The sequence below is a fragment of the Urocitellus parryii genome, chromosome 7 (genome assembly GCF_045843805.1).
Source record: "Urocitellus parryii isolate mUroPar1 chromosome 7, mUroPar1.hap1, whole genome shotgun sequence".
NCBI classification, from domain to species: Eukaryota; Metazoa; Chordata; class Mammalia; order Rodentia; family Sciuridae; genus Urocitellus; species Urocitellus parryii.
In genome coordinates, this window is record NC_135537.1 from 179,415,613 (window position 1) to 179,555,490 (window position 139,878).

At 58.3% G+C, this 139,878-nt stretch overlaps 1 protein-coding gene across 1 annotated transcript; it reads left to right on the forward strand.

Annotated features, from left to right (window-relative positions):
* The first annotated feature begins 34,134 nt into the window (after nt 1–34,134).
* Nucleotides 34,135–92,468, forward strand: Mgat5b (alpha-1,6-mannosylglycoprotein 6-beta-N-acetylglucosaminyltransferase B). Its single transcript, XM_026404866.2, is given in 18 exon segments — nt 34,135–34,271; nt 37,902–38,014; nt 45,896–46,043; nt 58,775–58,890; nt 59,431–59,504; nt 60,198–60,368; nt 61,026–61,190; nt 61,739–61,908; nt 76,085–76,202; nt 76,204–76,217; nt 77,564–77,697; nt 81,688–81,818; nt 85,498–85,653; nt 86,364–86,510; nt 86,595–86,711; nt 91,346–91,420; nt 91,692–91,948; nt 92,270–92,468. Coding segments are annotated over 18 exon segments (2,373 nt in total). The 5' UTR covers nt 34,135–34,203.
* The last annotated feature ends 47,410 nt before the right edge of the window (nt 92,469–139,878 follow it).

The following is a 139,878-nucleotide window of genomic DNA, read 5'->3' on the forward strand; positions in this document are numbered from 1 at the left end:
TGTAGGGCCGCCTTTTGTGGCTCTGCCCTCCTGCCCAGCAAGCTTTGCAAGAAAAGATCACAGCTTGTGTCATTAGCCTGGAAAAGAACAAAGCTCAAAATTTCAAAATATTTCTATTGAGTGTACCTGGCTTTTTTTTTTTTTTTTTTTTTTTTACCATTGTGAATGTAGAAAATCCTAATTTGGGAACATTGAACTCACCTGTGGTCACTATGAATAACAAAAGATACTCCTGACATCAGGAAATTCCTTAGGTTTTAGGAACTTTGTGCCAGGAACTTGGGACAAAGACCAAAACACACACACACACACACACTCTCTCTCTCTCTCTCTCTCTCTCTCTCTCTCTCTCTCTCTCTCTCTCTCTCCCTCTCTTCATATATATATATATATATTTGACCATATATATATATATATGTGTGTTCGTTATGCTACAGTGGTATACCATATCAATCAAATGAAAAACAAACTCCATGATTGTCTCACTAGATACAGAAAAAGCACTTGACAAAATCCAACACACATTCATGAAGAGGAACTCAGAAAAAATGAGGAGCTGCCCACAGTGGGAATAGAGAATGCCTTCAACTTAATTGGTGGATCATGGAAAACCCACAGCCACCTTCACACCTAGAGAAGAAAGACAAAGCACTCTTTCCTGAAGATTAGGATAAAGGCAAGGTACACTGTCACCTCTAGCAGCATCTATATTGTAGAAGAACTACTGCTGTTCATCACAGATGACATAATCTCATGCAAATGTTCCCAGGAATCCACCAAATAAATACCAGAGCTAAAAAGTTTAGCAAGGTGGAAAGGATACAAGAGCAATAGACAGAAATCAACCACAGAACAATTTGAAAATTAAATTAATATTACATCCACAGTAAATCAAAACAATAATAAATGTAAGTACAATTTCTGTATGCTGAAAACTTATATAAAACATTGGCAACAGAAATAAGGATGACCTACATAAGTGGAGGAAAGTTCCATGTTGATGGATTCCAAGACTCAGTATTGTCAAAATGGTGATTTTTGCAGGCATGGTAGTGACACCTATAATCCCAGGAGGCTGAGGCAGGAGGAACATGTTCGAGGCCAACCTTTAGCAAGACTCTCTCTCAAAACGAAAAGGGGCTGGGGATGTAACTTGGTAGAAGAATGCCTCAGGTTTAATTCTTAGTACTGAAGAGGGGGGAAAAATAAAGAAGATAATTTTTACCACAAGAATTCATAGACTCAGGCAAATTCTTATCAAGATCCCATAGGATTTCTTTGGGGGAAAATTGACAAGTTGACTCCAAGGTTTACAAGAAAATACAAATGACTTGGAATAAGCAAAACAATTTTTGAAAAAGAGCAAGATTGGTAGAGTATCATTTTTAAATTCTAAAACTTACTATGAAGATGCAATAATTAATATAAGACAGTATTGACACAAGGACAGATCAATTAAAAAAAAAGAATTGAGGATCCAGAAATTCTTATATTTCTGGCCAGCTGATTTCTTATTTATTTTTTCCCGGTACTGATTGAACCTGGGGGCACTCTACCACTGAGCTACATTCCCATAGTTTTTTTTTTTCATTTTTAATTTGAGATAGGATCTTGCTAAATTGTTGATGCTGGCCTCTGATTTGCAATCCTTTCTCAGACTTGATAGTTGATGGGATTGCAGGCATGCACCACTACACCCAGCTTTTTTTTTTTTTTTTTAAGGTCTGTAATATTCTTTGTTTTGTTTTGTTTTGTTTTGTTTTTGCATTGCCAGGTTTAATCCCAGGGCCTTGCACATGCTAGGCAAGCAAACGTCCTCAGCCCCTTGTCAATTGATTTCTGACAAACATAGCAAGATAATTCAATGGGGAAAGGATAATCTTTTCAAGAAATTGAATAGTCAATGGGCGTTGTGGCGCATGCCTATAATCCCAGTGGCTCTAGAGGCTGAGACAGGAGGATCTTGAGTTCAAAGCCAATTTCAGCAATAGTGAGGCGCTAAGCAACTCAGTGAGACCCTGTCTCTAAATAAAATACAAAATAGGGCTGAGGATGTGGCTCAGTGGTTGAGTGCCTCTGTGTTCAATCCCTGGTACCCGCTCTGCCACAAAAAAAAAAGAAATTGAATATTTACATGCAAAAGAATAAACCTAGACCCTTACCTTACACCGTACATAAATACCAAAGCAAAGTAGGTCATAGACATCATGGTAAAAGCTGAAACCATAAAGCCACTATGTGAGAAAATGGAAGAAAATCTTTCACCCTGGTTGGGTAGAGTTTTAGGTATGACACCAAAGGCATGATACTTTAAAAAAAAAATGGATGAATTGGATCTCATCAAAATTAAAAACTTTTATTTCAAGAGCCAGAATTCAGATAAATGTAAACACAAGCCACAGATTAGATTAGATTAGAAAATATTGCAGTTTGTCTGACAAAAGGCAAAATTTGTATCCAAAATATATAGAGAACTCTTATAACTGATTAATAGTAAGAAAACCCAGGTGGGTGCAGTGGCTCATACCTGTAATCCCAGTGGCTCTGGAGGCTGAGGCAGGAGAATTGCAAGTTCAAAGCCAGCCTCAGCAAAAGTGAGGCGCTAAGTGACTCAGTGAGACCTTGTCTCTAAGTAAAATTTAAAAAATAGGGCTGGGGATGTGCTCAGTGCCCCCTGAGTTATTATAAGTGCCCCTAAATTATTAGAAAAAACTTATAAGAAGAAAATCCAATTTTAAAATAGGCAAAAATTTTGATTTCCCCAAAGAATATATATGAATGGCTAAGAGTGTTACGGGCCACGCTGTATGGGCAATGACATATAGCCAAACAGTTGCCAAACAGACTCATGTAAGAAATGCTTCTCCCATGGGAACACTCCCCCTCTGTGCCTATCAATAGTTGCTTAGCATAGCATGTTTGGCAACACAAAATGGTAATTCTTATGCAATGTAAAATTATTCTCTTTGGTTCCCATTTTTCTTGGGCAGTGTACTCTGTCAGCGATTGATCGTTTAGATGTTAGTAACCATTCTCTAACTTGTACTCAACTAGGGTCATTTTGACCCACTTCCCTTCTGCTTGCTTGCTGCTATGCCAACCTGGAAAGTCCCCCGGGGAAATCCCAATGTACCCACTGCACTGGTTCGCTAACTGCTCAATTCAGCTCTGTGCCCCTGCTTGCTTGCCACCAACTCCACCCGGATGTGGGCCGCCTGGCTAAATAAAGACTCCAATTCAAACAAAATGGACTTGGTATGTTCTCTGAATGGTCTGCCCCATAACAAGAGGACATGAAAAGATGCTCAGCGTCACTAGTCATTAGGTTAAGTGTAAATTGAAATCACAAGGAGACACTGACGCACACTCAGGAGAATATCTGAACATTTAAAAAAGACAAGGGGGAGGGGGCTGGGGTTGTGGCTCAGTGGTAGAGAGCTCGCCTAGCACACGTGAGGCACTGGGTTCGACTCTCAGCACCAAATAAAAATGAGATAAAGATATTGTGTCCACCTACAACTGTGAAGCTCTGTGGTAGAACACGTGCCAAGTGAAATAAGCCAGTCTCAAAACACCCAAGGCCAAATGTTCTCTCTGATATGCAGATGCTAGCTCACAATAGGGGATGGGGAGGGGGATAGAAGTTCAGTGGATTAGACCCAGGGAATGAAGGGAAGGGAGGGGGATGGGAGTGGGAAAGTCAGGAGAAGGAATCATGTATGAATATACCCGCGTCATGTACAACCACAAGAATGGGAAGCTCTACTCCATGTATGTGAGATATGTCCAATACCCCTACTGTCATGCATATCTAAAAAGAACAAATTTTAGGACTGGGGTTATAGTCCAGCTGTAGAGAGCTTGCCTTGCATGCACAAGGCCTTGGGTTTGATCCCCAGCACTTTAAAAAAAAAAAAAGAAAGAAAGAATTTGCTGGCTGTTAACCTCAGTGATACAAGAAGAAGAGTTTGTTTTTTTTTTTTGTTTTTTTTTTTAAGAGAGAGAGAGAGAGAGAATTTTAATATTTATTTTTCAGTTCTCGGTGGACACAACATCTTTGTATGTGGTGCTGAGGATCGAACCCGGGACGCACGCATGCCAGGCGAGCGCGCTACCGCTTGAGCCACGTCCCCAGCCCGAGATTTTTTAATTAAAAAAAAAAAATTGAGCCAATCAACAAAACCTCAGTGAGAACACAGACCCCTAGGACTGCCCAAGCCCTAGGGCCATTTCTATTGCCTGTGCTTTTTTTTTTTTTTTTTTAATTTATTTATTTATTTATTTTTTGGCAGACACAACATCTTTGTTTGTATGTGGTGCTGAGGATCGAACCCGGGCCGCACGCATGCCAGACGAGCGCGCTACCGCTTGAGCCACATCCCCAGCCCTTGCCTGTGCTTTTGAGAGAAAATACTTCTGCCATTTCACCTGTAGAGGAAGGCCTGACTTCACCTAACCTGACTTTTCAGAGCCCTTTCTGGTCCTTCTTCTTGGGGCCTCCCAGAGAGGCAGCACAGATGCTGGGAACAGATTAGCGCCTTCACGTTTTGGCTCTGGATGGGAGCTCAGGGAGGTGGGGACCAGCTCCAGACGGGAGCTTTTGACTAGGGCTCACCAAATTGTTGGGTTGACTAGGATTCTAGTCTAGTCTACTTTTGTTTTTTATTCAAACCTCCAGCCTTTTTTTCCTTCTTAAGGATTTTAGAGGTTGAATTCAACATACAGTATTTTTTCTTGGATCCAGTCCAAGAAAATCTAGTTACTGACACCCAGGGAGGAGCTTGCCTTAGCGGGCTGATGGGTATGTGTCCCATGTTGGGGCACGGTGTCCTCAAAGGTCTGGGCGAGCTTAGGATTAATATTATCCAGGGAGGAGAGTAGGTTAGGATGATTTTGAAGTCCTGAGGAGGGACCTGCTGTTTAAACTCCTCGGTGCACCTGAAATTCACGCAGCGGGCTGAGATGCTGAGTAGCTGCAGAGCCTGCCGCTCCGGGCCCTGGCCAACGTGACCTCACCTGCCAGGCTCCCAGCTCAGGCTTTTCTGTGCAGATTGCTTCCCACATCTGTCTGTGATATTGGACACTGCAGGGCTTCCACGGCAAAGCCAACCCAAACCCAGTCAGCTTGCCAGTGTTAACACCTCTGCCCAGAGATGGGGAGAATGACAGCGTCTGCCTCAGAAAGGTCTCTGTGCACTCCACCCAGTCACCCAGACTGGAGAGAGGAAAAATGGCCTTGGGGGAGCCGCAGAGTGGGTTTCACTTCATGCAAAGGAAAAGGAGATTTAAAATACTGCAAGGCGCCAGGCGTAGTGGCTCTTGCCTGTAATCCCAGTGGCTCTGGAGGCTGAGGCAGGAGGATCACAAGTTCAAAGCCAGCCTTAGCATGGGGAGGTGCTAAGCAACTCAGTGAGACCCTGTCTCTAAATAAAATACCAAATAGGGATGGGGATGTGGCTCAGTGGTCAAGTACCCCTGAGTTCAATCAATAGTACAAGGGGAAAAAAAAATATATATATATATCAAGTCACACGTGCTGGAGAAGGGGTCCACGTGCTGATCCCCAGCACCTGTGAAAAGTCCCTGTGTAAGCAGAAGGGATTCTGTAGCAGTGATTAAGTTTAGCATCCTGAGGTGGGAGATTATCCTGGGTTCCGGTGGAGGGGGCAACGGGATCTCAGGGTCTTTATAAGAGGGAGGAAGGAGGGCCAGAGTCAGAGAAGGAGATGTGAAGTCAGAAGGGATGGGGACAGAGACAGAGACAGGGGTTGACTTTGAAGATGCAGGAAGGCACCACAAGCCAAGAAATGCAGGCAGCCTCCGGGAACTGGAGAAGGCATGGGAAACAGGCCCTCCCAGAGCCTGCCGAGGAGCACAGGCTGCAGCTCCCCTGATTTTGGCCCAGTGGGACCCACGTTGGACTTTGGAACCCAGGGCCTCATGCATGCCAGGCAAGCTCTCTACCACGGAGCTACGGAGCTACGCCCAGCTCTTTCTGGACTTTTGATCCCCAGAGCTGTCAGAGAGTAAGTTGTTTTAAGCCATGAGATGAGTTTGTGGTGATTGGTTACAGCAGAACTCACACAGCTGTTACCCATGGTTTTTCCTTAGCTGGCTCCACAGCTTCTCAGTGTTTGGAAGACACTGCCTCTGTCAGGCAGAGTGACCCTGTCTGAGGAGTGGCCTTCTTTTGCACCCTGAAGCACAGTGGCCCCCTAAAGCTGAGGGGCCTGAATTCCTGAGGGCGCCTCTAATGGGTCAGCAGCTCTGATCAGGTGACAACAAGCTGCAGAGTGGTGGCCCCAGCTGCGCCTGGTCTTCCTCCGGGGCTGCTGGCCACGTGCACCCGAGCCGGCGTCTCTCTCAAAGCCTAACCTGAACTTTTCTGCTTGGGAGCTGACTCTGGGGGCCAGGCAGACTGGACCATGAGAGTTGGGTTGTCCAAGGTCTCACTGTTGATGAGTCATTAAATTAGACATCAGTTTTAGATGTTTTAGGGTCACTGCAAGTTTGAGCAGAAAGGAGAAAGTTGCCTCCCCATGACCAACATCCCCCCCGAGGGGAAGGGGGAATACATATTCGTTATCATTGAACCTACCTTGGCACATGGTCGCCCAAAGCCCACAGTTTACTTTAGAGTCCACGCTCAGTGTGTACGTTCTATGCATTTTGACAAATGACATGCACTCAATATTACAGCCTCACACTGAGGTTTTAACTTTTCTGGGGGGAGCGGTGGTGCTGGGGATTGAGCCCAGGGCCTTGAGCATGCTAAGGGGGCGCGGGGGTGGGGGTGGGGGGGTGTGCCACTGAGCCACATCCCCTCTATTAATGGAAATCTGATGACCTCTCCAGAGAGTGCTCTTGTGAAGGAATTTTGCCTAAAGGCCTCACACCTGTAAGCCCCTCTCAAGTTTTACTTTGTTTTTGTTTTGTTGTTTTTTTTTAAATATTTATTTACTTATTTAGTTAGTTAGTTTTTTTTTTTTTTTTAGCGGACACAACATCTTTATTTATATGTGGTGCTGAGGATCGAACCCAGGCTGCACACATGCCAGGCGAGCGCGCCACATCCCCAGCCCCTCAAGTTTTACTTTGGATGCAGACTGTGGACCACAAGCAGTTCCCTGCACTGGCGGACAGGCTCCCTCGTAGGAGAGCAGACCTGAGCCAAATCTCGCGTCAGACAGGGCCAGGCCCAGCTCCAGAGGCCAGGCCTTGGCAGCCTTCTCTCCCCAGGTTTCTTCCTGACGTGGCCTGCCCTGGAGCGCAGATGGGGAAAGCCCTGCAACTGAGAAACCCGGATTCCGGTCCCAGCCCAGCATGTGTAGGCCTGTCACACTCTTTAAAATCCGATCTCATGGAAGTGATGGCTTCTATTATTTCTAGCCAGTAAAATCTCTCCTATGCAGGTGAGGAACGTTCCAGTCCCCACTCCACCACAGTTTGTTTCCATGTTCCTGGCCACCCAGACACCACCCACCCTTAGCTGGTGGCTCAGATTAATTCCAAATGCCTGGGCAAAGATTTCAGCCATGGCCTTGAGTCCTTGAATCCTGCATTGCTCATGAACTGAACAAGTTCCAGGTGGAGGGGTCTCTTACAGCCATGGAGTGTGAAGAAATTGCTTTGCTGATTTCGGAGCCTTGCATAAAACCAAAACAAAAACGTAAAATAACCTAGAGGCGGCAGAGACCCGGGCGCATGTCCCTCCATGCCCTGCAGAGGGCAACCTGCCCTTGTGATCAGCTTTGGCGGGTTTGGAGTGGTCTCCTTTTCTCCTGGCTTACCCCCAGGGCCTGGTATGGAAGAGGAATTGAACCAGCACAGTAAATAAAAATGTGAGTTAAATGTCATCTCAGCCACTCACAGGAGGCTTCTGCTTGGCCCTTCCTGGTGGTCCCCATTCTCAATTCTCCCAGGTGGCCTGAATTCTGATGTCCCGATGAAAATCCCTGAACTCATAGGCCGTCCTCCTTAGGGTCCATTTTCTTTTTGGGAGACACTGAGAACTCGATTAATGGGAAACTGATAACCTTTCCAGATAGTGCTCTGGTGAAATAGTTTTGCCTAAAGGCCTAACACATGTAAGCTCAAGCGTGATCCATTTATCTCTTCTTGTCCTTGACCCAAGAAGAAAATGCAAAACAGGAAGGCTGGAAAATAGCAGCTGAAACAAATATATGAATGCATTTGGAAGCAAGGCCTTTCCCTCCTAGGACTGACAGGGTCAGGCAGATGTGAGTGGTGGGCACAGGAGGTTAAGGGAGAAATTCTATAAAATGAGCCCACATGCTTTCTTTTCCAAGAAGCCATTTACCTGTAGCCCCCTGTCTGGCCTAAGACAGGATATGCCCAATTCCTTTCACAGTACCTGTTATCTGCAGGAGGATTGCAAGCCCGAAATAATGTGGATATGAGGAACCAAGTTACTCTGAAAGCTCACATAGACCAGATTCTGAAAGCCTGGGAGATAAGCATAATTCCTCCTGACCATAAAATCTGTAAGAATTTATGGTTAAAAATCCAATTAGAGGGCTGGGGATGTGATATATATAGTTTTCTTAAAAAAAAAAAACAAATTAGAATGGGTCAGCATGGGCCAAGGTGACCTGGAATAGTGGGGACTTGAAAGTCTGATGTCATTCTGTTGTCAGTCAAATGTCTAGAGGTGGAGTTGGGTGGGACTCTCTGAAAACTTCTCTGGGATCCTCAACAAAACCAGAGTGCAGGAGAGGCATGGTGTCCCCCTCTTCCTTGAGAGTGTCCCCTTTCCCTTCCTAGTGAAGCCAGATTTAAGGTTAGGTCGTCAGTGTCGTTAGGTAAATCCGGTCTAATGTCGAGTAAGATCCAAAACGGAGGCCGTGTTGAGAATGAAGTCCGGGAAAAGCCCATCCCAGAGCCCATGCCAAAGAAGTGTTAAGGAAGATTACTGCTGTGGCCCACCTGTGCCCCACCCCTCGGGCCTTCCCACCTACATCCCATCACTGAAAGAACTATAAAAAGGGGAGACAACCGCACTTCCACGGATTCCACCTCTTGTGTCCCCTTCTTGCTCCGGGAGAAGTCTCTTCTGCTGTCCTTTAATAAACTTCTACTTTCCACTCTGACCTGGCCTCGCGGCGTGCTTCTCTGGTGTTATACTTCAATATTGGGGAAGCGAGGACTCATCACCGGTCGACAGCGGTCACACTATCTCTTCGGTAAACTCAAGCCTGTTACTCTGAGTGACAAAGTGTCTCAATTTTTTTTTTTTTTTTTACTTAAAGCAAGAATCAGGGCTTGAAGAATCAGTTTCCCAGAAGGCCCCTGCTTTAACAGGACTAGAATTCCTAGGCGGTACAGTAGGACAGGTGTATGTAGACACAGACTTTACCTGAAACCACTTACTACGGCTGCGGCTGGTTAGGAAGCTGGAGAATGGGGGGCTGGGTGTGGGGAGGCCTGTGCTACTGAGGAGCTGGGCTTCTAGCAGAGACTCGGGGTGTTTTTCCCTCCATGATCCCTGCACGTCCCTTTGCTTTCCTACTTAAATGCGGATGGGGATGCCCAGACTGCTCCAGGAGTCCCCGCACCCTCACCTGCCCCCAGCTGGTAGATTTGCCCCCTGGATTCACACGGAGCAGCTCCAACACTTGCCATGGAAAGACGCAGCTGCCGTCCAACTTAGCTGCCCCGATGGATGGGGACTTGCGTGTTTCCGGGTTCTCTTTGCAGGGTGAGCTCGTTGTCTTCTGTAGTGAGCTGACCTGTGCCCCGAGAAAGGAATGCCCAAGTCCGAACCCTTGGTCCCTGCCAGGTGCCCTCCCTGGGAAAGAGTCCTTGCAGATGTCTTTGAGTTAAGAGGTTCAGGTAAGGGCTGAATCCCAACCACTGATGTCTTTATGGAGTTGACTGGAGCCACGGAGGAGAGGTGAGGGGGAGATGGAGTCCCAGGTCCAGAGACGCAGGTGACAGAGGTGTCCACATGCGGAGAGAGGGATGCCCAGGAGGCTGATGCCCCCAGAATCCGGGAGGAGGCATGGCCGGGTGGAGCCTCCCTCCGAGCCTCAGAAGGAACGGCCCCTTCCAGCTCCTTGACTTGCACTTGTGGCCTCCAGCACCCAGAAGACTCTGTTGTGGTCATTCATTCTGGTACCCCTACCGCTGGTGACACTCTCCACCGCCTTAGAGTTCTGTCCAGGGCAGTCGGTAGCAGTCTCCCAGTTTCCCCTTTGTTCAACAGTTGTAGGGGACTTGTGCTTTCCCTGTGTCTCCGAGCCCCTTTCCCTTGGCCGTGGTGGACTTCCTGCCCAGGACTCTCCTCCTCCCTGACTCCCTTTCCGGCCTTCTCTCACCTCCCTGGGGTCGGCAGCTCATGCCCGAGGGCCGACGGGCACAGTCAGCCCTGGAAGGGGTCCAGGGGCAGGGCCCGCGGTGGGAAGGAAAAAGAGTGGGCGTATCCCCAAGGGCCCTGGTGTCTCCTGGCCCCTGAGACCTGAACTGAGCTCTGAGTGGACCAGGTCCCTTGTGTGCCCAGCTGCCCTCTGAGCAGAAAACCGCAGGCCTACAAGAAAGAACTACTGCCACGCCCTGGCCAGCCATCTGCCATCTGGCTTCCCACAGTGGGAAGACACGGGTGCCAGGCAGGAGAGGTGGTCACCTGAGCCACTCACCCCCCTAACTATACCAGATATCTGTCCTTTGGTTGGCCAGAGGTGGGGTCCTCTGGGGAATCAGCTCCAGTGCTTCTAATGATCATCTAAGGTGAGCTCCCCAGGGTCGGTCCTCTTTCTGTTTTCTAGCCGTGGACTTGGGCTTTGGCTTTATGCCGGCAGAAAGGGCAGGTTCTTGGCGTGGAGGGTCACTGGAGCTCAGCAGGAGGCGGCGAGCCCGGGCCCTCACACTCGGGATCTCTCACCCACACCCCATGGCGGCCTCGTGAGCAGAAACCCTTTCACTCTGAACGCTGGGGAGCCCTGCCCAAATATTGGCCAGTTCCCAGGGCAACAGGGAGCCATTGGGAACAGGTGTCCTGCTGAGGGCCAGCAGGGAAGGGCCCCTTGTCCAGGAGCATGGGGAGGGCTCTGCCTGGCAGACATGATGATCCCTCTCTGGGCCACTGTGGTGCAGGAGGGGGACAGACAAATCTGGGTTCAAGTTACAACCCACCACTTCTTAGATGTCATTGGGGGATGGAGAGTTTATTCTGGGCCTCGGTTTCATCTGTGACACAGGAGAAGTGGCTGGGTGACAGGGTTCTTGTGTCCCTCATTTAGGAGGCGCTCAGAGTCCTTCAGTGGGGTGCAAATGAGAGGGGAGACCACTTTGCATAGAAGAGACCCTCCAGGAACTCACTGAGTAGAAACCTCCACTCTCCTGGGAGGGACGCAGGCTGACCGGCGACCACCCAGGGGAAAGTGCTCCTGGTCTTTCTCTTTTCAGTGGTGGGTTTTGCCCTTGGGTCCCCTGGTGGGGGCTGGACTGGAGCATCGAGGGGGGCCAACCTGGGGTGCAGCCTCTGCCCCACAGCTCTGCACCCAGCAGGCAGACTGCAGGATAGCTCTTCCTCTGCTAGTATGGGGTCATTTTCTTGTCTGGGGGGGCCAATGGCCGCACTCAGTGTGATGTCACAGCAGCCCTCAGCACCCTCGATCCTCCAGGCACCTCCTCAGTGACACCCAAGCAGCGAGGAGATGCTGGACGTTTTGACATTGGCTGGTCCACCTCCTCCCTTCTGCAGCTGCAAATGGATGGGCGGGCAGGGGTAGGCTGCCCAGCGGGCTGTTCTCTGAGGGAGGCAAGCTCAGGAGGAGAGGCTGGTTCCCAGCATCCTGTCCCCCTGGGTGTGGGCCCGGGTATCAGGCTGAGGCAAAAGGAGAAGGGGGGGGTCTTTAGGAAGGGAGTTGCGGCCCTCAGGGGCACAGCGTGGGCGTCCTGGGACACTCTGACACTCTGGCCACTGTCTTCCCTGGTGGCAACCAGGGCAAGGAGAGGGGAGGGAACAGCACAGATCTCGAGGGGATGCCTTTTCGCCTGGGTAGGGTACGGAGATCCCCGGTGGAGGGTCTGGGGACACTGGTCTGAGTCAGTTCCAGGGTGAAATAATTGAGTGTGTCATATGGTCACTGTTACACGTCACCATCCGTGAGCAAGCCACCTTGATTTTCAGAAGTTCCTCTAGAAAGTCAACCAGCCTACAAGCCCGGCCCCAAGCCCAGCTGAGGCAAGTCTTGAAACAGTGGATTTGCTCACCCGGCTGTGCCCCTGCTGCGTGCCCACCCGCCAGCCCCTCACATTCGCACACCCCTGCCCCCACCCGAGTGTCCTGTGCAGAGCGGCCCCTGCCCTGCCTGGGCCAGCCTCTCGGCTTCCCTGGCTCCTGCTCCCAGTGACCTGCTTGCTCCTCCTCAGCTCCTCTCTCTGGCCCCCGGAGGCCGGGCCAGGCAGGGTCCCTTTTTCCTGGCTATTTGATGCTCCATCTGTGGAATAGTCCTGGCCTCTCAGGAGCCTGAATTTAGGAGGCAGGTTAGTTTCCTGGGCAGCTGTCACTGACAGAGAACTGGTGGCCTAAACCAGCAGACTCTGATTCTCTTCCTGTTCTGAAAGGCAGACATTCAAAATCAAGATGCTGGAGAGCAGGCTGGGGTGCAGCTCAGTGGAGGAGCTCTGGGACTCGTGAGGCCCTGGCTTCCACCCCAGCACCACGTGAAAAATAAATAAATAGGTCTGGGGATGTGGCTCAAGTGGTAGCGCGCTCACCTGGCATGTGTGCAGCCCGGGTTCGATCCTCAGCACCACATACCAACAAAGATGTTGTGTCCGCCGAAAACTGAAAAATAAATATTAAATAAAATATAAAATAGGGCTGGGGGTGTGGCTCAAGTGGTAGCTCGCTCACCTGGCATGTGTGCAGCCCAGGTTCGACCCTCAGCACCACATACAAAGATGTTGTGTCCACTGAAAACTAAAAAAATAAATATTAAAATTCTCTCTCTCTCTTTTTTTTTTTTAATATTTATTTTTTAGTTCTCGGCGGACACAACATCTTTGTTGGTATGTGGTGCTGAGGATCGAACCCGGGCCGCACGCATGCCAGGCGAGCGCGCTACCGCTTGAGCCACATCCCCAGCCCTCTCTCTCTCTCTTAAAAAAAAAAAAAAAAAAAAAAAAAGAAGTGAAAAAGTGAAAGTTCTCAACTTAATAGAAGAAGAAAAATAATTTAAAAATAAATAAATAAATAAATAAATAAATAAATAAAGGCACTGTGTCCATCTACAACTAAAAAATATTTTTCATTGTAGATGGACACAATGCCTTTATTTTGTTTAGTTTGTTTATGTGGTGCTGAGGATGGAACCCAGCGCCGCACACATGCCAGGCAGGCGCTCTACCACTGAGCCACAACCCCGGCCCCGTGGCTCCAGCGGTAGCGCGCTCGCCTGGCATGCGTGCGGCCCGGGTTCCATCCTCAGCACCACATACCAACAAAGATGTTGTGTCCGCCAAATACTAAAAAATAAATATTAAATTAAAAAAAAAAAAAAAAGGAGATGCCGGAGAGCCACTTTCCTTCTGGACACTCTAGAGGAGGGGCTCCCTCCTCTCTCCCTGCGGCCGGTGGCTCCTTGGCCGTGGCCACATCACGCCAATCTCTCCCTCTGTCTTCACGTGACCCTCCCCTCCCTCCGAGATCTGGCCCTGTTTTCATTGGATTTTAGCCAAACTGAATGATCCTCACTGATTTTATCTCCAGGCCCTTGATTTAATTACATGTGCAAAGAACTGTTTCCAAATAAGGTCTCCTTCACGGGTCTCGAGTGTGGCCAGGGCTGTCTGGGCTGCTGCCCGCCCGCTGCGGAGGAGAGCGAGTGTGCGGCCAGGTGTGGCCCAGCTGTTTCCCAGCTGCCCTCGCTCCCTGGGCTCTCTAGAAGGTGGGCTGACGGACCACCTTGGCCTCACTCCCTCACGTCTGCAACCTCCTCCTCTAGCACCTTCCCTCACCTCATAGAGAGCCCCCAAAACAAACCAAAGACTTTTCTTCTAGGCCTCCACCCCTTGAGCTCCATCTGTCCACTCTCCTGGGCTCACACACGGGGCTCCCCCTCCATTCTGTGCCACCTGAGACGGCACGTGCCTTGCCGAGGGCGTCCCTGGCCACCCGTGTGCTCGCTGGTCTCAGCATCCTGTTTCCCCCCATATTTTGTGCAGAGGGGCCATCTCTCCTCGTCTTCTGCCTCAGGACAGCCCCCTGTTGAGAGCACGTGGGGAGAGTCCTGGGTGGGGCCTCATTCGGCCTGGGCTGTGGGATGGCTTTGAGGCAGGCCCCCTTCTTTGGGTCTTGGTGTGCCCCCAGCATCCCAGAGGGCATCATGGGGCTGTAGGACGGTCGAACAAGGCTGAGCGTCAGCAGCGAGGAGCCCTGAGTGCAGATGGCCGTTTCTGTTCCTCCCTGTCCAGGGTCGGGTGCCCATGAGCACGGACATCTCACAGGCATGGCTGCGCTGGCTTCCCGACCTTATCTCCACGCCCCGCTGGAAGGATGAGCTGGGGCCGGAATGGGTTGGAGCATCTTCTGAGCCCCAGGACTCCTCGCTAGGTGGGGGCCTCCTCGTTTCAGTGGGGTGCGAGTTTCTTCCTGTGAAATCTCCATTAGCGATGGAGTTGGGGCTAATGAGGCGCCCGTACCTGCTGGGCCCGGCTGCAGCCAGTCTATGTTGCTGCTGCTGAAATTCTATGTGGATTAATTAAAACGGGGGAAAGCATTTCTCCTGAATTATTTACCAGCTTCCAGGAGACCAAACAATCATCGAGGCGTCTGGTTGCAGATGTGCGGGGGCCTCTCTTTGGAGGGGCCTGCGGGGCACCCACCGTGGGTGGGAGTGGGGGAGGGAAACCAGTTGTCCTCAGAGCTGTGAATCTCTGCCTTTCAGGAAGCCATGGGGCTTGGAAATGCCCTTCACGGGGGTCAGCAGGGGCAGGCTTTAGAAGGCTCTTCCCACAGAGGAGCTGGGGCCTCATTTTCTTCTCTTTTCTTTTCCAGAGGGGAGGCTCGGGTTCTCTGGGAGGCCCGCCTGGGAGCCTGGCTCTGCTCGAGGCCGGGGCATGTCTGGGCCAGGTCATGGCAGGTCTGGGGCTATCACGGGGCCCCTGGGTGTCCTGGGGTATTTGTGGGTGCCTCTCTGTGCTGTGCATGGGGAGCCCCCGACTGCCATGATAGGCCTGAGGAAGGCCCTAGCCCACCACCCCCTCAGGCCTGGTGCCAGGTCCCGGTGGGAAGGGCCACGGCTCTGGTACCATCTTCAGGGTGCACCTCGGTCTCCATGCTGCTCCTCCAGGTGGCTCTGCTGCCCCTCCCACACGGTGGCTCTGGCCCTGAGGACACTTTGGCTTGTACCTCCTCAGTGTGGCCAAAGCTCTGAGCCCACAGGCCCTTCCCTGAGCTGCCTGGCCCTGCCCCTCCTCCCGGGCCCTGCCCAGGCCCACCGTCTTCTTCCTCACCTTCCCACCTGCCGCCTCTGAGCCTCCCACCAGGCCACGCTGGACCGGTTCCTGTGCCCGAGTGGACCTCCCAGGCTCTCCTGGGGGTGCCGGCGTTCTTTTTAGGGAAGGCAGCTCTTACTGCTGTTTCTGCTTTTCCCTTTAAAAAAATAAAATAAAAATGACTCTCAGGCAATCAGTCCTCATCGGCATCCCACTGATGAGAGGGTAATCAGTAGGTCACACCAGAGGTTTGGGATGGTCCTTGAGCCCGTGAGGCTGGTGCAGGGTCATGGCTTTGGGCCTGGGGAGGAGCAAGGAAGCCCAGCTCCCCGATTTCCATGTCAACACCTGCAGCCCCTGGCCCAGGGGAGGCAGGCAGCATGCTGGGTAATGTGGCTTGGATCTGCGTTCCGTTGGTCACTGTATTCAGGAGACTGTGGACAGTTTCTTCTCCTGCGTGTCAGATGTCCAAATTAAAATGATTCTTAAAAGCTGGAATTAGGAATAGAAATTATATTCCGTAACAGGCAGGGTGGATTCCTCTTTGGCTGACACTTGAAGTTCTCCCAGGCCTGGAAGGGGAGAGTTTCTTACTGGAGGTAAGTCAGACAAGCCGAGCTTCTGGGTTTCAGAAATCCCCTCTCTCTCTTCCTCCTGCCTTAGGCCCAGTGGATTCCTCTGGCTTTGGAAGAATTTGGGTTTGAATATTAAAATGACAATAATACAACAACCCTGAATAAATCTGCTCATTTTTTAGACACGTATCTTTTTTTTTTTAAAGAAAGAGGAGAGAGAGAGAGAGAGAGAGAGAGAGAGAGAGAGAATTTTTAATATTTATTTTTTAGTTCTCGGCGGACACAACATCTTTGTTGGTATGTGGTGCTGAGGATCGAACCCGGGCCACACGTATGCTAGACGAGCGCGCTACCGCTTGAGCCACATCCCCAGTCCCTAGACACGTATCTTATTTATGACTGTATGAATAAAGGCACTTGGGACACTCAGTACTTGTCCATGTATCAAGTCCCCATGTCTGCACATTAGTCAGCTACTGCTGCGTAACATATTACTCCAAAATCCAGATGCCTAAAACAACAAGTGCTGTCTCAGAGTTTCTATGGAGTGTGGGCACAGCTTGGTAGGGCACCTCTGCCTCAAAATCCCTCATGAGTCTAGAGTGCCCCAGGGTGTTGGCTGAGCTTTATTCTCATAGATGGCTCCACTCAGGGGCAATCTGCTCCTAAGCTCACTCACAGATGGCTGGTAGAATTTAGTTCCTTGCTGGCTGTTGGCCAGAGTTCCTGCCATGTGAGCCTCCTCATAGAGCGACTCGGTCCCTGGAAGCCAGCGTCCCTCCCAGTGAGTAACAGATCAAGAGGGAGCCGGTAAGACAGAAGCTGGAGGTTTAGTGACCTCATCTTGGAAATGGCATCTTTTCACCTGTGTGCATCCTATTTGTTAGGAGCAAGTTTGGGGGTCCAGCCCATGCTGAGGGGGGAGATTCCTCAAGAGCATGGTCCCAGGAGGCAAGAGTCATTGGGGGCCACCTAGAGGCTGCCCACCATGCTCTCCTTTGTCTGTGCAAGCCTGTGTGTGTCGGGGGATATGCAATTTTGGTTTTGCAGGAGGTGTGAATACCTGCAGATTTATAGATCGGGAACATTTTCTTTCTGACTATCTGGAAAGAAGAGCCTCATTTAATAGACCATTAATTTATTTGACTTGCACATTTTGCCAACAACTTGCTCCTGTCTCCGATAGAGCATCCTGTTGAAATCCACAAATTACAGATATGTGTAACAGCAGGCAGCAGCCTATATATGAAAACACCAGCTATCAAGTGCCAGCATGCTGAGAGGCTTGCCAGCCGGTGTAGGTTCCAGATGGGGATCTGCCTGAAAGGTGGGCGCGGCTTCTTCCTCCAGGGCAGGGGCAGGGGCCGGATCTGCAGTAATGAACCCTCACGCTGTGCTTGCCCTGGAGACCTCGATGTTCTCTTTGGGTCCACTGTGGGGGAAATGACTTGGCCAGCCTCAGCTGTGGCTACAGCAACAAGCCCACTGAGCAGGCCAGGCCAGGGCCTTCACACAGGGGCAGAGCCCTGGGCAGGGCGAGCAGGGTCAGGGCACTACTTTCCTGAGCCGGCTGGTATTGTCCCTCAACCTGGTGGCCCATGCTTTGGGCATGCCATCCCCCTTTCACTTAAGTGAAGGGAACATCTCCAGTGTGGTCACTTTGGGTCAGGTCCATTGGTCAATCATTACTTCTGCTTCTTCAGCCCTTCCTTCCCCTGGGAATCTGCCCTCAGGAGGGGCACCACTCCACCTGGGGGTCTCCGGTTTGGGAGTGCGATGTGGTAGAAGGCCCGTGGCCCTGGGACTGGACACCCTTTGGGATCCTGGCCTGTGGCTTCCCAGCTGTGAGACCTCAGTTTTCCTCTCTGTAAAATAGGGATTGTGTGTCCTACTTCCTGAGATTGTGTGAGGTTGAAGTAACTCCTAGGAAGAGCCACATGACGGGTCAGGCCTCCCCTCCCCACCTGCAGAGCCAAGCCAAAGCCAAGTGTTCTTCTAATTGAATGCAGGCTTTGCACGTGGGTCCTGTTGCCCAGAGACAGGCCTTTTTGAGTGGGAAGTGAGGAAGGGGAACCGGTGTGTGTTTGCAGGGGCTGGGAGGGGCTCTGGGAGAGGCAGGGGCCAGAGCATAGCTCTGCTAAACGTCTCTCTCTGGCAATGTTTCCCTGCAAATGACAATGCCATGGAAGCCAGCTAGGGCAGACGGCCTCAGGGATCCAGCTCCTGCCTGACAGCCCCAATCCATTCCCCGGCAGGAAGCGGGCAGCCAGCAGTTTCCCTGGCCGGGAGTGTATGTGTGTGTGTGTGTGTGTGTGTGTGTGTGTGTGTTTTGAAGGAGCCTTGGAGAGTGCCAGAGATGGGATGTCCCTGTGTCCCCAAGGTTTACATGGGGGAATTCCAGGATGTGCCACTGGGAGGTAGTTAGGGTGAGAAAGGTCATAGGGGTGGGGCCCTCCAGGTGAGAGTGATGTCCTTACAGGAAGAGACTGCTGCCACCCAGCGTCACTAGAGGATGACAGACCCCTTCTGTGGGGGCCTGGGGCCCACAGGACGCTGAAGGACGCAGGCTTCTTGGGGAAAGTTTGCTTGTTCGGTAGGGGAGAGGTCACAGGGGGACAGCGGCAGGGAGAGGAGGTCTCCTGAGGTTGATCTTGGAGGGCACGGCCTGAGGGCGACTTCCGGGCCAGGACAGCCTGGCTGATTGGAATGGCTGCTCAGTTCTGATCCTGCACACTGACCACCTCTCTGGGAGTCCCTCGGGAGGACAGGGAGGAGGGGTCTTCCCCAGCCTGGGAGGACTGTGCTTGTCCTTCACCTCTGCAAGCTCTGGTTCCAGTTGCTGCCTCTAGGTCCCCTCTGTACCCCAGCTCAGGGCTGATGCCACCCGCTGCTGCAGCTCCTGTCTTGGGGCCCGTGCACCCCGGGCCCAGGCAGACCCAGCAGGTCCTTCCGGGCGCCATGCTCTCCACGCTGCAGGGCTGCCTGGCCCTACAGCCTCCTGCAGGATTTTCCCTGGTTGTTAAACTTATTTTTGTCCTGTCTGCCTTGAATCGAGCTCACTTGCGTCTACCACCTGCTGTTAGGCAGGTGGAGAAGGGGGACAGAGACAGGAGCACCAGGGGCTCTCATTGTACCACACAGTGCACCTGTTCTCCGTGGGGTGGGGACGCTATGTCTGAGAGCTTGGAAGCACTTCTTTGTCTTTACTGTTCCCTGGGCCTCCGTCCTGGCTGGGAGCCTCGCATCTGGCTTTCCATGGGTTTGAGTGGGGAGGGGCTGCTGGGACTGCCTCCCTGGCTCCTGGAGATTTTTGGCAAGACGTTTGCTTTCTGGGTTGAGTCTATCTTCCCCTGCCACCTCCCACCTGCCACCTCTGGGCATGGGTGCAAGGCCAGCCCCGTGCTGCTGGGTTTGTGCCCAGCCGAGCTCGGACTGTGGCACTCGGACCCAGGCCAGGGGTACCTGCCCACCCCTCCCACAGGGAAGGTGCTGAGGGTCATGAAGTCAGCAGTTCTCAAAGTGGGTCCCCTGAGGCTCAACAAGTTCATTTATACAGAGAGAGAGAGAGAGAGAGAGAGAGAGAGAGAGAGCCAGCTGGCTTCTATTCAGCCAGATGTTCAAGAGACACACGGTGCCGAGAGCAGAGCCTTTCTTTTCACTGATGTTTGGATGACTTTGAAAGTTTTTTTTTTTTCTTTCATAAAAACTGATTTACGTCAACCTATAGCGAGTGGGTCATGGTTGCTATTATTATTTTTTTTTTTGTAACAGGGATTGAGCACTTAATCACTGACCTCATCCCCAGCCCTTTTTATACTTTATTTCGAGACAGGGTGGTTTTGCTAAGTTACTTAGGGCCTCATAATGTTGCTGAGGCTGCCTTTGAACTCGAGATCCTCCCGCCTCAGCCTCCTGAGCACTGGGATGGCAAGTGCATGCCACTGCACCTGCTCAGGGCTGCTGTTTTTGAGTTAATAAGTAGATGTCAACTTTCTCAATTTTAATTTCTAATTCAGTAAATATATATTTATATTTATATATGTTTATATTTATATAAACAAAAACCTTTGGACTTATCAATAATTTTTAAAATAAAAGGACTGTGGGATGAGAAATCAGAGAACCATTGGTGTGATTTTTAGTGCTCCACCTGTTTTTGTGAGGCTGTGTTGGAGCCTCACAGATGGAGAGGCTGAGTCTCCAAGAAGTGACTTGTCCATGGTTTCACATTAAATGGGATTTCAAAAATAAAAATAAAGAACTTCTTTATTGAGAACAATAACTAATGCACTAACTGTGAAAGAAATTGGAAAGTGAAAGGAAATCTATCCCTGAGTCTGTGACTTCGATATTTTAGAATAGTTGCTCTACCCCATGCAAATTTCCATATCTCGATCATACCTTCTGTGCGGTTTTATATTCTAGAGCAGGATTTAAATCTAGACCTGAGACAGAGGCAGGGCAAGCTCCTATATCCCCAGAGAGGTGGAGGGCAGCTCCCCTGGCTTTATCTGCTCTCGCGCCTGAGAGTGTCTGGGGCTGGGACCTGTAGACTGTGTGTCACAGGCTGATTTGTGACGTCCACCCAGTAAAAACTAATGCGGAAACTCTAGCCCTGGTATTCCGCAGCGACTGTCCTTGCAGACAGGCCTTTGAAGAGGTGGTCAGGACACAATCCCAGTAGTATCCTTGTCAGAAGAGGAAATTTGGACACCTGAAGAAAGACCGGAGCAGAGGATTGGCCATTTGGGGACACAGCGAGAAGAGGGCCACCTGCTAGCCCAGGAGGGGGGCCTCAGAGGAAGCCCACCCTGCCCCACCTGGACCTGTACTTCCAGCTTCCAGAACAGTGAGATAATAAACTGCTGCTACTGAAGCCACCGGTGCGTGGCATTTTGTCCTGGCAGCCCCAGCCCAGCGGGGCCCAGTGGGGACAGGAGTATGCACGAGGTGGCTCCATCTTGTCTTTCTACTTGGCTGGTCCAGCCCCACAGCCACATGCAGCTCCCTGGTGCTCACAGGGAGGGCCGGGAAGGAGGAGCAAGGTTCCCTTTCCATTCCATTCTAATTAATTGAAATGCAGAGCATTCAGGCTGCCAGCCACCGTGCTGCACACAGCATCCTGGGACCTGGCACACCAGCCTTGGGGCGCTGTGTGACACCTGTTGCTGTGTGTGCGTTGCTACTCCCTGCCCTGAACCCCAAGACTCAGCTCCAGAACCCTTCTTGGATCTCCGCTGGATGCCTAACGGGCACCCTGGAGCCAACACCCCGAGGCTCTTCGGTCCACTTCTCCCCAGATCCTCTGTCTCAGAGGACGGCACCCCAACTGTCCCACGGCTCGGCCTCCCCCAGTCCTGGACCGCAGGCCCTACCCGGGCTCCTGCCCCCTCCTCACCTGCACCCCTCCTGCATCCAGCAGCAGAGAAGTCTTGTCCTAGGCCTCACTTTCTGCCACCAACGGTGACAGAGTAAGTTGCAGCTGCGAGCCACGGCCACCCTAGGATCTGGCGTGCAGGCCTCCCACCCCCTCGCTCTGGTCCTGCACCACTCTGGCCTTGCCCCCTCCTGTCCAGGGCTCCTTTGTTTCTTACCCCAGCTCCTCCCTTCCCATCTCCTTCTCACTCTGGTGGAATTCAGCGTCACCTCTCCAGTGGGCCTCGTCCCCCAATCCTAGCACAGCCTGGTGCTTCAGGCCTGGCCTGCATCCCCTGGGGAGCAAGACCCTGCAGGCCAGGCCCCCTCCTGCACATTGACTTGTCCCAGCCCAAGGGCCTCCTCTGCTCCCGCACACCTTCTCCTCCCTCCTCTCTGCGCACGCAGGAGTGGCACCCGCAGGAGCGGCACCCACTCGTGGGAGGGCTGTGCCTTCGCCTCACCTCCTGCTCACGGCTCCATGTGGCTCCCTCTTCCTCCCCCCGCTTCTTTGGGGCAAAGGGTAGAGGAAGGTAGGAGCTGGTCATCCTGGGTCCCCAAGCCCACTGGCTGCCCCTGCAGTGGGGGCCTCCTTACCTAGCTGGCCCCACCCACCAGAAGCCCCCTCCCCAGTCTGTTGGGAGCCAGCCTGGAGCTGTGGGCTCCGGGCTCCGGGCTCCGCTGCCTCTGAGTAAGATCCCAGCATCCCAGCGACACCCAGCTCTGCACCTCACAGTCCCACCCTAATTACCAGGCAGGGGAGCCTGCTCTTTCCAGCCCTGCCTGTAATTTCCCTAATTATAGCTGAGGCTCTGAGCGGCAGCTTCCCCATAATCCACTTAATGCAGAAACACCCCCATCCCACCCACCAGGCTCTGACTTTAACCCCCTGGTGGCTGGATGGCGGTTTCCCTGAGTGGGTACCTATTATGTCCCCTCCCAATTCACACCCTGAAGCCCTACCCCCAGTCACTCAGCATGAGACCACATTTGGAGACAGGTGTTTAAAGAGGTGAGTACATTGACCCCAAGTCCCCAGGGCGGGGCCCTCCTCCAGTGGGACTGCTGGCCCCCTAAGAAGAGGCCAGCAGGATGCAGACACCAAGACTCTGAGGTCGCCGGCCAGTGGGAGGCCTCTGGAGCCCCTGCCAACACCTCCAGCCTTCAGCATGATGAAAAGGTGCATGTCATTGAAACAGCCCTTGGGTGGCACTCTGCTATGTCGCCCTAGCAGATGAAGCCCTCCAGGAGGCCCGCCCACAGGCCAGCCCAAGGGGTGAAGCTGAGCCTCTCCGCAGCCTTGTCCTGGAGTGTGGGGGGCTCTGGAGGCTGGACCCAGGTGGGCACACTGGCCGCCCACATGTGCAGGTGCGAGGTGTGCGGGGCCGGGGGTGTCCAGTCAGCAGTGTGTCTGTGAGTCTCTGCAGGTTCAGACAGGACAGTGCCTAGGCTGGGCAGGGGGTGCTCAGAGCCCCGCCCCGCCCCACGGAGCTGCAAGCCAGCTGCTGATCAGGGCAGGAGGTGGCCGCCCCAGACAGAGTGCCCCGTGGTGGGAACAGCAGAAGCAGAGCTGGTGTGGAGCTGACGGGTGGCCCAGCCCCCAGCTGTCAGGTTCTCTGGGACTCTGAGTCCCTTGGCCACCCCACGGTCATGGTCACACCCACGGCACTCTCCCTCTGGGAGTCCTTCTGCAGGTCACTCCCAAATTGTGAGGTCCTGAAGGCACGTGGGTAGAGAGGAGGGCGGGGGGGGGCCCGGGAAGTCACCCTCGGAGGAGTCAAGGGGACTGAATGCCACTTGGTGAATGTGGGCACAGTCCCCAGGAAGCCCTCTGAAGACAGGCTGGGACCTGCGGCCTTGGAAACAGGTCATGGTGTGCGTAGGGGAGGCCTGGAGAAGCTGGGAGTGGCCAGGACCCCAGCTGGGGTGGCTCCTGGTCCAATGGTGGAGAGTGGCTGGGTGGACCGAGGCCCGTCACCTGCGGTGTGGAGCACAGTGGTGACCCTGCGCTGCCTGTCCTGCGCCCTCCTGTGACCCTCCTCCGGCCAGCACCTTCCTGTCCCTCCTGGCTGTCCTGTGAGTCCCCGAGGGGTCTGGAGTTTGGGGACCACTCGTAGCCGAGGCAACTCAGACAGCACACAGCGGTTCTCAGACCCCGAGGCAGCGTTTGCTGGAGAGCCCTGAGATGGCCCACGAGTTGGGTGACTAACAGGAGTCACAGGAGAAGGGGGACTCTGGCGTGGGAGAAGTAGGTGCCCAGGTATGGCGCTCCCTCCTCCCGTGGGAGGGAACACAGAGCACGCGCCTTCCCCACAGTGAAGTGTGGTGATGTGAGACTTGGCACCCCGGGATTTAGTGGGGGCTGGTCACGTAGGCCTTCCCGCGGAGCAGCTGTCAGAACTCCCACGGGAGGTGGGATCTCACAGTGTCCACCAGCCCCGGCACAGGGAGGCCCTAGCCAGCTAGGGGACGGGGCGCTGGCTGTCCAGGAAGCCAGCTGTGGGCAGGTCCAGGCCTGGGCCGGGCCCCTGGCTCCGAGACCCCGAGTTCCCTGTTCTGATCTTTCCCTGAATCAGGGAATCAGAGCCCAGGTGGCTTCTCCTCGCCCACTCTCCGCTGGACAGCTGACCCTGGTCTCCTGGCTCCTGGCGGTGGGGACCTTCCGTTGTCCCAGGGCATGGCAGCTGAGCGGGGTCTCTGTGCCTGCTTTGGGGAACCCCTCCCTCCGCAGGTGGCTGTCCCCACGTCACTGCAGCCTCTCAGCCTGCGTCTTCACGCCCGCGCTGGCCGCCAGCCGTTTCTCCGCACACCTCCACTGTGGGGTCCCAGCCTCAGAGGCTCACAGCCCCGCTTGAGGGCAGTTCTGGCCTGGGAGAGTGTGGCCACCTCCAACTGTGGTCCTCTTCCTGGTGACACCCCCCAACCTTCAGGGGCCAGGCAGCGGTGCCCCTGGGACTCATCTGTCACGGCACCAGGAACTGCTCCCACAGGTCATCTCCACGGAGGGGACCCGGGGGGCTGGGCGGCAGGACTGGAAGGGAGACGAGTCACCAGAGACCCTTGGAGATCTTCTAAGTTTTGTGCCATGTGCATGTGTTACTCTTTAAAATAAAATTTCAACTAAAATAAGATTGAAGAAGAGAAGGGGAAGGAAAGGGAGGGAGAGGAAGAGAAGGAAGGGGAGGAGGAGACTATCCACTGTTGCCGAAAGGTAGAAACAACCCAAAGGTTTATCACCCGTTGAGCAGATGGAACAAGTGCGCTATGTCTATATGATAGAATATTATTCACCCATAAAAAGGAGTGAAGTTCTGGCACGGGTTGTGATATGATGAACCCAGAAAACGTCATACTAAGTGAAAGCAACCAGACACAGAAGGTCACATAGAGTATGATTGCATTTATATGAAATGTCCAGAAGAGACAGAATGCACATTAGCAGTTCCCCGGGGCTGAGGGAGGGCAAGTGGGGAGTGACTGCTATGGGCATCGGGTTTTCTTCTGGGGAGATGCAAAAGTTTTGAAAATAGGTAGAGGGGCTGGGGATGTGGCTCAAGCGGTAGCACGCTCGCCTGGCATGCGTGCGGCCCAGGTTCGATCCTCAGCACCACATACAACAAAGATGTTGTGTCTGCCGAGAACTAAAAAATAAATATTAAAAAAAAAAATTCTCTCTCTCTCTCTCTCTCTCTCTCTCTCTCTCTCTCTCTCTCCTCTCTCACTCTCTCTAAAAAAAAAAAAAAAAGAAAAAAGAAAATAGGTAGAGGTGGTAGTTGCATGAGGAAGTGAAGGCATGGAATCCCGTGATGTGTATATTTTTAAATGATCAGTTTTATGTTATGTGAATCTGACCCAAACTCTGATTTTTAAAGAACTAAAGTGAGTCATCTACTCCTGGCAGGGCGGCTCAGCAGCAAGCGCCTGTCGCAGGCTTTGTGGGTTCTGGGGGGCGGGTGCCCTGGGTGTCCCAGCCGAGTGCACACGGCTACCTCACGTCTCCACTCTGCCTAGTGGACCCCTGGCTAACCCTGGATTCCAGAGTCCATGGGATCCCTCCACAGGACACACTGCCTTGCAAATGAAGTGTAGTGACGTGTCCCATGTCCAGTTAACCGGCCCTCAACCAAAACAGCACCGGGCACACTCTGAGCCAGGCCTGGCCATGACAACTTCAGAACGCAGCAGGAGCAGGGCCTGCCGTGAACCTTGGGCCGCAGTCTCTCCAGGCCACGTGGCCTGCAGGTGGATCACGCTGAGGACCGTCGGTGTCCTCTGGAGACCCAGCAGCAAGCCCATCTACTCAGGTCCCTTGGCCACCCACCTGCCTTCTCTAAGGGACAAGAAAAAAGAATGCTGTGGCCCGAGGACCACCCTGGACCTAGATCAGCACGTTAGGAGCGGGGGGCTCAGCACCCAAGGCAGGAGGTGCTGAGGCTGGGGCCTCTGTTCTGGCTGCTCCTGGGGAGGGGACACCAGAGCTGGGGCTCCCTGAACGATGACAGCTTTGAGGCCCTCCTGGGAGACAAGGCACAGCTCGTGCAGGCCTCGATGAATGGTGGAGGAGACCAACTTCGCAGGGCCGGAGATGTGCGGTGGGCCACATAACCTGGGTGTGGCAGCGCTGGGACTTGAACCCAGAGCCGTTTGACCCAAACTCTGCGCTTTTATACAAGATTCTGTGCTGGGGAGTTTAGGGTCCCCTCGATGCTAGGGATGGAATGTCACAGGTGACAGTCCTAACCCCGCCCCCCCCATGTCAGAAGACCCGGGAGACCCTGCTTCCTGCTCTCTGCCACCTGCAACCCAGGAAGAGGCCCGCGCAAGACTGCAGACCTGCCGACACCTTGCCCTTGGACTTCAGCCTCCAGGGCTGAGAAGCAGCTCCGAAGGCTGGGGCCGCCCACTCTGTGGCCATCTGGGGTGGGGCCGTGGCCCTGCTCCCAACCACATGCTAGTGGTAGTGATCTTCAGACACACGGAAGGAAGCCCAGGAAGGGGCTGTGGGGAGAGCATGCATCTCGCCATTGCAGTCTCTGGACAGCAGCAGCCTTGGGGCTGGGAGAAGTCTGGACCTCAGGAGGGGACCCCGGGGACAGTCCCCTCATGCCTCGGTGGCTCCTACCCATGCCAAGGCAATCTTCCAGCAGGTCAAGACCCACCAAGGACAGAGGCAGAAAATTTTATGGCCCAAGGCCATTGAGCGCCACCAGGCAGGGCTGAGGCTGGAGCAGCCACCTCTGAGCACAGCCCAGGAGCAGGGCAGGATCCCTGAGCCTTCTCAACGCCTTTATACCAAGGTTACACCAAACACCTCCTCCTACCCCACCAGGAGAGGATGCAGTTCTGGGCGGGGCCAGGAAGTGGGAGAGGCTAGTAGGTCAGGGCCTGGGCCCAGCAGTAAGCCCACTAGCAGAGGGGAGGGGAGGGGACGGGTGTGGAGGTGGGGGATGGGCTAGGGTGGGGTGGTGGGGAGGCGGCTGGGGGCAGGCACTCTGCAGTTCTGTGAGAGTTTAGGTTGTCCTCAGAAAACTTGGATAGAACCACCACTTGACCCAGCTATCCTACTCCTCAGTTTACACCCCAAGGAATTAAAATCAGCATACTACAGTGACACAGCCACATCAATGTTTAAAACACCTCAATCCACGATAGTCAAACTATGGAACCAACCTAGATGCCCTTCAACAGATGAGTGGATAAAGAAAATGTGGTACCTAGACACAATGGAATATTACTTAGCCTCAAAGAAGACTGAAATTATGGCATTTGCTGGTAAATGAATGGAGCTAGAGACTTATCATGCTAAGTGAAACAAGCCGATCACAAAAAAACCAAAGGCTGAATGTTTTCTCTGGTATGTGGGTGCAAATTCACAATAGGCAGGGGGCGGGTAGGGAAAATTAGAGGTAAAATAACCCCATAACATTAAAAAAAAAAGGAGAGTTTAGGGTGTGTTCCTGGAGGCTTCTCTCTTCCCTGGGGTCATCTCAGGGAGGAACCATTTCCTCTGGTATTCCTGAGCAACATTGAATTCATCACCATCCTAAACATTGACTTAGGGGGGAAAGAGCCTTCCGGTCCGAGAACTGCTGAGATATGGAATGATGGATGGTTTTATTAGAAAGCTCCAGTTTTACATCTATCAAATTAAACCAGCAGCCAAGGGGCACTTAATTAAGATTCTTCTTATCAGCGGAGAAGAGAAGATGGGGGGAAACAGGGCTTGGACCCACCTTCCAGGAGGAGAGTGGTCAGGGCCCCAAACCACAGGCCCAGGGCTGGGGAGGGAGGGCGGCAGACGGGAAGAAGGGCTGTCCTCACCGTGGGACCCCGGGGCAGGGTCACACCTGCTCCTCAGCCTCTCAGTCCGGTCCTCAGGCTCCCTCTGTGCTGCGTCTGTGAATCGCAGAGCAGGTCTGGCTTCAGGTCCAGCTCTCCCTCCTCACCCTGTGGCCATGAGTGAGTCACTTCAGGTTTTTAGAAAACGAGATAAAGTTCACATAAACCTCACCCCTTTGGAGTGTCCAACCTCTTCCAGGGCTGCTGGTAGCTTCATGGTTTCAGCGTATTTGTGAAGGTGCATGCACCGTATCTACCTCATTTTAGAACATTTCCATCACCCCCAAAAGATACCTCTTCCCCTTAGAAAGAAACCCTCAGAGGGAAGCGCCCTCCTGGGGCTGCACCCCCTAGAGCATGCTCATGTCTGCCGCTCGGGACCCTGGACCAGGGTTTTGAGCCTCAGGAGTGACAGTGGGTGGAAGGTGAGCCCTGAGTTCTCCAGGCTGCAGCGTGGAGTCTAGCTCTGCAGGAGCCGTTATGCCCAGTACGTGGCCTCTGTGAACCTCGGTTTCCTTATCCGTGAAGTGAGGATGTGAACCCACACCTGGGGAGCACAGTGCCTGGCAACGGCAGCTTCCAAAAGGTGGCGTGTCAGTTTCCTGAGATTGTTGCCACCGAGAACTGCCCACCGAAGGCCTCAGAAGAGCACAGATGCTTCACCTTGCCCTTCTGGAGGTCACAAGCCCCCACCAGGTCTCCTGGGGCTAAGATCAAGGTGTCGGGAGGGCCAGTTCCTTCTGGGGGTCTTAGGGAGAAACTGTCCCCTCACTTCTTCCAGACTCTGGAGGCTGCCTCTGGCCCCTGGCTTGTGGCCCCTTCCTCCATCTTCACAGCCGGCCACGGTGGGCTGAGCCTCCCTCTGGGGCATGGCAGGACGCACCTTCTTCTCTAGGGCCCTGGTGATTAGGTTAGACCAACCCAGAGATCTGGGATGACCTCTGTATTTTGAATGTGGTTGATTAGCAACAGAATTTCATCCACAACCTGGATCTGCTCTCTTTTTGTATGGTAACAAGTTCCCAGGTTCTGGGGATTAGGACATGGACCTCTTTGGGGACTGTGCATCTGCCAATCCCAGATAGCTGACCCCATGTTCCTACAGTGACCTGAGATGCAATTGGGAAAATGACCAGAAACAAAGGGTCCCCCCTCCCCCACCAAAGTTCCTCTGGAAATTTAAAGTTCCCCTGCAAATTAACCTAAAATAGTGATATAAATATCATAATAAATTCAGAGTCCCTGGTAATTTCCTGGCATGTAGTGGATGCTCCATAAACGAGACCTCATGATCATGATAAGTAAAGCATTCACTTGTGTTCCTAGTGCTGGGGTGGGGCTCACCTGGGAGGGCTGCCTGCCTTGTTGGTCCACTGCCACCCTGATGACAGACAGACAGGCAGACAGGCAGACACACACACACAGTAGTTACCTTCCCTGCAGAACAGCCAAAGTACAATAGTTCTGCTCCCGGCCCCCACAAGCTGTGCAGCAGAATAGCCTTCTGGCATAAATAAAAATAAACCCCAGACACTGCTTTTCAATCAGGATTAGCCTAAATGTTGTGAAACAGAAAGCATGAAATATGTGCGGAGGGCCAGCCCCCACCCCCTGCCAGTCTCCCTGCACGCGCCTGGCGCCCGGTGGCTGTGCGGGGCTGGTTGTTCTCCCCCGGCGTGGCTGTTGAAGATTTGTGCACAGTGTCAGTAAATGCTGTTATGACATTATTAATGCTCTGCACTCCAGCAAGGGACAATGGCCTATTGCCTCATAATGTGCTGTCTGTGGCTGCAGCCGGAGCACATTAAATGGGAATTTCAAATACGGTAAACTGCTTGCTTCGTCCCAGCCACCCCAGGCCCCGTCTGGGAGCGCCAGAAGCAGTCTTGGCGCTCTGAGAAGGTGGGGGCAGCAGTCAAGGTTCTGATGCCCAGAGAGGCCCCAGGGGGACGCTGAGTTGCCCAGGAGGTCCCCAGATCTTGACCCAGTGTCCGCCTCCCTCCCCTGGGGCAGGGAGGTGTCTGCAGCTGGGCTCAGGGTTGACAGTGGTGAGGGGTAGGTCTCAGGAGAGCTGGCCTTGCTGGTGGATGGGGCAGGCGGGCTCCCTGCTCTGCCCTCCAGAGACATCCTCAGGGGGCCCAGATGGCAGGCCATCAGATGGATTGTATTGGTCTTGCACAATGTTCTAAAAATATTGAGCCTACATTTTAAAATTATACAACTTCATCCAAGAAGCCCAGATTTCTGGCTTCTCTTGAAGTCTGGGCCCTCAGTGGGGGCATGTGCAGAGCCTGGGGGCTGCCAGTCCTTCACAGGCTCTAACCACTCCAGCTCCTTCCACTGGGTCCTGTGGTGGGTTGAACGACAGGAAGGAGTCAAATGTCATCCCAGAACTTCAAAATGCAGCCTTATTTGGAAACAGGGTCTCTGCAGAGGAAATGAGTTAAGATGAAGCCATCCTGGATCAGTGTGGGCCCACACCCCGCCGCAGTGTCCTTGTACGGAGTGGGAAACATGGCCACAGTGAGACACGCACAGAAGCCATGTGTGGGCAGAGCAGAGAGGAGCGAGGCAGCAGCGTGCCAAGGAAATCAAGGGCCGCTGGCCGTGGGGCTGGGGACGCAGCTCGGTGGCAGGGCACTGGCCTAGTGTGAGCCAGGCCTGGGTTTGACCCTTAGCAACCCCTGCCTCAAAAAAAAAAAAAAAAAAAGAAGAATTTCTGGCCACCGCCTGGGGCAGGAGGTGTCTGCAGCTCCAAGTGTCCCTTGGAGCCTCCAGGAAAAGCCAACTCTGCCAACACTTGGATTTCAGATTTCTGGCCTCTAGAATCACGAGAGAATAAATTTCTGTGGCTTTGTGGTAACTCGTTAGGACCACCTAGGAAAGGACCCTTAGGGGTTTCCCACTGCCTGGCCCACCTCCTCTGGGCATCTTGGGTCCCTTGAGAGGGGAGCACCCCCTGCTGCCTGCATCCCTCGGGAGTTCTGCTCTACCTTCTTGGACACAGGGCCATCCCCGCCGGCTCTGGGTTTCTCCTGACCCCTCCAGCCGCACTGGCAGGAGGAGGGTCCAAAGGGGCCTGGAAGTATTGTATGGGGAGTAGGGGGGCGGATGCTGGCCTTGCACCCCCTGGGCACAGGCCCACTGACACCTCAAAAGAGCCCTGTCCTTGGAAGCACCCTCCAGCCGGGGTGCCTCAGCTCCTGTGCCCGATTCTCCTTCTTCATCAGAAAACAACAGGTGTTTGTCTAGAACCATGGTCTTCCACCCCGGCTGGTTGTGGCATGAAAGAGCAAACGTGCCCAGGCCCCACCTCAGGGATCGGGTCAGAGTAAAGCTTCTGCTAAGCTCTGCAGGTGACTCTGAGAGCCCCCTGTCTGTAGGCAGGGTCTCTTGGTTTGGGTTCCCTGGAAGCAGATTCAAGGGCAGGTGATCTGTGTGGGAGGCGACCCCGGGAACCTGGCAGGGGAGCGAGGGACGAGGCAGGGGCAAGAGGCAGCCAGTGTGGGGCATCACAGAGCAGGCGACCATGGGGGGCAGATGGGACTCAATCTTGCTGGGAACTCCGGGCTTCCCACCTGAAGGGGAGGCTGGGGGGGGGGGTGAATCTGTTGCTCCAGGGCTGCTTCTGGTGCACTGAGTCTCTGGAACTTCTGTCCTGTTCCGGTCAGTTCTAGCATTTTCCATAGCCGTGCCAGGCAGAGAGTTGAAGGTGTGCTCAGTTACCTGTCTTTGAGCACGTAGAGGTGAATGCAGAAGAATATGGGTGGGGCACCAACAGGATCTGGTGTAGACAGAGGCCAAGGACTCTCACGACCCTGTCCCTTCTCATGCTCTGCGCAGGAGCCAGGCAATGGGCTATGCATGGGAATCAACAGGCTCCATTCTCATAACAATCCTCAGGGGAAGGGGCTAGAAGTAGCCAGATTTACAATTGGAGAAACTGAGGCACAGAGAGGTCATATCCAAGATCTCATGATGTGGAGATCCATGATTTTCCTCCTAACATGCACAGCCCAGCTGAGAGCAAGGAGGACCATTTATATTGGAATTTACTGCAGAGAAGAGGCTGAGAAAAGGCAAAGAGACTTGGAAGAGAACAGAGACTGGACAAGCTGGCTCACAAAGTGGCGTTCACTATTCTGCCTCTGCCTCTCCTCCTGGCCCTGAGCCGGTTGGGAAATGGCAGAGGGGGCTTTCCCCCTCCTACCTCGGAGCCCAGATCCAGAGAGCAAGGCCCAGAAGATGTATGCAGTGCCCTCTCCCATCTTCTAAACTCTGCCTCCCTGGATGGTCCACCCTGAGTGTGACCATGCCCTGCGGAGAGACCCTCCTCTTTGTTCTGAAAATGTCAACCAGGTGTAAATACAACCCGCAAGGCTTTCCTGACAGAGGTGCACAATCAGAAGGGCCATTTCATTCCTTAGCAAGATGTGACTTTGGCCTTGACAGCCAGTGATTAAATTATTACCCCGGTTTGCAGCAGATGGAGGCACCCAGGCGCGAGTTGTGATTTAGAGGCCCAGCAGAGACCCCTGCCCTCAGATATCTCCTTAGCCAGTCTGCCGTGATGGCCAAGTTTCCCACCACCATCCGTCACTCTTCCGCACCAAGGCACGGTCAGCATGTCCTTGTTCGATGCAAATTTGTTACCTAGCTGGAGTAACACATTAATCCGCCAGCACCGATTTATCACCCGTGTTCACATTGGCAGGGAGAGAGGCGATGAGATAATGGAACATGGGACAGGTGAATTCTGATGAAGAAGGAGCATGAGTCACTGCTGGCGAGAAATGACGGAGGGGGGGTGGCCGGGAGAAGGGCAGGGCTGGGGGCCCCACTGGTTGGATGGAACCTGGGTGGGATAAGGATCACAAGGGCTTTCTCTGCCATAAGCCAGGCTGCAGAATCACTGAGCTGGGAGACCGTCGGAGACTCCCATGTCACCTTTATACACAGCATAGGAATCGGTGTGTGTGTGTGTGTGTGTGTGTGGTCATCTGTGCCCCTAGCAGAGGTCTGGTCTTGGGCAGTACTGTTCCAGACCAAGAAATTTCAGATCTGTGCTGGCTCCGTGGGCCCCCAGGAACCTCCCGCCTGCAACAGGAAACACATCTCCAAAGTCAAGGCGGAGGAGACGGGGAGGGCAGGATGAGGCTGAGAGATTCAGGCCTAGTGGATCTGGAGTTGCCAAGAGCCCTAGCTTCTGCTCATTCTCGTTGTTTTAGTGGTGACTCCTCAGACTTGCAGGCTTCATCACCTATTGGTTACTGAAGGCTCTGAGGCCAGAGCTGGGGCCCACTCCTGGTGACCCACTAGGGTGCAGGCCTGAGGGCTCTCAGCTGAGCGTCTTATCAGGCTCGTAAGCCAAGGGGAGCCGCGGGAGTATTGACAGGGAGCAGATGGGTGAGTGTGGTCACAGCAAATCAGTGGGTGTAGCAGCAGGTGCAGAAGCTCCTGGGGGCGGCAAAGACAGTGACCCAGGGGGGCCCTGCTGCCTGGAGGAAGGGAAGGGTTCATCTCTCCTTCCCCACCTCCTCCGCGCTTTGCAGGAGTTGAAGTAGCCCTGGGCTCCTGGGACTGGTGGCGCCCTGAGAAGTGGCCTGGCCGGGAGAGAGGCGCAGGGCCCCTCCCGTGGGTACCGCGGAGTGCTCGCCTCCCGCCCCGCCGCGTCCCCTCCCCTACAGGCCAGGGAGAGCGCGCAGCTGGGCCGCGACCGCGAGGTGGCGCCTGCGCGCCGAGGAAGCGTGGAGGCCGCTCCTGGGCCGCCGCGGCCACCTCCTCCGAGGGAACAATGCGGCGCCTCCCGGCGTAGCGCTGCGCCGGGCCGGACGCCGGACACCCGAGCGCGGGCAGTCGACCGAACGAGCCGGCAAGCGGGCGGGCGCGGGGCGCCCTCCCCGAGAGCCATGGGCGCGGCGCCGCGAGGAGCCGGAGCTCGGCGCGACCCAGAGGCGCGGGGGAGCGGGACGCGGGCCCGGGGCTACTGCTAGCCGGCACCGAGGGCGCGGAGCCGGGGATGAGGGCGCTCGCCGCGGGGATCCCGTCTGCGCGCCGCGGCGCCGTCCCGCCCAGCGAGCGAGCCCGAGCAGGCAGACGCGCGGCCGGCGGTCTGGGGGCGCGCCGCCTCCCGGCCCCCAAAATGTGAAGCGGGGAGGAGGAGACGCAGAGACCGCCGGGCCGGGCGCCCTTGCCGCCCTCCGGCTGCCGCGCCGCTCCTTCTCTGCGCGCTGAGGCCGCGCCACCCCACGGGCGGTGGCCGGAGCAGTGAGGCCACCGAGCCCCGCGCCCCCTCCACGCTCGGAAAGGGCTTCGGCCCTCAGCGAGTTGGTGGCCCCGACGCGGGAAGAGCCGCGCCTAGGACTGTGCGTCTGGCCTCTCCCGCGGCTTCTCGCCCTGACAAGTTTGAACAATGATCACTGTCAACCCAGATGGGAAGATAATGGTCAGAAGATGCCTGGTCACTCTGAGACCCTTCCGGTAAAGTTCTCCCCTGGTTGGCGTGGCGGGGGTCTTTTCCCCGAGGGGGCGCATGGTGGCGGTAGGCGAGGTCGGTCCCTGCGAGGATGCAAGTTCCCGTGGCAAAGGAGGTTCGCGCTTGGACCCTCGGTGATGGCCACTGGGGCTGCGGGAAGGGATGGAGTTGGGGCTCGGGGTGCGAGTAGGGAGGGTAATGTAATTCTGCACCTGTCCCAAGTTGGACGAGGTTGGGAAGGATTTGAGGTGGGGAGGTGAGAATGGGGTCAAAAAGCATCGAGGTTGTGGCCCAGGGCCCGGGCAGTGGCCCCAGCCAGAACGCCCCTTCTCTGCCCCTTGGGGCCTTTCCCCACCTGCGGCGAGTCCCATCTTGTAGCGAAGTTAGTGCGCGGTGGCGGGGCGACTCCCTCTCCTGTCCAGCCGTGGTCCCTAGGTCGGCCCGCCCACCCCTTCTGTCTAATCCATCCCCTCCTCCCGCCTTCACGGCCCTCCCCCTCTGACAGGGCGCGGGCCAGTCTCTGACCCGAGGGTTCCAGAGATTGGACCACGGACACTCCTCCGCTGGGCATTCACCCTCAACTACAGGTCAACAGGACGGGCAGGTGCAGCCCGACTGTGGAGGGCGGACAGAGGCGAAGACGACACTCTGGCCACACACACCTTGGGTGGCCTGGTCCAGGGGGCTGAGGCTGTGCGGGACTCACCCGGCTCTGCTACTCCCACTCCTGGGCCCCCTGGAGCCCGCCAGGGCCAGGGTGGCTCTCTCCCTCCCAGGGCCGTCGGAGTGGAGCCGCTGCGGGCTGGGGAAGAGGCGCTGGGCGCCCAGCAGGGCTGGAGTGTCTCTCTGTTCCGTAGCTGGGCTGCAGAAGACGCGGAGGGAGTTCGGGTGCCAGCGCGGGGCGGGACAGGCCACAGGTGGGGTGCGGGCGCAGGACAGAGACCTTGAGGGCAGGCGCTGGCGGTCCGAGGCGCCCAGGGTTTGGGCTGCGGGAGGGCAGAGGCTTGATCCCCTCCACTCCAGGCCTCCGACAGAGCCCTGGCTCCTCCCCCACCCCAGTCGTCGCCAATCTCCCTCCCTGGCCCGGAAGGGGCTGGGGGTGGGGAGAAGATGGCCCTCCTGGGCTCCCGCCTCCCGGGTGTCAGGCTGGTTGTGAGGGCTGAGAAGGAAGCCTGGGGGCACCACCATCAGGCTGCTCAGGGAGGAGGCGGGGGACTTTCGAGTCTGGTCTGAGAGTGGGGTTTTAAGCGGTTATTTGGGGGAGTCAGGGACCCCTAGCCTAAGGTGCTCATGGTCAGCAGGGCAGGAAAGGCCTTGGTCCTCCGGAAAACCCTCAAGTCCTTGGCTTGCCCGGGACTCTGAGAGGATTCTCAGGTTCTCTCCTGCTCTCTCACCCCCTGTGGTCCCCTCCCTGCAGGCATGGGAAACCCAGTTTCTGCTGGACATTTCCTGGGGCGCGTGGAGGCTGCCCGGGTTCCAGCACCACGGACAGTGCTTGCCCCTGGCCCACTTCAGGGTGCATCCTGCATCACAGCCTTTGGGGCTCTTATCTGAAGGCGAGGGTGGGGTGCGGTTGCATGGGTCTCTAGGCTGCCAGAGACCCACAGCCACCAACGGAGTCTTCAAGTCCCCTCGGGATCAGGGCAGGGCTCTGATTACATCACTCCAATTTATTCTTCCCCAGGACTGCCTGGGAATGCTGTTCCCATGGGCTCTTCCCCAGGTGCTCCTGCAGGGTTGTCTGAGTGCATATGCGAATGGATGAAGCCACTTTAACTTGAATTTACTATAAATAGACCCCAGTGCTTTGGGGGACCTGAACCCAAGGCTTGGGGACTGGCAGAGCGTGGTGCAGGTGAAGTCTGTAGGGCTTCAGGGTCTGGTCAGAGGTGTAGACATGTTCCTCATGGATGTTTGTGGACCCTGGCAGGCACCCCCAGGTCTCCAGCCCTAAATACAACTCCGTGGCTAGGGAGAGGATGGAGGAAGAGGGAAAGGGGACCAGGGCTGAGGGAAGCTCTTCCTTGTCCTCAGGCTGGGAAGGCAAAGAGCTGATTTCCCCAGGGATCTCCCTGGGTCTCTGACAACCTCTTCCTGTGCTCTTGCCCTGAGACCCCTCTGGTTTCATCTGGGGCACAGCAGAGTCTGAGCCCCACCCTCAGGCCTAGGGGAATTCACTGACTTCTCTGTGAGATGAAGGGAAGTGTCCCTTGTGCTGTCTTGCCCACTGAGCTGCTTCCTCCCTCCTCCCCATCAGAGATGCTCTGCCAGAGAGTTCTCCTGGGGAAAGAGCCCGGGTCCTCTCTGTGCGGTTCCTGCCCCCTCTGACTTAATCTCTAACAGCTTTCTTTAAATGTGGGCTGGGAATGTTGTTATGCATTTTATTTTCTTGTGCAATTATGTGTTTTCTTTAATGGACCAAATTTTAATTAAATACTGCTCTGCCAGTTTCAAATAATGAAGATTAAAATGCATAAAGCAAGTCTTGCATAAAGATACAAACAAGCACCAGGTCTGGGGATAGGAAGTGGAGGCTGGGCAGCTGGAGGTTCTCCCTGGTCAGCCTGGCTCCACACTGGATGGGTTTCCTCCCTCTGGCCAGGTAAACGGACGTCTCCTCTCAGATCTGACAGTTCCTCAAGCCCTCGGATAGACTCAAGGTCCCTGGACATTGTCCACACCTGCCCGCCCCCAAGGTTGTGCGGGGGTGGGTTCTGTGCCTGGTTCCCCACTCTCCTCCTGGATCACCCCAGTGCCTGACACCTGGTGGATAATCAATAACGATGGGTTGAAGGGATGAATGGTGTCTCCTTGAGCCAGCCCTCCCACCGGGGTGACAGTACACACATCTGTGTGACGTCCATGTCTAGGTGTGAGCATGCCCTGGCCAGTCAATGGTGCAGGCTGAGAGCCAGTGTGTGGGGGAGGCCTGGGCACAGCAGGGGGCCATGTGGCCCTGCCTTGGGATCTCTCCAGAAACAGTGATGGGTGCAGGCACCACCTCTGAGAAGACAGGTGAGGAAGGGTTACAGTGAGCTCGTGACTGATGGTGGTGGCCAGGCCTGTGTACACCAGGGCTGAGGGTGGCCCAGGTGATTGATGGGATCCAGGTGGGTCTCAGCTGGACCAATTACTTGCCCTCGGGCTGATGTCATGCCTTGCTGCTCTATCTGTTCCAGTAGATCTCAAACTTTGGATCACTGGGAGAGCGTGTGAGACGAGATCACCTGTCCCCCCCCCCAGGGTGGGGGGCTTGGGGCCCCACGACGTGCGTTTCTGAAAGTTCTCAGGTGACGCTGCTGCGGCAGCCGGTCTGGGAGTCGCACTTTGACAGCCTAATGCTGTTAATGAACAGGGTCTGTCTTAGGCCAGGCCCTGCCCAGGTTCCTATCTCAATGCGTCTCCTTCCCCGTCTGATTTGCCAGGGGGCTGTGGCCAGCTTCTTGTAGCCCACTCTCTTTGTCCTTGGGGGCAGGAGCCCTCTGGGCTCGGGCTCAGCCCCACTGCCCCCCCACTTCCCTCTGTCCCTGGCTTCCCTCCTTGTTCATTACCTTGGCGTTTCTGTGCCTTCCTCGGTGGAGGCTGGGGGCACTGTCGCTGGCCTGCCCTGCTGACCTGCTCTGTCCTCCCCACAGGCTTTTTGTCCTGGGCATCGGCTTCTTCACCGTCTGCTTCCTGATGACGTCTCTGGGAGGCCAGTTCTCGTCGCGGCGCCTGGGGGACTCGCCCTTCACCATCCGCACGGAAGGTATCTCCGGGTCAGGGGGGTCAAGGATACGTGCAGGTGTTTGTGAGTTGAAGGGCAGGTCCCTTTGGCCCAGCACCAGGGGCCTTTCTGGAGCCCTGACTCAGGCTTGCTGGCTGCTTGCAGGGGGTAGGGGAGAGGGCCTGCTTGGGCCGTGCCACCTGGCACCAGGCTTTGACTTTGGTCCTGCCTGTCCCCATGGATTCGAAGGCCAGGGTCTCCTGTGTGGCTTCTTTGGTTGGAGTGTTGGGGGTCTGAATATGACACCTGCCTCTGAGACACATGTCCTCTGTGCCTTGGGCCCAGGCTGTGGACACAGGGGGGACAGGCCCGACCATGAGCTCACGTGTCTCCTCTGGACTCTGGGGACATAGACCTTTCCCAGTCCCTCACTGCTCCTTGCCCACACGATGCTTGCCAGGCACGAGTAGAGGTTCACAGCACGGACCTTAGGGACCAGCCAGGCCCAGGTTTGCCTCTCTGTTCATTGCCTCCTAGCCGTGTGCCACCTGCAAGTCACTTAAGTCACCGACACAGAAGAAAAGTCACAATGAACTTTTTGGAGGTTGGGCCGAATGGGCTTACCATGGAAATTACCTGGTGTGGTTGGTTGTCACGTGGCCTGAGTGTGACAGATGGGGAGTCCTCGTCCTGAAGCTGGGTCCTTCCCCTTCCCCCTACTCACTGGGAGGTGGTGGTGGAGAGCAGCAGAGTCCTACCCCGTCTGCCCCAGGGGTTCTTTAGCTCAAGGGCAGAGAGGAGGGACGTGGGCAGGGGGAGCCCGAGGTCAGCGGGTTGCAGGGACCAGCTGGCTGTGTGAGATGCCCCTGCCCCTCTGGGGAGGGCTCTCTGTGGAGTCCCCTTCTCAGACCCTCGGTGCTTAGCCGGCTGGCTTCCCTGTCCCAGTGACGGCTGTCAGTCGGCGCGCTGGCTGTCACGTGGAGTGGGCGCTCTGAGTGGCACTTGTGGTGCCATCTGTGACTCGTCACTGGATTCATCCCTTCGGTTTAACTCGTGCTTCTTTAAACTTGCAAAAGCTCCCGGAAGGAATGTCACACCTATTAGTCATTCAGGCTCCAGTGTGAGCTCATTGATCCGCTCTGACTCTGGGGAGCCTCCATGTTCTCCCGCGGTCAGTAAGTACCGGGTCAGTAAGTACCTCGTGTGAGGGTCCCGGGCAGCACCTGGCGGGGGCGGGGGGGGGGGGCTCCACACATGGGGGATGTGTTAAGTCTGAGACTCGGGAGCTGCAGAAAAGGACGTTTTGGGGAGGGGGATGGGGTGCTGGGTCTGCACGCGGGGAAGCCTGGTTGGGGTTGGAGAGCGGGTGGGCCGCTGGGAGGATAGAAGGTGGGCTTGGGGAGGGGGGGACGTGGGTGTGGGGAGAGCAGCGCAGGCTCCCTGGATGCTGCCCCTGGGCGGGTGCTCCTGTCTGGGTGGCCTGCTACACAGGGCATCAGGAACCTGAGTTCCAGAAAGGTCTGGAGTCCGACAGGAGGAGACTAGGGCTGGGGGGAGGGGTTTGGGGCTGGTTCTGCTGCCCCTCTCCCCCAGGGGCTTGGGAGCCAAAGCGATTCCACCCCCATGGTCCCTGCCCCCATGGCAGGGTGGACCAGGGGCCCAGAGCACAGGGGCTGGTGGGGAGCAGGGGGGGTCTGGCTCAAGCCCCAGGTTTGATTCTGTAGAGGGGAGAAAGCCTGGTGTCACCTCTGTCACCACTTTGCCAAGGCTGGCCATGACCTTGACTTCTAGAGGTACAGAGGGGGTGCGCCTGGGTGGCCTGTCACGGGCAGGGCAGTGCCGTGGGCCGCCTCTCGGTCAGCACTGCCCGGGACCCTCGCCCTCCCTGTGTGGTCACCCTCCCTGGTTCTCAGAACTCCACGGCCTCCATGGGTGACGGCCCCAGTGACCAAAGACCTGGCAAGAAAAACGCGGGAGGAAAAGTTTATGGGGGGCTTGTGGTTTCGGGGTCTCAGTCCAGAGACAGCAGGCTCCGTTCCCCGGGGCTGGAGGTGAGGCCGGACATCGTGGCAAGGAGTGTGGTGCGTCTCCCATGGTGACCAGGCAGCAGAGAGAGACTCCACCCCCCAGACAGGAGTCTGTACCCCAAACCACGCCCCTCATGGCCACCTCCCCAGCCGCACCTCGCCCGCCCGCCCGCCTTCATGACCCCTCAGGTCATCCTGTCAGGGGATTAGTCCACTGACTGGGTCACCGGTCACCACCCAGTCATGTCACCTCTACCTTCTTGCATTGTCTCACAGTGAGCTCTGGGGGACCCCTCACGTCCACACCATAACATCCTCTGACCATGGCCAGGCCTGGGCGCTGGTCCCTGTTGGGCCTTGGGGATGGTGCTGCTCAGAGCCTGTCCACAGTTCCCACCTCCCTCAGGCCGGGGCTCGAGCGCCCGGAATACGGAACTGGGAGGGGGAGGAGGGTGGCCTCCCAGAGCCAAGGAGAAAGGACCCTCAACCAGTTTATGTCCCCATTCCCACTGTCCCCCATTTTCTTTGATGTCCTTGCATCCATCCAATTTGATTGGAGGGACACATGGACGCAGGCCTAGAAAGCCGTGTCCCCTGTGAGGTGAAGAGAAGCCCCAGTGACACCCGCCCTGTGCCCGGCAGCCCCTGGAAACCCCAGCAGATGCCAGCGCCCCACACTGAGCCGCCGACTGGGAGCGAGGGAGCGGGGCTGGGAGGGAGCCCAGCGCTGGGCCAGGGTCACGGTGTTGGGCAATGCCCATCCTGTGGGGTTCAGGAGCCCCAGAATCAGAAGGAAGCCCACCAGGGCCCTGCTGTTCATCACTGGTCAGCGCAGCTGTCTGGGCACAGTGGGGAGAACAGCCCGTCCTTGTCCTGCGGGCCAGGGACGGAGGCAGGGTCCCCGCAGCGGGAGCACAGGGCAGGGGCAGGAGGAGGGCCCAACACTTGGCCGTGGCCAGCAAGGTGGTCCCTGCTGAGGCTGCGCCTCCCCTCCAGGCCAGTTCACTTCATGGTGGGGATTAAAACGTGATGGAATCTCACTCTGCATTCTGCACACCCAAAATCTTCAGAGATTCAGGCAAGAAGGGCTGAAGGGGATCCTCACTGGAGAGGTCTAACTTCATTCCCTCTTGCGGCGGGGTGGGGGGATCTGGCTTGGGCCTTAGTATGGCGGAGAGCTGATTTGGGCAACTCTGCCTCCTGTGCCCCTCTCCCTCCTCCCCGGGCCCCTCTCCCTCATCCCCATGCCCCTCTCCCTCCTCCCCATGTCCCTCCCCGCGCCCCTCTCCCTCCCCCCCCTGCGCCCCTCTCCCTCCCCCCCCCTGCGCCCCTCTCCCTCCCCCCCCTGCGCCCCTCTCCCTCCTCCTGGCCCCCCTCTCCCTCCTCCCGGCGCCCCTCTCCCTCCTCCCATGCCCCTCTCCCTCCTCCCTGCGTCCTAGGGAAGCCTTAGTTGCATCTGAGGGGACCTGTGGGCTCCCTCCTGCCCTGTTTGGTCTTGAAGAAGTAGTGCTCAGCTGGGTCTGCCCGAGGCTCTTCGTGCCTTGCCCTGCCACACCACCCAGGCCCCGGGCAGGGGCTGAACCTTGCGGGCTTCCAGCTCCGTGGGCAGCTCTGGGGCCCTTCTCTCAGAAGCTGCATGGGTGGGAACCAGGGCCCAGTGGGCTGAGGAAGAGCCTTATCCTGCCTGGCCGGGAGCTCTGTGGCCCCAGCTGGTTCTGGCGGTGGCCCTGTGCGCCAGCCAATGTGCTCCTTTCTCCAGCTGCACAGTCACAGCCCCCCACCCCCAGGGCCAGGAAGGCCGTGCTCTCTGGCCAGCTGGGGGCTTGTTCAGGTCCAGGGAACCCTCAGTGAAGGGTAGGGGTGGGGACAAGACGGGAGGAGGGGGAGACTGAGCGTCTGGGGAGGAGGCCAGGCCTCGGCGGGTAATAAAAATACCGCTGTCTATAAACGTGAGGATCCATTTGTATCTCTCAGTGTCCAGCTTTCCTTATTTATATGGAAATATGGAGGGGCCGGGTGAGTGCCGAGATGGATCTCTGGGGCCTCGCAGTAAACGTTTCAATTCAGCCCATGCCAGGAGTGGGGAAGTGACCCGGGGACGTCAGCCTGCTCTGCTCACAGTCGGGGGCCAGAGGTGGCATGCCAGGGAGGTGTCACTCAGGCAGGGCCCGCCTGCTTCCCTCCTGGGTACCCCTCTCCTGGGTGTGACCTGAGTGTGTCCTGGGCAGAAAGCAGGCTTGCAGATGTGTCTCAGAGCTCCTCAGGAGGTAGGGGGCTGTCTCCCGGGTCTCAGGGACTTCGCCAGCCCCGCAGCTTGTGAGAACATGGGAGGCTGCCCCCAGCCCTCTGCTGGGGAGGGACTTGCTGTCTTGGTCCAGAAGGAAGAGGGCCTTAAAGAGCTGTCCAAGACGGTTGATCTCCTTAATCAGGACCCGGGTGAAGCCCCGCAGGGGTTATTTGCCAGCCTCTGGGGCTCACGCCTTCGTTGGCATTTTTAAAGAACTGGCTGCATCCTCACAGAAGGGCCGTCCACAACCCCAGATATCGCCAAGGATTCTTGGGGGGAGGGGTGGCCTATATTTCCCTGGTCATCTCGCTCTCTCAGTTCTGGCTTCTGATAAATTATCCGTCTCAACATCTCTCCTCCTGCCTCTTCTGTCTCCCCTGCACTAACCCAGTAGGAGGAGCACCCCGTTTCCTTTGAGACCCTTGCCCAAGGGTCTGAGTATAGCCACCTGCATGGGGGGTGCGGGCGTCACCAGTGGGGGCTTCAGAGCTCTGTGCAGCACAGCAAGTAGATTCCAACTCCCTCCGCCTCTCCGCCAGGAAGAGCCCCCCACCCCTGCTGTGGCCCCCGTAGGGGGATCCCCATCCTTCTTGGCTCTGCCGGCCCCTGCGCCGCCGCCTCTGTCCCCCCTTCCCCAGCCGGGCCAGGAAGCCTCAGTCTCTGCTGGAATATGCAGAGTCATTTAGCTCTCCGTCTGCTCTGGGCACATGACTTGCTTTGGCCCACCCCAGGGTTTAGCAAAACAAAACAGAACTCTCCTTGGGAGGACTCTGCTGCCAGCTTCCATGGGACACTTCTTTCCTTTCCCGTTACCCTGGTGGAGTCAGTTAGGGGAAGTTGGGGTGCTAGAGCCTCAGAGCTCAGTGACTCCAACCCCTTCATTTTACATGAGGGGAAACTGAGGCCAGGAGGAGGACAGTGACCTGTCCCCACCTAGTCGGTGCGGAGCAGGTCTGGGGTCGGGCTTTCTGACTCCCACTCAGGCCTGTCCCAGGCCACCACGCTGCCACCCCAACCTCTGCTCTGCTGCCAGTTCTTGGGTCCCCACAGCTCTAGGACGGATCATGCAGTTACTGGCCCCGCAGCCCTGAGAAATGGGGCTGGGAGCTTGGGTGGGGCTTGGGGTGCTGAGGTCCCAGCAGGGGTGCAGGCAGTGAGGAGGACCCGAGTGGGCTTGGGCCTGGCAGGGAGAGGGGCCAGCATAGAGGCAGGCCTGGGCCAGGCCGGAGGCACTGCAGGGAGCACAGCAGCACCCTAGAAACCAAGACGTGGGCTCCACACCTCTGGGGTGCCCCGAGCGCTCTGGCCTGGGCAGGCGGGGCAGGCCCTGTCCGGCGTGTCGCAGCTGTGATCTTGCCTCTCTTCATCCTGCTCATTTCGGGGAGAGCAACCTCAGCCCAGGCTGTGAGCCATGGCCCCTCAGGGGACAGGGGAGGCCAGGCAGGCCCCCTGCACAGCTTCTCGATGCCCCTCAGCTGGCCTCAGTGCAGCTGGCCCTGAGCACTGCTGGCAGTGTCCAGTCTTCGTGTGTGTTGAGCTCAGATGATGGTCACCTGCCCGTTCCCTCCCTCTGTGCTGAAGGTACTGGGTGCTGATGTTGGCGGAGGCCCGGGCAGGGGGTCCCCGAGAGCGAACCTCTGTGAGGCTGAGCAGGGGAAGCTGTGACTGTCTCGTGTGATCGATTAACTGATGGATCCGCTGAGTGAGTGGATGGCTCGGGAGGGCCAGAGTGGTGGGGAGACCCCAGGTTTGCTTTATTCAAGGCTGTTGTGAAAATTTCCAGTCGATTCTTTAAAAACCTGCTCAGTTTTCCGAGAGGGGAGGGCAGGAGGCCATGGGCTGCTTCCTCTCTGGGGCTGGGCGGGGCCGTGTTTTCCCTTCCTTCCTCCATGTGCCCATTTCCTGCAACGTCCGGCTCCACCCTGGGTCCTGGGGGACTTTGGGGGACTTCATTTCTCCTCCTCTTCCTCTGGCCCCTCGCTCCCTCCCTTGGAGCCAGGGGCCCTGTCTCTTTAAGGAGCGGCTGCTGCTCCTCCTGCTCTGGGCTGGTGCCCGGCTGGCATTTCCCGGCCAGCTCTGCCCTGGCTCTGCGGCCTCCCTTCAGACCCAGGCGGCTCAGCTGCCAGGGGAGGTGTCTTCTGTCCCTGTGGGAGGCTGGCAGTGGCTGGATGTGGCGGCCAGGGGAAGGGGGCAGTGTGCTGAGCACTGTCCTCTGCCAGGAGGGGTGGGCTGCAGGCAGGGCCTGGTGTTCTTGCTTTGCGTCGGGGACATGGAGGCCAAGGGTGGTACGGTGACTTCGCCTTGCAGCTTTGGTGGCAGTGGCAGGCCAGAGCCAGCTGGGAGCCTCTGGGGTGTCCGGCTCTGTCATTCCTGAGAAGGGGACGCTGCCGCGCGGCCTCCCTCCCTGGCCCTGGTGACTCAGTGTGCATGGGCTGCGCTGCCAGCGGCCAGCACCCGTGTTACTGCCTGGGCACTTCCCTTGGCCACACGGCGGCAGGCGGAGAGTGCAGAACGTGACTGTCCCTGGAGCAGCCCTCACCCAGTGACTGGGGTCGAATGCCGCTCGTCCGCAGGCGGGTGACAGGCGTTGCTCCGCACCCAGGAAGGCAGGCCAGCACCCTCCCCTGCCGCGGCCTCCATTTGCCTGCAGGGCTGGGCTGTGGTCTCGGGCCTTGGGCTGGGGACTCACTGTCTCTCCTCCTTGCTCCCCACCCCTCGCCCCAGCCAGGACCTGCTTTAGGGAGCCCAAGTCAGGACGCGCCCTGCCCCTGGCCGGGCAGCCTGGTGGGGAGGGCTCCTGTTCTCGGGACCTGGCTCAGGACCCCAGGGGTGGGGCGGGAGCCGGCACCGTGTGGGCTGTGGGCAGGGGCTGCCACTTCATTCTCTGCAGCTGCCCTTGCCAATCTGTCTCTAGGAATCCAAAGGCCAGCGTGACACCCAGGACAAGTTCATATGATTTTCTGCAGAGGGTCCTGGGGAGGTGGATGGGGACGGCATGGGTCAGGGCTCAGAGGCTGGGCAGAAGTGGGGGCAGGTGAAGAGCAGTCCCGGGACCCCAGAACACGGGCTCCCACTCCCGTGCATCAGAATCCCCTGGGGGACTCCCGGGCCCTAGAGCGTCAATCAGCAAGCCTAGGCTTGGGCCCGGGCCTGGCTGGTCAGGTGCCAGTGGACCGTGGCCCACTCTTCTAGAAACCGGGAGGTCCTGTCTGGACCAGGTGTTAGGAGACATGGGCTCCTGTCCCACCTGGAACCTTCCCTGGCCTCTCACAGCCCTGGGGATTGCAAGGCACCTTGGAGATTACAGCCAAAGCTCCATTTTGTAGTCGACAAAACTGAGGCCCAGAGAGGGCATAGACAGTTCCCAGGGTCACACAGCTGGTGGGAGCAGGGTCCTGGGGTTTCCTTCCCAGGCAATGCAGTGAGGGGCCTTACGGGAGGCCGGGGAGGGGGACAGATGGGGTGGGCTTGCTCTCTGACCCTCCCCTGCAGTGGCCAAGGAAGGTGGGAGGGGGCCGGGGTCTGAGCTGCCCCATCTCAGACACCAGGTGGCACCAGTGGCCTCCGTGCTGCCCGGCTGCCCCTGACGGCGCCCTCCTCTGCCCACAGTGCTGGGTGGCCCTGAGTCCCGTGGCGTCCTCCGCAAGATGAGCGACCTGCTGGAGCTGATGGTGAAGCGCATGGACACGCTGGCCAGGCTGGAGAACAGCAGCGGGCTGCACCCGGAGGCCGGCGACCCCCACGCGGCTGCCCACAGGTGAGGGCCTCGGGGGCACTGTGCCCGGCTGTGCTGGGTGGAGGCCCAGCCTCAGGCCACTCTCAGAGCTGGCCGGGCCTGCTGGTCACCCGCTTTTTGTTGATCTGGGGAAAACAAAGAATGAAAAAAAAACCAAACGCTTCCATGACCTGAGGAGGTCACGGCTCCCAGGACCCCAGGGGAGCACCATCAGTGTCCTGTCTGCTGCCCGTTAAATAAGACACCACGGGTGAGACAGGAGGGGCTAACTCCTCCTGGAGACGGGCACTGAGCCCTTCCGTCCACTCGGCCCGGCCACACGCACACCCGGCCACATGCAGATGCAACCACACGCACACCCGGCCACACACGCACACACCCGGCCACACGCACACCCGGCCACACACGCACACACCCGGCCACACGCACACCCGGCCACACACGCACACACCCGGCCACACGCACACCCGGCCACACACGCACACACCCGGCCACACGCACACCCGGCCACACACGCACACACCCGGCCACACGCACACCCGGCCACACACACACACACCCGGCGTGTGAACGCACAGAACTCTTTGGGCCAGTTGTACCCACACGGCGTGTCACAGGGAGTGTGGGGCTGGGCCTGAGGGCCTCAGGCTCCCCGGGTCCCCTCAGGCTCCCCGGGTCCCCTCAGGCTTTCTGGGTCCCCTCAGGCTCCCCGGGTCCCCTCAGGCCGCCGGGTCCTCGCGGGATCTGCCCCATTTCTCCCGTTGTCCGAGGGGCGGTTTTGACTCTGTCCGAGCTGGTCCTGTGTGAGGGCCGGTGGCTTTGGGCCGTTGCTGAGTAGGACTCCCGGCCTCACTCACCCTGGTCTTCCCTTGGCCAGGAGCCAGAGCCCAGGGACGTGTGCCGCTCTGCCACCTGGGAGCCCCGGGACGTGGAGTGCACGGGGCGAGCGTGTCTGGGTGGACGCCAGGCCATCAGGGCCAGGGCCCAGCGTCCTCAGGTGTGGCTTCGGGCAGAGAGAAGGTGCTGTGTGGCCCTGGCCGGCCTGCGGGGAGGGTGTGCTGGAGGGACCGCCTGGCAGGCTGGATACAGGGCACCTCGGAGGGACTGTGGCCACTTGGTCTGCCTGTGCTGGGCTGCTGGCCCAGGGCCGACCCTAGGCTAGCCTGGCCGACCGAGCAGTACCCTGGACACCCTGCCCGACACCAGGCCTTGTCACAGGTGACAGATACTGTGACAGCGCCTACCTCCCTCGTGCCTGTCACCCCACCACCGCATCCATCCCGCACCCACCTGATGGAAGGCACAGAGAGGGTCAGGAACCCAGCCTAAGTGCACAGCCTCGAGGGGCCGCCCGGCTCTGCCCCACCCTCTGCCCAGGGTGCCTGGTGGCCTCTCGTGCTGTGCGGTCAGCGTGGTCGGATTTCCGCCTTCTCAGCCTTTCCACGCTGGCTAGTTCACAGACAGAAGCCAGCCCCGTTGGAGTTTTGGGGTTCAGGGATGCAGCGCTGACCCTGCCTTCCTGGGAGCGGGGGAGAGTGAAGGGCCCGCGTGGTGTCCACTCCGACTTCACCCACAGCAGGCTGGGCCTCTTGGGCCGCGCAGCTGGGCGCCGGGTCCCGGGGAGGCTGTTTCACCTCCCAGAACTGGCATCTACAGAGCAGAGGAGCGAGGAGTGGGGCGACAGCCGGGCGGCCCCTCACGCGTGACGGGCCCTGCAGAGCCCTGTCCCCACTCCTCGGGGGCAGTGGGCACTCACCAAGGAAAGAAAGAAATGAGATCGTTTCAGCTGCTGATCTGTGCTCCAAAGCGCTGGAGAATGATGGGTAGGAAAGCGGCTCAGACAGGTCAGTTGGTGACAGTGGAGCTGGTCTCTAGTGGGAGGGAGGAGAGAGCATGGGAGCAGAGAGCCTGCAAGTGCAAAGGCCCTGGGGGAGCCCGCTTGGCCTGCTGGGGGAAGAAGCACTGGGAAGGCCAAGGTGGCAGAGCTTGTGAGGACGGACGGGACGCAGAGCCAGGGTGTGCTGCAAGACACGGTCCCAAGAGCTGTGGGGAGCTGCTGGGTATTTTAAAAAGATGTCACATTACTGCTGCGTGAAACATGGATTGGCCAGGTGGCCAGAGGGGCCCATGGGAGCGATGGGAGATGGGCGGAGTGTCAGGGTCGTCCTGGCTGCCCACCCTGCCCTGCGGCTCCACCCTTCTCCCTGCCCAGCCCTAGGCCCCTCATCTCTCCACTCTCCTGCCCCCTGTGCCACGGCCTCTGGCCACAGGTGTGTGCCCCGCTTGGCCCCTGCTGGGCATCCTGTGGGCATCCGAGCTGAGGGTCCTGCCCTGGGGACATTCGCTGTCTCTCTGGTTCCCCGTCCCCTGCACTGCCCCTCCAGGGGGGGAGGGTGCCTCTCGGCTGCGGGAACGCGCCACCTCCCACTCCGTCCTGGGGAAGAGTGGCCATCCGTCATGCCCAGGGGGGCCCATCAACCCGCAGGCAGAGCCGAGAATCCAGGGACACTGCGGCTTCAGGACTGGGGACGGGTGTGTCAGGGCCTGCGGGAGGCCGCTGTCCCTCTCCCTGTGCACAGACACGCCCGCCCCCAGCCCTCCCCAGGTCAGTCCCAGGTGGAATTCTGCGGAAGCAACCCCTGCTCCCGGCTCTCACCCGCACCCGGACCCTCCGCCTGGGAATTGCTGTGGCTCACGAAGAACTTCACTGTCCTCCTCTGCCCTCCGGGAGCCTCTGGGCTGCCCCTGCCCCGTGGCTGGCCTGTCCTGGGGAGGGAAGACATGATCAGGTTAGGGTCTGCTGCATCAGCATCATATGGTGTTTCTAAAGCCCAAAGTAACGGTCTCTGAATTTCCCAAAGGCTTCCGCACAGGGCAAAGCCCGCTCAGCTCGGAGGCTGGCTGCGCCCAAGGTCATCTGTAATTGTTGAATGTCCACCGTGTGCAGGGTCCAGGCAGGGACTCGGGAGGGTGAGGGGACCCAGGGGAGATGGAATTAGAGCTGGGCTTCAACCGGCTAGAGGACAGTTACAAAGGGGTCTGTTTCAGGAGGTGCCCGGCTGGCCTAGGGCCCTGGGGTGGGGGCATGCTGGGTCCGTCGGCTGCTCACCTCGGCCTCAGGCTCCGCAGGTGTGGCAGAGATAACGGGAGGGTCCATCTGGCCAGGTGCCTGGCACGCAGAGGGACGGCGCCTCTCATGTGTGGTGGGAGGTTTAGTCGCAGGGGGGAGGGGGAGTTGGGGTGAGCCTGGGAGGAGGGGACAGGTGACCAGGTGGACGGAGCACTCCACCTGGGTGACAGGAGGAGGCTGCCTGGTCCCGTGCTGTGGCTGGAGGGCTGCTGAGTGGGAGGCAAGGGTGGCCGTGACCCCCCCAGGCTGTGGACTCCTCAGGTTATGCCTCCAGCCTGGCCAAGCCCTGGACTCCTGCCACTCACCTGGAGGTCCTGGGGGCTCGAATGCTGCACCTTCTGTATGCACCCAAGGCGGCTTCCCCGCACTCCTGTCCCAGCCGCTGCCAGCTGCCTCTTCCCCACGGCTCAGACCCCCAGCCTTGCACTCATCCCTGACCCTCTCGTGAGCACCTGCATCCAGTCCATCAGACCAGCCCAGAGCGCCCCCTCCCTGCCCTCCCAGCCGCTCCCACCTCAGCAGCCAGGGAGATTGTTTTAGAAGGTCATGGCCAGGCAAGTTAGGGCCACCAGAAGGACCCCAGCTCTTACCTGAGTGCGAGGGGAAGCTGCAGGAGCAGTGGCCAGAGGAGGGACTGGCTCTTCCTGGGGCATGACGGTCTCCTGCTGGCCACAGGACCTTTGTGCTGGCCCCTCGGTGTGGAATGCTCTTTCCCGGGTCCCCTTCTTCCCGTTCTTAAGCGTCCCGTAAGGCCTTCCCCGACCAGGTCCTATTTAAAATGTGCCCCTCCTCTCCCCCTCACCGTCTGGCACGCTGTCTTCATGTTTACTTGTGCGTTGTCTGTCCCCCCTGGAACGCTGCTGTGTGAGGACAGGCCTGTCCCTTCTGTTTTCCCAGCTCAGGAGGGAGGGCGGGCCAAGGGGAGATGGAAGGGAGGGGTGCTCCGGGCCAGGGTGGCCAGCCGGGCCTCGGTTTCCCGTCCTGTTGCCAAGCTCAGTTGAGCAGCTCCGCCCCAGGGGGGCCCAGGGGCCGCTGGGCAGCAGAGAAGCGCAGAGGCCCGGCTTCACCCTGGGGAGGATCTGAGCTCTGGAGACGGCGTCGTGGACATCGTGGTCACTGTGCCTGGGCAGGCAGCATGTCAAAGAGCCTGAGCGGCGGTGACATGCCTGTGGTCAGGGGAAAGCTGGGACTTAACTGTGACGACAGGGACGAGCGGGTTGTCACGAGGTGGGCTGGCGCCGCGCCGCTCGTGGAGTCCAGTACAAACGACCTGCAGAGGAGGTGGCCGACAGGGGCTGTCCAGTTCTCTTTCCAAATTGAAAAAAAAAAAAAACATAGTTAATTAAAAACACCAGTTCTTGACGCTGTGTGTGTGTGGAGGCCATCTGGGTAGACGGGGTGGACAGGGCTTCCTGGCCAGAGCGACCAGCCTCCCTAGAGGTCTGTGTGTCCCCGCCTGGGGACAGGGACCTTCCCCTGTCTGGACAGCATGGGACTCAGTTTCAAGAGGTCTCGATTCTCTCGGCCCCGGTGCTGGTCCGCCTCCTGGATGTGCCCTGGCTGTCGAAGGGCATTGGGAGCCCATGGTGCTGCAGGCCTGGGGTGCGGCCAGCCCTCGGGGAGGCCATGGGGAGAGGGGTTCACAGGGCAGCTGTGGCCCTCGGGGGGGAGGACAGGGGCAAGGCTCCGCAGGCCCCAGTGGGGGAGACAGGTCCCAGTGCTACAGGGAGCTTTGTCCAGCCGTCAGGAGAGGAGCCTGGGGAGCCTTGACCATGGCCATGGCCAGGGTGGACACTGGGGGCGGGGTAGCCAGGCCCCCCAGGCCCCCGCTCTTGGCCTCCTGGGTCACCTCCAGCTGTGCAGGAGTGGCAGGGGGAGGTGACTGGACGGTGGCCCAGAGTCCTGAGCAATGATGGCCCCGCTGCCCGTGGTGACCACAGAGCTCCTGGTGCTAAGTGGCGCCCTGGTAGAGGGGCACCCAGGTGTCCTGCAGAAGATAGGGGCCTGGGGTGGGTCAGGATGGAGTGGACGGTGGGTTCAGGGGGCCCGACACCCTGGCTTTGCTGCACCAGCAGGTCACCCATCCTGTTCCCAAGTAATGACACCACACAGAGCCAGGCTCCTCCTCTGTCCCTGTTTTTCTTTGGTTGGTTGAGGATTGAACCCAGGGGTGCTTCACCACTGAGCCACATCCCTCGCCCCCATTTTTTTATTATTATTTTTTTTCAATTTGGTGCCAAGGTCTCTCTAAGTTAGAGCCTTGCTAAGTCGCTGAGGCTGGCCTCTAACTTGGGATCCTCCCACCTCAGCCTCTCAGCCTCCCAAGTTGCTGGGGTTACAGGTGTTCACCACCACATCCAGCTATCCCTGTTCATTGTGTGAGTGTGTGTGTGAGTGTGAGTGTGAGTGTGTGTCAGTGAGTGTGTGTGAGTGTGAGTGTGTGTCAGTGAGTGTATGAGTGTGTGTGAGTGTGAGTGTGTGTGTGTGTGAGAGTGTGTGAGTGTGAGTGGTGCACGCTGATGTATTTATTTTGGAGCAGAAGCCAGGAGCCTGCTCTCACTGGGGGGGGCTGCAGGCCCGCCTTCTGCTCAGAGCCCTGGTCACTCCCTGTGCCTCCACAGGCTCTGGGTGGGGCTGGGGGCTGAGGCAGGGATGGAGCAGGGAGGGTGCCTGGGAGGCTGACTTGGGCTGAGGTGTGTCCGGCGTCCAGTGTAGGGCGGGAGAGAGGCAGAGAACACGTCTCCCGCGTGGGCTGTTCCCCGGTGCGCGTCTGTGTCTCGCGGTGTGTCTGTGGGCATCTCGTGCCTGTGGGTCTTGGTGTCCTAGGAGGAAAGTGATCCATTTGGTAATAAAATAACTCCCAGCAGTCGCCAGCCAGCGGCAGGGAAATCAATACCCCCGTTAATTGAAAGCAGCCCCCATAAATCACGGGAGGGATGCGAAATTAACCCTCCCTTGGAAGCACGGATTGCTCCTGGAGCCAAGGCCTGGAATTGGCCACCGTGTGTGGGGCTGGGCAGAGGGACCGGTGAAGGGGACTTGTGGGGAGGGACAGAGAGACCGGTGAAGGGGACTCGTGGGGAGGGACAGAGAGACCGGTGAAGGGGACTCGTGGGGCTGGGCAGAGGGAGTTGAGGACCAGAGCCCGTGGCCTGAGGAGGCGGAGTGGAGCTCTGGGGCCCACAGGTGCCTGGGCAGTTCCTAGCAGCCAGCTGCACCAGGGTCACCTCGGGAGTGGGGGGCAGTGACCCGAGGCCTGGCTTGGCCCCCTTTTACTTCCTGATGCGGGTGCTTCGTGGGTGTGCGGAAAACGCACGCTCCCTGTCCCACGCTCAGGTGCCCCGGAAGAGACAGGGCTCACCCAGGGCACCAGCGTCCCTGCTGTCCCCTGCTCGCCGTGTGGCCTTGGGAAAGCCCCAGTATCAGCTCTGGGCCGCTGTCAGTGCCAAGCTGTGAAGTTGGGGTCGGCTGGCCCGGCTCCGAGGTCCATCCTGGGCCCCAGGGCCCTGGGCAGGTTCCTGGGGACAGGTGCCATGAGAGGGCACGGTGAGGACTTGGAGGGCTCGGAGGGGAGGCCCCACCTGGCAGGGCAGGTGGACCTCCCGGGAGGGCCCCTGTTAGCCTCGGGAGTAGTCGCTGTCCCCACTTCTGCGTCCCCACCCGGCTCTGGCCAGGTCAGGCTCCTTCACTGGGAGAGAGGCAGCCTCGGGGCTCCCCGGCCCGTGCCACACGGGGCAGCTGTGGGCCCCCCCAGGGGCGCGTTCTGGATCCCAGTGGACTTTGCTACGGAGCCGGCTGAAGTCACAAAAATACCAGCCAACGATGACGATCGCTGGCCATGGCTCAGCCACCTCCCTGGGCTCTGCCCGGTCCTCACCAGCAGCCCGGTGAGGAGGAGCCAGTCCAGGGCTGCGGTTCAGAGAGGAGACCTGGGCACGGAGCCTGAGCCGGGCCTGCGACTCCCGGGCTGCCCACCGGTGCTGAGAGCTGGGCCCGTGGTTCTGAGCGGGGCCCTAACTAGCAAGCAGGGCCCTGGGCGGTGGCCCCTCCCCACCCGCCTGGCCTGGCCTCTGCTCACGCGGCTGTGCCAGGAGCCTGCCGTCCAGGCTCAGCGGGGTGGAGGACCTCCACCCAACACTCACAGCAGAAGACAAAGGAGAGAAAGGAAAACACTCCTCACACAGTAGGACTGCAGGCTCAACCAGGGGACCAGGTGGAGGGAGACTGGGGTGCGTTCCACAGTGGGGGTGAGGCCCGGGGCGCTGTCCCCATGTCCTTCAGCCTGAGCAGACAGATTTTAGCTTGGTGCCCTGGAAACGGGACAGGGCGGTTGTTGCCAAGGAGACACCTTCTGCCAGAACAGTGTCAGCCTTCGTCGTCACCTGTCATGAGGGTCCCACCCGAGGGTGGGGGTCGCTAGCCCAGCTGGGTGCTCCGTCCAGGTCCTGGTGCTGACGTCTGGTCCCCACGCCCACTTGCCCACGTCCTGCCCCTCCTGCCGCCGTTGGGGGATAGGAAAGGACTCCCTCATGTTCCTCTCGGCTCCGGCGGCCTCCCTTCCTGAGGACCAGGACCGGAGGCCCCTCGATCCTGCTTGTAGATGAGTGCAGAGTCCAGGCCTTAAGGGAGGCCTGGCCCCAGGCCTCCCCAGGAGGATCCCCTCCACCCGCTGCAGCCACAGTGTCCATCTCAGCACTGGGCTGGCTGGGCAGCTGGGGACCCGGCCACCTGGTGAGAACCCGATTCTCCCCGAGCCACTGATGCCACCCTGCCCCACCTCGGGGTCCTCGGGGACATTAGGGGGTTCTGAGGCTGTCACTAGCACTGAAGGTGACGACCCACGGGAGGGTTTGGTGTGTATGGGCATCGTCTTGGCCTGACGCTTTCTCTTGTCCTCGCAGGGAGAGCCCTATCCCCCCGCTGCAGGGTGGCCTCAGGGTCTTCCTCCGTCAATAAGGCGGGGAGCCCTGTGAGTCTCCTGGGGCTGCTATCAGTCGGCGCTGCAGAGCCGGGGACTTAGGTGGCGGAAACTCGTGGCCTTGGGGTCTGGAGTCAGGGACAGGTCCAGGGCGACAGGCCGAGCTCCCTCTGCGTGGTGAGGCCTCAGGACCCAGGCACACTGACCAGGGCCAACCGACTCCAGGAGGACCTCAGATCACACCTCCACCATCCTGTTTCCAAGTCAGGTCTCATTCTGAGGTTCTGGGGTCAGGACCGCAGCCTGTGAATTCTGAAGGGGGTTGAAATTCAACCCGCTGCAAAAACTGTGTTTTGGACCGTGTGGGTTTCGAGCCGAAGATATTCACGTTACACATGAAAACGTTTCCTTTGATCTATCAGGCTCTCCCCTCCCTGATTTTAGAAGAATTTCAAACATTGTCATGGGCATCCGAAGCTCGGTGATCCCTGGCACGGGGCCATGCTGGAGTGATCAGCCTGGGCACGCTTGCTGGGGCCACCAGCGTCACGCTGCACTGTCTCCCAGGCAGCCCCTGTCCTCCCTCCCATCGAGGCTCCCCAGCTCCGAGATCCGCTGTGCTTTGGGGCCCTGAGACCTCTCCTTTGATTGTGTGTAGAAAGGTCTCTCAGGGCAAGGAGCCTAATTATTTATTATTTGAAAATAGAACACAGGCAGTGGACGCGCCTATCATTCCCACAGCTCTGGAGGCTGAGGCAGGAGGACTGCAAGTTCAAGGCCAGCTTCAGCACCTTAGAGAGGCCCTAAGCAGCTTAATAAAAAAGGAGAAAGCTGGGGATGTGGCTCAGTGATCAAGCACCCCTGGGGTTCAATCCCTGGTACCAAAAAAAAAAAGTGCTTTTCAGATGCGAAGTCCATTACATGGATAGGGACACAAGTCATTCCGTTCCCAGCCAGCTGGACTCGCTAAACCAGACAGATGCCACCTGTATTATTTAAAGCCTGTGTTAGCGATATGTTTTATGCAAAAAACGCCGATTGTAGGACATCTGCTGAATCTCCCCAAGAGGTCAGTGCTGTGCTCTGTGCTTGGGTCTTTGGTATTTCCTCTTGGGAATGGGGTGAGGGCTGCAAATGGGGAGCAGAAGCGTATCAAGCACTTATTGAGCACCTCCTGTATGCTGCACTCCTGATATCAGCCCCATGCCCGTTCTCCTGGCCCCTGCTCTTTCCAGTCAATCTCTCCATGATGCAGAGCGTTGCTGACCGGGGCCTGAAAATCAAGGGCATCCTTTGATTTCTCTGTCCCCCACAAGAGCAGCAGACGGAGCCTGGACGTTAGCAGAGGGCACAGGTCGGGAGAAGACCCTGCGCTCAGCTGGGGCAACCAGGAGGCCTGGGCTCCCTTTGTGACGCCTTGAAAACTGCTTTGGCTCCGTTCTGCAGATGGCGATGGTGTTAGTGGCCTAAGGTTGCCATCAAAAGTGACCCCAGAGGCGGCCGTTGGAAACACGGCAGCGTCTCCTCTCCTGGCTCGGGGTCTGGCCGTCTGAATTCAAGGTGTTCCTCCCGCGGCTCGAGGGAGGGTCCTGCCTCGCCCTGTGTGGCCGCAGGTGGTCCCGGGCAGCCTGCAGTCTCTGGCTGTGTGGCGGCCTGGCCTCCTGGGTCCTCACGGAGGCTTCTTTTAAGGACTGTGGGCACTGAGCCGAGGACCTCGCCTGACCTGATGGCATCTGCAGGAACCCTATTTCCAAACAGGGTCCCATTCCGAAGTTCCAGGTGAGCGTGGACTGGGGGGACGCTCGCCAGCCGACAGTGGTGGACCCTGGGCACCTGGTCCACACTGGGCGGAGCCAAGCTGCTCACTGTCACGAAGCCAAGTCCTGCCTGGGGGTCTCAGGCCCCCTCTAGGGTCAGCAGCCACCCGGCCACGTCCTGTAGCTCCCGAAGGCCTTGAGTCCTGCAGCGGGTGAGGAGCCCCAGGGAGAGGGGCTTCAGCAAGCCTGACCTGAAGCTGTACAGCTGCCCAGTCTCCTGCACCGAGGCCACCTCCCTTCATGTTGGTTCTGCTTGGAGGAACACCTTCCTGTCCCCTGGGTCAGTGTGGACAGAGTCCCACAGACGATTTGGAGTTCATTTGAGAACCCCATGACACACACCAGTCAGTGTGTTCCTGCTCTAGTGACTGCGTCCTCGGCAGGAGGGTAGCATCCCCAAAGGGTGAACATTGGCTCTACAGGGGCACAGCAGTCCCGGGCAGCCCAGTGGACTGTGGGCTCTGTGGGGCTGCAGTACAAACACACGTGGCCAGTGTTACTGGTGAGGAGAAGAAAAGAATGTCGGAGAAAACTCCTTGGGAAGGTGATAATGAAAAAGTGTGAGCTACCCCTCTCTAACCCGAATCCCCTTGCCACACTTCAGTCACCGTAGTGACGGTCACATCACTGACATGCCTGTGGACTTCACACTGATGCTGCTGTTCTGTGTGCCTTACACCAGTTTCCTCATTCAGTTCTCACAGTGGCCTTGTGAGGTAGCCACCAGTATCATCTCCATCTTAAACAAAAGTGCTGAGCACAGAGAGGCTAAGTGACGGGCTTAGGGTCACACAGCTCCCAAGAGTCTGAATTCATCCCATCTCCCTGTGTATTATAAACTGAGGACCAGCTGGCTGTTCTCTTCCCAACTGTATCCCTTGAGGATTTGGAGATCAGTGAGAAATAGTTCCTCTTGCTCCTGCCTCTGGACATTTTGACATGGGAAACACCTGTCTCTCGTCTTTCATTTTCATTGGTGATCTTCTAGATGGTTCTCAGATCCCCAACAGGATCTGCTGATGTCCTGATACTACAAATTGACTTTATTTGCAAATAGGGTCTGTGCCGATGTCCTAAATGAAGATGAGGTCCTACTGGATCAGGGCGGGTCCTAGTTCAATTGCTGGATTGGAAGAAGAGGAGATGTGGACAGAGACGGGGTGACGGAGCCCAAACCCAGGGCCCCAGGGAGTGCTGGGCCCCAGGGAGCTGAGAGAGGCAGGAAGCTGCTCCCACGGCCTCGGAAGCAGCCAGCGCTTTGCCTTCCGGCGTCCGGCCTCAGAGCCGTCTTGTGCCGGGTGGTTCCAAGCCCCTGTGTCTGAGGGACTTGGCCACAGCAGCCTCAGGAAACCAACAAAGCGGTGCCGTTTTTTCATGGCCACGATCACTTCATTTAATTGTTTATTTTTATGCTAAGGATGGAACCCACCAGTGTAGACCACAGCGGGGACAGAGGAGGTCCCTGGAGTCCAGCCCCTGGGCTCGACAGCTCCCCACCGGTGCTAAGCTGAGCTCTGAGCTACACCCCCAGCCCCAAAGTGGTGCCACTTGCCATTTAGGACTTTTGTTGGTTGCTGAAGCTGGCATTGGGGTGCCAAACTGAACTGTGAGGGGCGGGCTGGAGTGTGTGTGCGTGTGTGCATGTGCGTGCGCGCGTGTGTGTGCGTGTGTGTGTGCGTGTGTGCGCATGTGTGTGTGCATGTGTGTGTGCGTGTGTGTGTGTGCGCGTGTGTGTGTGCGTGTGTGTGTGTGCGCGTGTGTGTGCGCGCGTGTGTGTGTGTGCGCGTGTGTGTGTGCGCGTGTGTGTGTGCGTGTGTGTGTGTGCGTGTGTGTGTGTCCGCGCATGCACACGTGTGTGTCTGGGGGGCTCCTTCCCTTTCCTGTCATCTGCCCATTGTCCCTTCCTCTGCCTCTGTCCCCGCCAGCCCCCTCACTAGTTGTCCTTGGAAGATGGGCCACAGATGGTAGAAGTGAGGGGGAAGATGACCCAGGAGGGCAGTTGGCCACCGAGGGTCACTGCTGTGACTTCTCTGACAGACAGGTCCCCCTGCTCAGAAGAGGGGGAGACAGGCTGTGTAGACCCAGAGACCAGGTCGGAAAAACCCTCCCTGCGGTTCCCACTAGATATGGCCAGGAAGGCCCTGGACCTTGGCTAGGGACAGGAGGGGGTGACATCTCAGAGCCAGAGGGTGACAGAGACCTGCTGTGTGGAAAGGGAACAGCCCAGGGCTGTCCTCGCATGAGAAGACAAGGCCCGTGGGCTCCTCTCAGGAAGGGTCCAGCACAGGACGTCCAGGAGCTCCGAGGTGAGCGGCCATCACGATAAGGAGGTGGACTCTGGAAATAAAAGCTATGGACATCGAGGTGCGGCAGAGGGCGTGGCGATGGGGGCTCTCAGCCCTTTAGGATGCCGCGGTCCACTCTGGGATGGTCACTGGAGTCGAGCAGCCGGGAGGCCCTGGGCTGCCGCGGGTGGAATTTATCTTGGTGCCGTGCCGGAGGGAGAGGACAGAGCCGGGACAGCTGGCTGGGCCTGTGTCACTGGGGTGCGATGGGCGTTCCTGCTCAGGCTCTTGGCAGGGGCTCCTCTCTGCTCAGGCCCAGGCAGGCCCTGGAACACCTGCAGCGCCCTCGGCCACCTGCGGGCGTGGCTTTCCTGTGATGGCGCTGTTCGCATTGCCTCGGTGGCCACTGGGTGGCCGCGGCCCCATCCACCTGGCCTCCCCATCCACCTGGCCTCTCCATCCACCTGGCCTCGGCTCTCACCGCCCTGGGTCCCCAACGAGGCAGGGCTTGGGCGCCCTGAGGGCCGACGCTCCTGCTTTTGTTGAGTGGCCCAGGCCCCAGGAGGCTGGCCACTGCGGCTCACCCCGCCTCTCCTGCCCAGGCTGCCCTCTGGAGCCGGCCTCATGGAGCGGATCCAGGCCATCGCCCAGAACGTGTCGGACATCGCGGTGAAGGTGGACCAGATCCTACGCCACAGCCTGCTCCTGCACAGCAAGGGTGGGTGTCGGGGGGGTGCTCACCATGTGCCGGGGCTGCACGGGGGGGGGGGGGTGCTTGGGAGGCCTGACCCCTCCACTGGGCACCTGGCTCCTGGGTCCTCCTGGGCTCTCAGCAAGGTGACCCAGGCCCACCCCACCGTGCCGCAGGGCGCCAGGACAGAGGAGGTCCCTGGAGTCCAGCCCCTGGGCTCGACAGCTCCCAGAGAGGGGCCATCTGGGGAGGGTCCCGGGCCCCTCCACTCCCGCCCACAGGGCTGCAGGCCTATCCCTGCCCTCCTCAGAAAGGGCAGGGCCGCGCTGTGGGCGCTTGAAGCCTTGCTGCTCCGGGTCCTCGTGGGCTCCGGCCACCTTTCCAGCAGGCTGTGGGGTGGAGGAGGGCAGCTCAGACCTGGGACCCCTGGTCAGGCCACTAGCTCCTGGCGGGTGGTGGAGGTGGGCCACCGCCGCCCTGTCCCATCAGAGACCATCCTGTCCTCCTGGTTTCCCCCTTGGCTCCTCCCTGGACCCCTGTCCTCAGCATGCTGACCTCTCCCTACAGTGTCTGAAGGTCGGCGGGACCAGTGCGAGGCGCCCAGTGACCCCAAGTTCCCTGACTGCTCTGGAAAGGTGGAGGTGAGCCCTGGCGCTGAGGGGGCGGGGGTGTGGGGGGGTGGGAGCGCGGCTGGAGGGTGGCCCCGGGGCCGTCCCAGCCTAGCCCTGGCCGTCAGACCTGGTGGGGCTGTTCAAGGGCCTCTCTGCCCAGCCTGCGGCTCCGGCCCAGGCACAGGGGCTGAAACTGACCTCAGGGAAACGGTGTCTCTGCTGGACTCTGCATGGCCACCCACCCAGGCTCCCCAGGATGTCCCCCAGGGGCTCCAGACTTTGTCCTGGTAAAGGAGCTACTGAATGTGGGCCATCGGCAGCCTAATGCCTAACAGCTGGGAGGAGGAGTGGGACTGGCCGCTCTGTCCCCACCCTCCTGGCCAGCCCACGGCTGGGCTAGCGTCCCTCCCGCCCCCTCAGGGCCACCTCTGGCTGTGTGCCTGTCCCTGCGGGGAGCCAGTCACGGCTGTAAAGCCTCCTGGCTGCTTCGGAGGGTGGGGTGTGGTGTTGCAAACCCCTTCCTGGAGGACCACTGGGGGCGTCCTTCCCTGGACCAGGACACATGGCCAGGTCTCTGCCCTTCCTTGCTGTGTCTCTAGGGCAGGACACACTTCATGGGCCCCGTCCTGGGAGACCTGGGGTCCCTGGGGGTGTGCACGCATGGGGAGCCTGCAGGGGCGGGGGCTGGCGATGCCCCCTGCTCAGACTCGGCCCCCTCCGCAGTGGATGCGTGCCCGCTGGACCTCTGACCCCTGCTACGCCTTCTTCGGGGTGGACGGCACCGAGTGCTCCTTCCTCATCTACCTCAGTGAGGTCGAGTGGTTCTGTCCCCCTCTGCCCTGGAGGAACCAGACGGCGGCTCAGACGGCCCCCAAGCCCCTTCCCAGAGTCCAGGTAGGCCTGGAGGTGGGGGACGTCCCCCAGGCTGGACAGTCTCGGGGCAGTGGGAGAGACCTCAGCCCTGCCCAGGTGGAATCGGGCTGTGTCAGGAGGTGGGCAGGTGGGAGGTCAGTCGGACAGTGTCCCTCCTCGCCCCGGGGTGCTGCTCAGCGAAGCCGCTCTCAGGGGCAGGCAGGGTCCCTGCAGGTGCCCCCTTAAGGGGCGGGGATAAGAGTGATAAGGCTGTCATCTGCTGAGGGCCTCTGGGTGCAGACACTTTCCTTGTCCCTAAATCTCCTGGCCATCCTTCTGCACTTGCATCTAACAGGTGACGAGTCTTCGGCCTAAAGTTAAGGGCTTTAATGCACCTGGTGAAGGGCAGCCCTGCCCCGACTCTGGCCACTGCCCTCACGGCCTCCTAGCAGCAGCCTCCTGGGCAGGGTCCCAGCGGGGAGCTGGGCTGGGACACGCCAGCCTGGCTGGGGGTCCGTGTGGGGGGTGAGAGCCAGCTCCTTGGCTTTGGGGGCTGGTGGGCCCCTTGGAAAGGACAAGAGAAGCTGGAGCAGTCCCTGGCCTCACGAGAGGTGACAGTCCCTGTCCCCAGTGTGGCGGGGCCCGGGGGCCTGGCTGCAGGTCGGGGCTGGGAGAGCTGAGGTCGGGACCCACCTCCAGGCAGTGTTCCGGAGCAACCTGTCGCACCTCCTGGAGCTGATGGGCAGTGGGAAGGAGTCCCTCATCTTCATGAAGAAGCGGACCAAGCGGCTCACGGCCCAGTGGGCAACCGCTGCCCAGCGCCTGGCACAGAAGCTGGGGGACGTCTGGAGGGACCAGAAGCAGGTCTGTCATCCCCTCAGGGAACACCCCGAGAAGTGCAGGGGGCTTCGTGGCACAGGATCCGTGGCGAGGGAGGCGGGGATGGCCGGGCCAGGATGGGTGCAGGAGAGGCCCTTGGCCCTCTGCGGAGCTGGGCAGCACAGGGCCCGAGGAGCACCCTGAGTTCTGCAGACAACTTGTTCCGATCAGGCAGAAAAGTCATGGCTTCTGCCTGGAAGTTTTGGAATAAAAGTCTGGGGGAGATGGTGGTCCCGTCCGTTCATCTGTCCATCCACCCGTCTGTCCATCCACCCGTCTGTCCATCCACGCATATACTGGAGAATTCTGTCTCCCCTGTTTATTTGTCTGCGTCCTCTCATGGCCTGAACTGTCTCTTGTCTGTCTTTACCGTTGTCTGTCTGGAACATAACTCCTGGCATCCCCAGTACCTGGTGGTGACCTTGGCCTCCCAAAGTGCCCAGTGTCTCTGCCACTGGTCCCCCAGTTGGTGGGAGGGGGGAGGGCAGAGGTCTGCTGCCCTTCCACTGACCTCTTGTGTCCCGCTGACCCAGATTCTCGTCCACATTGGCTTCCTGACCGAGGAGTCCGGGGACGTCTTCAGCCCGCGGGTGCTGAAGGGCGGGCCTCTGGGGGAGATGGTGCAGTGGGCGGACATCCTGGCTGCTCTCTACATCCTGGGCCACAGCCTGCGGGTCACCGTCTCCCTGAAGGAGCTGCAGAGGTGAGTGCTGGGGACAGCCACTGCCCTGGGCTGGGGCCAGGAAGTGCTTAGCTGTGACATAGTCACGTCACCACGGTTTCTCTTCTCGTGGACCTTTGGAGGGGATCTCTAGTTCTGCCCCAGGGCCTAAGGAAGGCAGGCCCTGGAGTCCTTCGAGTGTGAATCCAGTTTTCTCTGTGAACCCGTTAACTTATTCTCAGGGGTTTCCTAGCAGGAATGAGATTCCTCTCCGAGTCGGCCTTCCATCTTGGTGACGTGTGTTTCTAGATGTCACTTTCTTCTGAAAAGTCCCTAGTGCTGATGCTCCGGGGCACAGAGGAGACTTTGAATGGGGACAAAGCCATCAGCGATCTCAGGTCACTAGGGCCCTGGGAGCTCCTGTTGGGGGCAGCTGTTCAACCTTGGCAGTTCGTACCCACCCTGGGCTCTGCCAGGAACCCAGGTGGACTTCCTGTGGAGCAGTGGCATTGAATTCAGAGAGGCTGGACCCAGGGGGTGTTTTGAGGAGGCCACTCAATGAACTCGTGGTTGGGAGGTTCTTATCCCTGAGGCCTGAGGCCACATGCCAGAGTGATTTTTAGGTTAGTGTGTCTCCAAGAGGCTCAGGAGAGAGGAACAAGTGAGTGGGGGTGGGGCAGGCCCACGGGAATCACGGTGCAGCGGGCAGCGGGCTCTGGAGGAGGAGGCGCCCACTGCAGCCTCTGCTGGTGAAGGTCACCAAGCCCCTAGGCGAGGAGCCAGCTGGGGAGCTGTCCCGAGTGCTGGTGCTGAAACAGGCGAGCTTCTGCTCTGGGCAAGGTGAACAGCGCGCCCCTCACTGGGGATCTCGCCCCCGTGGCATCTTATCGACGGGTCCTGCGGTTCACGTGGCACAGGCCACTTCAGAGCAGAGGTGTGCCTGACTGCCTCCCGTCAGCGCCCGCTGCCGCAGGGGCACTCTGCCCACCCCTGCTCCCTCCAAGCAGAGAGCTCAGGGGGTGCACAGGCGGTCCGTGGAGCAGAGGCCACCAAGGTAGTCCCCGTTTGCAAAGAATGAAAAGGAGACCTTTCCCCAGCCTGGAGGCTCCTGCAGGAGAGTCGGAGGGTGGGGAGGAGGAGGGAGAGGAAAGGGCCCCGGTCAGGGAGCCGTGGCCTTGGCTAAGGGAGCCAGACCTGCCTCAGGCAGAGCAGCAGGCAAAGCTCTCTTGGGTCCTCAGAGACCTGAGATGCAGCGGGACTCCTGAGGGCATCTGGAGCGCCTTGTCCCAGGCTCAGCCACACCAAAGCCCTGGTGAGTGGGGAGCACTGTCCGCAGGCTGGAGGACGTGCTGCCCAGCCAAGTCTGACTGGGCAGGGCCTGGCCCAGAAGCTGGAATGTGCTTTGGTTACTGATCCCTGGAGGAGACGGGAGCTTCTCCTGCCTGCTCCTGGCAGCCCACACAACGTCCAGGGGACCGTCCAGCTGGAGAGAAGCAGCGAGCTCAGGAGTCCTCAGGAGTCCTCGAGGGCAGACATTTACCCCAGTGGTTCCTCTCAGCCTGTGGGGGCTTCTCCCTCAAGCCCTCACCTGCCCAGAGCTCTGCCAGCCCTCTGGCTGCTCCCTGGGGCCTGGAGTGGCCACATTGCCCATCCCAGTCCAGTGCCTGAGCAGTGACCATGGGGTGGCTTCACTTGGAGGCCCTGGTGAACAGGCCAGGATTGGGAGATGCCCCCTGCTGCCATCCCTGTCACGACTCATGTTGCACAGGCGGGTACACATGTATGCACGCACGCACGCCCACACACACGTCCCTCCACACAGGGCACATGCTCAGGCCGCCTCGCCGTCACACACATGCGTGCCTGAGCAAATGCTTGCTCTTCATACGCACACAGTGGGCCTCTCCACACCCCCTGCACACACATGCACACACATGCACACACATGCACATGCTCCCCCTTCCCCGCAGCCCACAGAGAGCCGGACCCTCTCCCTAAGCCTTCACTTCTTGACAGGCTCCTGCTGACCCCAAGTCCCAGAGGCAGGGTCTCCAGAGAGCGGGCCCCTCTCTGACTCTCCCAAGGCTGTGCGACGCCCTGGCCTGAGGTCCCCCGCCGGTGGGAGGGAGCATCTTGCTCAGACAGGACCGAGTGGTGTAAACGGCTCAGCCCCCACGGGGGATAGCCTGAGGAAGGCGCTTCCTGCATCTATTACCAGATACGGTTGACAACAACTAAAAGCTGTTAAAAATAAAAACAAATCCGCCTTCCCCAGGAGAATTCCCCAGGTAGGTCCAGGAGGTCATCACCTGGGCTCTGAGCCTGGCTGCAGCAGGATGCCTGAGAGCCAGGTCGGGCCCCTCCATTAACAGATTTGGAAGGAGGGTCAGTTTCTTAATGCCCCCCCGACCCAGGGGATTACAGTGAGCACCAAGAGTTGGGGAGGGCCAAAGCTCAGCGGTCTCCCCCAGTACACCACCCGGTGGCTGTGGGCTGGGCACACTGAGGAATACCAATGGGTCTGCACTGACCAGCACAAAAGGACTATCCTTAGTGTCCCTGGTGTGGGACCTGTGGGGTGGCACTAGAGCCCGGGTGGGGCTCAGGTCTAGAAGATTTGGAGGGTATGAGGATTCCTCCTTCAGCCTCTGCACCCCTGAGGCTCCCGGGACACCCTTGGTGGCAGGAGCCGGGAGCACTAGGGTGAGGTGAGTGCAGGGGTGGGCCAGGGAGGCCCCTTGGAGGTGGCCAGATAGGTGGGCCTCTTGTGACCTTCCTGGGGGTGGGGAGGGAACCTGGTGGCCTGCAGTGTGCTTGGTGCCACGCCCTTTTGAAGGTAGGGTGCTTTTCTCCCTTCTTTATTTGTAAAGGGGGGCGTATTGGACCCTGCAGTTGAGGGAGGGAGGCAGAGGTGAGGCCAGCGTAGAGGCTAAGCTGTGAAGGCCTCCGTTCTCTGCCAGGGCCAGCCTGGCCTCCTGATGTGGGCCCCTCCTGGGATGGGAGATGTGAATTCAGCAGGAGCGGTGTGGGACCTCCTGGAGCCGCTGTAACCAAGACAGCAAGTGGGTGGTCCTCTCACCCTCTGGAGGCCAGGAGTGTGAGGTCCAGGGGTCTGCAGGCCTGCCTCCCTCTGAGGCTTGGGGGAGGGTGTGCACCAGGCTCTCTCCTGGCTCCTGGTGGTCATCTGGCTTTCTCTGGTGTGCCTTGCCCCACCCAGACCTCTGTCTCCTCTCTGCCGGGCCTCCCTGTGTGCAGGCCCACATCCAGACTTCCCCTGCTCGGCAGACACTGGCCCCAGGCTCTGATTCAGCTGGGATAGGGCTGTGAAGACTGACCCCCACAGAGGGCCGCACTAGGAACTGAGGGTGGGGACTTCAGCTGGGCCCGGGAGGCGGGGATCCCGGACAAGCTGGTAACACTGAGCCTGGACGGGGCCTGCGCAGAGACCCCGGGTCACCCCTGGGGCCTGCAGGGAGGAGGAGCAGGGCCAGCTCGCAGCCTGGGAGCGTCTGGGAGCCGCGCAGGCTGGCTTGAAAGTAGGTCAGCGGAGGCAAAGGTCCCTGAATTCCCCATCTCAGCTTCTGTGCCCGCGGCGTCGCCCTTGGCTGGCCATGACCCGTGTGGGAGGGCGGCCGGATGAAGACCGGCTTGTACCCTTGTCGTAGTATCATAGACGCACACGGCAGGTGTCGCGGCCACTGACCAAGCGCCAAGGCTGGACCGGGCCGTCCTCTGTCGCCGTGTCCTGGTGTTTTAATTAACGGGCTCACTGCAGTGAGTCCGCGGCTTCTCTGCGGGGGGCCGCGGGGACCCGGTGGCTTGCAGGCAGATGCCCTCTGCCGGGACAGGGACGCCAGACACGCCCCCGAGGGAGGGGCCGGCCAGGGCCCCGCCCACCCGCTGCCTGCCCACCCGCTGCCTGCCCCGGGTGGTCGCGAAGGTCCGCGTCCCTGGGCAGCCTTCCCTTCCCGCTGGCAGAGATCAGCTGTGCTCATCAGTTTTATCTGCATGATTTCAAGCGTCATTAATCGTACATGGCACCAGAAAAACGCCGGCTCTTCCTCCATCCATGAGTGAAATTGGGTTTAGTGGAGAATTAGTCGACTAAACCGGCCCATGAGGGGAGTCTGAGAGGACCAGGAGGGGACCCTGGCCTGCCAAGTGTGGGGCCAGGCTGGGAGCTGGTCCCCAGCCAGGGACGTTGTTCAAGGGGAAGACCCGGCAGGGTCCCCAGGGATGACCGCAGTGGGGACCACATCTTGTTCCCCTGGGCAGTACTGCTGGACTAGCCAGAGGCAGCAGGCTTGGGGTTTGAACCCGGTCAGACCTGGCTGTGACCGACTCCGGCCCATCCGAGCCGGGGCAGAGCGGCCCAGCTGGAGCTGAGCAGGACCAGACTCAAGCGGGCAGCTCCAGCCAGCCGCCGGGGAGGTGCCTGTCTCTGGGGTGCTGTGGTGTCCAGGTGTCCTTGGACCTCATGTGCTGGGGACCTGGTCTCCAGAGTTCTGTGCTGATGGCATTGGGAGCTGGACCGCTGGGCAGCGTATTGGTGGGCTTTCGTCTCCGTGGCCAAATACCCGACGTGAACTCCTGGAAGGAGCAGAGGTTTACTCTGGCTCCCGGTCTCACCATAGTTAGCCCGTGGTTAGCTGGTGCCATCACTCTGGGCCTGAGGTGAGGTGGGACATCAAACTGGAAGGGCATGGTGGAGGGGAGTGTCCCTGAAGGAGGGTCAGGGCGGGGAAGGGACCTGGACTGTCCCCAGTGCCGGCTTCCTGCAGCGAGGGCCCACCTCCCAGCACTGCATTTGGCTGTCAGAGGGGTGGTCCACCACACTGAGGACTCCCCGCGGAGCTCAGGCCTCCTGTCTAATGGTGGCATCAGAGCCCCGCCTCCCGCCTCTGGATTTGCTGCTCTGGGAGCCTTGCTTTAGACACGGGAGCTTTTCAGGGACATTCCAGAGAGGAACTGTAACAGGAGGTGACTAGGAGAGGTGAGAACCTGAGGGTGGGGCCCAGGGGGATGGCTTTATCAGAGGAAGAGAGGCCCATGAGCACATTTGCCTTCTCCTGTCACATGATGCCCTCCTCTGTGATGTCAGGCCCCCGATGGGTGCCAAGGAGATGCTATCCGCAAGCTCTTAAACGTCCAGTTTCCAGAACTGTGAGTTAGATAAACCTCTCTTCTTTCTATGATCACCCAGTCTGTGGTATTTAGTTACAGCAACAGAAAATGGACCAACAGGGATGGGGGCGGAAGAGAAGCACTGAGTTTGGGGGCCCGTAGGAAAGACCTTGAGTAGCTTCAAGCCTATGATTGGCAGTGCCTGTGGCAGCAGCTGGGAGGTGTGGAGTGCAGAGGGAACCTTGGAAGCTGAACCCAAGTGTGGATGAACGGCTGAGTGGCAGGGAGGCTGGAGAGCAGAGACTGGAGAAACCCGCACTCCCAGGCCGAGAGGCAGAGGCCAAGGGGCAAAGCAGAGGAGTTGGACACCGCGGCCAGAGAGGGTGCTTCAGAAAGGACAGGGTGGCCAGAGATGCTCCTCACTCCTTCAAAGTCAAGCCAGGGGCTGGGGCTGGGGCCCAGTGACACAGCACTTGCCTGGCATGTGTGAGGCACTGGGTTCGATTCTCAGCACTGTGTATGAATAAATACATTAAATAAAGGTTCATCGACAACTAAATGTATTAAAAAAATAGAGTCCAGCAAGGTGCTGGGCACGGTGGCCACACCTGTAATGCAGTGGCTTGGGAGGCTGAAGCAGGAGGATCGAAGGTTCAAGGCCAGACTCAGCAAGTTAGTGAAGCACTGAGCAACTCAGTGAGACCCTGTCTCTAGAAAACATAGGTTTAGAAGGGGCTGGGGATGTGGCTCAGTGGGTAGGTGAGCACCCCTGGGTTAAATCTCTGGTACCAAATTAAAAAATGAAAATAAAATAAAGTCAAACAAGGAGACAGAAGTGTCCAAGAAATCTGGCCACAAGGAAATCGTTGTCGACCCTAGAAAGAGCCATTGATTGAGTCGTGGGGGCAAAGGTCATAGACTCAGCCACTGGGAAACAGCTCGTGAGAGCAGGTGCTTCCTGGGGGGCTGGGGGGGAGTCCCAGGAGGGGCAAGAGTCTCCCCGGGGCTGTGGCTCACAGTGCCCCAGGCTGGGTTTATACAGCAGAAGCCCACCAGCTCACAGCTCTGGAGGCTGGGCTCCTGCTGAGGCTGGGAGGCAGAGTCCCCTGCAGGCCCCATCCCCATCTGCGGCCCTCCTAGCTTGGAGATGGCCGTCCCTCTGCGTCCCCACTTCTCTTGCCCCTGCGCGTCCTGGGTCCGAGTTTCCCCTCTGTGTGTGGACATGGTCACACGAGACGAGGGGTCCCCGGGTGACCTCACCTGGACCTCACCTGTCACCGTGTGAGGCCAGGTTCGTGGGTGCTGGATAGGGCGTCAGCAGCGTTGGGGAGACACGTGGCGCCACCGGGGCTGGCCTAGTTTTCAAGGGGGAGAGCTGTCAGCAGGTTTGAATGAGGGCGTGAAGGAGGCAGAAGTGGGGAGAAGTTGGGTGCTGAGGAGGCAGCCTCCGCCCGGGGTGGCCAGGAGAGAGGGGGGAGCCCAGGGGTGTGGGTGCTGGTGGGCACGGAGCGGGGGCCGGGGACAGGGCGGGCGCTCGCTCTGATGGTTTCCCTTCTATTTTCATGGGGAGGGGAGCATTTGCTGGAAATGGGGGGACGAGGAGGGGAGGAGACCAGCTCCGGGCTTGTCCTGGGTCACCCTAAAACCACAGAACACACCCACACCCTAAAACCACAGAACACACCCACACCCTAAAACCTCAGAAGACACCCACACCCTAAAACCACAGAACACACCCACACCCTAAAACCTCAGAAGACACCCACACCCTAAAACCACAGAACACACCCACACAACCCCACCAAGCGGGACGGGATGCCGAGCGGGCGGAGCTGGGGAGTGTGGTGTTTCAGCTCCTTCTAGTCTTTGCTTCATCTTCTGGAGGCTTGGAATAGTTCGGATGTTTAAGTCCATGCGATAGGAAGAGGGAGAGAAGCACCAGCTCCTTCCTGGGCCGAGCACCTGTGACTGGCGTCCCCAGGGGAGGAGCCAGGCAGCCAGGCGAGCGACTGACCCACGGGGAATCCCAGCCCCCTCCTCTCTCCACCTTTGTTCTGCTGTCCAGGGCAGGGGTGGGCATTGGGCCTGGCCCACTGTGTGGAGGCACCTGGGGCCAGGGAGCTGGGGCACTTGACGGCCCCGCCCGCCTCCCTGCCTGGGCACCGGGCGCAGGAGGGGGCTTTGCCAGGGGCTGGATGGATGACTTCAGTGTTTCCGCAGGAATCTGGGATCTGGGGTGGGGCTGCCCTGGTCCCAGCCCCTCATTCTCCCTTGGGGTCCCCGGCCTCCCTGCCCTGCTGCCCTGGAGAGGGTCGGTTGTGTGTCCGTCAGGCCCCTGGAGAAGCCGCACCATCTGCCCTCAAACCTGGGTCCCTCCCCAGCCCTGCCCTGGTCCCCTGGGTGAGCAGGCAGCTACAAAGGAAGACGCGGTTAATGAAGCCCCGGCTGTGGGCAGGGTCTGCGCACTCGGGCGGGTGGGGTGGCCTGGGGGCCAGATGGGGTGCCATGGGGCGCTGCTTCCAGGAGGCTGAGGTTGGGGTTCTTCCCGGGAGCAGGCGTCGGGGTTCTGAGGCAGGAGAACCCTGTGCACCCGGAGAGGGTCTTGTCAAATGGGGACAGAGGAGGCTGGTGAGGGGGACGCTGGGCAGAGTGGGCCTGGAGGGCAGCACCCACAGGAAGGGCCCCACCCTGCTGCTTGGGCCTCAGAACTGACCCTCCAACCACAAAGGGGCTTTGGTCAAAGGGAGGCAGCCTCCCGGAGGCCAGACTGCTCTCTCCTCGGCCCTTTTGGGAAGGACTCAGAGCCCTCGCCGTCCCCTCAGGGACACCAGGCTTCGCATCTCTCCTTTCAGCCCACATTTCAGGCGAGGTTGGTTTTGCTGGGGCTGGGAGTGGAGTCCTGCCCGTCCTCTGCCCTCCAGGGGACGAGATGGACTCATCAGAGCCCCAGGAAATGAGCTCCACCAGGAACTGAAGGAAACTTGATATCAGGCCCGCCCTGGGAGCCTGGAGATGGCCTGGGGCCAGCCTGGCGCCAGGAGCCGTCCAGCCCTGGGTGACTGGGCTAGCCGCTGGGCGGTGGTGCGTGGCAGGCCTGGTGTGGACGGGGAGCCTGGGCCGTGCTGAGCCTCCACAGGCGTTTGTTATATAAATGGGCCAGTCTGCAAGATGTGCGGGAACAGCGGGGGCCACTGTCCCCCCCCCCCCCGGCCACCCCCCCCCCCCCCCCCCCCCCCCCGCAGCAGCAGCCGCTCCCGGAGTCCAGGCGTGAGTCTGCGGATTCGCTGGCTCTCCTGGGAGCTGGGCCTATTCTTAGCCCTGAGCTCGCTCACTAGGAAAAAACACCGGGGAGAACGCGCTGGCCTTGGGCAAGGTCCTGTCGTGGCCGTGGGGGTGGGGAGACACCTGCCCTGGTTTTCCCTCTGTCCTGTGGTCACTGTGGCCAGTGGTGGTTGGATAGGCTCCCATCTTCTCTGAGCCCCTTGCTCCAGGGGTCCTGGCGGCTCTCCTTGGCAGGACCCCCGAGGCACTGGGGCATGTGGAGGTGTCCAAGGACACTGCCTTTACAGGAGCAGAGGAGCCACCACGGGTGGGCCATCTTGATGGCATCAGGAAGCTCCTGTCGGGCGGGGGAGGGTCAGCCCATCCTGAGCAGGAGAAGAAAACCCGCGGGAGAATATCATTCCTTCCTCATGAGCGGTCCCAACCTCTGCGTCCCGAGGCGGCTCATTAGGTGCCCAGTTAAATCTCTGGCTCCTTCTCCTGCCCCTGGTGCTGTCGGGAAGGAGAATGGGGCCACCGAGGCAGGCAGTGCCCACGATGCTCAGGAGGGAGGTGGGCACTGGACGGGCTCAGAGGGCCAGCAGGTGCCTGGGGAGAAACGTCCCGGGCCGTCCCTGCCGTGCCGTGCGTTCCCAGAAAGCAGATGTGTCCAGAGAAGCTGAGGATCCCTGTGTGCGCTTTAGCACTGGAGCCAAAGAACTCTGAGCGCTTTGTAGGAATTCGTTTTAATTAGGTCCTTCCCACACAGAGAGAGGAAGAGAGAGAGACAGAGACAGAGAGAGAGAGAGAGAGAGGGAATGTTTTGTTCCCAACTTTGAGCGCTACCTGGAGAGATTATTTCTAGCCTAGACCAAAGGCACAGAGAGAGAGAAAGCCAGAGAATTTTTAGCTTAGAAGAGACCGGGGAGGTTTGTCTGAGCAACATGTCACAGAAGTGGAGGCGGACACCCGAGGACTCGGTGTCCAGGCAAGGCCACCAGCAGGTCCATGGGGGAGCTCGAGCGGGGGCTTTCCCGCTGCATCAGAACTCAGCCTGTGGATTCCTGGCCCCGCACCCCCAGGCTCTCTGCTCCCCCTCCTCCCATTTCCAACCAACTGTTTGATCCTTTAGCGGAAAGCTCCCGAGTCATCCTGCTCTGGGTATTTGCTGAAGCCCTGTGTCATGCATGGCCAGCTGGGCACCCCGGGCAGGTGGGGGACCTCAGTACCTCTGGACATGGAGTGCTGGGCACAGGAGCCAGGGACGTGGGCGGGGCAGCCCTTCTGTCTTCATTATAGTGAAGCACACGTCCTGTAAAATCCACCATCTTAGCCATTTTTTTGGTGCATGGCTCAGTGGCTGTAAGCACATTCAGTGTCCCGTGGCCATCACACCATCCAGATCTCTCCTGGCAAGACGGAGACTCGGTACCCATTAAATGTCATGGCCCTGTCCCCCACCCCGACCCTGGGCTTTTGTAGGTAGGCCAGTCTGGGTTGGGCACAGGGGCCAGACAAGAGCCAGGTGGCTGTAAGAGGCTCCATTTCCTGGGGCTGCCCCTCCCCCAGGCCCAGCCTGGGGACGCAGAGAGACGCCTAGTGCTAACCCCTGTACCCCCCTCCCCCGCCCCGTTGGCCCCCCGGGAATGCGCCTCCTGGTGGCAGTGGGTGTGTTAAAGCCTCTTCCTAGCGATATGCTGCCCTGCACCGCTGCCCAGGCCTTGGGGGCTCAGAGGCCCTCCCCTGGACATGGCCCTGGAAGTGCAGAGGCGCCCGGCAGGGTCCCGCAGGCAGCACTGGCCGGCTGGGCCTCCCCAGGCCCCGGCTGGAGGTTGTCGGGGACGGTGCTTTTCAATTCCTGCCATTGCTCCAGCCAAGCACTTAGTGTAAAATTGCCATCAAAGCGAACGTGAATTACGGCGATAAGCCCGCAGCCTGCTCTGACCCTCTGGGCTCTCCACCGCGAAGCTCAGATTCCTTGTGACAAGAGCAATGAGGTTCTGCAGGCACTTCTTCAGCGAAGTCACCTTAGATTGAAAGCCCTCGTCCTCCAGGGCCAGGAGACCCGGGCTTCCACGGACACCTGGGAAGGGGACTCTGTTGTCTCTTCTTCCTGCTGCCACCGGCTCTGGGGCCACGGAGGCCCCAAGTCCAATGTGGAGCATGCAGAGTGACAGGATGCCCACAGGTCACACCGCGTCACGCCCAGGTTGACAGCCTCACCTGGGCTCCTCCCCCAGCCTCTGGGACAGTTCCTTCCCCCGTGAACACAGAAGGTATTTACTGGGCCAGATCCCGTCCCCAGCCCTGGATTTGAGGATGACCTGGTCCTGCCCTTAGCAGGAAGGCGGCGGCTCAGGACAGTCCCCAGCTGTGACCAGGCCTAGGGTGCAGAAGTGGGGTGCCTACGGCTCAGGAAGGCTTCCTGGAAGAGGAGGCCATGTGTGAATCAGGAGCAGAAGGGAGAAGAAGCTTCTAGGCTGAGAGAAGTCTGTCAGGGAGGAACTGCAGGAGCAGAGGGCCTGGAGGGTGACAGTGACCGAGGTCCTGTTGCGCCTGTCTCCTGCACCACAGGAGCAGGAAGTGAGAGCTCCCTGAGGGTGTCTTGCCTGGCGTCTCTCCCTGTCGCTGGCTTTGTCAGGACCCTCTCCACGCTGGGCAGCTGCACCTGGGAGGCCCCGGGCTCTGGCTGCAGCGCCCTGCTGAGGAGGGCTCCCTGCCCACCCCAGTGCACCCACAGGGCGTCCTGCGCCACCAACAGAGGCCACCACAGCCCTTGGGGACCGGGCTGGAGCTCCGGCAGGGTGGGGAGAAAGCTGGGGTGTGGCCCAGGGGCAGTGGGAGCCCGGAAGGCCAGAGCCCTGGGAGACGTGCCGGTTCCCACCGCAGAGAGAGCTCTAGAAAGGCCGCGACGGAGGGGGACAGGCAGAGGCCACGTCACAGGTGCCTGGGGAGAGAGGGCCGGGCCTGAATGAGGTGTGGGGGCCGCACTCAGAGAAGACTCGCTGGACTCGGTGTTCTCCAAGGAGACCAAGTGCTCACGGCCGCGGAGCTGTCACTCACTGTCTCACGACCCAGGGGCCCACCTCGGCTCGTTTTGTCGGTCTTTTGCCAGAGAGAAAATGAGGCTCCTGAGGCCTGTGACTCACCCAGGGCAGCGGCAAAACTGGGACTGGAGCCGCATCTCTGCTGGTGGCCCGGGACTCGCTGACCCTCCATTGTGCAGTCTGCCATCTAGGGGCCTGGGGTTGGCGGAGCTCCGCGGGTGGCAGTGTAGACCCTGGAATCTGACTGCCTGGCTCCCACCCCACCTGCACTCCTTCCAGCCTGTGCCATCTGGGCAAATTGCTAAACCTCTCTGTTTCCTGCTCTGCAAAGGGGAATAGAACGTGGAAGGGTCTGATCTCTAGGGTAGCTGCTGAGATGAAATGAAGCATGGGGAATGCAGCCAGGAAGGTGACGGGACGAAAGCAGGAGGCGTGGACAGCAGCACAGAGTCTTAGGGGATTTGCTTCCACCCCTCTGTCCTCAGGGGCCTTGAGGTCTAGGGCTAGGGTCAGGGGCGTGGGGGGGTGTCGAAAAAGGAAGCCCTGGGACAGGACACACATGGCCTGAAATCCACTGGGAACACGGGAAGGGCCACGGAGTCCCCGTGCAGGCAGCGTCCCTCAGGCCACCTGTGGCCTTTCCCCCGGACTCGGGTCCTGAGGCTCAGGAACAGAGCGCCCTTCCTCGCTTCTGTAAGGGACGGCGGTGGGTCACCGTGGCCCTTCCTCTGCGGCTCTCGGTGGGTGGGGGAGTGAGGAAGGAGGGACAAGGACACACGGTGGCCAGCTGGAGTTCAGGGGGAACTTTTGGCGTAAGGAGCCAGAGCCCCGCGGGGGAGAACTGAAGGGCCACCAGACATCTCGCAAGGTCTCTGGGTGGTCTCTGGGTGGCGGGAGCCCCTTCCCGGGTGTTTGGGCCTGGAAGCCCTGGCCAGGCTCCTGGTGGGTTAGAGGGGGGAGGGGGAGGAGGGACCAGGCCTTTGAGGTTCACAGATAGGGACGGGAGTGGCCATAGGCTTTCTCGGTCCTCTGTCCCCGTTAGCAGCAAAGCTTCTGTCCTGTGGGGGCGCCTCGGCCAGGTGGGGTGCTCTGGCTGGTGGGGACACGGGGGCCTCCCACTGTCTTGCCCCGACCCCGTCTCTGCAGGGCGCAGGCCCCCGTGCCTGGATCTCCACGGTGGCCAGCTCCCCCAGGTGACCATGACATCATCAAAATGGCACCACTTTGGACGGTGTGCTCAGGGGACCTGCCCGCCAGCCCCGCCCCACCCAGCCTTTACCCTCCATGTGCTGAGCGCCTGCGGACAGCGCAGAGCCTTCTAGGCGGGGACTTTCCCACTGGCCAGCGTCGGGGGCCCAAGATGTAGCCCCGGGATCTGACCATGGTGCCCTGTCCAGGCGCGTCTCCTCCCTGGCCTGAGGTCACTGCAGGGTGGACCCCTGAAGCAGGGCCTCCAGGACCTCTCCCAGCAGCAGCGTCTGAACCAGATCCGAGGGAGGTGGACAGCCCTGGTCAGAGGCAGAGGCTGGGCACGTCCAGCCTTGGGAGGCCTCTCTGCTCTCCGGGAGCTGCTGGGAGGAAGAGGAGACTCCCCGCCTGCAGCTCCCTGGGGAGGCCCTTCCCTGAGCTGCCAGCACCTGGCCGGCTGGCTCCAGCCCGCCCCAGGTCACACCCCCAGGCCACACCCCTCCTGTGGCTCTGCGCTCCAGGACTTGTGCTGTGCGTCTCCGTGGGGCGCAGGGCCTGGCACACACATGCAGTCAGGAAACGTGATGGACGGGAGGACCACAGGGAGGGGCGTCTCGGGAGCTGGCCCTGGTTCCGAGGCCCTGGGCTGCTTCCTCTGGCCTGGTGGTAGGAGAAGGTGGAGGGAGGGGTCCCTGCAGCAGGTGACCTGCTCCCTGGCTCAGGGGCCAGTACACACCCACGGAATGTGTGACGCAGACAGTGACCTCATGCCGGCAGGGGAGAGATGGGGAGGAGTCGGCTCTGGGGACTCCCGAGGGAGGGTAGAGGGGCTTACGTTGGCAGCTGTGGTTCTGTCACCAGGGCTTGGAGCCCTGCTGCTGTGAGGTGGCTGAGAAGACAGTGACTCTAGAGGAAGCCACAGGGCTACAGCCATGTCCCTCCAGGCCGGGTGAGATGAGGTGACCCCAAGGCTCTAGCAGAGGGACCCCACCCCAGTCTGGCCAAGCGCCAGCTGCTCAGCCACCAGAGGCAGCGCTGTCCCAGATGAAGACTGCGTCTGAGTGGTATGGCAGGCCACAGGCAGCTCCCAGCCTCAGAGGACTCTGGGCCCGTGGGCAGCGGGTCCCTAGAGGCCAGGAGAGCCAGGAACTGCCAGCAGCCCGGTCAGCAGAGCAGGACTGTACTGAAGCAGGAGGTTTGGGACCCTTGGCTCCAAACACACACTACAAACATGCTAGGACTGTAGCCAGCGCTTCTGGCACTCTGTGAATTAGTCTCCCCTCTCTGGGCAGTCACAGCCCTGCAGGAGGAGCAGGTAGCCCTGGCCAGGTATATAGTTTGGCAAGGTAGCTTGGGCTAGATCTCAGTGCCCCTTGCCCCTGGCTGGACTCCCTTGTGCAGTGATATACCTGCACAACTGTTCACAGCCATCCATCAATTCCTGTCCAAGAGTGCACTAACCTCACTGCCTTTTTACACCTCTCTCCTTTTTCACCCTGGGCTCTAGGAACTGGGTGGGCTGGAGGCCCTTCCAGGCACAGATCTGATTGAAAAGGTGAGTTTCTTGAAGCTCAGACTCTCAAGGGCTCTTCTCTCAGTAACTTAGGGGTACCGCCAGGCCGGGGGAACTGCCCGCTCACCATGCCCCTGCCTTTCGACCTCATCTACACCGACTACCACGGCCTTCAGCAGATGAAGCAGCACATGGGACTCTCCCTTCAGGAAGTACCGGTAAGAGGGCCTGGTGATGGCGGTGGGGACGCCGGTGTCGTAGACCCAAGGAGAAAGCTGCTCCCCACACCCTGCCGGACAGCCAGCTGCCCAGGGCACTGTTCTCCCTGCCTCTGCCCTTCCCTTTCCGGCTGCTCCCATCTCACAGGAGCTCTGCCCCTTGAGGAGGAGGAGGATGACCAAACCAAGGACAGTGGAGAGTCCTCCGTGGTCCCTGGGCTGCATGGGGCTGGGGCTGGGGTCACCTAGATGGAGGGGGCAGGGAGTGGTGGAAAGGAACTGGATGCCCCAGTGGAGGCGTGGCCTCCGCTGTGCAGGGGGTGGGGGCGTGGCCTCTGCTGTGTAGGATGGGGGCGTGGCCTCTGCTGTGGAGGACTGGGGGCGTGGCCTCTGCTGTGAGACTGGGGCGTGGTCTCTGCTGTGCAGGATGGGGGCGTGGCCTCTGCTGTGCACCTGGTGGGCCACGTTCTGCACTCCCCTCTCTCTGCACCCCCTGGGTCGGGAGCCAGGCCCGAGCCATCGCTCCCTGTCTTCCTGCAGCCAGCGGGATGCGGGTTTAATTTAGCACAGAGAGCCCTGCTATTTATTATGTTTGCTCCAGTCCCACTGCCTATCCCACATGATTTTATTAAGGAAAAAAAAAGTGACAGGCAGCGTTATTGCTTTTATTATTAATGCGCGTTCTCTAGGCACGCAGCGCCCTCCTCCCGCCCTCCTCCGCCCCTGATCTGCCAGCCTCAGCACTGGGCGCCTGACTGGGGTTACTGGAAGGTCGCTGGGGCGGGACAGCGTCCTGGGAGGCGGAGGCCCTGCCTTACCTCAGGGCCCACTTGCAGGCGGGGACAGAGGGATGTTCTGCGGCCTCAGAGCCCGGGGCTGGCTGCTTCCACAGAGGCAAAGCCCCCGGGGCTCGGAGCCTTCCCCCAAGGGCAGCAGGGGAGGTGGGCAGGCAGTCCTACCACCCAGCCCCTGCCCAGGTAGTCAGGCTCTGGGGCACTGACCCCCAACACGGTCCCCACAGGACCCCAGCCAGTGCTGGGGGGTGCAAATGCTATAGGTGGGCCCCTGGGGAGAGCAGGGAGGGACCCCCCTCCAAGTAGCTGCTCCTGGGCAGCCGTCGTAACAGTTTCTGGACACCAACTAGGGACCAGGGGGCCAGGACGATTGGGCTGTTGTGATCCCACTTGACTGGGAGGTGACACGGAGAGGTTAAGGCACTTGCTGTGGTCACACAGGGAGGCCAAGCTCTCCCACTCCTGGCACTACCCTGACCCAGCCACTGGCCAGTTAGAGGGCTCGGGACACACAGAGGAGCATGACCCTGGTTCCTGATCCCTGGGGGACAGGTGCCGAATCCGGGTCATCGACACCTTTGGAACAGAGCCCGCGTACAACCACGAGGAGTACGCCACGCTGCACGGCTACCGCACCAACTGGGGCTACTGGAACCTCAACCCCAAGCAGTTCATGACCATGTTCCGTGAGTGCCGGGGGCGGGGCCGGGGCGGGGCCGGGAGGAGGCGGGGGCGGGGCCGGGGCGGAGCTCGAGGTTGGGGGTCTCGGAGGAGGCTGGCTCTCTTCTTCACTGTGGGGGGGGGTGCAGGCGCAGTGGGGGAGTGACACGTGCTCCCAGCTCCCTGTCAGTGTGTGTGACCCACCCAAGGCCAGGAGGGCACTGCGCACACAGTGCAGGGCCAGGGGTTTGGTGTCCTTCCAGGGACACTTGCAGGGTGGACTGGACAATGGTGATGGGTGGCGAGGAGCAGGCCAGCTTTTCCAAGCAGAGGGCCGTACCCGAGTCCTGGGCCAAGTTAGCCAAGACACTGGGGTCCCAGCCAAGCCCCAAAGGTCCTGTTGCAAAGCAGGAGGAGCTTTAATCAGTGTGGCCATACTGGGCGGGCAGCCTGAGGCCCCACATCTCAGCCCTGTCTTGGGGATGAGGGCTCTGGGTTTCAGTGGAGGCAGGGAGGGGGCGAGGTGTGGAGACAGTGTAACTAAGCAGTCTTGGTTCACCTGTGGCCTGGTTGATCTCTCCGAGGTCCTTCGAGGTGGCTCTGGAGGGTCCTTAGTGCTCCAGGGGGCAGTCACATTATGGGTGATCTGCTGCCAGGCCCCACTCGCTGTTCCTGAGAGGTGCCGGGCAGTGGCTGGGGACTGCAGCAGCTGGCAGGCAGTGTCCTTGCAAATCTCAACAACACCTTAGCTTCTCTTACCCGGGTGGGGCGGTCCTGAGAGGGGACGAGATGGGTGAGGCAGATCCCCTAGAGCTAGCTGTTAGAGTGGCCACGGTGAAGGCCAGGTGAGGGCCAGGCGAGGGCTGAGCACCCTGTGTTTTTAATGAGACTCTGGAATATACACACCCACTGCCCTGTTGGATGCCGCATCCTGAAACTGAACCTTTCCTTGGCAACTCGGGTGGGTTCTGTCCCCTGGTGCACGGCCTGCCCTTGGGGGACGCCAAGGTGTGTGGAGCCCCTGGTTGAGGGTCTGTCTACTGTCACCGTTAACTGTGACTGTCCTGGGTCTGTCCTCCAGCAGCATCTTGCACGTCTAATTTGTGGCTCTTTGAAAGCTCTGGGCCAGAAAGCCAGATAAGCACCCTGGGAGGACTGAGCCTAAATTAACGGCAGGGTCCGGGGGGCTTGCTGGGAGTGAAGTGTACGGTCTCTCTTTAGCGGTCAAGTTCCTGGCGTCTCCTTGGTGCTTGGAAGCTTTTCTGCCATGTTCTAGGCCGGATCCCAGAAGATGTGACTTCTGAATAAACAAGGAATGGCTTGCCTGGTTCCCAGGAGGGGGGAGGATGGGATGTGCCTGAAACTTGTGGAGTCCCTGGGAGGGAACTGAGGCCCAGAGAGGTCTAACGGCCCACATGAGGTCACACAGCTCTCCGGGAGCCAGACTCCCTCCTCCCTGCCAGTCTCCGGGTTGCAGGAGGCTTCTTGCTATGATTTATGTAGGATGGGTCCCAGGGAACAGACTTCTGGAAGGAGGGAGAATGTGGGGGAGGGAAGGGGTGACCCAAGCTGGGGATGTGGAGGAGCTACAGAGTCAGAGCCCACGTGGAAGGACGAAGCAGATAGGAGGCTGGAGAGATGACCCAGGGGATCAGGGAACAGGGGAGCAGTTTCTTTTAGCAAAAGGCCTTCAGCTTGCACTTGGGAACCACCCTAGGCTCCTGAGCTAGAGCCATGTCAGGGGAAAAGATTTTATATAAGCATGTTATCCTGGCATTTGGCCAAAGGAGCGGTGGGAGAGGACGGGGAAGCAGAAGGTGGGTTAAGAGTCCCCTGTGGTGACCTGCCCTGAGAAATTAAGACTTGTCCCAGGTAGATCCTGCAGAGTGTGCCTTTCAGACCCGACAAACTCCTACTCATCTTGCAAAACCCCAAGTCCCAGTCTCTTCTCCAGACCCCCCACCCTCCTACGCCCTGCTCTCCTGTTCCAGTGAGAAAGCGCTGCCTCTCCATCTTCACTCTGGGCCAGTCTGCATGGGGCGCACCAGAGATCACGAGCTGATTTCCCCATAGATCAAACCACGGAACAAGGGCCACTAACTGATTTATGTTAATCTCTGGAGGGTCCTCGGAGAATGTCAGCTGATTCAATTGAAGAAAGAAGGGGCAGGAAAGGGAGAGAAGCTTGCCAGTTAGGATTCACCAGGCCGGAAGCACACCTTGTGGGAGGGGCTGCCTCCCCCCACCCTCCCTGCCCCAGGGGCTCTCGGCTTCACCGTCCTTATTGTTTTAATTGGTCTTGCTGCTTCCCTGGTGGTTTGGAACCTGTCCCTTCTGGTGGAATTGGTAGAAAGGAGGGCTAGGGGTTTTTCAGATGTGGAGGGGGGGGGCCAGAGGGAGAGTGGCCTGGGGGCAGCCCCAGCTGGAGGCTGCGGGGGGAGTCTGCCTGCCCCCTAGGCCCTTCCCTGGGTCGGGCAGCAGAGCTGTCCTTGCCCTGGCCACTCACAGGGAGAACTCCAGGCCATGGGGCCTGAGCTGTGCTCCTGCAGCTCTGGACGAGAGATGGGCTGGGAGGCCCACCGGTAGAGTGTGGGGTTTGCTGGACTCTGGGGGCTTTGGGAGCACCTCCACAGGAGACCATCGTCTCTCCCTGAGATGCACAGTTATTGATCACGGCTTTTTGTGGCCTCGAGGGGGCACGTTTGATCAGCACTGACGTCCCAATTTGAGAACTGCTCAGATGTGGAAAATGTGCATCTTAAATGGAGAAACAGGGTGTTTGGGATCCAGGCCATTCTGGGAGATGGAGGATATGCAGTTGCCCCCGACCTCCCTTGCCAGAGCAGCCTCCACCTGAGGGGGCAGAGTGCACTTAATTGGATTCAGCAGGCATTCATTCAAGGGCCTTGAGCCTTGCAGGACAGACAGGACAGACAGAGCTGAAGGCATGGCACTCTGGTGTGGCTGTGGAAGGGGAGCGAATGGCTCTCCTGACCCTGGGGCATGGGGTCCTGGGACTGGCGAGGAAGTCCCAGTGTAGACTGAGCCTTAACAGAGACCCAGCCACGTAGGGCCCATGGGTGGGCCCTATGGGAGGGCTATGGACCCCAAAGGGGCTTCTGGGAGGAGGTAACAGGTGAATGGGGTCCTGATGCAGAATAGGATTTTATTTCTCAAGAAATGAGAGGCGGGAAGTCCAGGCAGAGGGCACAGCAGAGGAGATGCTAGGGGTGCGAACGTGCAGATGTGTCCTCCACTCTGTCCTTCACCCAGCCGGGCCCTGTGCCAGGTGCTGGGGACACAGAGGTGAGTGAGTAGCTGCAGCCCTCATGGGGCTTGTATTCCGACAGTAATCAAGATGCAGTACTTTGGTGGAGGAGTGTTGTGACAGGGCATAAAGCCGTGGGGGACGGGCTGCGAGGCCACTGGAGAACCCACTGTCCTGAGAGGGAGTGCCCCCGGTATGGGGGCAGGGACCAAGAGTTGTCCCCAGCCTGGAGACTGCTGGGAGGACTTTGGCCTGTGGGTCTTATGCAGAGGAGGACCCTGATAGAAGCTAACTAGGACCCCTGGAGGAAAGTCCCTGCCAAGAGAGCTGCAGGCCCTGTAGACAGCTGTCAGTTCCAGGCAAGAGTCAAGGGTGGCCTGGACCAGGTGGCAGGGATGGGGGAGATGGAGACAATCCTAACTGGGATGATACAGGGGGTATCACACACGAGGTGTGCAGAGAGAGATGGACCCTTAGCTCTGGGACGAGGGACTGAGAGGACAGCAGACAGTCTGGGCACGTGGGCCCTGCACCTCAGTTTCCTCACTTGAAAACAGTGCAGGGCTGGACGGTTTGGGTTTCCTGCTCTGAGCTGTGACAGGCCTGAGCACTGGGGGACACTCTTCCCACCTGACCCTCACCTCCCACGCGGTCCCCACTCTGCCAAACGGGGACCTGCGGGACAGGGAGACGGGGTGCGCCCTCGGCTGTTTGGTAACCCCTTGCCTTCCGCGTGGTCGGGCTGCAGCTCACACCCCGGACAACTCCTTCATGGGCTTCGTGTCCGAGGAGCTCAACGAGACGGAGAAGCAGCTCATCAAAGGCAGCAAGGCCAGCAACATGGCCGTGGTGTACGGCAAGGAGGCGAGTATCTGGAAGGTGAGCGCAGTACCGGCCACGCCCCCACGGATGGGCCACGCCCCCAGCAGTGCCGGCCAATCTGCGACTCAGGCCCCGCCCTCTGCGGTGCCAATCACGCTCACCCGGGCACAGCCACGCCCCCAGCAATGCTTGCCACGCCCACGCAGACGGGCCACGCCCTGCCGACTCAGGCCCCGCCCCTCTAGTGCAGGCCGCACCTGACCAGCTGGAGGGTTCGCCCCTTCCCCGCTGCCGGCTCCTGTACACCGCCACCGGCGCGGGTTGGTGGAAACTGTCTCCCAGTGATGGTTCAGGAATAAAAGTCCCTGACACTTAAAGACGCCCGAGGCTGACGACTTCTGTCTGCCCCCGCCTCGAGCGTTTGCAGTAACTCAGAGGAGGACTGCATAGGGGACTGCAACCAAATCCTCCGCCCCCTCCTTCTGGACAGTGTGTGCCCCGATAGGGCTTAAGGCCGGGACTCTGGGATGAGCAGCAGCAGGAGGGCTTGAACTTTAGAGCCACCTCTTCAGGGCTGGGGTGGGGAGAAGAGCTGGGCCTGGGGTGACACTGCTGGTGGGTCGCTAACTGCTCTCTCTCTGTTCCCTGTGCTTCCCTTGGCGACGAGGCAGCTCCAGGTATGGAACCTCTGCAGCATGCCCTTGGCTCCCAGCAGGCTCGGTGGACTCCCCTGGGGACATCCCCTGGCTCAGCACTCAGGGTGTGGCTCCTGTAGGGAGGACGGTGATGGGGACAGCAGGTCCCTGCTGGTCAGAGTCTGGCTTGGCTGGCCACAGGATGGTCACTAGGGTTGGGAGGGACAGGGTGGTTGGGATAAACCTGAGGTCTGGGTTCATAGCAAACTTGCCGACGGTGGAGACACGGATCGCAGCTGCACCATCTTACTTAGTCATTCCCACGGTGGCACTGGTTAGGGTAGGTCCCACTGTCGCAGGAAAACCTCAACCACAGTGATTCAGACAAGACTGAAATCTGGCTTTCCTTCCTGGTCACAAAATCAGGAGGTGGTCACGCTGGGCTGGAGAGAGTCCTGGGCCCCCCTTCCTGTATGGGCCCCCAGGTTGCATCTTCACCCCATTCTTCCACGTGGGTCCACACGGCTGCACACACTCCAGCCACAACAGCTGTGTTCCAGCTAGTGAGAAGGAGCAAGGAGAGGGTGCAACATTCAGGGTCATCTTCTTGCCACCTGTCTGACAGATCCCTGTCCCACAGCCATGCCTGGGCGGGACCCTGAGAAGTGGCTTTCCCCCAGCAGCCCCATCCCACCTCATTCTGGGCTCTGACTGAGGACTGGGGCACTGTGCAGGGTGTGCGGCAACAAGGTGACAGGCCTTGGACCCCTGGGTGCTCCCTGGGTGCCAGCTCTTGGGTCCTCTCATTTGGCCTCCGTTCTGTGTGATAGGGACGATTCTTACCAGTGCCATCCGGGGACTCCAGACCTAGACTGCCCAGTGGCCCTTGGTCTGTAGCCACAGTCTGGTCCCTTCATGTGCTTTATTCCCTGGGTGCTGCTGGGGCTTAACCTAGGGGTCTCGCACGCAAGGTGGGTGTCGTGCCACTGAGCTGGACACCAGCCCTGGATGGCGTTTTTAAATCACGGTATTGAATTTTTTTAGTTAAAAATATTTTTAGCCATCTTCTTGCAGGATAATCGACATACAGTAAACTAAATATGTTTAAGGTTCAGGATTTTATGAGTTTGAACATAGAAATTTACCTGTGAAACCACCCCTGCAGTCAGGGTAGGGATTCTCTCCAAAGTCTCCTCCTTCCATCTGTCCTCCCCCATCTTCAGGCAACCAGGGGCTTTCTTTTTGTCACTATGGGTTAGTTTGCATTTTCTAAAGTTCTATGTAAGTGGAATAATGCAGTGTGTACTCAGGTTTGTGTGGACCTTCTCAGTAGTGATCACGAGATTCATCCATGTTTTGGCGTGTACCAACCGTTCATCCTTTTTACTGCCCAGTAGTATTCCGTTGTATGGATATACCACAGTCTGTCTGCTCCTTCAGTTGTTAATGGACATTCGGGTTATTTCTGATATGTGGTATTATAAAGAAAGCTGCTATGAACGTTCATTTAAAAAAATTTGTACAGATACATACTTCCATTTCTTTTGGGTAAATACGTAGGATCAGAATGATTGGGCCATATTGTAGAAATCTGTTAAACTTCTAAAGAAAAGGAATCATACCATGTCACAGTCTTCCCGACAATGTGTGAGCATTCAGTTTTCTTTACAAATTTATGTTAGCCATCTGCCGTTCTAACAGGTGTGGAATAGCACTTTTTTTTGTTGTTTTAATTTGCATTTCCCTAATGACTGGTGATGTTGAAGATATTGTGTATTTATCTTCCTTGTGTCTTTTATACTCATGCATCTTTAAAATTTTTGCCTGTTGCTGGGCATGCTGTAATACCAGGAGGCTGAGGCCGGAGGATCATAAGTTCAAAACCAGCCTCAGCAACTTGGTGAGATCATGCCTCAAAATAAAAAGGGCTGGAGACTTGGCTCAGGGGTTAAGTGCCCCTGGGTTTAATCCCTGATGCAGAAACAATTGCGTATTTTTAATTTTATTTAGAGACAGGGTCTCACTGAGTTGTTTAGCGCCTCGCTTTTGCTGAGGCTGGCTTTGAACTCGCGATCCTCCTGCCTCAGCCTCCCGAGTCGCGTCGTGGTGCACGTCTGGCTTATTTTCTTGCTGCTGAGCTGTTGTGGTTCTCCACGTCTCTGGATCCAAGGTCTCTGTCGAGCGCATGCTTTGCAAATGTTCTCTCCTGGTCTGGCCTTCTCGTCCCTCCTCCCCTTGCCGTGGTTCAGGTCCCTGGGGGCAGTCCCTTCTGAACCTGCCCTTTCACACCGTGTGAGAGAGAGGCCATTGCTTTCTCTCCGGCCTTTCCTTCCTCCGAGGCCCCTCGGTGGCTCTCAGGCTCCCCCTCCCTCGGGGCTCCATCACCCCCTGCTGCTCGGTGGGTGTCTGCTGCTCTGGGGAGGGACAGGACGAGAGGCCCAGGGCCGTCCTCCTGGGTTCAGGTGACAGGGCTGCTCACTTGTCCTCGAGGTCCTTGGCGTCTCCCCTGAGTTTTGGAGTCAGGCTTGTTCCTTGCTCTCGGGTTCCGAAGGGGACATGGAACTCCGTGGAGGTGACTTGAGGTCACAGGTGACACTGTTTCCTCCCAGAGGGGCTTTGCTTTACTCTTGGTTGGTGGCTGGTGGCCCTAGACGTCCCAGATCACCTCAGTCAATGACAGGGACGGCAGCAACCAGAACAGGGTGGCCTGCAGGGGCGACTCCAGCTCCGGTCCACCTTTCCTTCCAGATCATTCCTGAGCAGAGGAGGTGGATGGATGGACAGACGGACAGATGGGTGGTGGGTGGAGGGATGAGGGGTGGGTGTGGGGGGTGACCTGAGCTCCTGAGAGCACCCAGTTCCTCCCAGGCACTCGGTGGGGGGACGTCCTTTGAGGTACAGAGGAGGCCAAGGGACCCACCTGGATCCCTCTCAATGGGTCCCCTCTGGCCTGGTCCAAGCTGCGGAGTCACTGATGAAAACCGAGGACCAGAGAGGAGCGGGGCCTGGCCCAGGGCTGCACAGCTGCGGCCAGGCGCCCCCCTCTGCCCGGGCCTGCTTTGGAGCCCGGGGTGAGGCCGGCCTCCGCTCCTCTTCCTCAGGGGAAGGAGAAGTTCCTGGGCATCCTGCACAAGTACATGGAGATCCACGGCACCGTGTACTACGAGAGCCAGCGGCCCCCCGAGGTCCCCGCCTTCGTCAAGAACCACGGCCTCCTGCCGCAGCCTGAGTTCCAACAGCTGCTGCGCAAGGCCAAGGTGAGTCCCCCACGTCCTCGCCCCGCACGTCCTCGCCCCGCCCGGCCACAGAGCCCGGTCACCTCCGCCACACCTGCCAGGCTGCGGCCTCCACGTGGGGCCCCATCTACATGTGGACACGCCCCAGTAGTGTGCTCTGCTGCCCTGAGCCCTGCGTCCAGTCCTCGGGGGAGCGGCCAGAGCCCGGGCACACATGGGTGCCCAGCAGGCAGGGAGCGCCTACAGGGAAAGGGGCCTGGGCAGGGCCACGGCCTGGCTGTGGGTGACAGGAGCCAGGCAGGTGTTTTGGAGCCTCTGAGTGGGTGGGGGGCAGGCTGGGAGAGGCCCTGGCTGCCGTTCCTTGGGGGCCTTCATCCTGGAGGGCTGCTTCTGCGAGTCCACAGGGAAGGATCTCTCTGTGCAGTGAACAACCTGAACCACCTCACACAGCAGCCCCGATCAGTACCACTGATCAAGCCCCTTGCGGGAGCCAGCCCTGTGCATGTTGGGTGCTGGATCAGGGTTTAGGAGGAGTGAGTGGGGGTCCTTGGAAGTCGGCTGCAGCCTGTTGGGCTGGGGATCCTTGCTGTCCTTCCCTCCGGGGTCACAGACCACAGCACCCCCCAGCCTCACCGTGGGGAGACCAGGCCTGTCCAGGGGGAGGGCTGCCCCGGCCCCCACCCTGCCTGGCTCCAGGCTCCTGCCCTCCCTGACCTGTGCCGGCTGCTCAGCTCTTCATAGGCTTCGGCTTCCCCTACGAGGGCCCGGCCCCACTGGAGGCCATCGCCAACGGCTGCGTCTTCCTGCAGTCCCGCTTCCACCCGCCCCACAGCTCCCTCAACCACGAGTTCTTCCGGGGCAAGCCCACCTCCAGGGAGGTGAGTGGGTGGGGTGGGGCTCCAGGGAGGGGGGGCGACGGGACAAAGGGGCGGGACACAGAGGGCCGCCTGTCTGCCGGCCAGGTGTTCTCCCAGCACCCCTACGCGGAGAACTTCATCGGCAAGCCCTACGTGTGGACCGTGGACTACAACAACTCCGAGGAGTTCGAAGCAGCCATCCAGGCCATCATGAAAACCCAGGTGAGGCTCGGACCCAGCCGGACTGCCGCTGCCCACACTGTGGGCCCTCATTATATAACCAGAGGGACGTGCCCCTCTGGCTAAGCTCAGACTCGGCCAAGGAGTCCACCTCCCTCCCAAACCTACCTCTGAGTCCAGCCATATGGACTGGAGAGTGAGCAGAGGCCCTCACTCACCAACCCAGTGCGTAGGTTTTAGAGAGCATACCTTTGTGCAGTGAACGACCTGCACAACCTTACAGGGTAGCCACTGTTTCAGGGTCACTTATTGAGCACAATGAAGGGCCAGGCCCTGTGAGCACTCCTAACACAGATTGGGTGCTAAGTAAATGTCTTCAGGATGAAAGCGTGGAGCTCCTTCAAACCCTGCTTTAGGTGTGGGTCTGTATCCTTTAAGCAGCCCATCTCGAGTGACAATGTGCACATAGCTCTTCTGGGGACCTGGTGGACAAGATCAGTTTTCACTCCTGATGGGGCACCAGGTCCATCCATCCTTGTCTGGAGATGAGTGTTTCTAGAGTGAGTGCCGAGCAGGGCTTGCCAGGTCCTGGCGCACACGTCTTCAGCTGAAACAGACAAGACCAGGGTCCCGCCAAGGAGCTCACTCCGACCCTCTGTCACAAGACCCTATCCCCTCCTGGGAATCATCTTAGACCGCCTCCCTCTCCCCTGGAAGTCCCTCAAGGTCACAGACTGAGCTTTGGCTCTCTGGGGTGCCCCGAGGCAGGGGTCCACAGGGGGACTCTCTGGGAGGGGTCAGGAGGGAGGGCCCCAGGAAGGGGGGGTCCTGAGCAGGGTGGGGGAGGGGTCAGGAGGGAGGGGCCCAGGAAGGAGGGGTCCCAGGAGGGAGGGGCCCCAGGAAGGGGGGGTCCTGAGCAGGTGCCTGGAGCTCCCCACCCTGAGCCCCTGGGCCGGGGGTTCAGTCACATCCCAGAGGAGCAGCAAGTGGACGGTCCTCCTCCAGCTCCCTCCCACCCGCAGCTGAGGGCTTCAGCCTCGCACAGGCTGGAGGCAGCCCTGGGTGGACCGTCTAGGGCAGAGGGGCTGTGGGGAGCCGCTATCCGGCCGTGTGCCGCTGGCCCTAGGGATGGAGACGGGGTGAGCCCAGGGTCACCCCCAAAGTCCTGGCCAGGCCTGGCAGAGCTTAAGGCGAGCAGGAGCCTGGCTGCTGGCCACGCCCCAGGCAAGGCTGGACAGCGGATTATTACAGGTTCAGGGGTTTGAGTGGGGCTGGAGGGCCAGAGCCCGGGAGCAGCCTCCGGCAGGGGCCTTGGGGCTGAGGGGGTCACTGCGATCCACAGCCCACGCCCCCCCCCCGTCCTCCTCCCCAGTCCTCAGCCCACCTCCCTGGGCCCTGCTGGCCTCCTCTTGCAGAGGGGCAGGGGCAGGGGGGGAGGGCCGCCAGCCCGGCTCTTCCCAGCCCCGTGAGGACTGGCCTGACCCCAGGGACCGCAAGGAGCCTGTGCGGGGGCGTCCCCTCCCCAGACCCGAAGGCTGGGCACAGGGGAGGGGGCTGAGCATGGGAACGCATGTGCCTAGGGTCCCAGGCCCCTGCTGCTCCGACTCGGGGACTGGGACTGGGGACTGAGGAAGGAGGCTGCCGGGGGAGGGGCTGGGGGCCTCCTTTTCATGACTCTTTTATGTTTTTACATGAACATGTGTTTAATTTTGTGATTCAGGTAATTTAAAAATGGCAATAACAGGGCCCAGGACATAGCTCAGTGGTCAGGCGCTTGCCTTCAGGAGGCCCTAGTTTAGCCCCCGGGAAGGAAGGGAGGGAGGGAGGCCATGACCAGGGACCCAGGAGCCAAGGTGTTGACATCTGGCCAGTCCAAGCCTCACGGGGACCCAGGCCTCACAGGGACCCAGGCCTCACGGGGACCCAGGCCTCACGGGGACCCAGGCCTCACGGGGACCCAGGCCTCACGGGGACCCCAGGCCTCACGGGGACCCCAGGCCTCACGGGGACCCAGGCCTCACGGGGACACCAGGCCTCACGGGGACCCAGGCCTCACGGGGACCCCAGGCCTCACGGGGACCCCAGGCCTCACGGGGACCCAGGCCTCACGGGGACACCAGGCCTCACGGGGACCCAGGCCTCACGGGGACCCCAGGCCTCATGGGGACCCCAAGCCTCACGGGGACCCAGGCCTCACGGGGACCCAGGCCTCACGGGGACCCCAAGCCTCACGGGGACCCCGGCCTCACGGGGACCCAGGCTTCACGAGGACCCCAGGCCTCACGGGGACCCCAGCCTCACGGGGACCCAGGCCTCATGGGGACCCAGGCCTCATGGGGACCCCAGGCCTCACGGGGACCCCAGGCCTCATGGGGACCCCAGGCCAGGCCCACCTGCCCAAAGCCTCCTCCCGAACCCCCCCTCCTGGCAGTTCACCCCTGGGGGCTCCAACACTCCCAAGAACCACCTGGGGAGGGAGGCTTCCTGCAGTCCCAGGCCACCCAGCCCCTGACCCGGGCACCGGGGGTGGCCTCAGAAGTGGCATTTAAACACGCACCTGGGGGTGCCCAATCTGCTCCAGGAAGTCCACTGAGGAACAGCTGGCGGGGGGCGAAGGGCCACCTCAGGGGGCCAGCTGCTCCTCCTGCAGACACCAGGCCCCGTCCCCCCACCCTGCGTGGCCAGGGTGGGCCGGCTGCCCTTCCCTGCCCTGGGCGGTGGCAGCTGCATCTCCATCCAGAGCCCAGATGAGGCCATCGCCGCCCCGGCCTCTCCCAGCACCTGTCACCCTGTGGAGACGATGCCCTGCACCCCTGTCACTAGACCTAAGGGGGGGGGGTGACCTGCAGGCAGGCTGCTGCCCCACGGGGGGTTCACGGCAGGCAGGACGGGAGCGCGCCCTGCGCACAGGGCCTTTGAATCACCTCGTGACAAGTGCTTCAAACACGGGGGACGACTCCAGGATCCGCTGTCACCCTAGAGCTGGAGGGACACTGGAGAGGAGAAGCTCTTCTCTGGCCTTTTCTTTACATCCTGGGTTTGAGGACTTGGCCCTGCAAGGGGCCCGGCAGCCTGCAGGGCAGCGCTCAGAGGCTGGACTCTGCCCTGGGCGTCAGGTCCTTGTGGCCACTTGTGGGGGGTGGGGAGGGGAGCAGGGTGGGACAGGCCGGCCCAGCACCTGGGACAGAGGTGGTGGCTGGAGGGGGACATTGGTGTTCTCTGGGACTCTGAGCAGCCCTGGGGTTGAGAGCAGATACAGAGCCTGGTGAACCAGACCTGGGACAAGGTCAGGCCGGTGACCTCTTGTCCCTGGAGTCAGAAGGTGGCCGGGACCAGCTTCAAGGGAGCAGTGGGGTCTATTCCCTGGGGCCCTGAGTGTCGGGAGTGTCCCTTTGGTCAGAGGGTCAGGAGGGGCCTGCAGCCCTAAGAGGTGGGCTCTGCGGAAAGCAGGGCCCCACGTAGCTCCACTGGACATCCTGCTGTCCCCGGTGAGGAGGGAGGGGCACCCCCGGGGCCTAGGGTCTCGTCCTGGAGTGGCAGCAGGGAGAGGGTCGCTGGGGACGGGGCGGGTACCACTGTGCAGGGCTTGCAGCAGGGAGAGGGTCGCTGGGGACAGGGCGGGGCAGGTACCACCTTGTGGGGCTTGCAGCAGGGAGAGGGTCGCTGGGGACAGGGCGGGGCAGGTACCACCTTGTGGGGCTTGCAGCAGGGAGAGGGTCGCTGGGGACGGGGAGGGGCAGGTACCATCGTGCGGGGCTTGGGGAGCCAAAGGCTGCAGCCACCTCCTCTTGAGTCCGGCTGGTCAGCCCCACGTCCTGCCGCCCTGCCCTCTCCACCTGCGGGCCTTCCCAGGCGGCTCTCTGTTGGGCCTGCGGTGAAGCACAGGAGGGGGTGGGGAGGTGCCCCCTGCCTCTTGGTGTCCTTCGCCTCCTGTGCTCCAGCCACTCTGCCCACGAGCCCCGGCGCAGGCCGCCCTGGACCCTGAGACCATTAGGTAGCACGTGGCCTCTTGTGTAGCGCCTCCTTGGCAGCCACATGTGGCCTGGGCAGGGCGGTTGACAGATGTCACCTGTTCCCTCCCACTGTAGCGCCCTGGGTGAAGGTTCCAATCTGGGGTGGGTACAGGTGGAGCTTTTTGATCCCACAACCTGAGTCCCACTGTGTGCCAGGCATGGTACCAGGCACCAGGGACTCTGGGGAACAAGCCTAGTCCCCGCCCTGGAGGGGCCCTGGGCTCCTGAGAGAGACGGGGGGTGGGCAGGACGCAGGGGCACAGGGGCACAGGGGCACAGGGGCTGGTCTTGGCAAGGGGAGGAGTCTGGGTGCTGAGGACCTCCGGGAACACGGCCCTGTACCAGGAGGGCGTGGGCTCAGGGTGCTCTGAGGGGGTGGCTCTAAGAGGGGCCAGGCTGGGGAGGGGGCACAGAGCCCAGGAGGGGTGGAGGGCAGGGCTGTGGGCAGGTGGGGGAAGGGGCGGGGACGACGAGGCCAGGAGACAGGAAGGGTCCAGGGCTGAGCCTGAGTCTGCAGGGTGCCCTGGAGGGTGTGGGGAGCAGGGACGGCAGCGGAGGGGCCCAGGTGGACAGGGTGGTTGCTCCCTGGGCCGTGGAGCAGAGCAGATCCCCCAGTGCCAGCCCGGGCCCAGCCACAGGCCTCTCCGCGTGCGCCCTCCACAGGTGGAGCCCTACCTGCCCTACGAGTACACCTGCGAGGGCATGCTGGAGCGGATCCAGGCCTACATCCAGCACCAGGTGGGTGGCCCTCCGCTCCCTGCCCGTCCCAAGGCCATCAGGGCCGGGAAGGGGGGCTGTGTGGGACACAGGACGCTGCAGGTGGGACCTCGGCCTCCTTGCCCTCCTGCAGAGTCCCTGGGGGCTCCTGGGTGTGGGGTGGGGCTACTGGAGGAGCAGGTGACCTGGGCGTGTGCGGGCGTGGCCCCTGCCGAAGCTGCAGGGCTGGGTCCTGGGTGGCCAGGCCATCTGCGGCCCACTCCGCCTCCCTGACGCGGCTCTCCTCCTGCAGGACTTCTGTGCAGCGTCCAGCCCTGCCCCGCCCGGGACCCGCGCCTCGCACAGCCCCTTTGTCCTGGCCCCCAACGCCACCCACCTGGAGTGGGCCCGCAACGCCAGCGAGGTCCCCGGGGCCTGGCCCCCGCCCCACTCGCTGCGGGCCTGGCTGGCCGCCCCCGGGAGGGCCTGCACGGACGCCTGCCTGGACCACGGGCTGGTCTGCGAGCCGTCCTTCTTCCCCTTCCTCAACAGCCAGGAGGCCTTCCTCCAGTGAGTGCCCGCTGCCCGCCCGCCCGCCCCGGGGGCCTGCCCTCCGGTCAGTCAGGGGCCTGCCTCTTGGTGGACCCAGCCGCCACCAGGACGCCCCCTCCCAGCCCCCCCTGTGTCCCCCTGCCCCTGGGGCCCGTCCCAGCTGGGTGGGCACCTTCTCCACAGGGCGGCCATGGCGTCCCTCCAGCTGGGACCCGGCCCCTGTCCCCCAGGCTCCCAGAGGCCGTTAAGGAGCTGAAGCTGCCTGTTCCCGAGTCTGGGGCAGGGGTGCGGAGAGGGTGGGCAGTGCCCCGTGGTGACCGTGCTGTGGCGCCCGCGCAGGCTGCAGGTGCCCTGTGGCAGCACCGAGTGGGAGATGCACCACCTGTACCCCGCCCTCGCGCAGCCCGGCCAGGAGTGCTACCTGCAGAAGGAGCCGCTGCTCTTCAGCTGCGCCGGCTCCAGCACCAAGTACCAGCGGCTCTGCCCCTGCCGCGACTTCCGCAAGGGCCAGGTGGCCCTGTGCCGGGGCTGCCTGTGAGGTGGCCGAGGCCCTGCCCTGCGCCTCCCGACAGAGAAAGCACCAGCAGACCCCAGCTCCAGCCGCTCGCCTGCGCGTGGCTCCCCGGCTGGGGCTTCCCTCCCAGCCTGGCAGTGGCCGGGGAGAGCCAAGCACAGTCCAGGGGAGGACCAGCCCCGGGCCCTCACCTGGGGGTCCTCGCTCTCCCCTGGGACTCACGGCCAAGTAGATATTGGGCTGGTTGGAGGGACCCAGAGGCCCAGGAGCAGGTGGTCTGAGGCCCCTGGCTTTGGGCAAGGTAAGGTCTGGACCAGGGGAAGAGCCTGGCCATTCCTGGCCCTGGGTGAGGCCTCCTGATTTACGACATGGGCAGCAGGGTCCCCTGGGGGAGCCCAGGAGTGGACAGCAGCCTGGCCCCGGCCTGTGCGGGGAGAGACCTGCGGGGTGTACCCTCTTCCTGTGAGGGCCGCCGAGCCGGCAGGGCCAGGCAGGTCCCTCTGGGGTTGTTTGGGGGTGGACAGAGGGGAGGGTTGTGGGAGGTAGGCTGGGGGCCCGCCTCGGCTCGGCCTCGCCCCGCCCTGTTCCCTCTCCATTTCCTGAGTCCCCTCCCTCTCCACTTGGGTGCGGGACCACCTAGACCCTGGCCGGCTTGTCCCCGTCCTGCTTGTCCCAGATCTCCCCGTGGGCCGAACCCAGTGGTATGACCTGCAGCCCCAGATGGGCGGATCTGCCCCACAGCCTCCGTCCAGCCCGGCCAGGGGCAGGCTTCCACCCGGCAGGGCTTGGGGTGGGCTGCCCACCACCCCGGGCACCCCCAGCCCGTCCCCGCTGCCCGGGCCCCCAGCTCCCGGCGGCCTCCACCCGTCTGTGCTGCATCCGTGTCCCCCTTCAGCTTTGTCCAGCCTCAGACCAAGATGGAGCCCCGTGCCCATCGTGTGGCATGCCTGCCCCGCCCCCGGGTGCCCGTCCCTCCGCCCACAGCCAGAGCCCCGTCTGAGTCCACGGTCAGAATCACTGCCACCCCTGGCCGGGAGAGGGCTTGTCCACCCGGCCGCCCGCCCAGGGAGGCAGCCCCGGGGCCTGAGAGTTGGAGGAGGGCTGGAGGTGACCGGTCCTGGGAGCCACTCCTGGCCAGGCTGGCCCCGGGGCTGCAGAAACCACGGCGGGAGGAACTCGCTGTCCCCAGGACCTGACCCGTGGGGGGAAAGCAATAGAGACACTCTCTCTCTCTCTCTCTCTCTCTCTCTCTTTTTTTAAAGATTTATTTCTTGAAATAATAAATATTTTATTGGGATGTGAGATGCAAAGAGGAATTGTGCCACTCCTCGTCCTTTACGGGGACCCCCGAGGCTTGCTCATGGGGGCGGGGGCTCGGGGCCCCGGGCTCTGCCTTATGTCCCCTGGAGCACACGGGACCCTGGGTTACAAAGCTGGCACCGGGGACCGGTGTACCCCTCCCCGCGGTGACCACAGGGACCCTCCTCGTCACTGCACCTGCTGGGCAGGCAGAGTAGTGCCCTGTCATGCCCACCTCGAGCCGGCCTCGCGGGCTCCAGCAGGCCGGGCACTGATAAAGGCCAGGCGATCCCGGAGGACCTGTGGTTTGTGGAGGCTCTCGTCACTCAGGGCACGGGTCTGGGAGTTTGACGTAGGAGTGGTCACCTTTGTGCTTGACTGTCCTGTGGGGTCATTTCCCCATTTTACCGTCGAGAAAACAGAGGCACAGAGAGTTTAAGTACCTTGCCCAAGGTCACACAGCTTGTAAGAAGGGAGGAAATGGGGACCATTTCACAGTCGCTGTGAGCAGCACAGGAGCCACAGGAGCGGTGCCACACGGCACCAGGGCACAGCCCGGCTCGAGGCTTCATGAGGTCCTCTGTTGAGACGCCCATGTCGGGGCCTCTTTCCAGCCAGGGAGTCTCAGTGGGGGTCCACTTGTGCCCTGGAGGGCAGGACTGCCCAGAGACACTTCTGATTGTCATGACTGGGGGATGGCGTGCTACTGGCAGCTAATGGGTGGCGTCCAGAACGCTGGTCAGCAGCCTACAGTGCCCAGGATGGCCAGCCGCAAAGGCTGACCAGCCCACAGTGTCAACGGCACTGAGCTAAACAGAGCGGCTCCAGGCCGGCAGTTCTCCAGGTGGGGCCTGCCTGGGCCGCCTGGCTCTGGGCTTAGAACCCTGTGGTGGGCCTCCCGCTCGGTTCAGCAGGTCTGGGGGCCGGGGAGGGGCCTTGAATCTTTGACAGACTCCCAGGTCTGCTGCTGCTGCTGCTGTTGGGCCAGGGGTGGCGCTTGGGGAACACCATCCGCCCAGCGGGTGCCAGAGCCGTTTTCCAACAGGAGCCTATTTTAATTAAGTTCCCAGGCCACAGTGACTGTGGCCATTCTTCTCTATTTAGGATGTGATGCAGGTGGAGATCTGACACGGCCAGGTCTGCCCACAGAGATCAAAGCCAGCTGCCCGGGACTCCGAAATCCTCCGGTCCCCTCGTTGTGCAGATGGAGGCCTGAGGGGCGGGGGCCTCACCTGGAGCACACAGGCAGAGGACAGCTGGCCTCTGTCCCCATCTGTCTCTCTTGCTGCTGTGCTCTGCCCAGCGGAGCCTGCGGACAGAAAAGCTGAGCCAATACTGGCCAGGGTCCTGTCCAGCAGGAGTGGGGTGGAGCTCTGAAATCTGGCCCAGGTCTCTTGGGAGCCCAGCCTGGTTTTTAAAATGGACTTTGACTGGGCACGGTGGCGCACGCCTGTAATCCCAGCAGCTCAGGAGGCTGAGGCAGGAGGATGGTGAGTTCAAAGCCATCCTCAGCAACATATCGAGGTGCTAAGCAATTCAGTGAGACCCTGTCTCTAATAAAATACAAAATAGGGCTGGGGATGGGGCTCAGGGGTCGAGTGTCCCTGAGTTCAATCCCTGGTCCCCCCCCAAAAAAAAAACAAATGGGCTTTGTTCTTTGGAGCCATGTGAAGTTCACAGCAGAAGTGGGTGGATGGACGGAATTCCCACACACCCTTCCCCACACACCACAGCCTCCCCTCCGTCAACGCTCACCAGAGTGGCACGTTCATCACAGTCCAGGAACCTCCACTGCCACCTCACGACACCCAAGGTCTCCATCAGGATCAGTCTGGTGTGGCGCATCCCAGGGGTGTGGACGAGAGTTTAATGACTGTGGCACCGTTAGAGCACCGTAGAGCAGCTTCCCTGCCCCAAGACCCTGAGCCCTGCCCATCCACCCCCACCTCCCCTCCAGTTCTGCCTTTTCCAGAATCTCACCCAGCTGGAGCCACACACAGGCGGCCTCTTCAGTCTGGCGACTTTGCGTTTGAGGATCCTCTGTGTCTTTTCATGTTTGATAGCTTAGTTCTTTTTAGTGGTGAGTAATATTCCACCGTCTGTATGGGCCACAGTGTGTTCATCCATCCACCTACCTAGGGGCACCTGGGTTGCCTCCTGTCTTTGGCAGAGGCAGTGAATAAAGCTGCTATAAACAGCCTGTGCAGATTTCCGTGTGGACAGAAATTTGGATAAATATGAAGGAGCAGGATTTCTGGATCGCACAGTTAATGTGGGTTTCGTTTTGCAAGAAACTTCCGGTGCCAAGCTGTCTTCCGGAGCGGCTGCCTCGTGTGCGACTTCACCAGCCTGGAGGAGAGTCCCTGCCGCTGCACACTTGTCACATGTGGTGATCTGGGCCACTCTGGTGGCTGTAAGGTGGCGTCTCCTCGTGGTCTGTGTTTCCCTGGTAGTGGGGTGAGCAGCGTGGATTCCTGTCTGTGTATCTCCTTTGATGGGGTGTCCAGGTATTTGATCTGCTTTTAGTAAAAGGCAAAATAATCACACAACCTCAGGAGAAACCAGAGTAGGGCCCACTTCTTTTGGGGGGCGGGGGGCCCAGGGCCTCACACATGCTGGGCTCTGTCGCCGAGCTACGGCCCCAGCCTTTTCTTAAAGACAGGTTGTCACCAAGGGGCTCGGCTGGCCTCGGGCTCCCAGGTATCGGGGACCAGGGTGTGCTGCCGCCCCCGTAGCAGGCTCCTCTGGTCGTCTTAAGCTGTGACGGGGTGAAGCAGGGCGGTCCAGCCGCAGGGACGGACAGTAGTGGGAGAACAAGAACTTGGACGCTAGAAGGACTCAAGCCCAGAGGAAGGACCAGCTGCCAGTTCGGCCGGAGAAGGGGGAGCTTGCAGTCCTTCCTGCAGAGACGAAGCTGGCCGCTCCTCCAGGCCCAGCTGCCCCTGGAAGAGGAGGAAGACCTCAGGCTGGCGCTGGCCTGGCCCCTCCAGTGAGGCGGCTGGCCCTGCGCGTGGGATGGTGTCCCCCAGTGCAGGGAGGCCCTGACCCCTGTGCCTGCGAGGGCCACCGTATCGGAAGCAGGGTGTTTGCGGGTGTCACCAGTGTCACTGAAGTCGTCCTGGAGTACAATAGGGGCCTCAACCCAACGACTGGGTCCTAGAAGGACAGAGACATAGAGACAGGCAGGAAGAGCTCCGTGTGACACCGAGGCACGGGTGGGCGGGACACAGCAGCCAACCAGGACACCCAGGACCCACAGCGTTTGCAGAGGAGACAGGGCGCGGGTCAGTGGGCAGCCTGGGTCAGTGGGCTGCGTGGGGAAGGTCCACCTTGGTGTGGGCCCTCCCAACCTGCAGGGTGGCCTGGTGGCCGGGACGGCTCCTCCGCTCCTGCCCTTGGACCTCAGGCCCCGGGCTCTCTGCTCCTGACTCCAGGCCCCCAGCGGCCCCCAGGTCCTCAGGCCCAGGGCCTGGCCTGAGTCCCGCCGTTGGCTCGCCTGGTTCGGAGGCCTTCGGCTGGGGTTGAGCCTCGCGGCCAGCAGCCCAGGCTCTCCAGCCTGCAGACGTCCCGTGGGACTTGTCAGCCCATGATGACAGGAGCGGGTCCCCAACAGCCACCTCTGGTCTATGCCCGGCCGCTCGCTCTCTGTCCCCCCAATGGCTCTGTCTCTGGAAGCCCCGACGACCACACTGCCTGACCAGGGGCGGCCGGTGTCCAGCCTCTGCCTCCGAGGCAGCCCCCCGCCTGTGCTGGGCAGTGGGTGTCCTGTTCTGTCCTTCCACGGAGGCCACGTCCTGCAGGGGCCTGGCTTCAGGCCGGGGTCTCACCCTGCAGCTCCGCCCCCCACGCTTCCTGTCTCCCCGGAGGGGTCAGAGTCTGAGCCCGGGAGCCCAGGTCTGGCGTGGCCTGTCCCCTCACGGGTCACTGTCAGCTGCTCATCCTCAGGCTCCCTCTTCTTGGGGCCCCGGGCCTCCCCCTCCCTCCTGCCAGCTTGGCTCTGGGGAGCGGGGGCTGCCGTTGGCTGAGGCTCCTCTTATTTCCGGGAGTTTCGTCAGCGCAGGTCTCCGCTTGCCTGGCCTGGAACAGCGGCGTCGCTACCCGCCCAGGGACGCTGACACCAGAGAGCGGCTTCTCTCCAGGGACAGAGCAGAGACCCCAGGCCGGGGAGCGGGACAGCCCGGGGGTCCCCGTGTGCGACACTCTTCGCCAGCCGTGACCCTGCACAGGGGGCTTTTCTGAGACCTTGTTTTGTCGTCTAGTGTCACGAGGACCACGCACCAGGGTCCCATCAAGGCTGGCGGGAGCCACCACAGCTGAGCAGCTTAAACAGCACGACTTTATCGTCTTCCAGCTCTGGAGGCCAGGAGTCCCACGTGGATCTCACGGGGACAGCAGCGTGGCTGTGTCCTTTCAGGAGAAGCCAGGACACCAGGCACCTCCCAGTCCTCCCGCCTTCTAGAGGCCAGCGTGCTCCTGGGCCCTCTGTCTCTTCCTCCGTCTTCACAGCCGGCAGGCTGGTCAGGGGCTCCCTGTGCTCAGCCACTGCGGTCTCCCTCTTTCTCCTTCAAGGACCCTGTGGTCACCCTGGGCCACGTGGATCATCCAGGATAAGCTCACTATTTTAGGATCAGCTGATTAGTAGACGCAGTTCTCCCTGCAACCTTGACCCCGCCCCATGTGCCCTAATCAGGGTCCCCAGGGGGTCAGGCGTGCGTGGGTATCTATGTAAGTCTGTGTGGGTCTGTGTGACACCTAGGAGCAGCACTGCCGTTTATACAGAGAGAGCTCGCTTGGGTGGCCCTGGAGGCAGCGAATCCGACTCCAGAGACTGGCCCGTCCAGTCTGAGGCCATCTGCTGGCAGGATTTTCTCTTGTGTCTTTGGGCTCCGCATCCTGCAGGGCAACCTGCTTTGCTCAGCTGCTGGGGTGCTCGTCTCTCCCCAGCACCCTCGGACACACCCAGAATGGAGACTGACCACCGATGGGGCAGCACGGCCAGCCAGGTGGACACACAGCATAGCCGTCACGCCAGTGACCCACACACGCACAGATGTGGGAACTCGGACAGGGATGTCTTTGGTGGGGGGGGCCAGCTCTGTGCTAGTCTGGGCTCCCCAGGGCAACAACCAACAGGATGGACACACGGACGCGGAGAGACTCCTCTCGAGGCTCAAGTCCCACCAGCTGCAGGGGAGGGCCGGGGGTCCAGGAGGGCCCCTGATGCCTCGGTCCAACTCCGAAGACCAGGAGAACCAATAGCAAAGTTGCAGCCAAACCAGCGGCTTCCAGACCCGAGAAGAGCCTGCGTTTCCGTTCTAGTCCGCAGGCGGGGTCCCAGCCCTGGGTGGTCCGGCAGGAGGGCTCCCCAGGACTCACAGGGAAGGTGACCTCTCTGTGCTCGTCAGGCGTTGACTGATCAGGTCAGGCTCACCCACAGGGAAGGCCATCTGCGGATTCAAATGTTGATTTGAGCCAGAAACACCCAGGATAACGTTTGGCCAAATAGCCACACGCCCCATGGTCCAGTGAAACTGACAGAAAATGACCCATCGAGTCTCCTTTTAAGGACATATTAAACCCCGTCCCACATTCTGGGGTGCTGGGGCTGGTTCCCGGGGACTCACAGAGACAGTTGGTAGGTGTTTAGGGATCTCATAACCCAGTACCTGCAGACGGGTCACAGTGGGCCAAGGGATACCTGGGACTCGGCAGGTCTTCTCAGTCCTTGTTCACATTCTGCTCTGTTCAGATGCTGTGAGTAAAGACCCGCACGGTCCCTTCCACAGCCATCCAGGGGCACAGTGCGCCTGTCAGTCCTGGCCCAGAGGGTGGTTAACCAATGTGAACCGGAGCCTTCGACACAGGCAGGCGAGTCCACCTTTGGAAATGCATCCTGGGAAGGCAGGGATGTGGGGAGGGGCAACAACGGGCTGGTCCTCACAGTCCAGTGAGGGTGCTGGGAAAGGTCCAAAGGCACAGAAGTCAGGGATGGAGAAATGGAGGCCCCCGGAGCCCAGTCAATGGAGTATTATAGAAACGTCAAAAATGAAATGGTGGCTGGGGTTGAAATGGTGGGGATCAACCACGTAGCTCAGTGGTTGATCCCCAGCACAGTCAAATAAAAAAGAAGAAAAGGAGAACCCACAATCAAACAAAAAGGACGATTATGGGTTTCCAGGAAGCAGGTCTGGCAGAATACCCCTGCAAAGTCTCCGCCGGTGCTCAGTGACTCTCTCCTCTTCCCCGCTTTGTTTGAAGACAAAGTCTCCACCACCAAGTGAAGGGGACTCCCCAGGGGGTGTGCCCTGGGGAGGGGGCTCCACCCAGCACAGTGCTGACCCTCCCACGGCGGGCAGCCAGGCCAGGCCGGCGTGATGGAAGCCCACTGCCCAGCATCTTGGGATCCTAGTCCCCAAGGGCTCCACGGTGGCATGAGAGCTGGGGAGCTGGGGGGCCTGCCTCCTCTCGCACTGCTCAGGAAAATTAATGATAATTAATGAGTAAACTGTGTTTGTTGAGGGCACACTGCGCGACAGGATCGGACGTGGTGACAGGATGGGACGTGGCGTCTTTGAACTTGGATCTGGAATGGGGAGCTGGCTCTGCTGTCCAGGCGGGCTCTGGGCCTCACTGAGCCCCGCTGGCTGGGGCGTTGGGGCAGCAGGAGGGGGCCTCGTCCAGCCAGAAATCACGGAAGGAGCCGCAGAGTGGAGTCTGAGAGCTGGCCCAGCTACGGCCACCAGCTGGGAGGGGCCCCGGGGGCTGAGAGGCCGTGACCACTGTGCACACAGGGGCAGGGGACGCCCTGGCAGGGACAGGCTCGTGCCTTCCCTCCCCCATGACCTGCTTCCCTTGGAGGAAAGAGAGTGAGGGCCGGCCCTTGGGCCACCCTCCTGGCTCCTTGGTGGCTGCGGCTCCTGTTGGATTCAAATAAAAGGAAGGAGCATCGGCTCCGGCCCAGAAAGGGGCCGGGTGGGCTGGCTCGGCTGGAGGCGTGTTTCTGTCCACCCATGCACCGGGCACCGTCCGTCAGCCATGTAGCCATCCTGGCCATTTCCCGAGCCAGCGCTGGGTGGCCCCGGGCCCTGGCCCTCCGCCTCCCGCCCCGGAGAGGAGCTGGTCCCCAGTTAATTCCCGGGGGGGACGTCAGCTAGGAGAAAGCCGCTCTGCAGCTCAGGTTCAGGATGAAAGTATTAATTTCCTGGCTTTAATTATTCAATAGAAATTAATGAGAAGGCGAGAGGCATCTCCCCGGAGCCCTCTAACCAGCGAGGGTGGCGGAGGCGGAGGAGGAGGCAGAAGGTGAGGCCGGAGAGGGAGCGAGGCCCAGAGCCCAGCCCTGGTCCAGGAGATTTAGGGGACAGAGCTTCCTGGGAGCCCAGGACCCGGGTTGGCTTGTGGGTTTGATGGGGAGGGAGGGTGGGTGCCATCTGTGCCCAGCTGGATGCTGGGGAGGGGAGAAGGCCCAGCCCTGCCCTCAGGGAGCTTGTGGCCCTAGGTGGGCACCCACCCCTGCAGGACCAGAGCTGGCCTGTGGTGTGCAGTCAGGGGAGGCCGGGAGAGGGGCAGGCCGCGCGGGCAGCGTCCTTCTCCCCCACTTCTTCACGACACAGGTGGGAGGGGGCTTGCTCTGTCGCCCAGGTACTAGGGGTGGGAGGGGGCTCGCTCTGTCGCCCAGGTACTAGGGGTGGGAGGGGGCTTGCTCTGTCGCCCAGGTACGCGGGTGGGAGGGGGCTCGCCCAGGCTGGTCTTGGACTCCTGAGTTCGGGTCGTCCTCCCAGCCCTGAGGGGGGTTCCGAGGGTCCCATCCCCCCCGGCTGGATTCAGAAACCCCTCTTTGAACAGAGGCAACGTCCTTAGGTCCTGGTGACCATTCGGGGCAGGACAGCTCACCAGCGTGGCAGCGTGCGAGTGTCCTTTTGTCTGTCCTCCCTAAAGGGCTGAGAGGGACAAGGGGATGTTGGGTTCAGAAGATGGCACTGGTGGGGGCGGCTTGGGGGCTTGGAGAACTGTCACTTCCCCAGAAGGAAGAGGGGCAGAGTCTCAGGGTGTCGAGACCTGCGTCCCCACCCTGTGAAGCGCCCTACAAGGTGACAGGCCTTCAGAAGGACCGGCGCAGGGTCGCCACAGTGATCCAGGAGCGCTGGCCGGGGCCCTGGCCTGGAGTCTGACCCATGCTCGGCACCAGGGACAGGGCTTTGGGTGGACCCAGGATCTTGGATGGTGGGGGTCTCCGGGGGATCCTGCGGGGGTGAAGACGAGGGGGTGGACACTGTTTTGGACTGACCCTACAGGCCAGATCAAACCAGAATGGGGTCCCTCGTGCCACGGGGCACAGAATCAAGCTGAGCTTTGAAAGGGGCAAGGGCTTCACAGCAGCCACCCAGAGGGGCCTGGTCAGCCAGGCCAGTGGGCAGGGACGTCCCCTGGGACCTAACCCTGTAAAGGAAGTGACTGAAGTCACCAGCGTGACCAGCAGTGGCCTGGCCTCTGCTCTCCAGCCTCTGTCTCCTGAGCAGCCCCTCCTCTGCCCAGCTCAGTGTAGCGTCCTGCTCAAGCCATGGACAGGCTGCTGCCCGGCTCACGAGCTGCAGCTGAAACCAAAAACAGGTCTTCGAGCTAAATTTGTTGAGATGTCGTTTTTGACAGAGCGCCGCAAAAACATGGCCATCTGCTAGCCGGCAAGTGGGCCTCACCTGACCCCCCCCACGCTGGCTCCTCCCCTCGGACTCCAGCCTCCAGGATTGTCACAGAGACACATTCCTATGGCTTCTGCCGCTCGGCCTCTGGGTTTTGTATGGGAACCCGGACTGACCAACATGACCGACCTCCATTCTGTTACCGCTGGGGTGTCCAGCTGGGGTCCAGGTCCTTGGCATCCTGAACAAAGAATTGAGCAAGACACACAGAAGTAGCAGGCGTAGTACGGACTTACTGAAGGGGAAGGGGAAAGGGAGGCTGAGGCAGGAGGATCGCAAGTTCAAGGCCGGCTCGGCAACTTAGCAAGACCCTGTCTCTCAAAATAAAAAATAAGAAAGGGCTGGGGATGAGGCTCGGGGGCTCAATACCTGGTATGGGGGGGAAAGAAAGGAGAGAGTCGTCTCCACAGTGCACCGAGCAGGGGGGCTCCGGCCCCGTCCCTGGGCGGGTGGACTGGAGAGCTCGGCCGCTCGCTCCCACTGGGTACTTCTGAACTTGTGGCAGGAGTTGTCGCGGGCGACAGGTCTCAGTGGCAGGAACCGTCATGCTGATGGGACATGGTGAACGGGGACAGGGTGAGCCATCTCCCGTCTCCTCGGTCCTCCGGTGGCACGTCCCCTGCTCGGCCACCTCGCGTCCCTGAACTCCTACCCAACGTTTCCCCGTTAGTCTTCACAAAAGTGTCCGCCGCGTCGGTCCGCGCTGACCAGGACCTGAGTGCAGATGCACTTCCTGGTGCCGAGGAAGACGTTCACGGAGATCTTCCCACGTTCACGGAGATCTTCCCACGTCCCCTCCGACACGCCTCTCGGTCCTCGCTGCACCCGGTCCTCCGTGAGCTGTCTCAGCTGTCAGTTGTAGACACTGACAACAGCACGCATGATTCTGCTCCGCGGGAGGCGTCCGCTCTTGTCCTGCGGCCAGTTCTGCCTCTGTTGGGCCTTCCTGACCCCCCACCTACTTACGTTCTCTCAATACACCTTGCTGGTCCCCTCCAGAGTCAGGGGCTAAACACACCTTGACACAGGCTCCTTAGACATTTCCCTGAGCCAGGATTTGACCTTTATAAAAGTTACCCTTAGGCGACATCTCCATCCTTGAAGCACAGAGAGGTTAAGCAGCTTTCCCAGAGCCACCCAGCTAGGTGTGGCAGGCAGGGTTTGGGTGCAGGAATCTGCCCCTCAGAGGACCAGAGTGCTATTTTGCCAGTCAGCCCCTACGCTGACCTCAGAGAATAGGTCCATTACTGACGGCTGGGAAAGGTAGATACCATTATCTCTAAGACCCTCGGCATCCAGAGGGGAAGGTGAGTTTTTCCTCATTTCCTGGCTCATTGGGGCTGACCTCTGCAGGCCAAGGAGCCTCTACCCAGGCCTCTCTTCCTTAAGACCAGCTGTGTGTTTACCTGGCCTCCCCAGGCGCCGGCCTCCCTAAGTCCACTGGCTCCAAGGTCGGTCCCTTGACTTCTGAGAGGCTGGAGGCAGGTCACCGCCCACCTGCGGGGCTGACCTCTCCCGCTGGGCCTGGAGGATCTACTAATTACCACTGGGGCCGGGAGCCTCCCCCCCGGGGCCTGGGAGGGCTGGGGAACCAGGGATCAGAGGTGCCCTGCAGCGGATCCCAGACACCCGTCAAGCTAATTGAAATGTGCCAAGCAGCGGCCCTGGCCTGGGCGAGCCCACAGCCGACCGGCCCCCTGCCGTGTTGATGAGGCATTCGGAGAGCGAGCTCCACGGCAGCTTCATTTGCAAGGGAAATGATTTGACTCGGGCCCTCATTTGCACTCTTTCAGCCCAGGAGGCTTTGATTAGCTGCAGAGCCTAGGTCCCGTGTTTTATGCATGAGGAACGGTGGGTGCCCGGCGGGGGCCCTCAGCGCTGCAGCCCCCAGCCCTCCTCCTCCTCCTGGGTGGGCAGGTGGAGAGGGGTCCTAGCCGCAGAGGTCCCCAGGGTAGGATTCATCTTCAAAGCCCAAGGACACCCCTTGGTGGTGAGAACGAACGGGGATTTGTTTTTTTATTTTGGGGGGCACTGCTGCCTCAGGAAAGTGCTCTGTCACCGAGCCACACTCCAGGCCTCCCGCGGAGGAACTTTCTGGAAGCAAGACGCCCCTCGTCAGCCACAGAGTGGAGCCCACGAGCCTCCGTCCTGGGGTGTAGGGTCATTGAGTGAGCTCCGTGTGCTGGGCGTCTGGTCTGCGCAGGGTCCCTCTCTGGTTCCAGGGCCTCTGTGCCCTCTTTCTGGCCAGGAAACCCACTGTTCCCTGTGGCCCCTCCTTGGGCCTCTGGCACAAACTTGCACCGGGAAGGGGAGGGGGACGTGGAGCTAGATGCTTTTGCAAAAGTTTTCTCTCCAACCCTCATCTGGGGGACAACTCCTCTCCTGTCCTTCCCACCTGCCCATCCCCTTCCTTGGGCTCCGGCTCCTTCCAGGCGCGGGGCCTGCTCTGCAGTCAGCTGAGGATGTGGTTAGAGGCTGAATCAAGCCCTGCCTGCCACACAGGAGCCACCTGAGAGGCTGGGGACCACAGCACGGGGCCAGGCAGGTGACAGAAATGAATCCAGAATCCTGGCTGCTATGGTTTGTGCCCTTAATGTCCCCGGAAGATCGCCTGTTTTGAAAGCACGGTCCCCCATGCAGCCAGGCTCAGAGGAGGGTCATGGTTAGGTGGCGGGGGCTGCGGGCACCAGTGGACGGGTGGTTAACTTGAGGGCAGGTGGGGCGAGGCTGGAGGAAGCGGATCTCTGGGGCTGTGCCTGTGGACTATATTTCGCGCCTGGCTCCTCTCACTCTCTGCCTCCTGGCTGCCTGGGGCTGGGCAGTGTCCTTCACCACACCTTCCCGCCATCATGTTCCCCGTCCTCTCAGGCCCAGAGCAGTGGACTTGGCTGACCATGGACTGAACTCTGAAACGGTGGCCCCTATAAACTGTCCCTGTCTCAGCTGTTCTTCTGGGGCGCTTTGGTCACAGGGACCAAGAGCTGGTGACCACTCTGACAACTGCGGCTGCTTTCCTAGGTGACGCTGCTGCGGGCCTTGCGCCTGAGCTCAGCTTTGGCGCCGGGCTGTGCTGGAGGTGGGAGTCCCTCACTGTGCGCAGGGCACGCGTCGAGAGTGGCTGTGTGTTCCCAACAGGTTCCTTAACTTCTGAGCCTCAGTTTTTTTGGTGATAATAACCTGGGGATGATAATTCCCACTAGAAAGGACTTTTGGAAAATGAGGGATCTTGTCAGTGGAGCTACCTGCCGCCCAGGTGAGGGAACAGGAAGGAGCAGCTCTGTCTCAGGCCCAGGTGCCCAGTCTCAGCTTCTTCCTCCCACAGTGGTCAGAGCAGGAGGAGGCCCCAGGGGAGGCCCGAATTTAGGTCCATTAACAATATGGAGGAGAGAAAAGAGCAGGTCACAGCCCTGCAGCGGCCCCAGGCTCATCAGAAGGTCCTGGTCAGCCCCCTGGGGCAGCAGGGTCCTAGAGGATGCCTGGGGTTTGCAATTTTCCGGATCCAGGGAGTCAGGCCAGGGCCTGAGGGAACTGCTCCCTGCTGCTTGTGTGGACCTTGCTGATTTTGAAGGCTGGGCTATAGCTCTGGGCAGAGGGCAGTTCTGCAGGGCCTCTGGGAGGTCACAGGGTCTTGCATGGGCCTTCACAGTTCCTTTTTACTAGCTCTGTGATTTGGAGCAAGTTCCTGAATGTTGGGACACGTCTGAATTTTAAAGTGGGGGTAATAACACCAAGAAACAAATGCAGTGAAGCTGTGAGTCTCAGAGGCTGGCCTGTCGCCAGGGCCATGGACGTCCCTTTGATTTGTGTTAGGGGAGTTCCTAGTTCCTGCCACGCCTCCCTTCCCTCCTGGGTGAAGTTTCCATGCTCAGCGATGGGCCGCGGAGTGGGCTACACTCTGAACATCCCCCAAGACTCACACTGGAGTCCAGTGGTCATCCCAACAGTGTTGAGAAGTGGGACCTGTAGGCAGTGGTAGGATTTTCGCCGTTGTCACAAGAGAAGGTCGATTGTCATGGGAGTGGGCTCCTGATTGAAGGATAAATTCGGCTCCCACCCCCCCCCCCCATCGTGATGGGTGCCTTCCACCATGTTGTGATGCAGCCAGAGGCCCTAACCGGAAGCAGCCCCTCTCCCTTGGGCTTTTCAGCCTCCAGAACCAGGAGCTAAATAAACTTCTCTGGTTTGTAATCCACCCGGTCTGTGGTGTCCTGTTACAGAGGCAGAAAGCAGACCGAGTGTCTTCCAAGTTCCCACCACAACCCAAATGGTCCAGCACAAAAGGAACACACAACACAAAAATGGAGCTAGGGAGGTGAGGCTTCACCCATGCTGGGAGGGAGGCCGTGGGTGGGGTGTGCTGGGTGACACAAGCCAGGGAGAGGCTGTGATGGGATTGCAGGGAGGGGGACTGAGACCAGCCAGCCAGAAGCCCCCGAGCCTCTGGGCATAGGGACAGCAGATACTGCAGAGCCCAGTTGCCCAGGGCTGGGAGTTGTGCCAGGTCTGCTCATCTAACAACTGCATCCGTAGCAGCTCCCCTTCCCACCGCGGCCACCCCATCAACGGCTCCTTGCTGAGGAACAACAGCCAGGAAGCCCAGCCTGGCACCTGGGAAGACGGCCATGCCCCAGAGCAAAGCCCCGCCCAGCGCCAAGGGGTGGGCGGGGCCCTGGTAGCTCTCTCTGCCATGAAGCCTGGCCACCCCACTGACACAGGAGCAGATTGGGAGGCGGTTTACACCAGGGCAGAGGAAACACCACCGGTCACCCAGCCCTTCACTCCTGCACATGAATGAGTCTTAAAGGATCCCAGGTTGGGGGTGGGCTCATTAGCAATAAGAGTAAGCATCTGGAAGACACAAAGATGCCCGCCCAGAGGAAGCAGGAGTGGTTCATGGGGCGAAGGTAGCGTCTGAATGCTTTGGTGAGTATATTTAGAGAGATGGGACAAGATATTCCAGCAAAATACAACTCAGTTTTATTGGGGAAAACAAATCCAAGAACAACCAGAGAGCACTTGAGATTAACAGAGAGGCTTGCTAAGATCAAAAGTTCCGGAGAAGGACTGGAAAATGAAGGATCTCAGAATGAAGAGTCAGAGGAACAGGGAGGAAGGTGGGAGAAAAGAGAAGCAGGTCTGAGCAGACAGCAGAGCAGCCTACCCCACTGGGCGCCAGGGGAGAGAGCAGCGGCCTGGGTGTGGTCAGGAGGAGTCCTGCTTCGCCTTGAATTCTATACCCAGCTCAACTATGCATCAGGACGTCCGAGGGCAGGGCCACGCTGTTTCAAACACGCGAGGACAAACGCTGTCTTCAACACACCACGCTGATTTCCCCCCCTAGCTTTATTGACAGAAGTTTTATGCAACGGGATGATTTGACGTGTGTATACAAACTCAGTTTTTCTTTTAAAGTCGCTAGACGACGTTCTCAAGGAAATCAGGGAACACGTGAGAGAGAAAGATCCAGGAAACTGAACCCAACCTAGAGGAGAGTCGAGAGAAGCACCAGTAGCCCAGGTGATCTCAGGCCGGGGACAGCTGGACCAACTCACCAGCTGACCTGGGATTGTCATTGTTAGAACTGAAAGTCTTGTTTCTTGGGAAACGCTTTGGTCCTGGGAAAACTAGGATGGTTGGCATCCTGAGCCTAGAGACTAACCGGTATGAGGGAGGATTCCTGGGGGAACAGGTATCCTTTAGAATTTATGATATGATGGAGATACAATTTAAGGACATAATTAAAAAAAAAAAAAAGACAATCCAGGGGCTGGGTTGTGGCTCAGTGGTAGAGCGCTCGTCTAGCATTCATGAGGCACTGGGTTCGATCCTCAGCATCACATAAAGTAAAATAAAGAGACTGTGTCACCAAAAAACTAAAAAATAAATATTTTTTAAAAAAGGCAATCCAGGAAAAACAAGCAATTACATAAGAAAATTATCACCCAAACTCCAAAGAGATTACATGTGGCATGATTTGAAGCTATTGGTTCCGAGTAAGGAAAGAGAATGTGTTTGCCCTTGATGTTATAAATCGTCACCCATGATTGATCCCTGGTTGTTGGACATTGAACCCAAAGTGTCTATTCTGAGCACATTACTTGGCCCTATGGAAAAAAATATTTGCAAGGGCATAAAAATATAAATGTCACTTATTCTTTTTAAGTTTTAGAATCAAGCTGTGGATAAACCAGAGGATTGGCTGAAGTTCAGGAGCAGATTATAAACGTGAGGAATTCTGACAGTGTCCGAGTGGAAAATGTGTTGGGTAAAGGGGTGAGTGGGCACACAGCCTCGTCACAAAGAGTCACTGTCAGAATTTGATGCAACATGAAATAAAGGTTCTCATACCTCAGAGTTAAAAGGAACCCAGCAGAACCAAAATAACAACAAACGTGGAGCGGGGGAGGGCACGGTGAAGAGCAGGAACCAGCTTCACAATGGGAAGCCGACGGCTTTGGGCTAATATTGAGAAATCAAGAACTAGCAATATAGGCCATGATCCAGAGTTTCCAAGGTAACTACGAGAAAGTCAAAAATCAGAAGTTGTAAAATGGGACACCTCCCGGGGTGGGGGGTTAAGACGGGGAGGGAGGAAGGAGGAGCCGGGCGACCCTGGCTGTCATTACAGCTGTCTTCCTTTTGGTTTTTATCACAGGTGCGTGTGATCTTTGGAATTAGAAACCAAACCAAACCAAAGCACAGGTCTTGGGTCTTACCGCCCTCTGGCTGGCTCCTGGTCGGGAAACCTGCAGCGTCTCACCTTGGCATGGTTTATGGAAGGGAGGAGCAAGACGGATGCCCCGCGAGGCCTGGGTTTGAGCCTGGGTTCAGCTGGCCCGTCTTGTGGCACGGAGGCCACAGGGAGAGGAACAGAGGGCCTTGTGGACAGTGTGGTCTTCGTCCAGTCTCTGCCAGCAAGTGGGTCCATCAACGTCCTCCTGTCAGTCTCCTGGGGCTGCAGTAGGTACCGTATAGACCTGGTGGGACGTATCTGCTCACAGTGCTGGGGCTGGGGCGGGGCGCGGCTCAGTTGGCAGGCGCTTGCCTGGTGAGCACAAGGCCCCGAGTCCGATCCTCAGCACCCCAAAACAGCACGGAAAACAACAGCAACAAGCAAATAATACAGACGGCAATTCTGGAGACGGTGTCCAAGGTCAGGGAGTGGGCATGGTGGGGTTCTCACGTGGCAGGGAGAGAGGAAGAATTACCTTCCCCTTCTCTTAGAGGCTCAGTGCTGTTGGATCTGGGTCCCATCCTTCTGTGCTCCTTTATCCTTAACCACGTCCCCCAGACCCAGTCTCCAGACACAGCCACTGGTGGGAGCATTGGGGTTTCAAGGTAAGAATGTGGTTGAAACACAGTTCTGTCCATAGCAGCCCTGGACACTGACCAAGAGGCCAAAGGCTGGGGATGAAAATTTCCTCTCCCCGTTACGCATGTTCTGTTCTTATTCCACTGGGCTGAAAAGCCAAGCCTAGGTTTGCCTCCAATACGTGGCCTTTTCCTCCAAGGAGGAGAAGAGTCAAATATCAGAAAGGTCCCTCCTGTGCTCCTGCCATTGCTGCTTCCTCAACAGCACCTGTGTGTCTTGTTAGGACAGAGGCTCCTGCAATCCAGGGACAGGACGGAAGTTACTGGAAGTGACTTCCAGATCACACCGTGCCCTGGTGTTGTTCCCACCTCACATGATGCCCAGCTACACTGGACACCTTGACCACGAGAGAGGGGCTTAACAATGTGACCAAAGAGCCAGACCACCCAATGTCCGCTGTGCAGATACGAGCACTTTTCTCTTACCAAGTTTTAGCTGCCAAACAAGATCACCAGTTCCCATGGGAATTAAGTTCCCAAAGCAACAGCCTCCCAACACCCGGGCTCCTTCGCCAGCCATCACATCCTGTGCCGCCCTCACGAGAACCACCACGGGCTGCGTGAAGACCCGTTTCCCCAGGATCTGCAGCGTCAATAGGGGCCCCACTGTAGGACTCACACAGCTCCACATCACTCTGCTCTTTTATTTTTTAAACCCCCCCAGGTAGACAGCGTGTTGGTGAACTGTGGCTTCTCTGGCTCCCCCTGTCTGCCAACTCTAAGCTCAGATCCTCTGTCTTCTTCCCGAAGAACCACCTTGAGAGCGCGAGGGAGGATCTCTTAGTCTTTGAAACACAGCTTTACTTTTCCCTTGCTTTTAATCGTCTTTCTGGGTGTACAATCGTAGCGATATGCCCTTGGCACTTCAGAAAGACCATTCCACGGGCTGGCTTCTGGGGATGCCCTTCAGGAGACAGCTGCCATCCACAGTCCTTTCTCTTGACTCCCTCTAAGAACTTCCCTTGGTCTTTTGTGTTCTGTCCTCCATCACAGTGTTTCTAGGCACTGATTTCTTCTTCTTTCACTCTGCTTTCTAGTATCTTGGAGGCATTGGCATGAACTTCCACTTGAACATCTGGTCAACCCATTTATGCCAGTGTCTCTGCCCCTTGAGAAGTCGGTCTCCATTCCAGGGGACACTAAAACAGAGGGGGACAGCCACCTGCAGGCAGGCAAAGGCCAATCCCGGGCAGGTTCTGCCAACAACTGCTATGAGACCTTGAACTTGAGGTTTCTGCCATAGGCCCCCATGAATAGGAAGTGGGTGCTGCTCCAAGTTCAAGTTCATGTCCAGTTTCTCTAAATAGTCTAAATGTACATCCAGGGGCCAGGAAAACAAGTATCTGCCCCCATGGGCCCCATCTGCTAGGTAGGGGACAGGGCAGGGGAAAGACGGGGATGGACGCCGTGCGCACCTGCTGTGGAGACCAGCTCCTCGGGCAGCAGGTCCTGGGTGTGGAACGGCTCAAGTCGAGAAGCTGAGCAGAGAGCGACGACGTTCCTCGGCCTCCGACTCGTCCAGCCTCGATGTGGTCGTCCAGGCTGAGTGGCCTGTTATCTGTCCTTCTGCTCTGCCCTCTGCCACCTCAGGACCCGTTCTCCTGAGGTCCTACCACGGGGTTAACTCTCTGTCCAAGAGGAGAGCGTCCAGGCTGGGGCTGGGGCTCAGTACGAGGCCCTGGGTTCAGTCCCCAGCACCACAAAAAATCATTAAATAGTTAATGATCAAAGAGGAGAGCTCCCTGGCCCAGCTTTATGCTCCCCCCCGTGTGCCCAGGACCCTGCTGGACAGGCTGGCTGGGTCTCACACGGCAGCCAGGAGGGGCTGCAGGCAGTTTGCGAGAAGGCAGATCTGGGGTGTTGATCTGCTGGACGAGTGCTCTCCGTTTAAGCGAAGGGGCTAAGGGGCTAGGTAGTGTCCTGGGGTCTGAACCCAGGGGGTTCTACCACTGAGTTTGTATCTTGTATGTTGAGAGAGGGTCTCACTAAGTTGCCGAGGCTGACTTTGAACTTGCAATCCTCCTGCCTCAGCCTCCCAAGTCACTGGGAGTAGAGGTTTAAGGCACTGTGCCCGGTTTGCTAGCCTAATAGTGAGTCATCCGTTTCTTTCTTTTTTTAAAAAAAATATTTTTATTAGTTGTTGATGAATTTTTTAATTTATTTGTATGTGGTGCTGAGAATCTCTGCATCTCTGGGGGAGGTGTCACCAGCCCCCTCCCCCATGAGTCCCTTACCGCCCCTCTGGGCTAGGGGGCAGACCTGTCCCTGCTGCTACACAGGGGGCAGAGCCTCGAGGCCAGGCCCACCCCTGCCCAGGAACCAGGACTTCAGGCCCCTGCCACCTACCCCACCCCCTGGGGCCTGCAGGAGGAACAGGTGGGTGCAGGCTGCTCTGCGATGCGGGCGTAGGCTGTGGCACACACGGGGACTGCCCGAGAGCGCACAGTGGGCGGGTGCCACCGCCACCTCAGAACACTGTGTGGCATGCTCCCCACGCCCCCGTGGGCAGGGAAGCCAGTGTGTCTGCGTGGCTTTGAGGCACAGCAGGGTGGGCGCATGGGCACACCCACCCTGGGCACCCCAGCCTCAGGTGCCGTCGGGAATAGCCACAGCCCCTGTTGTCCACCCCACGTCGTGTCCACGCTCACACCCAGCCCTGCAGGGCCAAGTCTCGAAAGGCTGAGACGGACTCCCACCCACATCTGCCAGGAGGCTAGAGCAAGCCAGGAGGGACCCCGCTGCCCTCGGCCACGTCTGTCCATCATACCCACAGTGGCCGGGGCACGGGCCTCCTTGGACAGTGACCGTCCACCTGTGTCTGTGCATCAGCGGTTCCTGTTAAAGGGGCGCTGCAGGAGCCAGGGAGAAAGGCCAGCCGCTGCCTGCTGTGTGGAAGGGAGGTGGCTGCAGTGACCAGCAGCTGAGGGCTGTGTCCCAGCCCTCGGGGGTGTTTGGGGGAGGCGGTGGCACTTGTATCCCCAGTTTTAGAGTGACCATTTGATTCCTGCTACAGCAGCAGTAAAGCCAGGCCCGTCTTGGGAAAAGCAGGGGCCAAAACTCAAAACTGCACAAAAAATCGTTATATTTCCTGAACCCCCAAAACAGACACAAACTCTCTCTGTCAACCCAAGAGGGCATTTAGGTGAAAAAGATGACAAGAGCCAGACCTGCCCAGGGTGGCCGCCTCATCCCAGCTCCGCCCACCTGGGCTCAGCATCCCGGCTCCTCCCAGCAGCTCCTCCCAGCGGCTCCTCCCATGGTCACAATAGCTACCACCATCTCGCCATCTCTGTGCCTCGCCTAAGGAGCCACAAATATCGAGTCCAATTCTGCTTCACATTGAACAACTCTGCTTTATGGAAAAGAGTAAAATCTCACATATCTCCACTAATATGCCAGCTGACCAGCTGAAAGTTCAGGGTTTTAGAAAACCCAGGAAGAGCCGCGTCTGCTGTCCAGGGCGCCGGCCTCAGGATGGCTGTGGATGGGCAGGTGCAAACACCTACCACCTCTACCCCCTGAAATATTGTCTTGGGCATCAGCACCCAGTGCAGCTGAGGCCCCTCTAAACCTGAGAGTATGTCTGGATTTCCTAAGCTGAATTCTGTTTCCAATGCCCCCGGGGCACTTGCTATTTAAAAAGGAGACTTAAGGTGTGGCACCAAAAAAACTCCTTATAATGCAAATCAGCCCTTTGCCTTCTCTCCTTTTTGGGTAAATCTACTCTTCACTTTTCTCTGTGCTGGGAAGCCTGTGCTGTCTGTCTGTAATCCAGGCAGGAGGGCAGTCAGGGACTCTGACTGACCAGGGGAAAGCTGTTAGGGCTTGGAGACCCCCTGAGCCCTCGGGTCCAGGGCAAACACAGGCTCCTTGATGGAAGGGACCCGTGTCCAGGGGCCCCAGCTCACCCCTGGCCAGCAGACCCTTGGGTGCTCTTTCTCAGCTTCAGTTCCCCTGTCCAGCCCAATCTCTGCCCACTGCACCATCTTGCTCCTACCAGCTCTTCCCCTGCACTGGGGACACTGACAGAGGGGCACTGTCTCTGGGCCCCACAGACGGAGGACACAGGACTGCTCTCCTTAAGACACCAGCCACAAGGTGGGGGGCCGCTGGACCTCCTTTCCTTCTGATCTGCTAGCTACCAATTCGGAGCTACTCACTAAGTTTCTGTCACTTACCAGAAGGGCTCACGAGGTCAGGAAAGGGCTAGGGTTAAAACTGCGGTTTAATATGGCAGAGGACAGGGATGAGAACCGGCTGCTGGGGGAACCCAGATGCAAAGCTGCCTCCCCGTCAGGGTCAGTCACCCCGGCACAGGGCTGTGGACAGGAACAGAGCGTCGCTGCCTTTTCCACCTCCCTCCTGCTGTCTAGGAGCCCGGGGGTGAGATTTGGACACCTGAATAATGCCGGACAGGCCTGGAGGACATGCCCTCCGCCCAGTCCTCTTGCCACGCACGGAAGGCAATGTTTTCACGGGTCCTGGGCGCCTTTTATTCCCCCAGCCTCACCCTGTGACCAGCATCCAGGACGGGATGGCCAGGTGTCCAGGCCATGCTGGACGACTGAACCCAGGCCTGGGACCTGGCACAGGGTGGGCGAGATACCATGAAGCAGGGAGCCAAGGGCTTGCCAGTCTGCGGCCACCCTGCTGCCCGGGGACCAGCAGAGGCAGGCGGGCTAGCCATGAATGGCGGGTCAGGGGGCGCTGAGGCTGGGAAGGGAACCTGTCAGCGGAGCTCCGCACCTTCCCCAGGTCTCCTCTGGCCGCTCTCCACCTGCCCAGATGCGGGCTCTGTTACATAGACAGGAAACGTAGGAAACTCCAGCTCCCAAAGCTGCCCCTGCTGGGACCGGCCTCTGTTCTCAGCACCCTTTCCTGGGTGCCCCTTAAGCACAGGCGTTTGGTACATGTGACCAAGCCAGGATCCAGACCCTTCACAGTTACACGTGACCGTAGAATGCATTCTGAGATATCCTACTCCATGGAGTAGAACCTCCCACTCTGTGGTTGAACTTGACGTGGAGTCTCACTGCTCGTGTTCATTCCTGAACCTGGGAAAGTGACGTCCCATTCATTCTATACCCATCCCCCCTCCCTTCCCTTCCTTCCCTTTCATCTAATCCAATGAACTTCTATTCTCCACCCTCACCACACACATTGTGCGTTAGCATCCGCATATCAGAGAGAATATTCAGCCTTTGGTTTTTTGGGATCGCCTTATTTCACTTAGCATCATAGTCTCCAGTTCTATCTATTTATAGGCAAATAACATAATTTCATTCTTTATGGCTGAGTAATATTCCATTGTGTATATGTACCACATGTTCCTTATCCATTCATTTGTTGGTTCCACAGCTAGGTTGGTTCCACAGCTTAGCCACTGTGAATTGAGTTGCCATAAACATTGATGTGGCTGTGTCCCTGTAGTTTGTTGATTTTAAGTCTTTGGGTATATGCCAAGGAGTGGGCCTTGACTTGATTTTAAAGTTTATGCTTTCAGTGGCATCCGAGACCACGAGCCCCTCCAAAGGCTGCCAAGTGCTGTGGTGCAGGTTTTTGCTGAACAAGAGCCAAGCCAACACGGTGAGTGGTGTAATGTTCAGCCTGGGCTCTCTTTACCCGGCTGGGAGCCCACGCACATGCTGCACCTTCCCACAGAGGACACCTCCTTCAAATCTGCCCACAGGTACCATATGAGCTCACGGCCCACCCTGACCTCTGTTTCAGAAACCGCTCAGAACAGTGAAGTGATAGGTTCACGATCACACGTCAGCGATACCTGGGATTCCAACTCTTTCCATTCTGGGCATCAGAAAGCAAAGTCCCACAGACGCCACGGTTAAGGGGGACGTCCAGACCCCCCCCCAGGGACCCAGCAGGGGGCATCAGACAGGTTGACACAGTGGGCTACACAGGGGTCTGGCTCCCTGCTCTGCCACTGCTTGGCTGCGTCACTGGGCGGTTAATTCCCCTGGCCCCTGCACCTGGGAGCGAGCACAAGGTACTCAGCCCACACGCTGCTGTGAAACGGAGCCCGGCCGGCGGCTGGTGCTGTTTCTGTTTTTCTAGCTGAAGATCAACTTCTCCACCTGAGAATGGATTGAATGCACGGCTCGGGTCGGCCTGGGAAAGAGCCAAAAAAAGACAGACAACCAGCCAGAACCCCGCTGCCTGCCGCCTCCGCCCCCCTCACCCAGCCACGTGGTGCCCCTGCCCCTGGGGTGGTCTCGAGGGCGTGGCTTTGCAGGGGGACAGCTGTGGAGTCTGAGTGGAACCCAGGATGGGCCCCCGTGCAGGTCTGCAGGAGGCTGGGGGTGGGGCTGGTGGGGGGTGGGGGCGGGGGTCTCCCAGGCTCCCCTGGGCTCTCGCAGCAACCCCAGGGGGAGGCTCTTCCTGGGCTCTGCCCCACCTCCTTCCTGCCTGGTCCTGGGAAGGCAGGAGCTGGGTGCCCGGGCCCCTGGCGCCCCTCCCAGCCCGTGCCTTGGGGAGCGGGCTCCTGGGAGTCGGAGGTTGTGTGAATGTGCAGCCCCCTGCCCATGCGTCCCCCAGGAGAGCCGGGAAGGAGTGCATCCTGGAAATGTGTTTGGAGCACTGCCAAGACCCCCCGCCGGCTCGGCAGCCTTCCTGTTCCGTGCCCACACTGGCCGCACGGGTCCTCTGTCCTCCACTCGGAGATGACCACAGGGAGGAGAGTGGGAGCGACATGGTCATTCCAACCCCAGGCTTCCTGCCGAGGGTCACGACATCCCTCATTGCTCCCGTACAGATTAATAGTGTGACCCACCCCTGGTCGCCATGGCAACCGCCCCCAGCGCTTCTGCCATCAGGAAATGGAATTCAGTGGACGCACTTCCCAGTGAACTCCTCTCCAGACCAGCAGAGCCAGGAAGGAAATTGCCGGAAGCCCCGGCACCTCTGAACAGGCCCGAGGAGAGACCCCGAAGACCCTGCAGAAGAGGGAGGCTGCTAACGAAGGAGTGTTCCAGAGGCAACCCGTCCATCCCCCACACAGCTCCGGACACTGCAGTTACCCCAGGGCTCCCAGAAATCCCCACGACAGCGAGGTTCCTCTGTCTCCTGTTCTCCACCGGCTCAGACTTCCCACCTCGCCCCCATCTCTGGGAGGAATTCAGGGGGACAAGATCAGCTCAAAAGCAGAAAACCCAGGAGCCCCCAAACTGGAGGCTGCCCTGACGGGCTCATGGAGAGGCTTTCCCCAAGCAGGAGGATGGCAGAGCAGCTCTGCGCGACCTAAAACAAGATTCCAGAACCGGGGTGCAGAGGAAAGCTCCTTATTCTACATGCATCCCTTTTTATGCCAAAAAAAGAAAAGCACTTTTTCCAATTATGTAAGTAACCTGAATCTACAGTAGAAAAAAAATCAGAAAACAAAGAAAAATAAAAGGAACCAGGCAAAGCCCATCCTAATCCCATCCTCACCTCAAGAGCCATCAGCACTTGGGTGCTGCGTTGGTCAGTTTTGTGTTACTGCAAGGGAACACCTGAGGCAGGCTAACCTGACAGAGAAAGGAGGTTTACTTAGCTCGGGGTTTTGGAGGCTGGAGGTCCAGACAGCACGGTGCCAGCTTTGGTGGGGGCGCCGTGGCAGGTGCACAGGGGGAGAAAGGATCGAGTGTGTCTGGACTCAGGTGTCATGACAGCCCTCTCAGGAGAATGCCCTGCACCCCTTCCAGGTGACATTCTCGATGACCTGAGGACCTCCATTTAGGCCCCACCTCTCAAAGGCTCCTCATTCCCTCCCAACACCGCCACCCTGGCACAAAGCGTTCCGTGCACGAAGCTCTTGGGGACACACTGAAAGCGCCCAGGAGGTGCCCCTCCCCAGCCCGGGGCCAGGCCTTCGCACACTGGGCCCCCCAGTCCCCCCCTTCACTCTGTGGAGGGAGGAGGTTCATCTTCCCTGGGCCCTGGGTGAGGACACTGGCAAGTGCCCTGGCTTCTGGCTCCTCCTGGTAAGAGCACGGAGCCTGTTCTAGGTCACAGACAGTCAGTCCGAGGGAGGCCACAAGGTGCCACCTGAAATAGGCATCTTCCAGCATAAGGTTTGCTGAGCAATAACTCCGCCCCCCTGGGTTGGCCTAAGGCAGGACACAAATCTGCAAGAACAGAAGAAGCCCTGCCCTCCACCAGGGAGCCCAAGGCTGGCCACCAAGATGCTCCGACCCTCCCCTCGAGCTGCACCAGGGGAAGGCTGGGCCGGCTGCGCTCAAGCCACGCTCACCAGCCTCTGCCCGACAGGAATCTGCCTTCCCCAAGTCGTCCCTGAGAGACTCAAAGTCCTTGTCCTCTGTCCATCTCTGAAAACCCAGCGCTCTTTGTGGAAGATGCTGCAGAAGCCGGAACCCAAAGCCACCTCTGGACTGTGATTCCTGGCGTCTCCACGTTCACAGGAAACATACAGGTGGATGAACTTCTGTTTCCTTTGTTACTCTGTCCCTAGCCACAGGGCTGTCCCCACTGAGAATGTATGAGGGTTGAGGAGAGAAGGGATATGATGTTCCTACCCATAACTCACAATATTCAGTCTCATCCTCCAAGTGCCCCTGGGGGTCCCTCCCCCAGATCAGCTGCTGTGGTCCAGGGGGAACAGGTGGGTGACCAGCTCCAATCACGGCAGGACGGGGGTGGGGGTGGGGTGGTGGGGATGCCTGGAGGGACGGTTCTCATCTGGCTGGGTGGCTTCCTCTCCCAGCTTCCGTGGGCTCCTCCAAGGTCAGTCCCCAGGGACGCTCCTCAGACCTCAGAGATCCCACTGCTCTGTGCCTGGCTGGACATCAGCAGGAGCCCCCCAGCATCCTCCCGGGCATGGCCCTCCCTCCTGGGCCCTTGGACAGGTTCCCAGGTGGCCCCTTGTGGGTTCTCTCTGGCTCCCGAGGAACCCTCCCCTCTGCACACGACAGATAAGCCTGGGCCTGCAGGCTGCCCGCCATGTCCTGGCCTGACCTACCACTCAAACAAACAGCCACAGCCCATTCCCCCCGGGGGAGACATCTCTGGGGGAGACAGACCCCACACACATTTGCGCAGGCTCTTCCAGGCTGGACAGGAGTCCATTCTGTGCAGGGTTCTCTTAGGGTCTCGAGAATTCTTGGCGATGCTTGGGGGGTGGGAAAGATCCAGGTCCCCTTCCACCCTCAGGCTCCTGGGGCTCCCAGCAGGGTGACGGTGTGCCCTGTCATCCGTTGGCCCTTCCCTTGCCTAGTGCCCCTGCCCACCTCCATTCTAACATTTTGGGGTGGGGGTAGTGGGGAAGCCAGGTCAGGCCCTCCTTCCTCCCAGGGAGTGCTGGGGGGGGGGTGCATGACGCCCCTGGCCTGCGCCAGCCCGAGGCAGGAGGGGCCCTGTTCCAACATGAAGGTGGGTGTAAAGGCAGCCTGCATTTATTATGCTCCCCGTGGGACACTGTGACCAACGCCTCACGGGGACAGCTCCGGGAACCTCACAGTCCCGGGAATCGGGTGCCGCACAGATGGTCCTCGGTGGAAGACACTTCAAGTATAATTCTTCAACTTTACAACGATAGGAAAGACAGAAGTGTTCCGTAGAAACCCTCCTTCGGAATTTGAATGTTGCTCTCTTCTGGAGCTAACAATCTCCATTTGACACTGTCGTGAGGCTGTGCGGTGGCAGTGACCTCGACCCCCACTCAGCCGTGTGATCGTGAGGGGAGGTGGCCAGACCCCAGGGTGCTGTGCTGGGGAGCTGGGGAGCTCGGTAGGTCGGGTGGACTAAATGCGCTTTGACTCCCGATCTCTTCACTTTACGGTGGGGTCACTGGGACGGAACTGCATTGGGAGCCAACGTGGACAGAGAACTCACCTGAGCCAAGACGGAGCTGGCCTGCCCTTGGCCACTGGGACATGGTCCCCTGGTCTCTGCAATGTCCTGCTTTGTGTAGGAGGTTTGTAGGTGGTACACACCACGTCAGTTCTGATGGTAGAGGACCTGGACACTCAAGGTCAGATGCCCTGCAGCCTGTGGTGGAGCCCAGTAGAAACTCTGGACACAAGGCCTGGGCAGCCTTCCCTGGGTGGCAGTGGTCTGGGTGTTGTCACACATCATGGCCAGGAGGAAGCAGTGGCACCCGGGTTCCACGGGGCCAGGATGACCAGAAGTCCCCTGTGTGGGTCCCCCCAGAACTCATCCTGTGGCTAGCTCTGATGTGCGTCCTTCCACTCTGATAACACTGTGACTGAAGCACAGCCTTTGGAGTCCTGTAAGTTATTCGGGAGGATTATCAAATGTGAGTGTGGTTCAAATGTAAGGACCCCAAGTCCAGAGCCAGCTGAGGTCACTAGCTGTGGGGGGGGGGGTCTAAAGCAGGGGTGGTCCGGCAGCAACTGTGCCCTCCGACTGTGCAGCGCCGGGAACTCACAGCAGAGGCCGCCATGTCCTCTGCTTTGCCGGCAGGGAAGTGGGGGTGGCTGCCCGCCCAGGCCAGGTGGCAGTTTTACATAACGTGTAGTTTTAAACGCGGAGCTGGGCTGAGGGAGCAGCTCCAAGGTGGAGCGCTGGCCTGGCGTGCACAAGACCCGGGTTCCATTCCTAAGAGTGCACAAAAACAAAACAAAAACCAAGCCCATCTCTCTGGACCAGTGATCCCGCACGTCCACAGCCCAGTGGTGCCAGGGTACTGGGGTGGGTTACTGAAAGGCCAGAGAAAGTGCCACAAATGGCCGCACTGTTGGTCCAGTGGTGGCCGCTGGATGAGTGACACATTTGCTTCCCCTGTGCCGCAGTCCCCCCCCCCCCCCCCCGGGAGGGTTTTTACGTCAGGCTGCAGCAGCAGTGACGTCATCAGCATCAGCTTGCACACTCCACTTGTCTGACCCGCGTCCCAAGGAGCCTGGCCAGACAGTAGCTTCCTGCAGATGCCCCTGCCTCGCCGGGTTCCTTGTGCACAAGAGAAAGCCAGGCCCTTCGGGATGTAGGCCCCGGACTTTCCCGCCCAGGCCTGCCCTCAGGGTTCCCTTAACCTGGCTAGGTTTTGGGAACAGAAAGGGGGCATTCGGAGACGTGGAGTTATACTGCCCGCCCTTTAAGGACAACACAGATCCCAGCAGCACTTCCTGTAAGTCCAGACCTCACCATGGGAGAATGGGTCTAGAGCAGGGCTCTGGAGGGGGCAGCCTCCCCGCCGTACCTCCTCGCCCAGGGCAGAGGAAAAGGAGGGTCATTCTGGGTCTTCCTGGGGTGACCACTGGTCCACACAGCACATCCACCAAAGATCAGCATTGGTTCTCAGAGGTGGGGTGGGTCCATACAAAAGGGTATACAGTGGTGCTCAGATAGGACCTTGCTCTGCAAGGTGGCATGGGTGGGTGGAGGGGGGCTTCCCCACTCCCATGAGGCACACCAGGTTCACCCTCGGGCCTTCGTGCCACCCTCTGTGGCACAGACCCACACAGCCCAACCCACGTGAGGACCAACCCACGTGACCAGGAGGGGGTCCCACCCTGCCTTCCCTTCCCCCCATAGTCCTTTCGGGCCACTTGCCCCCTGCACCAGCATCCTCCCCCTGTATCTGCGCTTTAGTCCCCAAGGCACCTAAGACGTAGCCCTCTCCTGAACTGTCCCCAGCCTGGCTGGGTATGAGGGCACTGGGAACCCAGGGACCCACCGCATCGCAAGGACACTGAAGTGTTCCCTGGGCGGCAGGTGCCCTGTGCTGGGGGAGGGCTCTGTTGTGACCAGGGTAATCAGGGCCGACATCCGAGCCACAATCTGAAGTCGGTGAGGGTGTTTTGGGCAGAGGCGCCAGGCGGGAGGACAGAGGTGCAGAGGTCTAGGGGAGGGGGTTCCCTTGACTTAGGACCCAGCAGAGCCCAGAGCCGCTGGAGCCAAGGAGGGGGGAGAGCGTTGGGGGCCAGGCGAGGCAGGTGAGGGCAGGATGTAAGCAGGTTTTGCCAGTTTCAAAAGCCCCGAGGGACCTTGGCACGTGCAGCCTGACGACCCCACAGTCCCGCACAGACAGGCTGGGCCTTAGGACAGTGCCTGGGCTTTGTGTGCCGGGAGCCAGAGGCAGGAGGGCTTCCATGCTCAGAGCCTGAGGACAGGGCGCCCGGGGCTCGATGTGAGGATGGGGACAGCAGACTGGCCCTCACCTTGCCAGCCACACCTGCGGCACCTGCCGAGGGGAAGGAGAACTCAAGGAATCAGAACAAAACTGGGCCTGAGCCCCAGGCCCAGCAACGGGGCCCTGGCTACGGGGACATTTTCCAGCCGAGGACCCGTTCCAGGGGGAGGAATGTGGGGATGAGGGTGTAGGGTGCAGCACAGGGCCAGGAGACGGGAGGAGGGGTGGCCTTTTATGGCCAGTTTCCAACAGTGGCCACAGTGATATTTCTGGTTCCACATTCCCATCCGGAATCCTGCCCTCCCAGTCGGGTGCCTTCTGTTTCCCTCCTCTGAACCTGAACGGGTCGTGACTGTCACCAACAGAAATGACCACATGTGACTCCCAGGCTTCCTGGGGCGCTCTCTCCCTCTCTCTGTCTCTCTCTCTCTCTCCCCTTCTCTCCCACTCTCCCTCTCGCTCTCCCCTTTCCCTCTCCAAGATGGTGGCCATATGCCGAATGTAACCACTGAGCACTCAAAATGTGGCTCAAGAAACTAAGCAACTGAATTTTAAATTTCATTTAATTTTATCTAATTTTCACAGAACTGAAATGCAGTAGTCCCCCCTTCTCTGTGGGTTCTCTTTCCATGGTTTCGGTCATCTGTGGTCAGGGGTGCTTCCAAATTATTAAATGGAGAATTCCAGAAGTTACTCTCTTACTGTGACTAACTAATAAACTTTGTTATGGGTATGGACTCTAGGAAAAAACCGCGTATCTAAGGCTGCGTCGGTCAGCTGTTCATCGCTGCGACCAAAACACCTGACAAAAACGACTTAGAGGAGGAAAAGTTCACTTGGGGCTCACATTTCAGAGATTCAGTCCGTGGCCAGCCAGCTCCATTGCTTTGCGCCTCAGATGGGGCAGAACATCATGGCAGAAGGGTACAGTGGAGAAAAGCTGCCCAACCCAGGGCACCCAGGGAGGAGACAGAGACAGAGCCCACGGGTGCTCCCCAGAGACCTGCTTCCTCCAGCCATGCCCCACCTGCTGCAGCTCACATTAGTAATCTATCAGATGGATCACTCCCCGGAGGGAGCTGGCACCCTCGTGGGCCAATCATCTCACCTCTGAACATCCCTGCATCGCCTGGTCCATGAGCTTTTGGGGGGATATTAAAGATCCAAACCAAGACAGAGCGGTACTCTCTCGAGTTTTAGGCATCTGCAGGATGTGTGGGAACACGTCCCCGGGTTAAGGAGGGACTACTGTGGTCACAGAAGGCTCCCGCTCACTCTCTCTTCATTCATTTCTCTGTTCGTTCACCTGCGGAGCCACGAGCCGACAAATAAGCAGTTCTGTGAGGTTCTGCGCAGCAGACACTGCGTGGACAGGCTGCACCCGGATGGGGAACTGTGGAGCCCCAGCCCCGCCCCCTGTGTGCATGTGTGATCTCGGCATAAGCCAGTGTGCAGCAGGCTTGAGTGACTTCAGGTGCCCCCAGCCACGGCCTACGGCAGCCTCAGAGCCTCCTGGCTGAGCAGAGTCGGCCCGGGGCTGCCAGAGGCAATGCTGAGTATGGCCATTGTCTTGACCACTAAGCTCTGGTGTGATCTGCTGTGAGCCACAGGTAACTAGGAGAGGAGGTAAGGAGCAGAGCCCACCACACCTGTCAGCAGCACAGGGGGCTGCAGAGTGTGTCTGCTGACTGGCTTTGTAAATAAAGTTTTATTAGAACACATGCCATTTACATATTAGCTATGGCTGTTTTCTCATTAAAATGGGAGAGTTGAGCAGCTGTGACCGAACAGGCAGCCCACAAAATCTGAAATATTTGCTATCTAGCCCTTTCTAGAACTCCGCCGTCCTCCGTGATAGAGGATGGGATCTCCCTGGTTTTTGAGCTCAGGGGTGCTCAGTGAAAGGCGAGCGGCGTGGTGTGGCCACCTCCCTGGGGAAGCTCTCCAAGCCAGCTCATAGTCTGTCTTCCCCGCCAGGAAGAGCCCCGCAGGTCTAGGGAGAGGCTGCTCCGTCAGTTGGGGTCCCGGAGGGAAGGCGAATCTGTATCAGTTTCCTAGGACTGACTGCCGTGACAGAGTACCACACTCGGTGGCTGAAGACAAGGGACATGCTGGCTCTGCAGTTCTGGAGGCCAGCAGCGGGAAGCAAGGGGTCACCAGGCCACACTTTCTCTGAAGGCTTCGGGGAGAATCCCTGCTTGCTCCTCGGGCACCTGGTGATGGCACTTCTGTCTGCCTCATTGTCACATGGCTGGGCCGTGGCTGACCACAATGGCCATTCAGCATGAACTAAAAATAAGCCTTGTTCAGAGAGCCACAGGGACTTGGGGGTCACCTGCACATGCAGCCTGCGCTGTGTGGTGCTGAATGTGAAGCCCCACCACGAGGGGCTGGCTGCGCACCTCACAGTGTGTAAGGCAGGCGGGGACAGTGACCAGGTCAACTTAGTGACAGGAGGCTGAGGCGCAGAGCTGAGCAGTGTCAAGGCTGTAGAGACCTGCTTTCTAATATTCTTGAATGGTTTGGCTCTCCACCAGCGTACTCTAATTTTTTTCCAAGTACGCCATCAGTAACAATTTTAGGAAGCTATAACAATTTGGAGCTATAGGTTGGTGCTCTTTAGGTCGAAGCAAAGACCGTTCGACTTTATGACTTGGGAAGCAGCCATGACCCCTGACCCTGTCCCTCTGCCCAACCCAAGCATGAGCAACCCATCCTGGCGTCCCCAGCTCTGGTCTGCAGTCGCTGCCAGCCCTGTCTTGGCTTGGGACTGGCTGGAGACCCACAAGGAGGCACCAGGGGACAGCAGGTCGATTTCCCAGGGTGGGGGCTTCCCATTTTTCCCTGCTGAGGTAAGACTCTTCTCAAGTTTCTGGTCACCAGAGGTTGGCTCCATTAGGCGGGTGCTGCAGAGTGGCTTTCTGAGCTTTGGGGGCGGCATAGGGTGGGAATGGAGCAACAGGAGTTGCTTATCTCCGGGGGCTGCTCAGATGCACACTTGGGGGATCCCTTGCAGAAGCGCGTGCTGTGGCGTCCACGTGTTCCTGAGGGGGGGTGACGTGGGGGAGACCTCCTAGTTCCCTCCCTTCGATGTTTCAGAACCTCCGATTTGTCAGCTCCCACACCCCACCTTGGTCTCGTTTCCTTCTTTCCTCTTCCCCCTGCAGCTAATTTTGCATTTCTCTTCAGGGGGCTGCCTGCCTGTGGTCAGCTTAATGAGCCTCCCTGATTTGCCATCAGATAAATGGTGGACCATTAGCCGCCTCTTTAACAACCATATTTCTTCCTCGGGATGAGGACTGCACATCTCTCACATGAAATATGGTCGGAACAGCCCCCAGTCTTTGAGTTGAAGTCCAGAGCCATTACTCAGCAGAGATTCTGGAGCCGTGACAGCTTGTGACAGCTGACTCTTGGGTCTCCTCTGGTCGGCTGGAGCTGGGAAGCGGGCAGACTTCACCTGACTAGAGATGGGTGCCTTCTGTGAAGCTCCTCCTCCTCCTGACCCACAGAGCTGTGGGTGCCCTCTCCTGGGGCCCAGGCGGCCTGCAGGCTGGACCCTGCTGGAGGCAGGTGGCTCCCCTGGCCTACAGCAACCACAGTTTGGATTCCCAGGAAATTGTGCTGCAGAGAGAGAAGTTGGTTGGCCACGGAGTGACGGCTCTTTGGAGGTGCCTCTTAAATCACTCACCAGCTGCCAATTTAAGTAGGTTTTCTGTGACTCCAGACCAGATACCCCCAGGCCCATCCTGTAGAGACGGTCCCTAATGCCACCCAACCACGTTTCCCTCCGTCACTATCAGCCTGCCTCTCCCCTGCCCTGGCCCTTCCCTGGCCTCTCTCCACCAGGGCCCTTTGTGTTACACAGGGGAGCCCAGGTGGATGGAAGGGGAAAGGGTCCCAGCAGGGTGGCAGACAAGGGGACCTGGGATCTCCTCTCTTCAAGAACAAAGAGGCCATCACCACCAAACAGCTTCCAGAATAAATATTCACACTAGAAAGAAAGAAAGGGGGCGGGGTCCTCAGGATGGGAAACGGGGTCAAGGGCCCGGTGGGAGGGGGGCAGAGGTCGATATCCGACTGATACCTGATGACCTCAGCTTTCAAGGTGGGGGCTGAGGCTCCAAAGGGGGCAGATGGGGACATCCGGGGCTCATTCAAGGTGAGTGACCAGAAGAGTCCCAGCTTAACCCAGAGCTGTGAAGGGCTACCCTGAAGGTGGAACAAAGGGGACTAGAAAGGGGCTTGGAAAGAAAGCAAGAGAGGAAGGAAGGAAGGGGGGGAGGGAAAAGGGAACTACACTTCAGAAGTGAAAATCCCAGGAATGTGTAAAACGTAGAGGCAGAGTGGGACCTCCCACTGCTAGAGAGGCTGAGAAGCCCAAGTCACGAAGGACCCTAAGGACTGATCCAGACCATGTAGACACCTGAGTGTTGGCAGAAGCGAATATGAAACCTGAGCACGCTGGACCCTCCCAGGGCCCGGGGCCAACACTGAGTACAGGCTCCAAACAGAAATGTCACAGAACATCTACATCAACCACCACGAGAGACACTAGACGTCACCAAAGAAGCCAGCTCCCTAAAACTGAAATGAATAAAACATCTTTACTAACTTTAAAGCTCACGTAAGATCATGTGGACGTTAGAGAAGGAATTGGAGCCATGAGGTAAGAGTAGGATATTTTTGAAACAAGGGAAAACAGACCTGAAAAACTATCCACGAGATTTAGAAGTGAAAAATCTCTATTGGAATTGTAGATTAACTTTGAGATAAATAGCAGAAACTAAAACACCCAAAGAATGAGAGAAATGGCAGGAATCATCCAAAATGCAGCACAGAGACACAAAGAAGTCAAAAACATGAAAATATAAATGTCTAACAAAGAAATCTGGAAGATAGGATGAGTAGGCTGAAGACACATTTTACAATTTAGAACAGAATAAAGACAACAAGGGAGAAGAAGTTCAACATGTTTCAACAAGGGTTTTCCATAAGTGAAGAAATGAGTCATCAGAATGAAAACAGGACGATGAAGAAATAAATACACATCTGACATTCTGTGGAGAAACAAGAGAACATCAAAGACACAGATCTTAAAAACAACCAAAGAAATGAGACTAACCACCTGAAAAGAAATGACTGTCTGACAGAATTCTCAGCATCACCAATGGATGCCAGAAGACAATGCTACATATCCTGAAAGTACTGAGGGAACATATCTGTTGAAGTACTATTACATACCTAGCTAAACTATCACCCGGAAGTGAGGGTGGTAATGGAGATATTTTCAGAGGCAGAGTTTGCTATCCTTCATGGATCCTCACCAGGAAAACTATTTAGAGGTTTCCTTCAGTGGAGTAGAAATTACTTCTGGAGAGATTTTTATGACAGTCAAACTACTTAGCAGTATATAAATAATATTCATATTAATAATGATAATGATGATGAATCAGGAAGATTAAAAATAAAATACTAACCAGAAATAACATGAAAGATGGGAGGAAGAAATTAAAGTCTCAGCAGTAAAATAATAGGTAGAAGTCCAACTACAACTGTTAGATCCAAGTGTATTGGTAATTACAATAACAGTAAATGTGTTAAACTTGCCTGTCAGTTGACAGAGACTAACTGGATGAAGAAGTCCATCTATTCAAAAATGTTAAGATACAGTTAAATCCGACAACACAGAAAGCTTGAAAATAAGGGTTGGGAAAATATGTATACCCAAAAAAGCTAGTATAGAAATGTTAATACTAGACAAAGGAGTCACTGGGACAAAAACAAGCCTTTATGAAAGAATTCTTCTAGAAAATACACTAGTCTTGAGTCTCTGCACATCTATTTTTTTCTTGCCTGCAGAAAAGAAAACCAATGGAGAAAGTAAAATCCCACCATCATGGTGAAAAATTTTAACACACCTCTTTGAGAAAGCCATAGCTTAAATTAGTGAGAGCATAGAGGATTTGAACCACACAATGAGCAAATTTGATCTAAACATACCCTGGAGCTAAGTACTGTTTTCAAACAGACATCAGACAGGTAAAACTTAATCAGGTTTTAGGTTACAAGGGAAGTTTCAGTGACTATCAGAGAACTGGTATCATACAGACCACTTCCTCTCTGACACTAAATAATAAAATATAAAATCCAGATTTTTGGAGGTTCAAAACATACTTCTAAGTAATTCAAAAGATGAATCATAAAAAAATATCAAATATTTAGAACTCAAAGGCAACGAAAATATATACCCCAACATGGGATGTATCTAATGCAGTAACAGAATGATTTAAAACACTTGTTAGTTGGCAAGCCACCGTGGACATTAATAAAGTAAGCATTCAATATAAGAAAGGAGAAAATAATCCCAGAGAAATGGAAGGAAAGAAATGATGAAGACAAGGACAGAAATTCAAGGTCAGAAAATACACAAAGGAAAGAGCCAACAAATGTGAAGACAAATGAGAAGTCAAAGTCGATAGACTCTTGGAAATAAAGATCATGAAGAAGGTAAAAACACATGAAGGTTCTCAGGAAGGCACAAATTCACAGCGGGATCCCTGAGAAAAATGTGAAGATCCCGTGAGCAACGGGATATAAAAAATAGGTCATGGCAGAAGAAATAGACAAATGCATTAAAATACACACTATCCAACTTTCAAAAAAAAAATAGAAAACCTATCAACTTTAAGAACATTAAATCAGTAGTCACAAATCTACTTGCAAAAAAAAAGAGGAAAAGAAAGAAAAAAAATAAAGGGAGAAAAAAATCCCCAAGTCAGACAGTATTGAAAGTCTTAAATGTCAAGGAAAAAGTCACCGTCATCAGACCAAAATTGTTCCATAGAAGTCTCCTGGAGTGGACAGGGGGAGGCCCCCTACTCCTGCTTTGATGTCCAAAGCAGGCAAAAACAGCTCCTGCAGAATGAGCACCGATGTGTGTATCTAAGTCAAATTTACAGACCAGGTCCCACAACCTGCGTAGAAATCCATCTAAATGAATACCAAGACAGATCAAGAATAAAGACACTTAACACTAAAATATCTACTGATGTATTTCACCACATTAAAACGTGAAGGCAGAAAGCCCCGGGACCACCTTAACAGATGAAAGAGGGAGTTTAATAAAATGCAGAAGTCGCCCACGACTAAAATGGTTTTTCTCTCAGCAAACAAGAGTGGACAGGAATTTTCTTAAACCAATAAGAAACGTCTATCTCAATCCTACCCAAAAAAGCCTACTACCTAATGATACAACATGGGTTTTATTTCCTTGGGAGTCAAGAACAAGACCATTAAGCCAACTCCATCATCTGATTCGGTATTTTACCGGCTTTCCAACCGACACAATAGACAACGACAGTCGCTTAGGATAAATATTTGGCTGCATGTAATTGGTATCAGTGTGAATCAATAGTGACTTAAACAAAATGGTGCCTCTTCTCCACGCACGTGCGTCTCTGGAGATGGCCCAGGGCTGGCACTTGTGTCCCATGGGTTGTCCAAGATGTCCACTCCGTCCGTGTTCATTTACCATCCTGGTTCACCATGGCCTGATCCCGCACCCCAACCCCGGTCACCGAGTGGAGCAAGTGAAGAAGATCTGTCCCCATCTCGAAGGACACATCTTGAAGGCCACACTCCCCACTACACCCTTTGGACCACAGGTCAGTGCTCTGGTCATGTTAGTCACAGGGAACGGGGAGTCGCCTTCCTCCAGGTGGTCATAGCTCCAACAAAAAAACAGGAGTGTCTGTGTGGGGTAGAATGAAAATAGGTATTTGGTCTTCGTACCCAGATCCGGGCACAGAGCTCCTAAAATCCTTGGGATTTTCCTGAGTGATAAGAATGGTTTTGTCCTTCTTGAGTTTGTGATGCCTGGTGGAGCCTCCACGTGGCTTGGAGATGGAGGCTGGTCACCAGGAATTGGGGCCTTCCAGCTTCACTCCCCGACCTCCTGAGCAAGGAGCCAGCCGGGATTGAGCTTGGTCACCAGTGCCCAGTGATTTCCCCCACCGTGGCTCCGTAGTGAAACTCTAACACCACCCTCAAGGAGTTCCGGGTTGGTCAACCCATCTGGGAGGTGGGACGGTGACACACCTGGGAAGGGCCCTCCTCCCCCCAGACCCCCCCATGTGTCTTTCCATTTGGCTCTTCCTGAGCTGTCCTGTGTCATAAAGCTGCAATCCTAAGTAGGAAGCTTTCTTCAGCCCCAGCATTTATTCTAGAGAATCACTGGACCTGAGGATGGTTGTGCGACCCTCCGAGTCTGCGCTCAGGGGATGGAGATGCAGGCCACCCAGGCACCTTAGTAGCCCTATTAGCATCTGGTAGGAGCCGCTAGACGAATTGTCCCTTAACTTGTGGGATCTGCACTAACTGTAGAGGTCAGAATCGAATCAAATTGTTGGGCATTGTCTCCTCCAAATCCACAGGTTGAAATCTGAGATGCAGGGTGATGGCATTGGGAGAAGGAACTTTGGGGAGGTGATTAGATCACGAGGACATGAAAATCAGTAGAATTCAAGGCCTCAATGTGGGGAGGCAAAACGTTAAAAAAAAAAATACCGGCTTTTTAGGAGAAAATATAGGAGAATGTCTTTAGGACATTTAAAGAAAGATGTGGTAAGATTCCAAAAGCATAAATTATACAGAATAAGAAATACATTTAACTTTTGCAAAATTCGAAACTTTTAAACCAAAAAAAATATTGTAACAAAGTAGAAGGACAAGCTGTACTCTGGGAGATGTTTAAAAAGTGTTTCATGGCTCAGTTAATCTCAGATGGATGGGTGGGTGGATGGATGGGTGGAGAGATGAGTGGGTGGGTGAATGGGTGGAGGGATGAGTGGACCATCAGGGTTAAAAGAGAGGTGCGTATTTAATCAATTCCTCTGCCTGTCCTGGTAATGGGAAAGAAGGCTGAGTGGGGTTTTGTCTGTTTCTTTCCTATTGTTTTAACCTAGTGTGTGAATATGAATCTGAAGTATTCTAAGGCAGATGGGGAGACAATTGCCTGGAGTAGACACTTTGACTCCTAGTTCCCAGAGAGGGCTACACGCACCCCAGGAAGGGGGTGAGGACACGGGGAAGCACCAGGGTCAGTTGTGGGGCGGAGGGAGGGAAGGGAAGTGTGGACGGGGCCTTTCCTGGGTTTCTCCCGCAGAGGGAAGGACCAGGCAGGAAGCAGGCTTAGCCTGGCTGGTGGGAGTGTTTTCCGTGTGCTCTGGGCCTGGGACTGTACTGGCTCATGGTACCCAGCCTGGGGACGACGAGAGCAGTGTCAACAGTGGCCTCGGGTGTGAGCCCAGTAAGGAGATGGTGGGGTGCCAGCCCTGGGAATCCTGCCCCAGGAGTGGAGTGGGGTGGGGTGGGGAGTGGTGAGGGGGGCAGAGGCCATGGCAAGGTGACCCAGGCAGATGGTGCGGGGCCCAGGACAGGCCACATCCAGGGGCCAGAGGCAGGGCAGGTGTAAAAAATGGACTCTGCAGAAACCAGAAACGTGGCTGACCCAGCTGTGAGCCTGTGCCCGGATCCCTTCCTTCCCTCGGTCTCTCTCACTGGGTTCCAGGGAACGGCTGCTCTGCCTGTAGCCTCGGGAGCCAGGGTGGGATTAGGGTGCCCAGAGCAAGGATTTACTGTGGCGTGGACCTTATTGTTGGCAGCCAAGGCCCAGCAGAGCCTGCCCACACCTGGTTCCTACCTTCACCTGCTAAGGCAGATAAGGGATAAGGCTGAAGGGGGGACCCCCACCCCCACCCCAGGCTCTAGTTTGGATTAAGCCCCTCTCTCGCCTCCTGGCCTCACGTGCCAAGCCCAGGTTGTTGCCCGAGTGTTTTTTGGCCGAGTCTTCTGCATGTGCAAAGTACCACGTGGTTTGGTGAGTGAAGACCTACCTAATCTTCTAATTGTTTATTTTGCCGAGCTGGGGATGGAACCCAGGGCACGGCACATGTCAGGCGGATGCTACGCCACTGAACGACACCCCAGCCCTGTAGACTACCTTGTAGTAGCAATTTGGGGACATTCAAATGCCAGGCCAGCTGTTAGATTTTTGGCTGGGAGTGGCTTTCTGGCACAGATCCTCTGGTGGCCCTCAACATACAGTGCCAGACCAATGAACAGCCACTCTGCCTCCAGCATCCACTATGTGAGGAGCCGACCTGGATAGAGTGGTTCCTCCCAGGCTTTGAATCAGGGAGGTCACCCGCTCTGGATTCACCTGACCAGCTCTGGATTCGCCCATCCAAACCTGGAGCCACCAGGGACCAGCCTCTGCTGCTTAAGAACATTCACTCAATCTCACTTGTGAGTCCCTGTTACACAGCAGACAGACACTTCCTGGGGTCCCAAGTGTAACCAAACAGAGTCCCCATCCTCAGTAGTCTGCAGGCCAGAGGGAGTGAACCCACCACCCAACACAGAAGGAGCAGACCATTTTCATCTCCTGGTGCAACATGCAGGTCCAGGGCCCATGTTCAGAAATTACTGAGAACTTCAAGTCCGCGACGTGGACCACTGAGCTGAGCGCGGGTCCCCCTTGAAGCTGACTCTGGGGAGGAGGCTGGAGGCCCAAGGTGCGTGGAGAAGCTCTATCTACCAGGCAAGGGGAGAAGGGACAGTGGGTAAGGGGCTCAGGGAGGGGAGGGGAGGCAGTATAAAAACCTGTTATTGCAGGGAAAATACCAGAGCCTTGGAAGATGCTAGGTGGCAAAAGCTGGGACTTGCAGGTGGCTGTCCACATGCATCTTCCCCCACCGTAGGTCCTCAGGTAGGACTTCACCACATGACTCTGGGGCACACAGTTCAGGGGACCCACACCCACTTGGCCTGCTCGCCACAGGCTGTATGAGTCCGGGTGAGCGTCCACAACAAAACACCATAAATAAGTGGCTTAAAAACACACACTCAGGTTCTCTTGGTGCTGGAGGCTGCCTGTCTGAGACCAGGAGCAGCCTGCTGGGTCCCTTCCTGGCCTGTTCCCGTGGAGGAGACAGGTGGAGACTGAGTTCTCAGGTGTCCTTCCTCTCTGGGCACTAATCCCATCACGAGGGCCCCACCCTCAGACTCCATCTGACCCTAGTCACCTCCGAGGACTCCCATCTCCCGTCACATCAGGATCCAGGGCTTCCGTGTGTGGATTTGGGGCGGGCATCCTGGGACTGCAGAGCTGGAGGGCTAAGGTGAGCTGCTCTCGCCAGGGCCAGGTGGGGACTACCTAGGCGATGGCCACGGGGACGGTCGGGTCTGGCCAAGCTGCCCTGGGGGTGGGGTGCCACCCTCTGCCTAGACTGAAGGAGGTGCCGTCCCAAGGAGGCTGCGCCATCTGGAAGCTGGGAGCCTGTGGATGCTCCAGTGGGGGAAGGAGAGGGTTCCAAGGAGACCCCTGACCTGCAGCGTCTGTAGGGATGTTTGTTCCAAGTCTCCCTGTCCCTGAGTCCCCAGCCCGGGGTCTTCTCCAGCAGCCAGGTCATCGGGTTGCACAGAGAAACCCCCCAACACGTTCCTGGCTTGTGGCATATATACCTGTCACCCAGTTCCACTCTCACGGACAGCAGTGGAGGCAGGGTACCTTCCCTGCCTCTGTCCTCGTCCCCTCTTGTGGTCTAGACCCCCAGATGGGGGGAGAGGTGCGGTGTGGCGGAGGCCCCAGGCCAGTTTCTCAGATCCCTGTTACCCATGTGCTGCCCAGGGCTGCGAGGTCTTTAAGACCCTGAAGGACAGTCGATGGGCTGGGGCCAGCTAAGCTCAGCTGAAATGGCAGGCGTGTGCGGGGGGTCTTCATAGCATGCGCTGATGAATTCAGGGTGCTGTGAGTACAAGCTACCGCATGCCACGGACTGACCTGGGATTCCTCCAGCCAGGTCTCACCGGAGGTGTTTTCTGGGCATTAGTGGTTAACACAGTCCCAGGTCGGGCCCTGCCTGGGGCACCGTGTCCTGCTGTCCTCATGCATACTCCTCTGGAGCTGATATTCCGGAAATGCAGAGACTTTTGAAAAGGGAATTAAACCAACCCAGGCCTGGGCTAAGCAAATCCCAGTATTTCGGCATGTCGGATCATGGCATGAAGACGAAAAATCAAAACACACAGACCATGTGCATACACTGGGATGTTTAGATGAAATAGTACATATCCATTCACACGCCAGGAATATGTGTCTACTAATATCACTTGTTTTGAAAGCAAACAAATGCACATCAATCAAAGTTGCCAGAATCTGAAGTGCCTTAAATCGTGTAGCAATCAATGCTGATTGGGTCCTTACTTTGATCAGTGAACATAAATGTCAGATTTACAGAGATGTGCCCAGGGGGCACACTGGCTGAAACAGATAGGAGACCACTCCATCTGTGCTGGATCCCAAATCAGAATGGTGTTCCCTGGGCAGTGGGCCCTGCAGCTAGACAAGGCCAGGGTGGGCCACCAACCCGCAGAATCCCACAGGTTACCTGTGTGTAGGCGGCCCTCAAATCTACAACTGCAGCCCTGACCCCAACCTCACTTCCCACTTGCCCCTGGACGCTTAGGCCCAGTGATGCTCAGTGGGGCACAGGCTGCAGCAAGGCCAGAGGGGCCGGCCATTTCACCAGCGCCTGAGGAAGACCCCTTTCTGCCTCCTTTACCCTGTGCGCTGCGCTGAGTCTGGCCCTGGATGAGCCCTCTTCAGAGCAGTGTCCCAAGGACCAGAAAATCAGGTCCCTCTCCAGACCCACTTTCATGCCCAGAGATGGTGCCGGGGAAGGGACTATGGGATTCTCCTGGGGTAGCCACAACAAAGTGCCACAAACGGGGCAGCCTGGAGCAACAGGAGCGTGTGCTCTCACAGCACCAGAGGCCCATCGAGGCCGGCTCCTTCAGGCGTCCTGGGGAGGAGCTACCCAGGCTCTGAGGGGAGGCTCCCGTCACCAAGCTGCAGCTGAGCTGTGGACCTGAGCCTTGGAGGCAGAGAGAGGAGAGAGGAGCAGCTCCCACACACGGCTGTAGCTGGCATGGCCAGGGAGCCCCTCTGCTTCGACTTTGCGAGATGGCCGACCCGCCCTGTGCTTCCCTGGTCCTTTCCACCTGCTGAGCCCGGGCTCCGCTCTGGGTATCAGAACACGTGGGGAACCATCTCACTCCAGTAAGACTGGCAGCCATTAGGAAGTCAAACAACAATAAGTGCTGGAGAGGATGTGGGGAAAAGGGCACTCTTGTTCATTGCTGGTGGGACTGCAAATTGGTGCAGCCAATTTGGAAAGCAGTATGGAGATTTCTCGGAAAGCTGGGAATGGAACCACCATTCGACCCAGCTATTCCCCTTCTCGGTCTATTCCCTAAAGCCCTAACAAGAGCATGCTACAGGGACACTGCTACATCGATGTTCATAGCAGCTCAATTCACGATAGCAAGACTGTGGAACCAGCCTAGATGCCCTTCAATAGATGAATGGATAAAAAAAAAATGTGGCATTTATATACTATGGAGTATTATTCTGCATTAAAAAATGACAAAATCATAGAATTTGGAGGAAAATGGATGGCATTAGAGCAGATTATGCTAAGTGAAGCTAGTCAATCTTTAAAAAACAAATACCAAATGACTCCTTTGATATAAGGGGAGTAAACAAGGACAGGGTAGGGACGAAGAGCTTGAGAAGAAGATTTACATTAAACAGGGATGAGAGGTGGGAGGGAAAGGGAGTGAGAAGGGAAATTGCATGGAAATGGAAGGCGATCCTCAGGGTTATACAAAATGTCATATAAGAGGAAAGGAGGGGCAAGACAAGATAATACAAATGGAAGAAATGATTTACAGTAGAAGGGGTAGAGAGAGAAAAGGGGAGGGGAGGGGAGGGAAGGGGAGGGGAGGGGGGATAGTAGAGAATAGGACAGACAGCAGAATACATCAGACACTAGAAAGGCAATATGTCAAGCAATGGAAGGAAAACTGATATGATACAGCAATTTGTATATGGGGTAAAAGGGGGAGTTCATAATCCACGTGAATCAAACTGTGTAATATGATGTATTAAGAACTATGTAATGTTATGAACGACCAATAAAAAAAAAAAAAAAAAAAAAAAGAACACGTGGGGACGCGGTGCTGCCTGATTCTAGAGTCACACACAACAAAGCCATGGAAACACAAGGGACAGCCACAGAGCACAGGAAGGAGACCGGGGAGGAGGAGGAGGGGAAGGGCCGTGAAGGGAACAGAACTGTCCAGATTACACAGCTGTGACGTGCGCGTATAAAGACGTGACAACCAATTCCACCACCCTGCAGAATCATCCCGCGCCAGCTAACAAGCCTTCAAACTAAATTGGTGGTGATTTCGTCTTTCGGCATAAGGCCAAGTCATATTGGATTAGGGCCCATGCTGATCCGGTTTGGCTTCATCTTAAACTGAATTACACCTGCAAAGATCCCGTTTCCAAAGATCCCATTTCACCTGCTAAGGTTCCAGGTGGACAGGAATTTGGGGGATCCTGTTCAACCCATCGCAGGGGTAAAGGGCCTGATGACCCCACTTCCTGCTGCACTGCGCCACCCCAACGTCATCCCCGATTCAGCACGTTCCAGAACAACCCAGCCCCGTCCCTAGGTGGCTTCTGCCTGATGACCCTGTGGGCAGCTCTCTGACCAGCCTGAAATGCGGGGATGACTTGTCCCAGCCAGCCCATGGCCCCTCTGGCGTCTCCAGTCTCAGCCCTTCCTGAGGACCCCCCTCTTAACCCGGCTCCCAGCAGGGGCCTGGACCCCCCTCAGGCTGAGGCTCGGGATTTGGGCAGCCACCCAGGACACATGCGTGGGAAACCTGGGTCTCCGGCTTGTGCGGTGGGGCGGGATTTGGGGGCCTCCTCATTCTAACCATAGAGGGGAGCCAGCAGCATGGCCTCCTAGGTCTGGAGGTACCTCGGTCCACTGGAGTCCACGGGAGCCGCTATCTGAAATGCCATCGGTGGGGTGGCTCATAAACAGTGGAAGTTCATTTCCAGGTTCTGGATACCAAAGTCCAAGATCAAGCATCTCGTGGATCAGTGTCTGCTGGGAGTCTGGCTCACAGAGGGCGCCTTCCCGCTGCAGCAGGAGGGGCTGGGCACCGCCTTTTGGAGGCACGAATCCCTCCTGCCCTGACCACTGCCCAGAGCCCAGGGCCCGCCTCCTGGCTTCCTCCCTCAGGTTAGTTCAACACAGGAGTTTGGGGTCCATGGACTCAGTCCAGAGCACTGTTCTGAAGGATGTGGGTGCCCTGCCCTCTGCCAGTGGAGATTCTGCAAAGCTCAGACCTGTTGAATCCCAAAGGGACCGAGGCCATCTTCCCACACATGGTCCAGGGCTTCTGCCACCAATGCCCAGCGGGCCCTCCAGAAGTGTGCAGTGGGCGGCTCTGCCTGTGCCGCTCTGGAATCCAGAGCCAAGGACAGGCTCCGGGAACAGCTCCGGGCAGTCCCCGTGTCCTCTGGGTCACTCTAGCCTGCAGGCACCCACTGCTCGTTTCCATGGTCCCCCTGTCCCCACAGCACAGACTGGATGGGAGGACATGGGGGGGCCTGGTGGGTGCACTGAGTGCCATCTGTCTGGGGCACTCAGAAGTCCCCAGGAAGCCTGGGGGGCTGACAAGGTGGGATGGCAGGAGACTCAGACCAGGCTGGGCCACCCACCCGCCATGAGGCCCGGGCCAGGTGCTTCCCCTCCACAGAGCCTCAGCCCCTCTGAGCATTAGAAGGCGGGAGGGACACTTCTTGCCAGGTGGCGCTGACTGAAGGTGTGTAGGCGTCCCCCGAGTGAGCTTCCCGGGCAAGAACCACGCTGACCTTGGTCATCGTCCTGTCCCCAGGATTGAAGTCAGGGCTGGTCTTCGGCAGTGCCCGGTGCCCGTTGAATACATGAAGGATGGCAGGTGACGTCGTAGTGGACAGTAGTGAGAGGAGGGGCAGGCCCTGGAGATGGAATGACAAGAGACGAAGACGGTTCAACAGACCTCCGGGCACGGGTTCCCCAGGGCCAGGCACAGGTCCCCCGGGGCCAGGCACGGTTCTAAGAAATTTCCACTAATTGATTCCACAGACGCTCATAACTGCCTTGTGAACCTAGAGCCGTCATTACGTCCATTTTACAGATGGGGAAACTGGAGCACAGAGGTCAAGAGACCCGTTCAAGGCCCCAGCAGCTGGCAGGGCAGAAGCCAGAGGCCAGGAGCAGACCCAAGCTGCGGACTCAGGTTCTGACCCCCCCAGTCCTCTGCCTTCCCGCGTCCCAGTCGCCCACCTTCCTACCCCATGGAGAAGAGGAGGAAGGCAGAGTGAGGTGGGGGGGGCAGGAGAGGAGGGCTGGTCACACTGAGGGCCAGACACACCTGGCCAGCCCTGGAAGCAAGGTCCACGCTGCCAGCAGCAATGTCCCCCAGGTACAGTGTGTGGCTGGCCACAGAAGTTTGTGATGAAATGAAGACAAACCCGAGGCTTCAGACCAGCCGTGTGCAGAGACCAGGGCTCCCCACAGAATCCTCGTGTCTACCCCTGAAGAGAGGCTGGCACCATCTCAGGGGCTGCCCGGGACCCTGCAAAGTGGGGACGAGGACAGCAGGGGTTCCACAGGGAGCTGCGGGCTTCCACCTTCCCAAAGTCCCCTTGTTTAGACTCAGTGGGACCGAGCTCTGCCTCACCAAGGCAGAGATTGACTCGTGGACGACTGGATGGTCTTTAGAACCACTTTGAAACTCCACGCAGAAAACAGCGAACAAAACAGAATTTGCCAGGTTTCTTGTGCTTCTAGAATGAATGGAAAGAGACCATGTGCAATCAGCATTTCCATTACATGGGAGGGAAAGGCTCAAGGTTTGTGCTCCTTCCCCCTGGGACCCGAGGTGTCTGCCAGGCCCAACCGTGTGCACCCACCCACCTGCCTGCCCCTCCTGGCACCTCCCAGCCACGCTTCTGAGCCCAGGCGCGACGGGGTCTCCCCCTCCCTGCCCCCCTGCCCCTCCACGGGTGCCCTGCAGATCTCCATGGACAGCCCCTCTGACTTCTTGCTGCCTCGGAGGAATTGGATCCCAGCCCCACCTTATTAACCCGCACCTGGCACATCATTCCTCTGACCCTGGCATCACCCCTGTGCAGAGTGAGACTCCGGCAACTTGATGAACCCGTCTCAGACTAAAAAATAGGAAGGGCTGGGCACGTAGCTCAGCGGTAGAGCACCCCTGGGTTCAAACCCCAGTACCAAAAAAAAATAAGAACTTTTGCAGCTTAAGTTCTTCCCTTTGAGTCCGGGCTGGACTTACAGACACTTCTGACAAGTAGATGCGGTGTCATTTCTGAGACGGGGTCATAAAAGGTCTTGACTCTTCCTCGCGCCCTCTCTTGAATCACTCTTTCCAGGGAAGTCAACCGCCATGTTGTGAGGACCCTCAACTAACCCTGGAGAAAGATCCATGTGGCAGAGGACCGAAGCCTCCTGTCCACACTCAAAGAGGAAACGGAACCCCACTCAACAGCCATGTGAGGCACCGTCTCGGAACCTTTGAATGTCACAGCCTGATGACAGTCTCATAGGAAAGGCAGAGTCAGAACCTACCACAGGGTGGCTACTCCCGGGTCCCTGATCCTCAGAAATGAAGGTACCAAATGTTCATGATTTTAAGCTGCTGACTTTGGAGTATATCATTAAGTGTCACAGATTACTAATAGAAAGCATGAAAAGAAGTCCCCAGGGCTGGTGGGTGAGGAGCTGGGAGAGGGGACAGCGGGAGTCACCTGGGGCGGTCATTTGGAGAGTGAGACCTTGCAGAGCACACGGGGCACACCCTCAGCCCAGGGTACATCTGTTCACCTGGGGACTGTGACTCACATGGTCAGGGAGGACCGCACAGCCACTGCCTCAAAACATGACGCTCGTCAAAGTGACCCGTGACAAAGGGCCACACAGTGCACGATGCCACCTCTATGAAATGTCCAGAAAGGGCAGGTCCTCAGAGACGG